The 144,179-nt window shown below is 37.2% G+C and overlaps 1 protein-coding gene and 1 pseudogene across 1 annotated transcript; one reads left to right on the forward strand and one right to left on the reverse strand.

The window, feature by feature from the left end:
• Nucleotides 1–9,893: 9,893 nt before the first annotated feature.
• Nucleotides 9,894–10,540, forward strand: LOC121441350 (annotated as a pseudogene).
• A 13,604-nt stretch (nucleotides 10,541–24,144) lies between these two features.
• Nucleotides 24,145–104,689, reverse strand: LOC121441305 (polycomb protein SCMH1-like). The gene is made up of 14 exons (XM_041642440.1): nucleotides 104,668–104,689; nucleotides 97,337–97,407; nucleotides 96,360–96,594; nucleotides 93,613–93,701; nucleotides 91,459–91,702; nucleotides 49,311–49,394; nucleotides 47,716–47,799; nucleotides 46,377–46,460; nucleotides 43,290–43,558; nucleotides 40,366–40,480; nucleotides 37,514–37,714; nucleotides 36,396–36,578; nucleotides 34,173–34,286; nucleotides 24,145–24,347 (listed from the first exon to the last, which is right to left on the reverse strand). Exons 1-14 carry the CDS (start codon nucleotides 104,687–104,689, stop codon nucleotides 24,145–24,147), a joined length of 1,998 nt encoding a protein of 665 aa, XP_041498374.1.
• Between the last annotated feature and the right edge of the window lie 39,490 nt (nucleotides 104,690–144,179).

The following is a 144,179-nucleotide window of genomic DNA, read 5'->3' on the forward strand; positions in this document are numbered from 1 at the left end:
GCACGAGACACAAACAAACCCACTTAGGAGTTTATTAGAGGGGGGTGCATATAGACCTGGGGACCAGTGTGCAGAGAGAAAGGGAGAAATGGCGCGTCCAGCTTTTAAAAGCTGCCTAGCACATGCGCACAGAGGGTTGGCGTGTCTATGTATACACTGATGATGCAGATGATGGGCGACTCACGCATGCGCACAAGGGTTTTAGTTGAGTCACACGTGGAGGTAACCACGCATGTGCGCCCATGGGCTATGTGGCAGGGGGCCTTTGTTCCCGAGGGTCCGTCAGCACATGCCTGCCTTTAGAACCTGGAAGTGCATCCTTATTGGCAGCTGAATAATAATAATGATAATAACAATAATAATAATAATAATACACCCTTCCCAGTCAAAGGCCTGCCATTCCCTCCCATCATGCTGAAATAAGGAAACCTTATGTGTTGAGAGTAGCTACCTTTAAAATGGAGCAGACTATTATCCTGGTATAAGCTTTGGACAGTATCCAAGTGATGTTGATGGGAAGTGTGGGTTGGCATTAGCTGGGGCTGTAAGTATGTAATAACATAGCATGAAGAGGGTTAGCAACATTTGAGCCTTAGCTTTAATGGGTCTCGGGGACTCACCTTAGATGCTGGACTCTCCACCTTGATGCCTCAGGCTGGCCTGACAATCTATAGCTCTTGTGGCTGTGGCTCAACTGTTTAGGTCATCTCTAGTCCCACAAACTTGATGTAGGAGTAGTGGATCCAAGTCCTAATCCTGCCAACTTTTACAGCTGTGGGTGTTGTCAGGATCAATGTTTAAGGGCCTTTCCAATGAGGCTCAAGTGTCTTGTGGTTATGTGTCTTAACCCAGATTTCATCATATAGTTCAAAGCAATGGGGGTTACAAGGGGGAGCTGATTAATAGGTCTGGCATATATCAGGCCAGAGCCATTTCTGGACTCTATGTAGAGCCCACAAGGATTTCAGGAACATTTGGTGGTCAAAATCTGCAAGAATCTCATATTGGAGGTTAGGCAGAAGGGTAAGGGGCCTCCCACAGATGATCTTGAATGGGGTCAGACCCTGGGTATAGAGGGTATTTCTTGTTTTATATAGGGCATGGGAAATGACTCAACCCAACCTGAAAATGTATCTATGATGTCTAGGAGGTAGTTATACCCATAGAAAACCAGTCTGATTTCCATATACTCTATCTCCCAGGTGGCATCTGGTCGCTGTCCACACGGCCTGACCGCCAAGCCTCCTTGTCCCATGGGGTTACTGCCTTACAAATAGGGCAGTGTGAAATCATATTGTCTACTGGGGACCCGAGATGAAAGATCTTGTAGTTGGCACTTCTCAACAGTTCTTTAAGCTTCCTGTGTCCTAAGTGGGTATTTAGGTGTATCTGATGAATAAGTTGTTTAGCAAAATCTGAGGGAAGAGCTATTCAACCATCTGCTATATGGAGCCATCTGTCCTTTTGATAAAGTCCTTGACATTTCTCATTGTCCTTCTTATCTTCTGTGCTATAGCAAGGAGCTGAGGAAAGGTCCGGGGAAAACCATGGTTATCAGGGCAGTCATGGCACTGCCCAGTGTAGCCTCTTAAGCAGCCTCATCTGCCAGTCTATTTCCCTTGGCCCTATCATTCAAACCCTTTTAGTGCCCTGGGCAGTGGATGATGGCTATCGTAAGAGGTAGCCAAATTGCCTCTAGTAAGGGCAGAATTTCATCCATGTTTTTAATGGTTTTTCCTTTTGCTCTAAACAATCCTCTCTCTTTATAAATGAGTCCGTGGGCATGAGTCATGGTGAAAACATACGGGCTGTACATGAAAATGTTAGCAATCATGCCTTGGGCCATCTTAAGGGCCTGGGTTAGGATAAACAGTTTGGCCCACTGAGTCAAGGTCTCTGGTGGTAGGGCAGAGGCTCATTTTAGGGAGTTAAAGGTTAGCACTGCAGCACTTGCATACCTGGTTCCATCCTGCGCGAAGCTGCCCCCATCTGTGAAGTAGACTGCCTCAGCATCTGGCCATGGAATGTCTGTCAGGTCTGACCTCAAGCTTTGGACTTGGCTAGGCATCACTGAGCAATCATGGTTTACAGCCAAGTCAGGGTCAGGTAGCAGGATGGCTGCATTAAGACCAAATCTGTCTCTGAGTTTTTGGGATCAGAATGTTAAGAATTGTTTCTTAAGCTAAGTAACAAGGTGAACCTTAAGAGGAACATATATAGATTCTCCTGGGAAGGGGAAATATAAAAGATCTCCTGACTAAATTGGGAGGGTGGGGAGACAAGGGAGGGCAGAAGGGGAGGAGGAGGGGAGAAGAGGAGGAGAAGGAAAACTTGAGGGAATGGGATAGTCAAGATGGGGGAAGGACAGAGACGGAGAGCAAGAAAAGAGATATTCCGATTGAGGGAACCACTATGGGGCTATTAAGAAACCTGGCACTAGAGAAATTCCCAGGAATCCACAAGGATGACTCCAGCTAAGACCCTAAGCAATAGTGGAGATGCCCAAACTGGCCTTGCCCTATAGTCAGATTGATGACTATCTTAAATGTCATTATAGAACCTATATCCAGCAACTGATGGAAACAGAGGCAGAGACCCACAGCAGAGCACTGGGCTGAGCTCCCAAAGTCAGTTGAAGAGTGAGAGGAGTGCTCTCTTCTGGCAGCTGGATTCCCCATTCGAGCAGAGGACTGTGATCTGTGAGTATACCCTTAAATAAATAGCCCTTTATTATACTAAAAAAAAAGAGTTGGAGGAGTGAGAATATAAGCAAAAATGTCAAGACCATGATGGGAATACCCACAGAAACATTTTACCTGAGCTAATGGGAGTTCACCAACTACAGCCGGACTGGGAAGGAACCAGCATAGGACCAAACTAGTCCCTCTGAATGTGGGTGACAGTTATATGGCTGGGGAAGACTGTGAGGCCACTGGCAATGGCACCAGGATTTGTCCCTGCTGCTTGTACTGGCTTTTTGGAACCCATTATCTTTGGTGGGATGCTTTATTCAGCCTGAATATAGTGGGGAGGGCCTTGGTCCTTCCTCAGAGCAATGTGCCTTGCCCTCTCTCATGTGTGGATAGGGGGTTTGTGGGAGGGAAAAGAGAGGGTTTGGGAGGAGGGGAGGGAGTGGGAACTGGGACTAGTATGTAAAACAAAAAAGGTAGCTTGTTTTCTTTTATAAAAAGAAAAATTTTAAAAAAGAATGGTCTCTTTCCAAGCCTGGTATAACATGCGTGCTCCCTCTTGAATATGTACCCAAGATATATTACCCCTCTCTTGCAAATCTGTGCTTTGGGTACCCCATCTGGTCCAGCTCCTTGAGCATGGTGGTGGTCTCCATGTAACAGATTTTCTCATCCACAGCAACTATAAGGAGGTCATATACAAATTGCAAGAGATTTATTTGGGGATGAGATCATCTGTACTCATCCAAATCCTTGTGGAGCACCTCATTGAAAATGGTAGCTGAGTTCTCATATCCTTGAGACACCCTGGTCCAGGTCAGTTGTCCATTAAAACCGTGGTCTGGGTAGTTCCATTCAAAGGAGAACAGAGGCTGGCTGCGTGGGACCAGTTGCAGACTGAAGAAGGCATCCTTGAGATCCAGCATAGTATAAACGATCCATTCAGGTAGCAGGCTACTTAATAAAGTTTATGGGTTGGACACTGTGGTGTATATTTCCTCGACACTTTTGTTAACTTCTTACACGTCTTGTAAAAGTGGGTAGTCACTGGAATGGGGCTTTCTACCTGGGAGGAGGGGAATGTTCCAAGCCAACTGGAACAGAGTCAATTTATGTGTGGTTTCCTTTCCATTTTGGCCTCTTGGGGTATGGGGTATTGGTGGACTCTGGCCAGACAGGTGTTTTCTTTTAGCTGGACCAGGATTTGGGTCTGGTGCTTAGCCAGTATCACCTGATTTCTCTCCACCCATATGTAACATGAAGGGCCAGGCCTGCTTGTTTGGGTTTCTGTCCCACCCCGTACCTGAGAACTGTTTAGCCCCAAAGAAAATCACACATAGGTCTCCATAAATTATAAAGCTGATTGGCCCATTAGCTCTAGCCTCTCACTTGCTAACTCTCACATCTTGATTAACCCATTTTTCTGATCTATGGTAGCCATGTGGCTCAGTACCTTTTTTAAGCAGGGCAGCTCACATCCTGCTCCTTTGGTGGTCTGGGCAGGAATGGGAGGAATCAACTTCCTCCTTCCCAGAATTCTCCTGTTCTCATTGTATCATTTCTATTTCCTGTCTGGTTTTCCCACCTATACTTCCTGCCTGGCCAATCAGCATTTATTTAAAACATGATTGACAGATTACAGACAATTCTCCATCACTTCCCCCTCTTTTTTTTTTTTGGTGGACTCTGGCCAGACAAATATTTTCTTTTAGCTGGACCAGGATTTGGGTCTGATGCTTAGCCAGTCCCACCTGATTTCTCTCCACCCATAACCCTGGAATCTCCTCCCACAGTCTCTCCAGGAATGGATTATTGTCAGTGTCTAGAAAGCATGTGGCCGAGAGCTTATATTCTTCCTCCAGTGCCATGGTTAACACATGGATGGGGCCATCTTCATTTAGGACCTGCAATTCCTGGGGCCCAAATTGGATCTCGGCTCCCATTTGTTTTCAGGAAGTCATGGTCCAAGAGTGGATACAGGTATCTTGGGATGGTCATAAATGAGGGGGTTACCTGTCCCACATCCAAGTTGACCTTTCTGTGGGTAGTCCATGAGCATCAGTCAGTTCCAGTGGCCTCTTATATCCAGGTATTTTTATCAGACAAGGGTCCCATGGACTGTTTTAGAATAGAGTCCTGTGTCCACTAGAAAGTCTACTGGCTTCCCCTCTACCTTTAAGGTTACCCAGGGCTCATGGAGGAGACATGAGAACCAGAATCCTCAGTCACTAAGTTCCTCTATCTCAAAGACCTATGTCCATTTCACTCCTTGTTTCTTTGGGTACTTGTTCTTCCAGTGTCCCATTTCCTTGCAATAGGCACATTGGTCTCTCTGGAGGCAGGGGTGTGCCCATGCCTCTTCTTGGGAAGGGGCCTGTCTCCTGTCCTTTTTCTCATTTTTTGAAACTTCCTTGTATTTGGCCTTTCTTTCCCTGTGGCTACCAGCAATATTCTGGCAAGACCCTTAGTCTATTTTTCTTCAGGAGTTTATCTATTGTTAGGAACTTTTTCTTCTATTGTTCCAAGCTCAGCCAATTGCTTCCCTGCAAATCCATCCAGTTGCTGTAATTTCCATTGGATATCCAGTACTGCCTGGGTCACAAAAGCCATATTGACAGCAGACTGATCTTCTCTTGCTTCTGGGTCAAAAGGAGTGAAGGTTCTGTAAGTCTCCATCAGCCACTCCAGGAAAGCTTCCAGAGTCTCATCCTACCTTGGATAAATTTGGGGATCTTCTTGCAGTCTCACAGAGATCCCCCCATTAGAATCTGCCAGTAGACTTTCAGCCTCTTCTTACCTGCATGATCACTGTGATCCCATTCAGGGCAGGTTAAGGGAAATACCTCATCGATATCGGACTGAATAGCCGTAGGCTGGCCAGTCTGTCCTGGAACAAACTTCTGGGCAGCAGCTAGAATCCATACACGCTTCTCAGTTGTGAACAGTGTAATACCCAACATCCATCTTTGGAAGCCCCCTCCTCCTGGGAGTTGCCTTGGTCCAGACTCCACCTCCAGGAAAGCCTGCCAAAGGCTGACTCCTTCCCAGGGAGGGTCAGGATCACTCCCACAGGCTATTTAGGCTGCTACCCAGAGAAGGAACATGTGGTTTTAGCTTTTGCATGTATCCCCATTCTGTCTCTTCCTTCTTCTAGCCACGCTCTCCTAGCCACCTGGGAGCACTGCATTTATTAAACGTGGGCATCTTTGATTTGGTCTAATCTGGTCTGATTGAAATTATGTTTATCGGTGTAGAGTCTCCTCTTGAGATTATTGTAACTAACAGTACCTGCAAGAGCTGCTGACCATCATCCTAAGTGGGCTCATGAGTGTTCATTACAGTATCTAATAAGTCTAGCAGGGCAGAGGGTTTCTCTGAAAACTTGTAGTTTTACATTTTCCAGTTATAAATGTCACTTGTGGCAAAAAGGATATGTGTCATATATTACCCGCCATCCAGTTTGGGGAGAGGTTGCCTTTAGGGGTAGGGCAACTATCGTGGAATCTGCCTGTGCTACCTGTGCTACATATGTTTTAGTCCAGGATCAGGTGTGAGGTGGACTTTCCATGCCTCCTTCCCCTTCTCCGGGGCTAGGTTTACCTGTAGCGATCTGGCAGCGGGGGGCTTGTGTGGAGACTGACGCAGGAACATTAAGGAGGTGGGTAAAGCTCCTCCTCTGGCACAGAATAGGGCTAGGACCTCTGGTTTACAATCCTTCTTCGACTCTGCTTCTTTCACCTGCAAGACTGTTGGGGCAGGTGGCAGGAAGTGTTTCAAGCAAGAAGGGGGGCTTTCCACCAAATGTTGCCAAGTGGTGATGTAGGAGACCTGGCTAGGGCATCCAGGGTTCTTCAATACACGATATCTTTAACCTGATATATGATGGGGCCATGGAAGGTGCCCACTTCTAGCCATTCAATGTTGAAGGATGGCCATTCAATGTTGCAAAAGTTTGTTAACTTCCCTGGCCATACAAATAACCCCAGAGGGGCTGGAGAGATGGCTCAGAGGTTAAGAGCATTGCCTGCTCTTCCAAAGGTCCTGAGTTCAATTCCCAGCAACCACATGGTCTGGTGCCCTCTTCTGGACTGCAGGCATACACACAGACAGAATGTTGTATACTAAATAAATAAATAAATAACAAATAACCCCAGAGTCTCAGCTTGGTGATTGAAGTCCTTGAAATGTGATCAGACTAGCTTCAGGAGGGTGGAGCTCGCTGCCTGTCCCATAATAGTATTTTTCAAGATTGCAAAACAAGACAAACAGAACACAAACACACACACACACACACACACACACACACACACACAAAGACAAACCCACTGGTGTTCAAAAAAGGAATTGGAAAGATGCAGATAGCAATCTGTCCCATTTTCCAGTGCTGCCAGGTGGGAGCCACTCATAGTAACTACAAGAACCAGATTAACGGTTTACCATTGGGCATTTAGAAATCCTTTACTGTTGGTAAGTCTTTGTGACAGCACAATAAGTTCTTCAGCTCCATTTTTAGTTGAAGAAACATGGACTTAGCTGGGCAGTGGTGGCATGTAGATGGAGACCACTTGTTCATTTCCCAGTCACCCAGACCCGAAATAATCACACAGAAACTATATTAATTGCAATACTGCTTGACCAATAGCTTAAGCATATTTTTCGCTAGCTCTTACATCTTAAATTAAAAAAATTCTATTATTTTATATTTTACCATGAGGCTTGTGGTTTACTGGCAAGATTCTGCCTGGCGGTTCACATCTTTGCATCTTTCTCTTCCAGCAGCTACATGGCGGCTTCCTGACTCCGCCTTCTTTCCTCCTTTATCTACTTGGAATTCCCACCTTGTTCTATTCTGCTAAGCCACTGGCCGAAACAACTTCTTTACCAACCAATGGCAATAAAACATATTCACAGCATACAGAGGGGAATCCCACATCGGTGGTGCACATCTTTAATCCTAGCATGTGGGAGGCAGAGGCAGATTAATCTCCGAGTTTGAGGCCAGTCTGGTCTACAGAGCAAGTTCCAGGACAACCAGGACTATAAAGAGAAACCAATCAACCAAAACAATCAGACGACCAAACAAAAAACAAACAACCAAAAATCAAAACATGGACTTGCTCTTTTTGCTTCATGTTTGTGGTTTAAGACATGAGCCTTCAGGTTCTTCTCTAGCTGACATGTCTGCTGATTGCTGCCTTGCTTCTCTGCCATGATGGACTCATATCCCTCTAGAACCATAAGCTGAATAAACCCTTTCTTCTGTAAAAATATAATTATGGACTTGATGGATATACTCAAACATACAGAAAGCACAGAAAAGGGGTGTCAGGAGCCATTTCATGCTTCTCCTTTCTCACATCTCACAGGGCCTTGAAGTAAATATCTTGAGACAGAAAACTTTAAGTTAGCCAAAACATTACGTGCTAACCATGGAGAGTCAAGCTTTGGAAAGCACCACAGAGTGTCTTCACTGCTTGCTGCTTATCACTAACAGCAGGTGTTCTAGCCACTGACCTTGCAACTGCCCTGCTTAGCTGCCAAACTGCCCTGCTTAGTTGCCTAGCTACCGAGCCCCTCCTTCCCTTCCCCCTTCCCCCTTCATCCTTCCCCCTTTCCTCAGTTCCCCCTGCCTGAGCTTCTCACTGAGGAGTATTTAAGACATGAAACTTGCTTCAATAAATGGATGCCTTGACAAAAAATACCGCTTGGCATCCGTTTCTCTTTCCCCTCATGTCTTTCAGATAGTGCATCTTCAAGACCCTGGAGTAACTTAGGACCTGCTGGGCGGGTCGAGAAGGGGGACATGGCTCCAAACCATTGTTATCCTGTTAACATACACACATCAGATGTGACATATTTAGCAAAGCTATAGAAGGACTATGATGTGGGAGTGTCATATATCAATCTGTTGATTTCATTGGTTAAGCAATAAAGAAACTGCTTGGCCCTGATAGGTTAAAACATAGGTGGGAGGAGTAAACAGAACAGAATGCTGGGAGGAAGAGGAAGTGAGCTCAGAGAGACGCCATTGTCCCCTCTCTCTGAGGCACATGCGATGAAGCTCCGACCCAGGATGGACGTAGGCTAGAATCTTCCCAGTAAGCGCACCTTGGTGCTGGTGCTACACATTATTAGAAATGGGCTAGTCCAGGTGCGAGAGTTAGCCGAGAAGAGGCTAGATATAATGGGCCAAGCAGTGTTTAAAAGAATACAGTGTCTGTGTAATTAGGGGCATAAGCTAGCAGGTGGCCGGGGTGCTGGGGACGCAGCCCCGCCGCTTCTATTACAACAGGCCTAATTACATATTGTCCAGTTATGTGATCTCCAAAGTGTGCATGTGGGGTGTGTGTGTGTGTGTGTGTGTGTGTGTGTGTGTGTATGTGTAGGCCAGAGATCCATGCTTGATATTTTCCTCTTTTACTCTCCACCTTATTTTTTGAGATAAGGTGTTTTACTGAACTTGGAGCTCACAAATTTGGCTAGACTGACTGGCCAGCAAGCCCCAGGGATCCTTCTGTCTCTGCCTCCCCTGTGTCTGCAGGGATTACAGGTAAATTTAGTCATTTCTGGTATGTTATGTGGATTCTGAACTCATGTTCTCATGCAGGCATAGCAAGCTCTTTACCTACTGAGATATCTTTCCAGCGACTCCAATTTAATTACTTTAAGAATAAGCCACTAGGTGGTCTTCTGTTTTTCTGTGGTCTTTCCATTCTCTGTTCATCTCTCCATGTTTTCGGGGCGGGAGGGCATCCGGGAGTGCTGGCACCCATTAAACCTGGGCATCTTCTAATTTGGTCTGACTGGGATTATTGCATTGGCAGAGAGGGTTGTCGGCCAAGGAAAAATACGTAACAAGCTCCACCTATCTCTGCTTTCTTCCCTCTTTTTCTGAAGAGGCAAGCAGGTCTCTGTCTCTCTCTTTTCTTCCCTTTACCCTTAACTCAATAAACTCCTCACTTAAGCTCTGTCTGTAGACCGTGAGGCCTCTGGTTTTCAACCTGCCAAGGTCTCTTGCTCGCAGAATCGACTGGGCTCTCAGTGGTCGTGGTTTGAACCCACCCGTGGCTTGGTCCATCTCGCGCAGGAATCATTACATGGCTTGCCTCTACCTCCTGAGTGCAGTGATTAAAGTTGTTGTCTGGAGACATGGTCCTTACTTAGCCCTACTCTTGCCGGTCTTCCAGAAGAAAGGTAGCAGTAATGCTAACGCTGGCAAGCAAGTTGAAGCGGGATGATGGTCTCAAAGGATCCCAGACATCTGCCTCCACATCTGACTCTACTCGACGGGTCTCTATGAGAGACAAGTTGCTTGTAAAAGAGGTTACAGAACTTGAAGCTAATTTACCCTGTACATGTAAAGTACACTTTCCTGATCCAAACAAGCTTCATTGCTTTCAGCTGACTGTAAGCCCAAATGAGAGTTACACTACCAGGGTGGAACATTTCAGTTTGAAACTGAAGTTCCTGAAGCCTACAGCATGGTGCCTCCCAGGGTGAAATGCTTGACTAAAATCTGGCATCCCAATATCACAGAAACAGGGGAAATATGTCTAAGTTTACTAAGAGAACACTCAATTGATGGCACTGGCTGGGCTCCCACTAGGACATTGAAGGATGTTGTTTGGGGATTAAACTCTTTATTTACTGATCTCTTGAATTTTGATGATCCACTGAATATTGAAGCAGCAGAACATCATTTACGAGACAAGGAAGATTTCCAAGACAAAATGGATGAATACATCAAGCGCTATGCCAGATGATAAGAGGGGAGATTGCAGTGCTGAGGACTTTGTCACAGTTGTCTCTGATGTGAAACAGCTAGAGGAAGCCCTCCTCCCCATCCTCATACTCCCTGTCAGCCCCTTGGGCTTGTCCCAGTCTTGCGACCTTGTCCTGAAGAAGACCATCCTCCTGGATACACAGCACAGCAAGAAAGTGTCTGGGCTTCGAGAGCGTTGTCCGCTTCCCTTAACATGTTTCCTGACACTCTGTCTAGGCTGTGGGATTCCTCCGAAGTTGTAATGAACTCACCATTGAGGATAGCACTTGCTTCCCTTAACCCCAACAAAGTCGGTGTCCTGCACCAGTGATGTAATGACATGTTTGGTGTGACTGGCAGATTGGCAATAAGAAACCCGCTATAAACTGTGATTGGATGCACTTTCTCTTAGCTTCTTCCACGAATGTTGGCCCTGCCTAGATGTGAAGCTTCCTGGAATGCATAGTCATTCACTGTAGATCTTACTGAAAAGCATATTTTATTTAATGTAAGTATATTTTGGAACAGATTTGTAATTTGTACAATTTGATGCTTTAATTATTTTTTTCTATTCTCAAAAAAATAAAAAGAATAAGCCACTAAAACAAATAAAAATCGAGGGCTTGTGGGGATTTTAAGTCCTGAGTGAATGTGTATTACCATGATCACAGCTATGGCAGGAACCCCAATGCCTCAAATCCAAGGGAATAGCAAAGCTTTTTGCAAATCAAGCTCAGAGAAATGGCATAGCCTTTGTCTGGGTCATGTACAGATGTTATAAATGATTGACCTTTAGGGGAAATCAATGCATATAGAAACTCTCAACCACAGCTTTTCCACACAGATGACTGCAACCTAAAACTATGCCCCTACAGAGATTAGCTAATTTGCTTTCTCCTTCTTTAGCTCTGTATAGCAAACTAACCCTCTTTCTCAATAGTATATATAATAAAAGTCCTGCGCTGAGCTCTGAAAGTCTTGCAGAAGAAAGGGAGGAGGGATTGTATGAGCCAAGGGGGTTATGATAGGGGAACCCACAAGTGCAGTGACCTGAGCTCACGAGAGCTCATGGACACTAGGCTAACAGTTAGGAAGCCTGCATGGCTGACCCAGTCCTGAAGTATGATTAATAAAAACTCAGAGATAGATATTGGGGGTCAACCTGAAGAACAGAAAAGCAAAGCAGCCAGCCACTGGCTCTTACCTCTACCGCATTCTAAAAATGGTGATCCTGCCTCCAAGAAACCTTAGAATGAGACTGAGAACAGTTTTATTTTTTATTTATTTATTTATTTATTTATTTTGTGGTTTTTCGAGACAGGGTTTCTCTGTGGTTTTGGAGCCTGTCCTGGAACTAGCTCTTGTAGACCAGGCTGGTCTCGAACTCACAGAGATCCGCCTGCCTCTGCCTCCCGAGTGCTGGGATTAAAGGCGTGCGCCACCACCGCCCGGCTCTGAGAACAGTTTTATAAACCTTTCTAGTTTGGGGATTAAAGGCGTGCATGACTACCAGCTGGGGTTTCTATGGCAACTAGTGTGGCTACTGGGATTAAAGGTGTGTGTCATTGCTGCCTGGTCTGTAAGGCTGGCCAGTGTGGCTGCTTTACTTTTCTGATCTGGTGTGGGAGATCCTTCTGTCTATGTGTTGATTTTACTGATTAATGAATAAGAAAGCTGGCTTGGCCTGTAGCACTGGAGGAAGAAGGCGGAGTTAGGAGAAGCCATGGATCCACCGCTTGACACAGATGCTGAGATCTTTAGCTGGTAAGGCACAGCCACGTGGTGATATACAAAATAATAGAAATGGGTTAGTTTAGGATATGAGTTTAGCCAGAAATACACTTAAGCTATTGGCTAAACAGTATTACAAATAATATGGTTTTCGAAATGGTTATTTCATGGCTGAGAGGCCAGGAATAACAAGCAATGCTTCACCCAACACTGATCTTCAGGCCTTATTCATTAAAATACCAATGAAATACCACTCTATAGGCCCTTTGCATATGTGTGACAACTGTGTAGCTTCATCTCTTAGTAGACTTAGAACAAGGAAAGCAGGACCTCTTTCTCCCTGGTGCTTAGATGGCTTTTGGTAACCTGTTGCCCATGCTGGACTACCTGGCTCTGTCTCAACCCGAGGAGCTCAGTACTTGATGTGCAAATCCATAGGAGGCCTGCCCCTTCCTGAATGGATATGGAGGAGGAGAGAATGGGGAGGGCTGGTAAATGAGCAAGGGGAGGGGATAGAAAGAGATAAGAGAAATTGGCTGGTATGTAAAATAAATGCAAAAAAAGTTAACCTTTTCTTTTAAAAAGTACTGAGCTTCCATGCTGCTGGTGCATCTCAATCAGAGTGCCCAACCCATCTAATGCCAGATTTTTGGTACATGTGTCTGTCCTTTCTTCAGATCTTAATTGCCACTGTGCAGGTTGCAGCAAGGGTTTGAGATTTTCTTCATTTATATTTTGGCCAAAGACATGTTTTACTCCTTTTAGGCTACATTTTTTTTCTTCTCTGGATACTGTAATTCTCAAATTACTATCACTCCATACTTCTAGTTTATTAGCTAGGCTTATACCCTATACTAAACTGGGGAGGCATTCATATAAACAATTCTAGAATCAACAATACTGGAAACAATCCCCAATATTCAATAGCCATTACACCTATCATGAACAGGGACTCAGACCACTAAACTCCTTTCCAATGGCCTTCTCCCAGCATTTCTTAGTCCCCCACATCTCCACATGGTTTCCCCTACTGTATCTCCACTAACAAGTCTGCCTCACTCTATATTTGACTTTTTAAAATTTTTTTATTTATTTTAAAAGAAAACTATATATTTTTTTATTACACATACCAATCCAAGTTCCCATTCCCTTCCCTCCTTCCATTCCCTATACCCCATAGAGAGGGTAAGGCATACTGCTTTTGGGAAGGTCCAAGGCCTTCCCTACTGCCTCAATCTTACTAAGTTTTATACGCTGTAGTTTTCAGCTCATCAGTTTTGCTTTAGCTGTCATTTGTAAACAGATGTTAAATATATGTATGAAATCATGAGCATAAATAAGCCCATTCCTTTTTTCATGTATTTGCTCACAGTCACGTCAGTAACTGAAACCAGTTAAGGTGTACCCCCTTAGCAAGTGTTTGACTGCACATCACAGTATTGTTTACTATGGTCACTGGGCTTTTCTGGAAAACTCTCCTACCTATCTTTCACAACCAAAACTTTATAGCCTTAGCATAACACATTCTATTTACTGTTCCTCTGGTCCTTGAAGATTGCTCTACTTTGTTTGTGAGTTTGATTACTTTATATTGCTCATGTTTGATGACAGATTTCTTCCCCTTAACATCACATCCTGCAAGTTCACTCAAATTCTCCCAACTAGGAGGATTTGGGTTTTGGCTGGTAAACACAAATCTTCTATGGCTCCCAAACCCCAGAAATGGTTCTCACAAATGATGGTGCATCAGTATTCCTGGAAGGTTTATCAAACAGATTCCTTGGCTCCACTACACTTCTTATTCAGCAAGCAGATGGGGTCTGAAAATGGGAGTCCCTAGCTGAGATATGTGCCTTTGTCAAGGGACCACATTGGGATGTTTTATCTCTCAGAGAAAAAAATTCAATCAACATCCTTAGCTATGAAGATTAAAACTTCGTTGAGAGTCCATCTCTTTCCAGTCAGAATGGCCATCATGAAGAAAACAGGCAAGGATGGAAGTAGAAGGAATCTTTATGCAATGCTGGTGGGAATGCAAATTAATGTAGTCACTATGAAGATTGGTATCTTGTTCCTGAAATATGTTAAAAAACAGTACTAGTATCTGCTCCAGCTATACCACTACTTGTTATACACCTCAAAAAAATCTAAGTCAGCATCCAGAGAAATAACTATATACCCATATTTTTGTGGCACTATTAACATTAAGATACAGAATCACCTTAGGCAGATAAGATCAATAGCCAAGAAAATGTATCTATGAACAATGCAACTTTATTCAGCAGCAAAGGAGAAGGAAATTGTGTCATTTGCAGGAAGATAGATCAAACTGGAGTGATATTAAGTGAAATAAGTCAGATTCAGAAAGACAAATATAACATTTTCTTTCATACAAATAGTCAAGATTCAAACAAATATATTAAAATAAAAGGAAGACTACTGATGAGGAGGAAGGAGCTCAGTGAGAGGAAAAAGTGAGAACAAGAGGGAGTAATAGGGGATGAATATGAGCAAAAAAACATAATATGAGACATAATGAACCCTTTATTTTGTATGTTATTTTAAAGAGAAAACATTGGAAATAAATACAAAGTAATAGTAAAAGCAAACCTTTTCCTTCTTATTCATAGAAGTCTTGTATATTTTTAGCATTATTTAACATTTGGCAAATTATTCATTCAGTGACATAGGAATACTTGGTTACTATAGGGAGAAAAATAGAAAATGTTTCCAAAATGATCATCAAATGTATTTATGACCCATTTAAAAGAAATCCACACACCTACCAGAGAAGCTAGAGGTATATATTAATAGAAATTCTCATGCTCATTAGCCATTGCCTTCAATACACATCTCCTTTGCACCTGCCTGTTGTCCCACAGTTTAGTGAAATCAATATTTATTCAGACTGTACTCTTCACCATGGAAAGGTTACTTTTACATGGCTACTTCAGTTTTTGCTGAACTTTTTACATTTGCAGATTACTTATGTAGTTTTATTTTTAGTGCTCTTTCTCAAGACCTGCTGCATGTCCCCTGAAGTCAAAGCTTATCTGGTTTACTTCTGCATGCTAAAATGACAGCCATTATTCAGTACTCTCACGGGATCAATTTCACCAACCTTACAATTGTCTGAATGTGAAATCTCCCTTACGGGCTTACATGTGTGAAAACTGTTTGGGAGGTGGGTCTTAGCTGGAGAAATAGATCTTTTTTTTCCGAGATAGGTTTTTTTCTGTAGCTCTGGAGCCTGTCCTGGAACTAGCTCTTAAAGACCAGGCTGGCCTTGAACTCACTGAAATGAGCCTGCCTCTGCCTCCCAAGTGCTGGGATTAAAGGCATGCGCCACCACCGCGCGACTGTGGGGTAGATTTTGAAGTTGATAGACTGACCATGCTTCCTCCTATCTCTGCTTCCTGGTCTTCTCATACATGAGCAAGTTATGTCTCCACAGTTGTCCATGAACTATTATCATCACTTTTCCCACTATAATGGATTGTATCCTCTAATTCCTGACAAAAAAAACCATATCTTAAATATACTCCTTTCCCTCCTGTTGCTTCTTGTCGCTGCAACAAGTAACTAATCCATATTCTAGCTCCTTGCCACTGTGTACACACACACACACACAGAGAGAGAGACACACACACATACAGAGAGAATGTAGTCACTGATCCTGTTTGTTGTTTTTTGCTTCAGTACCTTCCGTTAGTGTACTGTCTAGTTACGAAGGCTAGATGTACAAGTCTCATGGTGCAAGAACTACACCAGTTTTCTCTGATTCCTTGGCTAGGGTCTGAAGGGTGTTTTGAATTGTAGAAAAATCAAAAGGTGAAGTATAGCCAAGCCACGAATCATACTTCATGGAATCTAAAGATGTGATGCTAAAGTGTATCCAGAAATCAGACATATCTCTGAGTTAGTGATATGTAGTGACATTTCATTTGCATTTTAATCAAAAAAGCTTGCCTGAAAATCAGAGAGTAAAAAAAGTCCCAGTGGTCAGCCTTACAGACCAGGCAATGGTAACTCACTCCTTTAATCTCAGTAGCCACATTAGTTGCCATAGAAACCGGGCGGTGCACAGCTTTAATGCCAGAACTAGAGGATTATAAAACGGGAGGACAGCTCTCAACACAGTCTCATTCTGAGATTCCTGGAGCAAGATCGCCATTTCAGACTGAGGTAGAGGTAAGAGCCAGTGGCTGGTTACTTTGCTTTCCTGATCTCCATACTGAATCCCAATTTTAGTCTCTCAATTTTTATTTAATCATGCATCAGTGGTGTACCCATCTTCTCAGTCTGGTATCACTGACCTTTGAGCTAGTAGGAATATTTGAAAGATTAGCAGAATCTTGCCTTCCCACCCTGGTTTTCATTTTCATTCAAATATTTAGTGAGAAAGCAAGAGTACTCCAGTGACTGCCAGCAAAACATCCTGTTAAAGTCAGATGACTGACTGGGACTTTTACTCACTCCTTCCCATTGCTTCAGTGCCTTATAGTATGTATTTAAAACAGAAAGCAAAACCATTCAAACATAATCTAAAGGCTAAAGAGCAATTTATGGCATTACTTATATGTGGAGAGATATATATTTAGTACTAAAATACCAACTTTATATTTGGGTCCTAAGATTACTCATTCAATGTGTGACTGGGTTACCTATGTGCTAGGTACCAATAATCAAACTAATGAAACTCACTGACTGCCCTTAAGAATTCACTTTATCTAAAATGAGGTGTTCATAGGTTTGTGGGATAAAATCCGGGTCTTCTATACGATTCCATTGGTCGACTTCTCTGTTTTACCCACACATGAGCACTGGACTGAACTCCCAAGGTCCCAATGAGGAGCAGAAGGAGGGAGAACATGAGCAAAGAAGTCGGGACCACGAGGCGTGCACCCACACACTGAGACAGTGGAGCTGATCTACTGGGAGCTCACCAAGGCCAGCTGGACTGTGACCGAAAAAGCATGGGATAAAACCGGACTCTCTGAACATGGCGAACAATGAGGGCTGATGAGACGCCAAGGACAATGGCACGGGGTTTTGATCCTACTTAATGTGCTGGCTTTGTGGAAGCCTAGCCAGTTTGGATGTTCACCTTCCTAGATATGGACGGAGGGGGGAGGACCTTGGACTTACCACAGGGCAGGGAACCCGGACTGCTCTGTGGACTGGAGAGGGAGGGGGAGAGGAGTGGGGGGAGAGGGAGAAGGGTGGGAGGAGGGGGAGAAGGGTGGGAGGAGGGGGAGGGAAATGGGAGGCTGGGAGGAGGTGGAAACTTGTTTTTGTTTATGTTTTTTTTCTTCTTTTCTTAATAAAAAAATTATAAAAAAAAAAGAATTCACTTTAGTGGGAAAAGACAGTCAATGTACAACTACTCTTATGATGTAAGGAAGGAGGTGTATCAGTTATATATCACCACATATTTGAGCTACAGAAGTACCCATATCCCAGTGACACATAATTGACATCAATAATTATGAAGATAACAGAATGCCTTTAGCTCAGTGTCATTTCTGTCAACAGCACAACCCAGTCTTAAGGTAGCAGCTTAACCACTCTCATGGCAGAATCAAATACACCTGAGATTTATTTATTGCCAGTGTTTAAAGATTCTAGTTGGATTGCTGTTCTTAAGGTCCTTGTGCCCATTAGATAAACAAGGGTTCATGATGGGATGCAATATCAATTGTGGACAATATAAAAATACACAAGGTTGCCGGGCGGTGGTGGCGCACACCTTTAATCCCAGCACTTGGGAGGTAGAGGCAGGGGGATCTTTGTGAGTTTGAGACCAGCCTGGTCTACAGAGCTAGTTCCAGGACAGGCTCCAAAACCACAGAGAAACCCTGTCTCGAAAACCAAAAAAAAAAAAAAAACCAAAAAAAAAAAATACACAAGGTTAAAGAAAATAAAGCAGAGGCTGGAAGGAGGCAGGTATACTGGTACACTGGAAGTGGAATAGGGAGATTTGACAGGTTTAAAGGAGGCATGTGTTGTGTTATTTGGATCAATAGCAGGTGAGACTATTTACAAAAGATCCATTTCCTCATTTTCTTGGTCAGACACTGTGACAGTGAGGAGTGGCCCCCTGACCAAATTCCACAGCAATAGAAACAAAGGTGACAAAGGAGCCCAGGGCCCACGAAAATTATGGATCACAATGTGGAACCTGAGATTCCAAATCACTATAAAGGATGAGCTACTTTAAAAGTAAGAAAAGCTACAGAGGTGCAGGGATATAGCACTGTTGTGGAATATTAGTTGATGATGTGTTGTTACATTTGTTTATGCTGTGGAGCATTTGTTTAATGATGTAAAGATGTCAGACACAGAATAAGAAGGAAAGAAAAGAGATTTAGAAATAGAGAAAGTTGTAAAAGTCCAGAGGCAAAAGATAGATGGGATAATTTAAGAAAAGGAGGCTATAAATAAGCCAAGCAAAGGCTGGACATGCAAAAGAAAAGGTTAAGTCTCCATGTGATTATTTGGGAACTTGGTGGCAGTCAAAGAGTAAAAACAAAACAAACAAACAAAAAACCCAAAAACCAACAACATTTTGGTATTCCACCGTGGGCCCCATGTTTCCACCTAGGGACTGAGAAAGCTTTAAAAAAAAAACACCAAACAGCAAAAAACAGATACAGCTTCTTTAAGAGGAAGCCCTTGAGCAGCAAGTACATTAAATAAAAGCAAAGCAAAGCAAAACAAAACAAAAAAAAGCTAAATTTACAAAAATGCCTGCCACAGTGCAAGCATCAGCATTTCGGATATGGGGGGTTAAATGCAGTTCCTGGTCAAAGGAACCTCCAACTAGGCTTTAGGCTTGGCTTTCGTGACCAGAGAAGCAGGCACAGCCAGCCACCAAAGCCACACAGAGGTCCTAGACACACCACTTAGCAGTTTAAAGGTTTATTCCGTCAAAAAAGTCTAAAAGATATGCAGTAGAAGAGGTTCAGATGGAAAATCTTCTTTAAAAGGTGTTTAATAATATGCATAGGCTTAAAAAAATGAGAAAGGGTATAGACAGTTAGAAAACATTGTTTAAAAGATGGCTCAGAGGTTAAGAGCACTGGCTGCTTTCAGAGGTCTGGAGTTCAATTCCCAGCAACCACATAGAGGCTCACAACCATCTGTAATGAGATCTGGTGCCCTCTTCTGGGGTGTGGGAATACATGTAGGCAGAACACTGTATGCATAATAAATAAATAAATAAATAAAATCTTAAAATGTAAAACAATTGTTTAAAATAATAAAGTCTTTAAAGAGAATAAAAGCAATATAAAAAAAGCCACTTGAGATGGGAAATACACAGGGAATCGGTTTTAACTTTTCTGGTTGCTGATAAGCAAGACAGCTGCTAAGAGACATGGGATTGAAAGAGGGACTGATGAAATAAATCAGCCTAGATATTTTTTTTTTGTGGTTTTTCGAGACAGGGTTTCTCTGTGGTTTTGGAGCCTGTCCTGGAACTAGCTCTTGTAGACCAGGCTGGTCTCGAACTCACAGAGATCCGCCTGGCTCTGCCTCCCGAGTGCTGGGATTTAAGGCGTGCGCCACCACCGCCCAGCCAGCCTAGATATTTTAAGAATGCTTTATCTTGGGGTTGGAGAGATGGCTCAGAGGTTAAGAGCATTGCCTGCTATTCCAAAAGTTCTGAGTTCAATTCCCAGCAACCACATGGTGGCTCACAACCATCTGTAATGGGGTCTGGTGCCCTCTTCTGGCCATCAGGCACACACACAGACAGAATATTGTATACATAATAGATAAATATTAAAAAAAAGAATGCTTTATCTTTAAAATGGAACTCTTCTACATGACTCCTGAGTATTTGTAGAGAAAAATGCTTTTTTATCTTTTTACATCTATTACTTCAACCGTTTTCTTTTATTCTAATTTACCTTGATAAATATACACAAATTTACTACTTTACTACTGTAAATATACAATGAATATTACATGTATCTACAATGTTGTACAACCATTAGTACTATCTAAATCCACAACTTTTCTTTCATTCCATACTGAAATTCTGGGGCAATGAAACAGTAACTTCCCATTCCCTTTTTAACGACCACCTGGTTACTTCTATTTCTGAATTTCATGTAAGTGGATTCATACAGTATTTGTCCTTGTGCCTGGCTTAATGTAATTCACCTGGCAGTATGTGTCAGAATTTCATTCATTTTAAAGAATAAATCACACACACACTACACATACACACGCATACACAGTGTGTTTCATACTTCATTCATCTAATGATAAAGATTCATTTTTACCTTTAGACTGTTTGGAATACTGATATCCTAAGCATCGGATGCTGCTTTTTAAAAATTTTGCGATTTGATATATAACATAGTAACTGTTTTACACAGTAACTCTATTTTAAATTTCACTAGCATACAAGGGTTCTAATGTCTCCAAATCCTCACTTTACCTTTTTATTTAAAAACAATATTAATACCAACTATTAAATATCTAAGCAGAAATTAATATAAGCACACTCATACAATTCTAGCACCACAGAGGTTGAAGCATTGTGAGTTCAAGGTCAGTTTAAGTTATATAGGTGAGACTGAAAACACTAAATGACTGGAGATATGGCTTAGTGATAGATCACTTTGGGTTTGATTCTTAGCACTCTCGAGAAAGATATCTTAAATATTTACTGTTCATGTGAAATTCTAAAATACAAAGGAAGTAGAGGAAAGAAAGACTATCTGATGGTGTATTCTGATGGCGAGCATTTGTGTATGTATATATTCTATCCCAACATAGTTTCACATTGGGCCAGTTTCAGGGAACTTCATAAGATGTGACAGCTTCAGCCTTTAGAATGAGCCCCAGAGATTTCAAGCTACTTCACTTACACAGAAAACTGCAAGTAGCATCTTTCCTGAGGTATGGAAAACCAGGGTTTACTGTTAAGTACAGAACTAAGTAGTTTCAAAGTCCTGTTTTACAAGACCAACAAGCCCACATATTAATACACTGTGGAGAAGGTAAGTAAAAGAAAATCTCAGACTCAGGTATTAATTGCTGTGTTTATTTAAATTTATTATATTCTCCAAATTTGAAGATAACAAAACATAGTATTATAAACACCTGAGGACCACTCAACTGGACATAGCATCTTCATACAAACAATTTGCAAGAAGATCAATTTTAAGAATCTAGTTTTTCCAGAAATGACATAGGTGAAGTAATCTTTTATACATTTCTGCTGTTATATAAAACACATTTGGTATTCTTAAAGAGAAAATGGACATTCTTTTCCTGGTGAACATTTTGTTGACATTTAGAACAAATGGCTAATACATGTATAACTGATTCTGACAGCTTATATGTATTACACCACTATATAAAGTAATGGCACGCAGTATCATTTTCCTTTGAAAGCTCTCATTTATAAAAATAGAGCCCCAGTGTAAGAATTAATGTATTTTTTAAAATGTAGTAGAATTGATGGCTCAATAAGTAAATTAATTAGAAATATTGCATAGAATAAAGAGCTTCCCTATGTGGGAGCCAATCTAAGTAGAGTTTAACACCTGAATAATAAGCTGAGAGCTACTGGGATTAGTAAAATGATGTACATATTTTTGATGGAATAAACATCTATATATAGTTCTTTATTACCTTTGTGGCAGTGTAAAGTGCCATAATAAATCAAAAAATCACTTGTGTATTCTCACAAATATAGAATAGTATATAAATATGCTAAAGTATCCATATGAAAAATAAACACAAAATAAAATAATTTTTTAAAAATTGGACACAAATATCTTGGAAATAGACATGTCAGGATTGAATGTCTAATGTTTGAGCTTAGCAAAAATTCAGAAAATTATTAAATAGGTATAAAGTTTATCCAATTCCATCCAATCCACTCTTGTAGAATAAACATCTCCTCCACAAAAATTATTCACTTTAATCTATCCTAAAAATATCAAAGACTAGTAAGAACACTTTATGCAAGCTTATAAACTTGCTTTTTTCCCCTTTGTATGAACAAATACACCACCAGGGCATGAAAAGAAAGGAAAATAATTTATATGGCTCTTTCCTTTCTAGTAGTAGTGTACCATGAACAGAAGAATGGGGAAGGAGATGAGAACTTAAGTGCACCATTAAACTCTTTTGAGAGAAAATTGCCATGGTTTTGTAATAGAGATTACGTTGCTGGTATTTTCCCCTTTGAGGTTTAGCTATTTGGTTCTAGATATAAAAATTAATCCTAATAAATGGTTTTCCTCTGTTTGCTACATGAAGTATACTTGTAAACACAATAAAAATAATTAAAGACATAAATAATAAATTTTCAGTTATAAGTATGCTAATAAAACATATTCAATGTTGTTTAAAGAGTAAGAACATACTATCAATGTAATTGTACTACAATTTTGATAAAATATTTTTATAAAAACCTTTTATAAAATACAAACTGATGAGAAGGAAATTACTTTTAAAGTAAAACATTTTAAGTATACCTGAGAATTGTCTCTAATCTAAATTTGCATATTTTCAATTATATTTTATTTCTTTAAGTTTTTCAATGTAGTAACATAGTTTTAATGCTGGTCCTAGTTTCAGCCCCATATACTTCATCATCAGTTCACTCTTCAGTAGTAGTAGAGCTTTTCCATCAATTTCCTATAGAGAGAAGAAAATTATAGTTAGTTTATACAGTATTGTACTATATATACATACATATAAATACACATATATATGTATATATATTCATTCTCTGGATATATGTCTATGAAAACTAATAAAATTTGATTTGTACAATGGAACATCATTTGACAATTTACAAATTTAATCTAATTTTTAAGAAAAAGGTTTAACCCTGTACTTTCAATATATGTTCTAAGTACCAAAGTATCTGACTTTACTGTGTACTGAACAAAATACTAGCACATATTTATGACAAATAGTTAAAGACTAAGAATAGTAGAAATGAATTTCATGTTATTAACTTTCTGAGAAGGGAAAGAGTATGCCATTACCAATGAAAACTGTAAACATGCTTTACAGTTTCATCTTCATGTTGGAAGGTAATCAGCTGTCTGAAGCTAGTTAGGTGTTGAAACAGATACTGATTTACTTAAAATATTGAAGAGGGGCTCAGAAGGATTGCTCAGTCAGTAAAGCACTTGTGTTGAAAACATGAAGACTGGAGTTGGATGCCCAGAATCCATGTAAAAATGCCAGACATGGTGGCATGTACTTAAATTCCAGCAATGAAGAGGTAAAGACATAATAATCCCTGGGGGACACTGGCCCCCAGATGGCAATGAGAGACCTGTGTCAATGGAAGCTCGACAGCCTTCCTGAAGATGATACCTGAGATTGTCCTCTGGCTCCCATAAGACATAGACACATGTGCATTTGCACCTGCACACATGTGTACACACACACACACGCATAAAATAGTGTACACCAGACATTAAACCAATGATTTTATATTAGAAAATGTTGTGAACACATTGCTTAACATCACAAGGAATCCTTTTAAAACTTTATTATTGTAAGTATACAATTTATGTCATAAAAGCCTATTATTTATTATTCAAATTATAATGAAGTTGCTGTTTTCACAGGGTATCACAAGAAGGCCACCCTGGTATATGCTGTGAGTCAACCCCTCCTACTCATGGTCCTAGAATAGAACAGGGAGCAGGTTGGGGGGAGGGTTCTTGTATTTGTCATTACAAGAAGGGGTAGTCTACACGAGAGTGGCAATCCTATAATACCACCTCTTGAAAACCTGAGGTTGTTTAGTGTACGAGATTCTTAGATACCCATTTAAAGAACAGTCAGTTAACCTACCATTTAAGGCCTGAATGTTGGGCAAAGCAATCCTTCTCACAAATGAAAAAGATCAGTTGATATGGTTCCCCCACCATCCATACAACTCAGTAGCAAACTGAAAGGCCTGCACAGAGGTCATTCAAAGGCATAAGGGCAGCAGGAAAACCGGATCAAAAGATACGTTACATGTTGCCTGAAGAGCTCGGCGAGGGAGCCTGCTATGTGAGGATCTGTATGTTTCATAAACTGTATCACTTCATCCACAGACCAGGTTGAAGGGTCCTTACAGAAGCCTTGTTTCAGGACACTGGGGTCACGTACAGCTATATAACTTGAAGCTTCAATGGGAGGGGAAAAAAAACAAATCATACTTGACCTGATCATAATCCTGAAAGAAGAGACGTTAGGTTGAAAGTAATAGTCTCACTCCTGGAACCTTCTCTTCAGTACCTAAAGTAAGGACTTAAGATTCCAACTGTAAAATCTGAGAGCCTTAACGAAGATGATCTGCGGAGTGCTGCACAGAGTATGTCACTGGACCTCCCCAAAGAGCAGAACAGCTTTACACTAGAAAGTACAAAGCTTCCATGGTCATGAAACACGTGTAGCAATCCAAGGCCTCTTAGGTCACAAGCAAGTACAGGAAAAGGTGTTACTCGAATTGGGATAAACTGAGCTAACTCAGTACTGTCTTCTTTGAACAGATCCAACAAACTTCGCACAAGCTGCTCTTTTAATGTCTTTTTCTTCTAAATTGACTTTATTTTGTTAAATATGATAGGGCCTTTCAAGTTTACAGGTTTATAATCCCTTATATATTTTTCAATTTTAATTAATATATTTCAGCAATGTTTGAGAAAGAGATTAGTTATTGGAACCATTCTCCTCAATTCAGTATGGTCATTTTTAGCATCACTTTTACACTTTATAGATTCTCATCTCTGGCTTAAATGTTAATCTCAATTTTAAAGAACACAAAATTATTTCCTGCTCAGCTCTGTCACAAAGTAGCTTTAGTAGTATTTTTATTTGATCCCTCTTTCATGATTCACTGTCTAGCAATAGATATTTTGATTAGACATTTACTAAAAAGGCAACAAGACAAAACACAAGTAAGGTATTCATCTTATGAGGTTCAGGTTTTAGAGGTGTTGTTCACTAAGTTGTGTAGAAATTTGTGTTCCAATACTCATTAACTTTAGGAGAATGCTCAACTTCCTACTGAGTGTGTGATGATAAAGAAGGTTTTGAACTTTTCTAGGAAAAATCTGTTTATATTTCTAGGTATGAATTAGTCAAATGTATATAATTTGTTTCCTATCATCCAGGTCATGGCAAATATATGGATGCTTTGAGTATTTACCCCAAGAAGTATAAACAATAAAGAAAATGTGTTCAAAATTATAATGATTTTCTGTGAGTAGTTCTACTTTTTCTTTTCTTTACAAAACCACAACTGTAAAGTAAAATAAATATCTACTAAAATATATCCTAGCCTTAAAATTTCAGAAAACATAAATAAAAATTTGCTGGACTTCATTAATCCAGGTAAAACTGGTGATAATGTAGCTGGGAGTTTCCAACATTTGATACTGCAAGATGATGTCGTCTACAAATCTGTTGGGCTATATTCTCAACTATCCTGGCACGCTTGTGACCCATGAGCCCCAGGCTCGACAAGTCTACAGACAATGCTGTACCATTTGGGAATCCGGGCAATTAGAAGTTATCTTTTACTCAACAATGCCATAAATATTAAAAATATTTACAAGGTTAATTATATTTCTAAATCTAGGTTTTAAAAAGGTTTCTGTCATCAGAATCTGGAATAGTTATGCCTTGCATAACATGTAACTATTTTACAGCTAGACTGTATGAAAAGGTATGATTTCCGGCATAAAATTAATTTCAAATTAAGAGAAGACTATAAGATCTTCTGTTTTCACTCTATTACTGAAACAAAATTGAGGATGCATCTTAAAATGATCAGAGGTGGTTCGAACCTCTGATCATTACATGACTACTACTCAAATATGAAACAAACTAATAATGAGAAAACAAAGTTCAGGTATATTTTTTCCTGCCTTTATTAATTGGGATATCAATAAATATACCTGAAATAAAGTGATTTAATTTCTCTTGGTTATCATGGAATTTCTTCATAATGTAAAGGTGAACAATTTTCTTTTATTCAAATAATGAGAGAGTAATACAATAAGAGTTATGTCAGCAACAGTGATAAATGAAGCTTAAACTAATAGACCTGAAAGAAAATATTGACACATCTAGATAGCTTTGAAATGAAATGGTTATCTTTTCTCTAGAGGTGCAGGCAATCAGTGTCTGGATTCAAGAATTGGCCTAGCCACGTTTTTGCCAAGTGACTTCTGAGATTGTTTTTCACTGAAAGTGTTTACTAGTAGCTATTCTTCAAGGAATTTTAAAAATTAAAAATCATGTCTATGAAGCCATATAAAATACATGCCTGGCACATAATGTCACATGATGATGATGACTTATTTCTAGCATCACAAAGTATTAATAACCAATATCATTACTATTTATCTCTCCATTCCTAGGATTGTCAGTAGCATTACTCAAACATCTGGAAGTCAGATAACTAGCATTAGAAATTTTAAAATCAGAACATTTTACAACCTTTTACTAAGAAAGCCTTTTTCACAAGTTGATATTTAGTGAACTTAGGATTAACATTTCATATAAGTTCTTATGGACTAAATATCCATTTTTAGACCTTTGGAAAACAATATCACTTTAAAAACAAACAATCACTACAGGAGGTGGGGTAGGATAGAAGGGACAACATTAAATGTGTCATAGATGTGTATAGTGAGGTTGCTCATATATAACATCCTTGTCAAAAAAAAACAAAACAATGAGGTCACTTGCTTTCTATGTTCTTTACTCTTCAACACAGCCTAAAGAAAATGGACAGAACACTTATTATCTCCTTCACTCTTAACCCTTAAAAGGTTAAGTAGTAGCAGCAGGAAATGCTGTGTGATATTTTTCTTTTTAAAGAAGATGCCAGCTTTTCTTGGCAGATCTAAGAGAATGACAGCGGATTTGGTGATTAGGGAAATGATGTAGTTACAGAAACAGGATGCCAGAGACCTGATCCAAGAGCCACACACAGGCTGGTACCAGGGAAAGGTCTCAACAGATATGACATCACATCAGAAACAAGGAGAAGGAATGTGTCCTTCTTGGCTGAAAGAGCCATGAGAGGTTTAAGAGTTCTCATAGCACTTCAGGAATTGTTTACACCTGCTTGAGAACTACTAATCAGAAGTCTCTATCTAATAGGGCTGGTGATCCAAAGTCCCAGAGACAGTTCTGTGATGCTATGAGGACAGGAATAGCCATAACAGCATTGCCCCTGGCAATGTGGAAGAGAGAACATGACCTCTCTAATTTTGGCATTTCAAGAGGTGATCAGGTGGTATGGTCAGGTACGGAATCCTCAACGAAAAAGATAAACACACTGACTGGCAAACATTATTCTTGAATATACCTTCATTTTTCTTTTTCCATTAGTATTTAATGTGCTTATAAGGTAGATGACTTTTTCATAACTATAGATGTACTTGATGTATTTGACACAATCTCAGAAACTCTCTTGGAGACTGAAGTATATGCAGGATGCAAGGAATCACCTATTGATGAATTCTCAAAAGTTTCAAGAAAACTTTTCATTTTAGACATGTCATGTCCCTCAGAAGATATTACTATAGGGGGAAAAGAGATTATCTTCAACAGCTCAAATTCTATTAGAAGGATGTCTTACTTTTCCATTGCCATGACAAGACACCATGACAAAGGCAAAAAAAAAAAAAACATTTAATCTGGGAGCTCATGGTTCAAGAGAGAGTTGGTGACCATCAAGGTGGGGGACATGGGAATATGCAGGCAGGCATGGTGCTGTAGCAGTATTTAGGGCTGAGAGCTTACATCTGATATGTTAGCGAGAGGCAGAGAGAGAGAGAGGGAGAGAGATAGAGATAGATAGATAGATAGATAGATAGATAGATAGATAGATAGAGAATGCCAACCAACTGGGACTGGTGTAGGCTTTTATAACCTCAACTCCCTCCTTCAGCAACCTATCTTCTCTAAAAAGGTCACACCTCCTAATCTTTCTCAAAGAGCTCCAGCAACTGGGGACAAAATATTCAACTCTATGAGCCTTTGGGTTCCATTCTCATTCTGCCACATTCCATTCCATGGTCCCCATAGGCTTGCAGCAATATCATAAGGCAGAATATTTTTGATTCAACTTCAAAAGTCTCAACAGTCTTTCAACAATGAACCAATGTAAAAGTCCAAAGTCTCTTTTGAGGTTTGAGGCAGTTTCTTAACTGTAAGCCCCTGTAAAAATAAAAGTAAATTACATATACCTAACATGCAATGGCACAGAATACACATTACAATTCCAAAAGGGAGGAATAGGGGCATAGTGATGAAATACTAGACCAAAGCAAGACCTAGCAGGGCATCCTCCAAATCCTGTAGATCTATGTCGGATTGTCAAAAGGCTTAGATGGCTCTGCCCTTCCAGCTTTGCTGACTGCAACACATTTCTGTCTCTTGAACGGGTTCCACTCACTGTATGCAGCTTTCCTTGGCAGGTATCCTACAGCTCTGTCATCTCCAACATCCTGGGGTCTCCAAAACAAATCCAGCCTTCACTTTCACAGCTTCATGCAATGGCCTCTCTGGGCCTGCATGCAGAGACTTCCCTGCAACACTCCTTTCTTTAATTGTGTAGGAAGACTCCACAACCCCTTTATTTTTGTATCCTTCTTGATTCTAAAGCCAGATCATGGCTGCCAAGTTCTGTTGCAGGATCAGGATGAAACCTAGCCCCTTCCTTGAAATATTTACATAAGCTTTGATGTGTTGTTGCTCTTTAGGAACAGATAATACCTTAGGCCTTTTCACAAGTTATAGAATTAGTTGGGTGGGAGGTCACCATTCCATTTATTCCATTTCTCCTTATCTCTTTCAGCACAAACGAAGGCTCTAACATAAAATTTCCTGTTGGTCTTTTTCTCCTCAAACTGTGTATTTTGTATTTCTTGTAGCCCTGCTTGTTCTTTGTTATTGCAGATCAGCATAAGAGTGATCACTAGTAACCACATGACAGAGTCAATACTTGGCAGTCTTGAAATCTCTTCCGCAAATGAAACTAATCCAAAACTCTTCAATCATGAAGACATGACAAGGACAAAAGGCAGCCACATTCTTATCCAAAATATCACCAAACAGCTAGCCAAGTTGCTAATATTGTTCTCATCTGAAATCTCTTAAGCTTATCCAAAATATCACCAGAACAGCCTCTAGCCAAGTTGCTAATATTGTTCCCATCTGAAATCTCTTGGGCTGGTTCACATAACTCTCAGCATTAATATCTTCTAAGCTCCTACTATGATGGCCCATTAAATTCCACTTATAGCATTCAAGCATGCTCTTAGTTCAAAATCCCAAAGTCTTTTGCATCCCTCTGAAAAACGGCATGACCAGGCCTGTTACAGCATTAGCCCACTCTGTGGCACCACATTCTATCTTAGTTAGTTTTCTATTGCCCTGAAAAAACACCATGACCAAAGACACTTACAAAAGAGAGGATTTAATTTGGGGGATCACAGTTATAGAGTTAAGAGTTCATAATCATTACGATGGGGAGCATGGCAACAAGCAAGCAGGCATGGAACTTGAGCAATAGATGAGAGCATACATATTGAAACACAACAAGGCAGAGACAGTCACACTGTATGAATCTCTCTTTTGAAATCTTAAAGCCTACCCTGGTAACAGATCTCTTTCAACAATGCTGTAACTCCTAATCCCCCCCCCTCCCAAATTGTTCCACCAACTGGTGATGAAACATCCAAATATCTGAGCCTATGGAGGTCATTCTCATTCAAATGACCACAAAGATAAAAAAGTATCTTATTTTCCTACTGTGCCTTTTATCCTACCACTGAAGAGACAGGGAAGGGGATAGCTTTCTGAGTTTGAGACCAGAATGGTTTATATAGTGAGTTCCAAGCCAGCCAGAGTTAAACAATAAGACTTTATCTTAAAAAAATTAAAGTATCTGCCAATAAATCTATCAAAGGAAGTGAAAGATTTGTCTAATGAAAACTATAAGACACTGAAGAAAGAAATCAAAGAAGATAATAGAAGATGGAAAACCATTCTACAGATTCAATGCAATCGGCAATCCTCATCAAAATACCAATGCAATTTCTTCACAGAAACTGAATAAAGATCTTAAAGTTTACAAGGAAACACAGAAGGACCCAGGATATTCAAAAAATCCTGAATAATAAACAGACTTGCTGGAGGTACCAGCATTCCTGATTTCAAGAAACATTATAGAAGTATAGCAATAAAAACAACATGGTACTGTCATCAAAACACATCAATTAGTAATATAGAACTGAGGACCCAGATACAATTTGACCCTCTTACAGCCACCTGGCTATTAACAAAGAGGCCAAAAATATATATTGGAGAAAAGACATCTTCAATTTATAGTGTATGTTGAGCTGAATAGATATATGTAGAAAAAAAACCCAAAACTCTATTCTAAATGAATAAAAGATCTCAACTTAAGACCTAATACACTAAATCTGTTAGAGGGAATAGTAGGGATATGTAGGAGGAGGGCCTGCTTGTTTGTCCCAGCTGTCTGGCTAGCTTAGCCCCAAAGTAACCACACAGAAACTGTATTCATTAAATCACTGCTTGGCCCATTAGCTCTAGCTTCTTATTGGCTAACTCTTATATTAATTTAACCTGTTACTATTAAGCTGTGTATTGCCATGTGGCAGTGGCTTACTGGGTAAAATTCCCAGCATCTCTTTCTGGCGGATCCATGGCATCTCTCAGACTCTGCCTCCTTTCTTCCAGCATGCCATTTAGTTTTCCCTGCCTACCTAAGTTCTGTCCTATCAACAGGCCAAGGCAGTTTCTTTATTAATTAACCAATGAAAGCAACACACAGACAGAAGGACCTCCCACGTCAGGGATAAACTTCAACTTTTAGGTACAGGCAAGGACTTTCTTAACAGAATGCCAGTAGTGCAGGCATTAAGATCTGTGATTGACAAATGGGATCTGCTTAAATTAAAAGCTTCTGTACAGCAAAGGATACTATCATTAGAGTGAAGAGCCAGTCTATAGAATGAGAAGAAAATTCTTTACAAGCTCTACATCTCATAGAGGGCTAGTGTCTAGACTATAAAAAGAACTAAAAAAAAACACTAAGCACCAACAAAACAAACTCAATTTAAAATTTTGGCATGTAACCAAGTAAAGATCTCAAGTGACAAAATACAAATGGATTGGAAACATTCAAAAATTGTTCCATATCTTTAGTAATAGGGAAATGCAAACTAATACATTACTTTAAGGTTTTATTGTACCCCAGTTTGAATGACTAAGAGTTAAAAATAAGTTGGACAAAAAATTCTGGTGTGGATGTGGGGAAAGGAGAATAATTATACACTATTGATGGGAGTTTAAACTGGTACAACCAGTACGGAAATCAGTGTGGAGGTTCCTTAAAAATAAATTTATCATATAATCCAGCTATAAATCTCCTGAGCATATACTCAAAGGACTCTATATCCTATTACAGAGATACTAGTTCATCCATGTTCATTGCTGCTGTATTCACAAGAGTAAGGAAATGGAAATGGCCTAGGTGCATATCAACTGATGAATGGCTAATGATAATGTGATACACTTACATAATGGAATATTATTAAGATGCTATGAAAAACGAACAAGAAATTCACAAGTAAAGGATGGAACTAGAAATAACCATTAGTGAGGTAACCTAGACTTGGAGAGACAAATATTTCACATTTTTGCTTGTACGTGAACTCTAGCTTTGAATCTCCAGATATGTGTATTTAACTTGGAGTACACATAGAAGTCAGGAAAACAGTAAGAGAACAGGGGATAATGGAGCAAGAAGGGTTAAGTGGGTTACAGGTTAGAGGGCAGAGTAGAGGAGGGAGTTTTCAGAGAGATAACTAACACAAAACACTTTTGAAAAAGCCAAATGAAAACCTACTTGTACAAGCTTCCTAACACACACACACACACACACACACACACACACACACACACAAAACGTGTTATATATATATATGTATATATATATGCACACACACACACATATATATTTTTATATATATATGCAAAAAATTCAAATGGGGCCTCTCACAGACATGATAATCTATTAAAAACTCAGTGCCAGGAACATGTTACTTCTTTTGAAATTGATGGTCAGTGGGGCTTCATAGACCAGTAAATATAAACAGGGTTATTACCATTGTTCTTGGTTACCCGCTCAGAACCTAAGGTCAGGTTATGAGGTCACATAAGACCCTATTTGCTAAAGATACCACATAGAACATAGAGAAATCAAGCTGTTCTGAGCTGTAAGCTACTGGCTAGCTTTCATTGTGCTGGGTGGTGCTGGACACTCTATTAAGGGAGAAAAGTAATCAACAGTCCTACCAAGGTATGAACCCTACAAACTATTATAATTATGGTCTGTCAAGACATATTTACTGTTACTATAGTGGTATGAATGCTATGGAAGTAACCAATCACTTAATGATCGTATTGTATTATTGTATTTAAGGCCTTCTTCAGAAGATTGAACTCATGCTTGGCATGTTAATGAGGCCAAGGACCTGAGTATAGGTTACAAGTTCTAGAGAACTTTTTCTGCTAAAAGTACACAGTACTAAACTAACTCCTAGAGATTTATACACAAATAAGTGTATCTCTCAACTCTCCTCAGAGAAGATCCTTTTTGCAGTAGATGGAGATTAGCAGAGAGCTATATCATACTGTGACTGCAAGGCTAGTAATCATCTCAGAAGAGGGGGCAGAAAGATTATGAGAGCCAGAGGCAGTGAATAACTACAACAAAAGTATTTTCTAGATACAATTTGGCAACTGCATATATAAACTAACATCTGTGACTTCATGCACGAGATCAAATCAGACAAAAATTTCAGCATGGATATGAAAGGGGCTTAGGACATCTCACCCCTAGCCAAGGAACTACTAACAACTGATTGCTACCAAAAGAGGGAGAGTCAGTTTTCTTCAGGGATGCAGCCCCTGAGAATCTCTGCTCCAGTAGATAGTCCTGTATGTATGCACATAATAGCAGAACTATGTGGACTCTGTGGGTTGAAATAACAACAACAGCAGAGGGAGTGAATCCATGAAATTGGGAGGAAATTGTGGTGTAGGTGTAGAGGAGTAGTTGGAGGGGAGAGAATGAGGTGCGGCTTGATTAAAATACATTCCATACATGTATGTAATTCTTAATCAAGAAAAATAGCTTATTTCCAATAATAGATCACTTAGTGTTCTATTGAATGGCAAGCTTCTAACACAAAATACATGGACTACTCTTTTTCATCATACAAATTAATGGACACTCCTAAAATCCACATTGATTCTAGGCCATCATCTATGTTTTATATGATAATTTAGTAGATCTTTCCATTCTTGCAACCAAAGCTGTACACTTCTAAAAAACATTTATTCTTAGGAGCACAATTCTTCAGAAATATTCCTTATGACCATACTGTTATTTTCTCATATTTGCTTTCACTGGAGAAAGCATATTAGCTTTTCTCTCACTGATTTTCCTGGTTATAAGGAATGCAACGCAGAATGGATAGTGCTATTCTAAGTCTTTTTTTTTTTCTAATTTATTATTTTTTTTTTATTTTTAAATATTTTTTTTTATTAAGAAAAGAAGAAAAAAAAACATAAACAAAAAACAAGTTTCCACCTCCTCCCAGCCTCCCATTTCCCTCCCCCTCCTCCCACCCTTCTCCCCCTCCTCCCACCCTTCTACCCCTCCCCCCACTCCTCTCCCCCTCCCTCTCGTCTAAGTCTTTTTTAACCCAGGGAAAAATGACAGAAGTATTATTTCTGAAAGGAATACAGTGCTCAGTGACCAAAGTAATAATGTAATTGTCAAGCATGGGTGAATTTAACTTCCTACCCTCAAAACCATCACACCAAGAGCATACATAGGTGGTGACTGAGGGACTGACTTTCTCAATTCTGGTGTGTGTGTGAATGCCATTTACCTTTAGAGGCTCGCCCACTCTTTCTGGGAACCTTTGATGAGACTGGAGCAAAAGTTAGAGGTCGCTGAGAACATCGTTTGAGTCTTCTACTTTCCTTTAGTTCCTCATTTAATGCTTTAAAAAAAGGTACATGTTATAATTACTATAGTCAGGTATTTTTGTATTATCTGTATGAAGTACTTCTGCATCAAAGTAATTTGCAGACTATGACTTCAACAACAGTGTCAATTATTTGACTATAATAACAGGTTCACTGTATCCTATATGTATTTCTACTGAAATAATATATTAAAGAGTTGGATTGGGGAGATGGCTCAGAAGTTAAGAGCCTATCAAAGCACTGGAGACCAGATCCCAGCACCCACATCAGGCAGCTTATAAAGCCTGTAAACTCCGAGAGATCTGATTCACCCTTCTGCATTTTGTGAGCACTTTAATGCACACACATACATAAATAAATTCTTGTGTTCAGCAGGACGGTGGGGGGTGCATGCTTTAAATTCCAGAACTCGGGAGGCAGAGGCAGGTGAATCTCTGTGTGTATTTTGAACAATTCAGAAGCATTTAGAGAAAGATATGTCTAAATTTTATTTATACTGTGGTCACATACCAGGCAAACACTCTACCACTGAGCTATGTCCCCTACTTACTTTCTATTGTGATACAGGGTCTTACTAAACTGTCTAAGATAGGCTTGAAATTTATCTCACATAGGCCTTACACTGCTTCAAAATCTCCAGTAGTTGAGATTACAGGTCTATGTCAACAGACATGGCTGTACATATTTCCTCATAATTCAGAAAGTAACCACTTTGTAGAAAGGCAAACTGAGAATCAGGGAGGTTCAGTACTTTGTCCATAAAGTGTAAATCTAATTAACAGCAAACCTTGGATTAAAATTTAGATCTGCCAAACTTCATGTCCTTATAGTGTACAGGTTACACAGTCAGCACTGGAACCCAGATTTGATAAATTCCAACACCTTATGACAATGACTATTGTACTTTCATGTAAGGACTTTCTGTATCCTAACTTTTTTCAAGGGATTCACTAGGCAGTTATACCAGCATGGAGAAACCATAAAGGGGACTCCAATTAGGAGATCACTTTACTAAGCCAGAAAAGGGGTGGGGCAATAGGGTTCTAAATGGGATGAGGGTTGTGGCAAGAAAATGGGAGAGAAAGGAATAGAGAGGAGACACTTCACTGAAACAGAGGCAATAAAGTTTATGAGGAAAAATTGAGAATAATCAGAAAGAACTGAAAATGAGTAACTGGAGATGATACCCCGGTTTTCTACCTGATTGGAATACACCAGACTTAAACACATTAAGACTATCATGGTATTCTAGTTCCAGAATTGACAGCATTTGACAAGAAGACAATGCAGCTTTAATACTGGGACTTACAGCTACTCCTGTGACATACATAAACTTCTACTATAACCAGAATATGGTTACTTGTCAATAGTTATATGAAAGAGCAACAAACATCCAAAAAATGGAAAGCTCAAACAATCTTTTCACTGTAGAGATTAGAAACAAGAATATCACCTGTGGTTCTATAGAACAACACTGCACTCATCTTTTTATTCAGTCATCAGTTTGGAAGACAGGTAACTGTAGCTAATTTTGAGAAAATCATTCTTTATTATCTATGGACTCAATAGTCTTTGCTACTTTCTTTAGATTAAGGTCAACAATGTTAAAGCCATACCTCAACCTAAAAGGATATGTCAAATATCAACTATTCATAAAAAAGCAAAAAATAGCACACTGGCTTTGATTCTCAAGTTTACTAGGAATTTAGTGCTGAGCACTAAATTCAAGGCCTTGTGCCTGGAAGGCAAGCATACTATCCCTGAGCTATAATCCTTAGTTAAGAAATGAGTTTCTCACTTTAAGTGAAGAAAGTATAATTATATACTACACATTTTTCATTAGTTCAATGTGGCAAAATGTTTGATGATGACAGAAAGGAAACTCTGAAATACTCAGATTCTCAAGTATAAAATGCAAAATAAGAGCATAGTAGGGGTCAGCAGATAAAGACACTTTCTACGCAATCCTGGTGATCTGAGTTCAATTCCTGGAATCCATGCAAAGATGGAAGGAGAGAACTGACTCTAAAAACTTATTCTCAGGCCTCCATATGTGCACTGCTCCCAACATCCCCTCCCCACTTTCTTAGATATATAGTATACAAAACTTTTATTTTTCTTACCTGGTTTGTTTTGATCAAGGTCTGTAGTAGAGGTAGGAATATGAGCCTTAGGTTTCAAAGGCTGGCTACTCAAAAACTTATCGCACTGCATGCTGCGGCAGAAATTTTCAAGAAAGCGAAGCGCAAATGATGCACTATTCACTGGAGGGAGCTGAACACTATGAACTTTCTCATCAAAGAAGGCTATGGGGCGGGGAGGTAAGGTCAGTCATCAGTCATCTCATAGCAGATGAGAAATAAAATAACAAAAGAAATCAATTCAGGAAATGTACTTTAAAGCTGACTTTCTGGGTTTTAAAATTTAAAAAGGAATTGATAAAAATCCTATTAAGTATATATAAATAGTGCAACTGAATTGGCTTGGTTTATAGTAACCCTTCTACATCCTATGAGTACAAATGTTATAATATCTGTTTATAGAATCATGATAGACAATAACTACAAATTACTTCTCTCCTATTTTTTCTTTAAATTTTTTTTTTATGGTGCTGAGCACTAAATTCAAGGCCTTGTGCCTGGAAGGCAAGCATACTATCCCTGAGCTATAATCCTTAGCCTTTTCATTTTATCTTAAGAAGATTTTCTTTTGAGTCACATTATTCTTTAAAGTTTATTAGAAATTTTTCAAAACATAAAACATTTTAATAGCCAAAGTACTATGCTTAAACATTTAGCTTAGCAAAGCATGTACAAGAAAAAAAAATCAGTATCTTTTACTTAAACTTATAGTACTACGCTGACTACTACCTATTTTGTTTTCTGTTTGTTTGTGTGAAACAGGGTATCAATATATAGCATTGGCTGACCTGGTACTTCACTTATAGCCCAGAGTGCCCTTGAAGTCACAGTAGTCCTCTGTTTCAGACTTCTGAGTACAAGGAGAATAAGTATGTGCCACAATACCTGGCGCTTACATGTCTGCTTTGATAAAAGTAAACTTTCCAAATGAGATTTAAAATTTTATAAGTATATAACCACCATACTTATTCTATTACATCAGTATAATAAAGTGCTATAGTAGAATATAAATATTATAAATAATCGCTATGCAATTATAGTCTGCTTCTCTAAACCTCAAATCAAATTTAGAACACATATAAAGAATTAGATTAATATACCAGTTATTACTTCTCCTCGATTATCTGGCTTAATAAATAAAAACACAGTCTTGGAATCAATGGCACAATCCACACAGGCCTGCACAATCCGCCGGAGAATCACATTCACAGGACCTGGACCAAAATGGTCAGGCAGCTGCTGAACTTTCTGTGGATTCAGGTAGGGGCCACAATCTCCATGTTTATTTATATAGACACAGACTTGAGGAGAAAAAATGTATATAAAAATGAGATGAATTAAAACAAATTTTCTGAAAATATTACATAATTGTCATATCCTACTAGTGATTTCACTTAATGGAAACATAATAGCTCATATCATTGGCCATTTCTGAAAACATGCAGGTAGATATATTTTCATAATTACATAAAGATATTGAACATGCAAATAGTCCAAAAATAGCTTATATAGCATTTATGACTTTACTCAAAACTGATTATATAAAATATATGTTTGAGAAGACTTAAGGGCACCATATAATCATTCTTAATTTAGCATTGCAAGAAATGATACAAAATTAAAGAGTAGTTTCATGTTATTAAATTTTGATCTTTCCCCCTCCAACTCCTCCTAGAGCTTTCCCGCTTCTCTACCTACCCAAATTCATTATACATACAATATATAAATTTCCTTTGAAAATTGCTCATCCTTACTCATTGTAAATCACTGATAGTGTACTTCAACTGCATTTTCTAAAGCAATAAAATGACTTCATAGTATATATAATAGTAAGTTGTAATGACAAAGTTTGAATATGAAAATAAAAATTTCCTTCTATATATGACTAGGCTCACTGAGGGAAATTTTTTTTTGAATTTTTGAGACAGGGTTTCTCCGTAGCTTTTGGTTCCTGTCCTGGAACTAGCTCTTGTAGACCAGGTTGGCCTCGAACTCACAGAGATCCGCCTGCCTCTGCTTCCCGAGTGCTGGGATTACAGGCGTGCGCCACTACCGCCTGGCTACTGAGGGAAATTTTAAACCATTTTCTTTGTACTATAAAATCATATAGTGCAGAAGTTTCTCATCTATAATCATGGTGTCAAGTGTAGATAATTTAAATTGACAAATGCAAATCAATGTATACTAGAAAATCATACAGGTTTATCAGTACTCAAACCATTTAAAACTTATTTTGTACTAAAAAATTACATACACACTTATTTAGTATACTAAAAACCATACATGTCAATTTTACTGGGTTGAAATATGATAATTTGACTTGTCCCAACTGTTAGAGGAAGGATAGCCTCTCTCACAAAAATGAAACAGTGATTCAAACCTAACCCAAGGTGATAATAGCACAGATACATTCATAAAGTAAAGCAAAAGAAGGATTTCAATGTTTTATCATATTTCTGCTATACATGTTGAGATCCCTTATAAGAAATCATTGGTACCAGAATATTTCAAACATAATGAGATAACTTGGGGGATGGAACATATGTCTGAGCATAAACTTCACGTATACTTCATAAAAACTTCATACACAAAGCCTGAGGTAGTTTGATATCATACTTTTGTGGCACTTGTGTTTTGATTGCAATGTATCATATGAAATCAGGTGATTTTTACTTGTGGTGTCATGTCAGTACTCAATAGGTTCATTCTTGGATTAGATATTATCAACTTGTATTCATTTAGCTAGTGTATTAAATGTAATACACTATTTCTTATAAGAAATAAGAAATTAAGTGTGTTAAATGAACCTTTAAAAAACAAGTGGTATTTAAAAAATAATTCCCTTTAAGTGAGAAAAATGATAAGGAAGAGTTCAAGGAAAATAAGAGCATAAAGGTGGTAATTCAGGATATAAAAGAATAGGACATACTTTTAAAACACTAAAGGGATGCCAGAGAGATAGCTCAAGAGCACTGGCTGTTGTTTCCAGAGGGCCTGGGTTTGCTTGCCAGCACACACATGACAGTTACAAAATATTGCCACAACAGACAGTTGTAACTGGCAAGCCACTAGTTAGCCATAGAGGCAGGGTGGTGGCACACACCTTTAATTCCAGCAGTTGGGATACAGAGGCAGATGGATCTCTGTGAGTTCAAGACTATCCTCGGTTACACAAGATTGAATCAGTCTAAAAGAAAAATAGAGCAATCAGGGAGGGGGAGGGAAATGGGAGGCGGTAGCGGGGAGGCAAAAATCCTTAATAATTAAATAAATTTAAAAAAAAAGGAACATCAAACATCAAAAAAAAATAATAAAAAAATAAAAAATAAAAATAAAAAAATAAAAAAAAAAGAAAAATAGAGCCAAGCAGTGGTGTCTCACTCTGACTCTGGGTTTATATTATTAAGACCAACTAGAAATGATATTACATCCTGTATCTCTCTAGTCCCAGTGGATCTGACATTCTCTTCTGGGCGAGAGGCAGATACATGGTTGCACAAATACAAATGTAGGCAAGACACTCATACATACAAAATAAAATGAAAGGAAAATTAAAATACAAAAAGATTAAGAAAATGTATATGGGATGATAAAAAAGGATTTGCTTTGTTTTGTGCTCTTTTCAACATACCAGAGAAGAATTTAATATCACCATGTCCTTTGACAGAAAAATTATTTTCAAAAGGTATGAGTTATTTTGGAAAACACATATAATATGAAATGACAAATACTTTGAAATAATAAGGATTTGCTAATGACACAAATTCAAAAGGTTGGATATTTACTTTCAGGTGACAGATTTACACAGGCTGTTTTTGCTTAACATCAAGCTGAACTATTAGTTTAACAAAATACATTAATATCTTACTCATTTCTAGTACTTTAACAACAGTCAAATCAATGCTGAATAAAATATGTAATGTTTATTACTGTTTTGAAAATACTAACTTACCTGTAGACATCACTATTTTAAATGGCCCCACAGGAGACTTATTAGATGAAGATCTTCTTATTAGTGAACTGAGAGATGCTGTAGATGTAGAAGAAATAACTGGAATACATTTTTCCTGTTTAAAAAAAAAGAAACAAAGTATGCAGGTAATGTTCTCTTTTAAAAGCTTCCAGATTAGAAAACAAAAATGGGAGACATCACTGGATCACAAAAGCATCAGTTAAAAAAATGGTTGAAAACTTTCTGGGTACTAAGAACTGCAGTGATTTGCAAACTTAACTCAGGCCCACAAGCTATTCAGGTGCCAGAGAAAGAGACCAAATTCTAGGTAGGATTCTGTATCCTATCTTCTGATGATACCTTAGTCAAATTAGTTGTGCAAAACCTGTTAACCTCAAAAAATTTCTGAGGTTCCTTGCAAGACATGATTTTTTTGGTTTTTCTGTTTTTCAAGAAAGGGTTCTCTGTAGCTTTGGAGCCTGTCCTGGAACTAGCTCTTGTAGCCCAGGCTGGCCTCAAACTCACAGAGATCTGCCTGCCTCTGTCTTCTGAGGGCTGGGATTAAAGGCGTGCGGCATCACCATCAGGCAAGACATGCTTTTTAAATCACTGTTAATTCTATAAATCTCTTTTTCCATAAGCAAAAATAACCACAGAAAGGTAGAGGACCTTAGAAAGCAGCTGTTCATTCCTATTGGCTCTGGCCAGCAATAAACTTCATAAAATTGTAAATAATTTGGTGAAGACTGCTTGTTGCATGTAAGAGACAAATATCTCTTAAACACAGGTGAATATTACTAGTATTCTAATGATGTGAAATATTGGGATTTTTCTAGGAGCTACTTTCAAACTGCTCTGTAGTGTCACAAAAGGTACTCCTGTGCCTAGAACAATTATGACAAAAGACAAAAGAGTAAAACAAAAATATCATTTAAGGTTTCTGCAATATGCTTTAAATTAATGACTGTTATCTGGATTCATAGCAATCTAGTAAATCATGTCAAGTAGTGAATTACAAATTTCATTTTTCAAAATTCTGAACCCTTTGATGCAAGATAGTATGTTTAATAGCAACCTGAATAAATTCATTTATTTAGAAAATGTACTAACATATGTTTTTAAAAGTTTCTAAAATTAAATTTAATTAAATTTTATGTGCATGAATGTTCTGCCTGCATATATGTCTGTGGACCATTTGCATGCCTGGTGCCCACAGAAGACAGAAGAGGGTGTTTGATATTTGGAACTGGTGCTACCAAGGGATGTGAGCTGTCATGTGAATGTTGGGAATCAAAACCAGGTCCTGTAGAAGAGTAGCCAAGTGCTCTTAACCACTAAGCACTATCTTTAGCCCCTGTGTTAAAATATTAAATGAAGGAAGAAAATGACAATTCATAAAGGAATCTTTTAAGAATATTTTATGTAGCTCAGAAACTTCATCAGCTATTAAAACTGTGAACATCTTTATTTTTATTATGAAATAATGAAGTTAGATGATAGTGAACTGAAATGACAATTTTGAAAAAATATAAACTATGAATTATACTAGTGTTCTTTATCTCTATCATTAAATGTTTACCAAAATACCTTTTCAAAATTATATTAGTGTTGATACTAGAAAATATAAGAATCAAAAGATATTATCACTAATATATATAACTTTCTGAGCAGCTGAAAATGTGTTTTCAGATGTATTTTAACTTTAAATTTCAAGATTGACTTTTCTTAATTTTATTTCCCATTTTAAGAACATATTGTTTTAGGAAAATCAATATTTTTACAAATATTTCATACTGATTTTTATAAATATTAGATGTTTTAAAAAGAAATAATTGTGTAAATATTTTTAGAAAACAAGATGACATTATTTTGTTCCATAGACACAAATGTTCTGCTGGTATCATATGGAAATACTAGATGTATAAGATAATACTGCTGAGATATTTTTACCTCTATATTTAGAGTGCATGTCTTATGGATACTTATTTGAATCTTTTTTAAAATTCCAGAATTAAATCTCTGTCATTTAACCAAGAATTTAATTCACTAATATTTAATGTAGTTATTATTATATTTGGGTCTGAGTACACCATTTTATTATGAATTATCTGTTTGTTTCCTTTATTCTTGTTTTGTTGAGGTGGTTCCACTTATATTTTGAGGGGTTACTTGAATGCTTAAAATTCCATCATAATTTCTTCCTTGGATTTTTAGGTACACATAATTTTTTACATTTTCTTATATTGTAACTAGAGGTTCATCATAACTTTGCATAATTTTCAAACAAAAATTCATAATGTATCATTTTGCACAAAATGTTGAAACTAAAATTATATTCAGGCTTTCATAATGTAAATTGTTTATGTAGTTATATGTATCTGTTATATAAACTGTACAGGACTAGAAATGATTATAAGAAAAACTTCTTCAGTATTTTCCTGCCCACATCTATCCCTCCCTCTCTTCCTCCTGACTAATTACACATTAAGGAAATCTCAACTTGCTGTCTTTCTCAGTTTTTTTAAATTCTGTATCAGTTTTTCACATTGGATAGTTTCTATTCTATTCTCCAATTCATTTACTCTTTGTTCTTTCATCACCAGTAATTACCAGTCAATTATGTTCAATGACCACTTTACTTTAGATAGTACTTTTGCTCCACCCCCTACTCCAGCTCCACTCCCTGCCCTATTTGAGTTCCTGCCTTGACTGCCTTTGATAATGAACTGTGATATAGAAGTGTAAGTTCCTCATAAATTGTTTTCATTTAATCACAATAGAAAACCTAACTAAGACAAAAAGAGCTTTATACATTTAAAATAGTCCTAGAAAATTCAGCATAGTCTTAGCAAATTGCTAAACTGAGTGTTAAAAATAATACTCCAACACAGAGACAATAAAAATTAGCAAGAGACATGACTAACCTTTACCCATGACTTTCTACCTTTTTCCTTTGGTAAGACAGTTTTACAAGTACCCTTCGTTGTTGCTGAAGTATCTCCAGTTGGTTTAGTTTTTCCTGATTTCTTGCTGGTCTTTGGTACTGGTAGTACAAGAGTTGTTTTCTGTGGAGACTTCATTTTTGGAGATTGAGCCCCTTTGGAGGTGGAAGACTTTTTTTTCTCAGAGGTAGGGGTTTTTGTTTGTTCATAGGAGGAAGGTGGTGTGTTCTCTGCACTCTTCACTGAAAGAGCTGAGAAGAGAGCTTAGCAACAAAAATTAAAGAAAATGTAAAAACACTATCATATGACTGAAAAAAGTTTAAGCTTATCTTTAAAACTTTCCAAAGGGTACTCATTGAAATTATTTTAAACAAGATCCAAATTAGCAAAACTAGAGATGAAAATGATGACATTACAATAGACACTAAGAAAATCAAGATAACCATAAAAGAATACTTTTTTAAAAATTTGTATTCCACTAAACAGGAAAACCTAAAGGAAATATATTTCTTAAAATATATAATCTATCAAAGTTAAATCAAGATAAAGTAAATGTAATTTAAATAGATTCATAACCCCTAGTAAGATAGAAGCAGTAACTAAAAATCTCCCACCTAGAAAAAGTTCATGGACAGATGGTTCAGCCTATAATTCTACCAGGTATTAAAAAAAGAATTAATGACATTAGTTTTCAATTATTCTCAAAAAAACCCTAAAGAAACATTCCTAAATGCTTCATATAAGGCCATCATTACCCTGATACCAAAATCACACAATGACTCAACAAAAATAAAAAAGATGGATATCCATTACAAATATAAATAAAAATTCAATAAAATATTACAAACCAAATTCAAGAATACATCAAAATATTATCCACCATTAAGTCAGTTTCATATCAGTGACACAGGAATGATTAAACATATATAAATCAATAAACAAAAGTCATCACATAAATAGAACAAAGGACAGAAACCATATGATCATCTCAAAAAGATACAGAAAACGCCTTTGATAAAATTCAACATTGCTGATAAAAGTCCCAAAGAGATCAAGAATATGTGGGACATATCTCAACATAATAAAGGCAATTTATAACAAGCTGACGCATCATCGTTCCTTCTAAATGGGGAAAATTAAAAACAAAATCAACAAAAAAAAACATTTCCACAAAACACAAGTCAAAATGGATCGAAGACCTCAACATAAAGCCAGACACACTGAACCTTATAGAAGAGAAAGTGGGAAGTACACTTGAATGCATGGGCACAAGAGACCACTTCCTGAATATAACCTCAGCAGTACAGACGCTGAGAGAAACAATTAATAAATGCGACCTCCTGAAATTGAAAAGTTTCTGTAAAGCAAAGGACCCGGTCAACAGACAAAACGACAGCCTACAGAATGGGAAAGGATCTTCACTAACCCCACTTCACACTAACCCCACTTCAGACAGAGGTCTGATCTCCAAAATATATGAAGAACTCAAGAAATTGGTCGTCAAAAGAACAAATAATCCAATATAAAAATGGAGTACAGACCTAAACAGAAAACTCTCAACAGAGGAATCTAAAATGGCTGAAAGACACATAAGGAAATGTTCAACATCCTTAGTCATCAGAGAGATGCAAATGAAAACAACTCTGAGATTTCATCTTACACCTGTAAGAATGGCCAAGATCAAAAACACTGATGACAACTTATGCTGGAGAGGTTGTGGGGAAAAGGGAACACTTCTGCATTGCTAATGGGAATGCAAGCTGGTACAGCCACTTTGGATGTCAGTGTGGCAATTTCTCAGAAAATTAGGATACAACTTACCTCAAGACCCAGCAATCCCACTGTTGGGTATATACCCAATGAATGCTTAATCGTGCCACAAGGACATGTGCTCAACTATGTTCATAGCAGCATTGTTTGTCATAGTTAGAACCTGGAAACATCCTAAATGCTTCTCAACTGAAGAATGGATGAGGAAAATGTGGTACATTTATACAATGGAGTACCACACAGCAGAGAAAAATATCATCTTAAATTTTGCAGGCAAATGGATGGAGCTAGAAAACATCATTTTGAGTGAGGTAACCCAGACACAGAAAGATAATTATCATATGTATAAAGCAAAGAAAACCAGCCCACAAACATCAATTCCAGAGAACTTAAACAACAATGAGGACCCTAAGAGAGACTTACTAGATCTAATCTACATGGGAAGTAGAAAAAGACAAGATCGCCTGAGTAAATTGGGAGCATGGGGACCTTGGGGAGAAGGTTGATGGGGGGAGGGTAGAGGCAGGGAGGGGAGCAGAGGAAAATGTAGAGCTCAATAAAAAACAATAAAAAATACATTCAAAATTTGTAAGCAGCAGGAAAACACTTAAAATCTCATCTTATTCAAGTCAGAAGGTACACAATAAGATCAAAATATAAGGCATAAAATTTTTAACAATGAATGTCAGTCAAATGAAATTTTAGGTACATTAGATTATTATAATCAGGAAACAATTATCTAAAGAAGATAAATTTATTAGACTAACCAACAAAAATTCAATTTAGCACATTGAAAATGATACAAATTTATTATTGTGTTATTTCTTGTACTAGATTTCTTTAAAAAAACTGTATTTCCTTCTGGAAAGAATATGCTATTATTTAATATTGAGGAAGCATCTTGTAAATAAATATAGAAAAAAATAAGGCAAATCAGTCACCTGGAATTGCTTCTTCATCTTCCAAAAGTTTGGCTTGGTCTTCCCAAAATTTACTGACTTTTTTGTCTTTGCGTTTTTTCTTACCTTCATTGAGATATGAAATAAAAAAAATTATGTACATTTAAAGCTGGAACACATTATGTTCCAGTCTGCATGTTAAATAATAAAGCATCTAATGCACCATAGTCACAAATCTTATCACAGTGAAAATTTCTATGAATTTATCTTTGTGGGACTTTTACTTGTTTCCTTAAAAGTGAAAAACAGTTTTGTCTTTTAAAAACATTGTATCATTATTCAATACATGGCAAACATCTTGTGACTCAATATGGATTAAAAAAAAAAACAAAGCAATCACCTCGGGCTGCTTCTTCATTTTCAAAATGACTTGCTTCATCTTTCCGAGGTTTGGTGACTGGCCTGCCCTTGCGTTTTTTCTCAGCTTTGTTGAGTTATGAAATGAAAAGCAACTATTATGTATACTTAAATCTGGGACACATTACATTCTAGTGTGCATGCTAAACAATAAAAGATTCTAATGCAGAATAGTCATGAAATGCTACCATCATACTCACATGAAATTTAACAATGCACAACATGGCACAGTTGTACAGGAGTGGCATGCATACCTTGGCAGTAACCAAATATTCTTTACTTGGACTTAAGATCCACTCAACATGAGGGAAACCATGACTGGTACTGGAAACCCAGCTAAAAATTCTGTGCTAGAGAACTGATGGTTATTGGAGGATAATATGCACCCACTAATTTAACCGAACAGCATAGTCCCCAACAACTATCTATAAACATTTGTCTTCATACCCACAGTAGTCTTCATTCTTCATCAAGAAATCTTGTTTGCCACAGATAGAGACCATTACAATAAACCAAAACTAATTAAAACAAAGAGTGGTGGAGTCCAATCAGAATGGATACATTTACAGAATATTTCTGCACATTGCCAAAAAGGAGGTAGAAAGACTGTAAAGAGCCAGAGGGTGAGGAGTTCTCTCTAAAGCTGTATCTCCTAGTAATATCAGGAGAAATACACAGAAAATCATGAACATTACTGCTCATACATGAGATGAATAAGAATGACATTAATACACAGAAATAGCTCATGAAGCCTCAACCACATAGAAAAGAACTATAGAAAACTGAAGAAAATGGGGAACAGGAGAAATGGGAAACACCAGAAAGAAGCACACAATCTGGTGTGAAAAAGTCAGCCATAAAAACAGAATACAGTTACTATTATACAGACAGAACAAGTTATATTCAGGACAATATGTATACATAGATATTTTTGAATGCAAGCATTAACAATTATTAAAAGAGGAGGCCACACATTTGTCAGAGAGATGAAGGCATATATGGAAGGTTTGGGGAAAAGGGGGGAAAGGAGAAAGGTCAGAGTTTAATTATTGACTCAAAAAAGAAAATGTTCTCTCTTAAAACATAAAAAAACTATAATCAGGAAAAAACTAATCTTTCAAAGTGATGAACTTACTATAATAGAAGACAAATTTGACTTATCATACTCAAAATTTCTATGAATTTTTTATCATGCTACTTCTTATACTTGTTTTCCTAAAAGTAAAAAGCAGTTTTTCCTTCTAAAAACATTACACCATCATTCAATATATTGCAGACATGATAATATAGATTAAAAATCATCAGAAAAACAAAGCAATCACCTGGAATAGCTTCTTCATATTCAAAAATTCCAGTTTGGTCTTTCTGAGGTTTGATGACTGTTTTGCCCTTGCGTTTTTTCTCACCTTTATTGAAATATGAAAATAAAAACAAAAATTATGCACATTTAAAGGTACAACACATTATGTTCAATCCACTATGTTTTCCAAATAGCAAAGCTTCTAATACTAAAGCATATGTTCTAATATCGCTTTGTCATTAAAGAAGCCTACCATCAGGCTCACGTCATGTGTAACAATGCACATCATAGCATGATAACTCTAAGTATGCAGCTGCGGAACACATATTTTCTCTATAACCAACAGCACTTTACTTGGAAATAAGACTCGTTAAACAAGAGAGAGTACATGTCTGGTAATAGAAACCCAGCTAAAAACTCTGGGCTTGTCAAATAATGGTTATCAGAGAAGAATCTACAATAACTCAATTACTAAAACAGCATAATCCCTAACAGTAATCTATAAACAGTTTTATTATGCCTTAAGATAACTGTATTCTTTACTCTTTATTAAGGGAACTTTTGTTTGCAACAGACAGAGACCATCATAGAAAACCACAACCAATAAAAGCAAACAGTGGAAGAGATCAATCAGAATGGATATCTACAGAACAATCCTGCACATAAGGTACTGCTCAGGGAATGCTGCTCAAGAGAGTGTAGAAAGATCTTAAGAGCCACAGGGTGAGGGAGTTTAAGACTGCATCTTCTAGCAAGAACAGGAGAAATTACTATCAAACATGAGTTGAACAAGAATGACAACAATACATATAAAAACTGAACAGAGAAAAAGCCCATGAGGCCTAAATCCTAAACAAAAGAACTACAGAAAATGGAAGAGGTGGGAGAGGTGGGAATCCCCAGGGAAGAACATACTAATTCACTCTCAGATAGAAAAAGATAGCCACGAAAACAAAAATACAGGTATTATTAAATAGACTAAACAAGTTATATTCAGGGCTATACATGTATGTAGATATTCTTGAATGCAAGCACTAAACCGTAAGTGAGGGAAAAGGTCATATATTTGGCAGAGAGAACGGAGGGTATACAGGAAATTTGGGAGGAGGATCAGGTAGGGAGAAAGGTTGAAATGAAACTATAATTTCAAAATAAAAGAGAATTTTCTCTTTGAAAACATGAAGAAAATTATAATCAGGATACAATCTAATTCTCAAAAAGGATGAACTTATAACCAATCTGATGATTCACAGTAAAAATTTCTATGAATTTATTATTGTGATAATTTTATTTTTTTACAAAAAGTAAAAAAAATCCTTTTAAAAACATTACTCCATGCAATATATGGCAAACACCTTCTGAATACATATAGTAATTATATGTAAATATAGGTTTGTGTTTATGTATATACATTATATAACGACTATGTTTATGTGTATAGGTGTATGGTCATGATATAAAATGACATATTTATGTTCACAATGTGGTTAAATATATTTAAATATTTATATTTATTCATATATATTATAATTACTTTGTGTATGATTTATATTTATAAAATATACATATACAAATGTATATACAAAATGTGTATGTATATATATTAAAAACAATCACCTGGGGCAGGTTCGTCGTATTCAAAACGTCCAGCTTGGTCTTTCGATGTTTTGGTGACTGTCTTGCCCTTGCGTTTTTTCTTAGCTTTATTGAGATACAAAATGAAACACAATGATTAAGTATATTTAAAGCTAGAACATGTTATGTTTAATCCACTATGTTTTCCAAATAGTAAAGCTTCCAATACTAATACATATGCTCTAATATAACTCTGTCATGAAGAAGTCTACCAACATGCTCATGCTACATGTAACAATGTCCATCATGGCATGATAACAAGTATGCAGCTGTGGAACATGTACTTTCTTTGTGATCAAGAGCTCTTGTACAAGAGAGAGAGAGCATGCCTGGTAATGAAAACCCAGCTAAAAAGACTGTGCTAATCAAATGATTAAGAAGAAATCTACAACTACTAACTTACTAAAACAGCATATTCCCTAACAACAACCTAAAACCTTGTTCTTATACTTGAAGATAACTGTAGTCTTTAGTCTTCATCAAGGAAACCTTGGTTTGCAATAGCTAGAGACCATAAAGTCAATATAGATTTAAAGCAAAACAAAGCAAAGCAATCACCTGGACCTGCTTCTTCATCTTCAAAAAGTCCAGTTTGGTCTTTCCATGGTTTGGTGACTTTTTTGCCCTTGCGTTTTTTCTCAGCTTTATTGAGGTATGAAACAAAAACAAAGATTATATATAATGAATCTAAAACACATTATGTTTAATACATGATTTATAAATAATAAAGCTTCCAATACTAATACATATGCTGTAATACAGCCTTGTATTGGGCTACCATCATGATCCTGTGATATGTAACAGTGCCCATTATAGCATGATAACTCTTAAATATGCAGCATTGGAACACAGACTTCTTTGTAACCAGAAGATCTTAATTGGACTTAAGATTCCTCGACAAGAGGGAGAGATTGCCTGTAAAGGAAATCCAACTAAAACTTTGGTGCTGGTGAAATTATGTTTATTGGAGAAGAATCTACAACCACTAATATACTAAAACAGCATAATCTCTAACAACAATCTATATTGTTCTTATACCTGAAGATAACTGTAGTTTTTATTCTTCATCAAGAAAACTTTGGTTTCAAAAGGCAAGGGGCTATTACACAAATCCACAAGCAATCAAATCAGAGAGTGGTGAAGCACAATCAGAGTGGACCCATCTACAGAACACACCTGTACATAAATAAGATAAGGCCCGGAGAACACAACCCAAGAGGGGGGACTGAAAGATCATCAGAGTCAGAGAGTGAGGGAATATGCTCTATGGCTGTGTCTCCTAGTAATATCAGGAGAAACACACATAAAACCTGACAAACATCACTGCTCAAACGTAAGTTCAACAAGAATGGCACCAATACCTATACAATCTAGACATATGGCTTCAACCCTATTCAAAACACAATAGAAAACTGAAGGAAATGGACAAAAGAAGATGTGGGAATTCCTAGGATAGAATATACTAAATTACTATATGGTTTCAAAAACCCAGCCATAAAACATATATTATTATACAGACTGCACAAGTTATATTTAGGAGAGAGAGAGAGAGAGAGAGAGAGAGAGAGAGAGAGAGTGTGTGTGTGTGTGTGCATTTATATAAACATTCCTGTTTTTGTTTTTTGTTTCGTTGTTGTTTGGTTGGTTGGTTTTTCGAGACAGGGTTTCTCTGTAGCTTTGGAGCCTGTCCTGGAACTAGCTCTTATAAACAAGGCTGGCTTTGAACTCACAGAGATCTGCCTACCTCTGCCTCCTCCCAAGTGCTGAGATTAAAGGCATGCACCACTACTGCCCAGATTTATATAGACATTCTTTTTTTATATAGACATTCTTAAATACAATTATTAACAATTAGTATGAAAAGAGGCCATGATTTTGGCATAGAGAGAGGGTTGAAATACGAGGTTATGCATGAAGGAAAGGGTATGGAGAAATGTTGAAATTAAATGATAATTTCATAAAAAATGAGATCAATCTCATTGAAAACATGAAATGAATCTGTAATCAAGGAGTCTAATTCTCTGAAAAGATGAATTTATTATACTAAGAGAAAGATTTGGTATATCACAGTGAAAATTTTTATGAATTCATCACTGTGGTACTTATTATCTCTAAAATGAAAAACAGTCTTGTCTTCTAAAAACATTACACAATTATTCAATATCTGGCAAACATGATATGAATCAATGTAGATCAAAACAAAGCAAACATCTGGGGCTGCTCCTTCATATTCAAGAAGTCCGGTTTGGTCTTTCCATGGTTTGGTGATGCTTTGCCCTTGATTTTTTTCTCAGCTTTATTTAGATATGAAATGAAAAATGATGATTATGTACATTGAAAGCTATGATACATTATGTTTAATCTACTATGTTTTCTAAAACAATAAAGTTTCCAATATTAAAGCATATGCTCTGACATATCCTTTTCCTAAAGAAGGCAGCCATCATGCTTACGTAATTTGTAACAATGCTCATCAGGGCATGATAACTCAAAGTATGCAGCATTAGAGCACATTATCTTCTTTGTAACCAGAAACCCTTAATTGGACTTAAGACTCCCTCAACAAGAGGAAGAGCATGATTGGTAACGGAAACTTAGCTAAAAATCCTGTGCTGATCAAATGATGATTATTGGTGAGGAAATCTACAACTACTAATTTACTAATACAGCATAATCCTTAACAATAATCTATAAACATTGTTCTTATACCTGAAGATAATTGTCGTATTTACTATTCATCAAGAAAACTTTGGTTTGGAACAGCCAGAGACTATTACAGAATTCTACAGCCAATCAAACCAGAGAGTGGCAGAGCCCAGTCAGAATGAATATATCTACAGAACTGTGCTGCACATAACATAAGGCTCAAAGAACACTCCCTAACTTAGGGGCTGAAAGATCATCAGAGTCAGAAGGTGAGGGAATTTGCCCTAGAGTAAATTTCCTACAAATATGAGGAGAAGAACACATAGAACCTCACAAACATCCCTGTCCACACATCAGCTGAACAAGAATGACACCAATACATACACAAACTGGACAGAGAATAGTCCATGAGGCTTCAAGCCTACTCAAAGTGAAGGAAAACTGAGAATAGGAGAGGTGGCAATACCCAGGGAAGAATATACTAATTCAGAGTCTGGTACCAGAACGCCAGTCATGAAAACATATATACAGGTATTAGTATTAGTATATAGACTGAGCAGACTATTTTTTTAATCTCTCTCTCTCTCTCTTTCTCTCTCTCTCTCTCTCTCTCTCTCTCTCTCTCTGTGTGTGTGTGTGTGTGTGTGTGTGTGCGTATACAGAGATTTTTATCAATGCAAGCACTAACAGTGTGAAAAGAGACCATGAATTTTGGCATAGAGTTGGTGGTTGAAACAGAAGATTTTGGAGGGAAGAAAGGGTAAGGCAATAGGATGAAAATTAGTGATAATTTCACAAACAATGAGAACAGTCTCCTTGAAAACATGAAAAGAATCTGTAATCAGAAGCAATCTAATTCTTCAAAATGATGAACTTATTATAACAAGAGAAAATTTGACTTATCAAAGTGAAAATTCCTATGAATTTATCATCATGGTACTTACACTTGTTTATTTAAAAGTTAAGAAGTCTTGCCTTCTAAAACATCACACCATTATTCAATATACAGAAAATATCATGTGAATAAATATAGATAAAAACAAAACAAAACAAAGCAATCACCTGGACCTGCTTCTTCATATTCAAAAAGTCCAGCTTGGTCTGTCCATGTTTTGGTGACTTTTTTGCCCTTGCGTTTTTTCGTAGCTTTATTGAGGTATGAAACAAAAACAAAGATTATATACACTGAAAGCTAGAATACATTATGTTTAATGCACTACTTTTCCAATTAATAAAGCTTCTAATACTACTGTATATGATCTACTATTGCCTTGTTATAGAGAAGGCTACCATTATGCTCATGTGATGTATATCAATGTCCATCATGGCATCAGTGCCACACATACTTTCTAATTTAGAACTCTTAACTGGACTTAACTTGCTCAACAAGAGGGTTAGCCTGGTAATGGAAACCCAGCCAAAAACTGTGTGCTTTTCAAATGATGATTATTGGAGAATTTACAACCATTAACTTGGTAAAAGCATAATCCGTAACAAAAATCTATAAACATTATTCTTATACCTGAAGATAACTGTTGCCTTACACTTTATCAGGAAAACTTAAATCAAACAGCAAGAGGCTATTACAGAAATTCACAAGCAATCAAAGCAGAAAGTGGTGGAAACCAATCAGAATGGCTACATCTACGGAACACTCCTGCACATAAGATAAAGCTCAGGGAACACTATGCAAGAGAGGGTTGAAAGATCATCAGAGCCAGAGCATGAAGGAATTTGCTCTAACACTGTATCTCCTAGCAATATCAGGAAAACACACATAAGACCTCACAAACATCCCTGTCCATACATCAGTTGATCAAGAATGGCACCAATACATACACAAACTGGACAGTGAATAGTTCATAAGGATTAAACCCTACACAAAAGACAATAGAAAACTGAAGGAATCTCATAAAAGGAAAGTTGGAACTACCCAATGAAGAAAATACTGAATCACTGCCTGGTGTCAACAAGCCAGTCATGGAAAAAAAAATATATATATAGGTATTATTATGCAGATTTGAAGAGGTTACATTTATGAACATGTGTGTGTGTGTGTGTACACATAGACGTTTTTAAATACAATCACTAAGAATTATTGTGAAAAGAGGCCAAAAATTATGGCACAGAGAAGGTGGTTGAAATTAGAAGTTTTGAATGGAAGAAAGCATGTGGAAAAAGGTTGTAATTAAATGATAATCTCATAAAAATGATACTTCTTCATGAAAACATGAAAAGATTCTGTAATCAAGAAGCAATCTAATTCTCCAAAAGGATGAACTTATTATACTGAGACAAATTTAAATTATCACAGTGAAAATTTCTATGAATTTATCACTGTTACTTATATTTGATTACTTAAAAGTGAAAAACACTCTTGCCTTCTAAAAACATTACACCATTATTCAATATTTGGCAAATATCACGTGAATCAATATAGATAAGAACAAAACAAAAAGCAATCACCTGGGGCTGCTGGTTCTTCATACTCAAAATGTCCAGCTTGGTCTTTCCATGGTTTGGTTACTGTCTTGGCTTTGGGTTTTTTCTTGGCTTATTGAGGTATGAAATGAAAAACAAAGATTATGTACATTTAAAACTAGAACATCTAGTAACTGATGAAAAAAATTCTTACCAGTTGGGCCTGCCAGAGACTTAGAAAGTATTTAACATTTATGCTAGTCTAGTGAATTTTTGAGTTTGTTATAATGCTTACATCTCTTCCAGATGTGTAGTAGGTCATGTAACTTTTTGTTAAAGTCCAGACATGATATACTGGTTGAAAGGAACTCTGATAAAAAAGCATTCAGTGACGTGATGCATGAAGAGAGGGAAAATGCTACATTCTTCCACAATAAAAAAAATAAAGCTAGAACATGTTATGTTTAATCCACTATGGTTTCTAAATAATAATCTTCCAATCCTAAAGCATATGCTCAAATATAGCTTTACAGTAAAAAAGGCTACTACCACAATGCCTATCATGGCATGATAAATCAAATAATGTAGAAGCAGAACACATACCTTCTTTGTAATCAATAGTACTTTAACTTGCAACAAGAGGGAGAGCATGCCTGGTAATAAAAACCCGGCTAAAAACTCTATACTGGTAAAATGATGATTAAGAAGAAATCTACAACCACTAACTTACTAATACAGCATAATTCCTAACAACAATCTCTAAACGTTGTTCTTATACCCAAAGATAAGAATGGCCTTACTCCTCCTCATCAAGAAAACTCTGGTTTGGAAAAATCTGAGACCCTTACAGAAATCCACAATCAATCAAAGCAGAGAGTGAGTAGTGGAGCACAATCAGAGTGGATACATCTACAGAACACGCCTGCACCTAAGATAAGGCTCAGGGAACACTATCCAAGAAGGGCCTAAAAGTTCATCAGAGCAGAGGGTGAGTTAATTTGCTCTATGACTGTGTCTCTTAGTAATATCAGGAGAAACAAATATAAAACCTGACAAACATCACTGTCCAAATATGAGATGAAAAGAGTAGCACCAATACAAATATAAACTAGACAGATAAAAGTCCATGAGGCTTCAACCCTACTCAAAGGATGATAGAAAACTGAAGGAAACAATCAACAGGAGGTGTGGGAATACCCAGAAAGAATACATTAAATCACTGGGACCAAAAAGCCAGCCAAGAAACCATATATACAGGTATTATTATACAGAATGAGCAGGTTATATTTATGAATATGTGTGTTTGTTTGTGTACACATAGACGCTCTAAAATACAATCACTAAGAATTACTGTAAAAAAGAGGTCATGAATTATGGCACAGAGAAGGTGGTTAAAATGGGAGGTTTTCAAGGGAGGAATGGGTATGGAGAAAGGTTGCAATTAAATTATAATCTCAATAAATATGAGATACTTCTTGAAAATATTAAAAGAATCTGTATTCAAGAAACAATATAATTCTCCAAAAGAATGAATTTCTTATACTAAGAAACAATTTTGACTTATCACATTGAAAATTCCTATAAATTTATCATTTGGTACTTATATTTGTTTATTTAAAGGTAAAAACAGTCTTGCCTCCTAAAATCATTATATCATTATTAAATATATGGCAAACATTATATGAATCAATATAGTAAAAACAGAACAATCACCTGGGGCTGCTTCTTCATACTCAAAAAGTTCGGTTTGGTCTTTCCGTGGTTTGGTGACTGTCTTGCCCCTGGGCTTTTTCTTAGCTTTATTGAAGTATAAAATGAAACATAAATATCATGTACATTGAGAGCTAGAACGAACACATTTTGTTTAATCCACTATGTTTGCCAAATAATAAAACTTCTAATGGTAATGCATAAATTCTAAAGAAGGCTACCATTAAGCTCACTTGAAATGTAACAATGCCCTTCATGGTATGACAACTCTAGGTATAGAGCAGTGGCATGCATACCTTCTTTGTAATCAACAGCTCTTTAGTTGAACTTAAGACTCGTTAAACAAGAAGGCGAGAATGCCTGGCACCAGAAAACCAGTAAAAACTCTGTGCTTGGTGAAATGATTATTAGAAAAGAATCTACAAGCACTGATTTACTAAACAAGGTAATCCCTAGCAATAATTCATAAAAATTTGTCCTCATATCCTAAGACAATAGTAGTCTGTACTCTTCATCAGGGCAATGTCTCTTTGCAAATCACAAACATCACTACAAATATCTACAACCTTTCAAAATCCAGAGACATGGAGCTCAATTACAATGAATCCATCTACAAAATACTCCTGCACCTTAGGAAAGGCTCAGGGAACACTGTCCAAGAGGCAGTAGAAAGATTTGATAGGTCAGAATATAGGGGAGCTTGCTGTAAGACTGTGTCATTCAGTAATATAAAAAACAGTACCCATAAAGTTTCATCAACATGATTGCCCAAACAAGAGCTTAACAAAAGTGATATGTATGCAAACTGGACAGAGAAAAGTCCACCAGACTGCAACTCTATACTGAAAACATTATACCATTATTGAATATGCAGGAGTCAGGTTGTAAATCAATACACATAATTTTTCTCAGTGTTATTGAGGTATAAAATAAAAATAAAAAATATGTCCACTTAAAGCAAGAAGGTATTATGTTCCATTTAGTATGTATGCCAAAAAAATTTCTACTACAGCATAGTCATGAAAAGGCTATCCTACTGATCATTTGATGTCATAATGCCCATCATGACATGATAACCTAAGGATGTATTAGTGGCACATATACCTTGGCAGTAACCAATAGCACTTTACTTGGACGTAAAATCTACAACTCAACAAGAGGAAGACTATGCCTGCTATTTGAAACCCACCTAAAACCTCTGTGCTAGTGAAGTGATGGTTATTGGAGGAGAATCTACAACCACTAATTTGCTAAACCAGCATAATTTCTAACAAAAATCTATAAATATTTGCCTTTACACCTACAGATCATTTTTGTGTTCACTATTCATATGCCAAACTGGAAAGAGAAAAGTCCACAATGTGCCAACCCTATACAGTGAACTATGAGCAACCAAGGAAAGCTGGAAACTGGAGAAGTGGCCTTCCTCAAGGAAAAGCACAACAATTATTTGTCTGGTGCCAAAAAGCCAGCCCTGGAAACATACATACAAGTAGCATTATACAGACTGGACAGGTTATATTTAGAAATACATTTTATATATTTATATACACACGCACATATGCATGCAGTAGATTACATGCATTAGTATGTGAGAATTAGTGAGAAAAGAGGTCATGAATTTGGAGAGCAGGAAAGGTATATGGTAGAGTTTGGAGAGACGTTAAAGGAAGGGAGAAAGGTTAGACTTAAATTATAATTGCAACAAAGAGTTTTCTGTTTTAAAAACCAAAATAGTTTATAATCAGAAAACCATTTAATTCTCAAAAGGATGAATTTCTTAGAATAATTATCTAATTTGAATTATCTCAGTGATAATTCTATAAAATTATCATTTTTACCTTTAAAATTTGTTTTCTTTTAAACCCTGTCTCGAAAAACCAAAAAAAAAAAATTTGTTTTCTTTTAAAAATTTTTTTTGAGACAGGGTTTCTCTGTTTAATAGTCCTAGCAGTCCTGGAATTCACTTTGTAGGCCGGGCTGGCCTTGAACTCACAGAGATCCACCTGCCCCTACCTCCTGAATACAGGGATTAAAGGTGTACACCACCAATGCCCAGCTAAAATTTTTTTTCTTAAAATGAAAAGGTCTTTCCTTCTGAAAACACTACATCATTATTCACTCAATACACAAGAATCACCTTGTAAGTCAATACAGACAGATAAAGCAACACAATCACCTGGGGCTTCTGCTTCATCTTCAAAAGGAGTGGCCTGTTCTTTCCAAGGTTTGGTGACTCTCTTGCTCTTTGGTTTACTCTCAACTTTGTTATGTTATAAAATGAAAGACAAATTTATGTACATTTAAAGCTAAAACACATTATATTGAATAGGTATGGCAAATTATAAAGGTTCTACTCATAATGTATACTCTCTAAGACAGTGTTGTCTTGAAAAGACTCAGATGCTATACAGCTTCAGAAAATGCTCATGTCATATGCAGCTTCCAGCTACCTGGCACCCCAATTTAGGCCATTTTAATACTTTAGATGAAGACTGATTGCCAGGCTAATTTTGATTATGTTACCAGCAATAAATAAATAAATAAATAAATAAATAAATAAGATAGATAAATAAATAAATACCAAATAAACAAATGAGATAGTTCAGTATCAACATCTTAACAACTTAATAATGTTTATATACTAAAATCCACTATTTCTAAATAAACAAGCTTTTGAGGGAGAGAGATGAAATTATAAACATATTCAAAGCTCAACTACATTTACTTGGAGTGTTTTACTTTACAAAGTTAAAGAGTAATCAGACTGACTACTACTGCATTACTTTTTCCATACTTAAAGATGATATAATATGCATACAATAAACTTGTGATAACAAGTATCAAATTTTTCTGCAGCTTTGGCATCCTACTTTTACTTTTCACCAAAAAGGGAGCAGCCGAGTCCTTTACCCAGCTGTAGAGGAAGCAAGAAGTGACTGCCTCACTGAAAAAGCCATGTGGCTAACATATACTAGAATAATGGGCTAATATAAGAGTTAATAAGAAGCCTGAGCTAATGGGCCAATCGGTTTATAACTAATGTAGACCTCTGTGTGATTTCTTTAGGACTTAATGACTGTGGGAACTGGGCAGGACAGAAATCCTGACATCAGAATGGTGCCCAACGTGTGAACAACTGTATCCACATAAAGCCTGAGGGAGCTTAAAAAGTAATACTAGACAAAAAATAAGAGTAACGCATGGCTTATTAATAGCAACATTTTCTCTAGTGGGCTCTGCTTGTTAGAGGCAAGCGCTCCCATTTAAGAAAGGCTTCCTGACTCAGTATTAGCTGCAAAACCTTGCAGTTCTTTTAAGAGGTCCTGCCATGAAACACTTTAATGGTGTTGATGAAAAGCTGACCAAATGCTTTTTAGGTTTTCATCCATAGCAGGAATAAAGCCACTCTATTTTAAAATGCCGGCTTTCTGGGCCATCCTGCTAGTGCCAAAATCTGACTCTTTCAGACAAGAGGTCTAGCTACAGAGCATTTGAGTGTGGTTTGTGAACAGACTGCTGGAGCTTGCTTGGTCGCAGGGACCTTGAAATGCCATAGAGTTGTGACAATAAACATGGCTGCCGCAGTACCTCTACCATGAGGCACGAATCTCAGAAAGCTAAGGAATGGGCTGGATCCAGCCATCAAAGTCACGGCTTTAATCCTTTCCATATTGCTTTGCATATTAAAGACTCATGTGGTCAGAAAGAGAGAGAGAGATACAGTAAAGATAGATTCAAAGAAAACCTGTAAATGGTTTACAGTGTGTTTAAAAATTATATACAGGCTTGGGAGAGAAAAGAAAAAGGTTAAAGTCCTTAAAATAAAAAAAGAGAGTAGTTGGGAGTGGTGGCACACACCTTTAATCCCAATGCTTGGGAGGCAGAGGCAGGCAGATCTTTGTGAGTTCAAAAACAGCCTAGTCTACAGAGGGAGTTCCAGGACAGCCAAAGATACACAGAGAACCTGTCTCAAAAAGCCAAAAATTAAAAGTAAAAATAAAAGAAATAGAGGTTAAAATAAAGCCATGTAAAGATGAAAAAGACACAGAGAATCTGGATACTTTATATTATTATCCTGTCTTTGAATTGCTAAAAGACATTTAAATATAAATGCTGCTGGATTAATAAAACATAAATATTTAGAAAAAAACTTGACTTCAAAATTGAAGTCAAAAGGTATGTTACTTTGGAGAAGAGGTTTTGCTTTTGTTTCTGCAGGAAATGAGAAGCTGTGGATTCATTCTGAGTTAAGAAAAATCAAGTTTGATCAAGGAAGACCACCTGAGAAATCTTCAGAAGGAACAGATCGCCCAGATGTCTGAGTTCTACATCTAGAACACAGTCAAGACTGCTGCCAGAGATGATGAAGCTTCACAGGATACTCCAGTCATTACTTGATCATAATTTTAAATTTTCATTAGGTCCCCATAAGATTATCAGCACCCCCAACAAGCAGGAAGTAGCCTGGAAAACTACACCCTCATTCCCAAAAATGGACTATGAATATTTTCCTTTGTTTAGAATGTTGGTTATAAGTTGTTATGGATAATGGTCAGGAGAAAAGCTAATCAAAGAATATTAGATTCAGAGTTCTTATTTTTTATTTTTTAAAAAAGAGGGAGAAGTGGTGTGGGAAAATCATCTATATTCTATCAATTATATTTTAAATAAACACTGACTGGCCAGTAGCCAGGCAGGAAGTATAGGCAGGACAACCAGACAGGAAGTTGAGGTGGGTCAATGAGAACAGGGGAATTATGGGAAGAGGATACAGTCCTTTACCCAGCCACAGAGGAAGCAAGATGTGACTGCCTCGCTGAAAAAGGAACCAAGCCATGTGGCTAACATATACTAGAATAATGGGCTAATATAAGTTGTAAGAGTTAATAAGAAGCCTGAGCTAATGGGCCAATCAGTTTATCACTAAAATAAGGGGGAGCAGTCTATACATGGCAAATGTAACATCCTTTTACTGACACTATAACTCCCTCTCATTTATAACTAGTTCACCTATTTACAACCAGCTTCATCTTATTTCATTTTAAACAACTACTGTCCACTTCAGGCTTAAGACTTCTTGGTTAAATTCTATAACATAACACCAAAAATCTTAAGTTAGTTTTAATCTGTTGAACATACCATAGATGTATGTCATGCCCCAATGAAAAATGTAGCTGATGCTTAACAGGAAGCCTTAGTCCTATTCCCTATGGTTCATATTCCTAAGCAGTGCTATAAACATTACCACAGAAGAAAAGTAATCAAAAGACAGGTCTATTATCTCTGTGAGCTACAAAAACCAGCTTTCTCTAAGACATGCCTACTGGTGCAATAATAGCACAAATATTATAGGGCTAACAAAGTACCTTTTGATTGAATTTAATGTCCACTCCATGAGATGTAACTTATACCTGATACTGTTAATGAGTCCAAGAACCTGTGACAAGAGGTCACATTTCAAAGGAGAAATCCTATTACCAAGGTTCTTCTAAATGGGCACAGCAATAAAACAACTCCTAATGACATATTGCTATACTCATTAATTAATTTATCACTCAAACATCATCAGAGAAGCTTTTTAAAGTGGATTGTAATTAGCAAAGAGACCTACAACTTAACAACAATCAGAGAATGAGAGATTTTGGAGAACCCAACCTTAAAGAGGATGTCTTTATCACATCCTTCCCCTCAATGCTCAGAAAACTATGTAAAAAAGCAGGCAGAAAGATTCTAGGCATGGGTAGAAAAGCACTTCTCCCAGATAACATTTTTCAGAAACAACATATGAACACAAGGACTCAGAAAGACTAACAGAATGCACATGTCTTGTATAAGCTCAAGCCTCACGTATCAGCAACATGGAGGAGAGGAAATGATCATAATTCCCAGCCCTAGCCAAGAACTCATAACTGCTAGAAAAGGGAAAATCAGTTTTCTTCAATGGAGTAATATTGAGTATATCAACCACATAACAAGGCAGGCCACATGTTCAGTAGTCAGTTAACACAAAGCAGACTCCTATTGTGTGTGTGTTGGGAGAGCTTCATTTCTTTTCAAGAGAGAAAAAAAATGAAGTGGGCAAATAAGGATGTGGAGCATAATTTGAAAATTGGGGAGGGAAAAGAATATGATCAAAGTAAATTTCATGAAATTTTCAAAAATGGAATACAAGCATTAAACAAAGGAAAATACTTTTAAGCAAAGATGCACCATAAGCAAAGTTTAACATACATTAAAATTTCATATAATTAAGGACTAGTCTAATCTTCACCACCACCACAAAAAAGAAAAAAAAAGCTTCCATGAAAACAACCAGCAAATTTGAACTAGCACAGTGAAAATTTCTAACAGTTTATCATTTGGCTACTTTCTGCTTTTCTTTCTTTCTTTCTTTTTCTTTTTTTCTTTTCTTCTCTTCTTCTCCTTCTTTTTTTTTTTTTTGATTTTTTCAAGACAGGGTTTCTCTGTGTAAAAGTCCTGGCTGTACTGGAACTTGCCTTATAGACCAGGCTGGCCTTAAACTCACTGAGATCTGCCTGTTTCTTCCTCCCAATTGCTGGGATTAAAGGCACGTGCCACCACAGCCTGGGTTACATTTTTTTCTTAAAACAGAAAGGAGTCTTTCCTTCTGAAATACTACAACGTTCTTAAATATGGAGGAATAATCTTGCAAATCTTTATACAAAACCAAAGCAATCACCTGGGGCTGCTTGGACATCTTTCCCTGGTCTGGCTTTCCCTGGTCTGGCTTCTTCTTCCCAAGGTTTGGTGAATCCTCTGCCCTTGGGCTTTTTCCCGGCTTTGTTGAGGTATGAAATAAAAAATAAAAATGATTTATATTTACAGCTAGAATTCATTATGTTCCTGTATGTATGCCAAACAATAAAGCTTCTTATCATAAAATATAGATTCTCTTCCTACAATGTTGTCATGAAAAGGATATCATGATCATATAATACACAGCATCTAATTTTCTGGTAGCTCAGTTTAGATTATTTTATATTTTCTGTAAAGATAACTACCTGGTTATTTTTGTAAGTGTTTTATAGTTAAAAAAATAAATATCAGTATCAATGCCTACAAATTTAGGTTATTAATAAAAATTAATTTTACATAGCAAATATTACTAAGTATAATTTAAAATGCTTTGTAGGTAGATATGAGACACACATGCATGAACATGCACACACATGCACAAATACTAACATTTTGAGGGCTTTATTTTTTTAAGTTGAAACAGTCTACTGCTTTGTTTTTTTCATTGCCCAAATACCACAAGAGTATGCATAAACAAGACATGGGATAACAAATATCTCATCTTTCTCCAGCCTTTTTCTTCCACTTCTACTACTCACCAAAAAAGGACAGAGTCTATCCTCTGTTGCGAGGTAAATTAAGATCATTTAAGTGGCATTATAAATGTATCCATTATTTACAAACCAATACACCTATATGCACCAGACCCATTTTATTCTTAGCAACTAGCTTACACTCTAGGTTTAAAACTTCCAGTTTAACAAAACAAAACAAAAAACATCTAGTAATATTACTTAATTATTCTTTTTTACATTGTCTTCCTGCCGTCAGTTTCAGGATGTTGACCTGGACCAGACCACCTACACCTCATCACATTGACATCATCATTAAAAGTTCCAGCTAAGGCCCTGAACTGGTTATTCTAGACAATTTTCTGGATCTATCTCCAAGACTACAGTGTTTTTTTGTCTACCTTCGACTCCTTTACTCAGTACCTTTAGTTTTCAAATGATCGTGTTTTACACACTCATTGCAAAGTTTATCCATAGTTCTCTTAGATTTCTTCTGGTTTTCTCTAATCCTGATACAACTTGTCCTCAACTGTCCACCTCCACCAATACTTCTAAATGAAGTACCCATTTGTCACCCCTAAGCAGTAAGTCAGCTCCTGACTAAGTCACACACTCATTTACTTCCTTCAATAAGAAGCAACAGTATACAGATTAGCAATCTAGTTCTGTAAAGGGCTAAACAGTACACATTCTGATGATCACATATGGTATCTTTCACATATTCTTTGACTGCTAAAAACTATTCAAAGAACATAAAAATCAATTTCATCACATATACTACATAGGCTGTATATGATTCTATGTAAAGTCCAACCTAATTTCTATGGAGAAGTCATTGTTTTACTTGACTTTTAAGTATATATCGAGGCTACAATGTTTCCTTTTGCTTAAGTTCCTACTTCTAGCTCTCTCTGCTCCATTCAGCAAAGCATTCAACCTTCTACTTTACATGAAGACTAAAATTTGTCTTTGTGAATGACCTTAACTATACTGCTACACCATCTTCAAACATTCCTTAGGGCTGCAGAGGTGGACAGTTATTAAGAGTGCTTGTGGTTACCCTTTCAGAGGACCACAGTTCATTTCCAATATCCACATCAAGTGGCTCAAAACTGCCTGTAGTGCTACTTCCAGAGAAACAATACTCTCCTATCCTCTTATGACAATGAAATGTATATATAAAAATAAATACAGCTCAATTAAAAATAAATCTTCCATGTCTAAATATGATGCTAAAATAGTAAAAATTGTGGACAATGAATTCAAAAGTCTAGCTTTAAAAATGATTAATTGTTGGGAGCAGTGAGACCACAGATCCTGAATTTCTTGTAAACAACTTGTTTTCCCCTGATCTGAGTGCCTACAGCTGCTCTAAGCACGAGACCTTCAGGAGTTCCTGATGGCAGGAGAGTGGTTTCTGGTGGGTTTGGCTGGGGCGTGGCTATCTCTATATAATCTGCCCCTGAACACAATAAAGGGGGCATTGTAGCTGTCTGTCTGTCTGTGTGTGTCTGTGTATTTTAACCTCCAACCCCCTTGCCCAAAGCTTGCGAACTGGGTGCCAGCGCACAGAGCGCAGACACAGGGGCGTGGTGCATGGCAATTAATGACTTCAAATTGTTCTCAACTGAACAAACAAATACAGGGAGTTCAGGGCTAAGATGAGAAATTCAGCAACTTGCATACAAAATTCAATAGACAGAAATTATGAAAAAAGATCTAAGCAAGGAAAATTTTAATAAATCAAAATTTAAAATTCTGTGAAGCACAGGCCCTAGGAAAGGAAATATGGGTTTGAAGGTCCTGAGTATGGAAGGCCTGGCAGGGATTTGAGTATCACACCTCATCTCCTTCAATAGGAATCCCCAGTTGTACATCACATGAATAATGAATAGTCTATGAATAATGAAGAAAACCAACTACAAATCAAATGGTCATAAGCAGACCCTTAATGATTTATTCTATAGACCAAAGAAACAAACAAACAAAATATATGGATTGAAGGGAACTGGGGATAGGAGCAAAGAATAGAGGAAGGAATTTGGGGAGGGACATATAAAGTGAAAAGCATTTAAAAAAAAAGCCTTAAGGAACCCTTCTAGGTCCTGAATATTAAACATATCCTCATATAAAAACATTTTACATGAAGTGTCTGTGTACTGGAAGGAAGCCATCACAAACAGACAAGACATGTTATAAAATTAAAAAAAAAAACCCTGTGTCAGCAATGAGTTGTAAATGTTGGCCAAACTGCTTTACCCCTAACACTATAGGTCAGTGGTTCTCAATCTGTGTCATGACCCACAAAGGAGTTGCATATCAGATATCTTGCACATCAGATACTTACATTACAATTCATAACAGTAGCAAAATAACAGTTATGAAGTAGCAATGCGATAATTTTATGGTTGGGGTCACTACAACATGAGAAACTGTATTAAAGAATCACAGCAGTATAAAGGTTGAGAACCACTGCTACAGGACATTGCCAATGCTACTGATTACATTCTAAAACTTGATGGCAAGAATCTCAAGTATTTTTAGTTTCTGAGCATACCACAAATTTTTGTCAAGTTTGTGAGCTATAATAACCACATGACCAGAAGACATGCTGAATAGCATAACGCTAACACAATGTTATGAGAGTTTCCAACCATGTTTTAAATGGATTTAAGGACTATTCCATAAGATAGAGCCAATATCAGACACTGTTAATGATATCAAGAACCTGAGACTAGACAGGTTCTGTGATAAAGGGATAATGTAATAAGATAACTCCTAATGACTTACTGTTATACTCACTGATTACTACAACACCCAATTTTTTTCAGAAAAGCTTCTTGCAGTGGATGTTAATTAAGAAACAGACCTACAACCCAACAATCCACAGAGAATGAGATACTTTGGAGCGCTCAACTCTAAATGGGATTTCTATAACACAGCCCTCTCCACTCAAGGCTCAGCTACTGATGTGGAATAGTAGGCAGATATATTTTAGGCAGAGGTGGAAAAGAACTTAGATGATACAGTGCTTTCCAAACACAAAATAGCAGGTGCACAAAGGAACTCAAAAAGAAAAACAAACTGAATGTCCATGTCTTTACAAGTTCAAGCCAAACAAAATTCCAGCATGGAGGAGGGGAGTGGATATAAAATGCAGAACTATTCAATAATTGATAGTTTCTGAAAAAGGAAAAATCATTTCTTTTCAATGGAGTAACATTGGTTATGTCAACCACATTCCACAGCAGGCCACATATTCAGAAGTAGCTAGGTAACACAAATCACTCTCCCATTTGTATGTGTTTTTCATTTTTTTTTAAGAAATAGAAAGACCATGAAATTGGAGGACAGGGACATGAAGAACAATTTTGGAGGAGGTGGGACAGGGAAAAGAATATGATCAGCATGAAACATATGAAAAAATATAAACAGCATGAAAATCTTCAACAATTAATAAAAGAATTAAATGAAGAAAAATAAAATATTTTCAAACAAAAGTACAAAATTGAAGTTTCTCATACAGTAGATTTTCATATAATCAAGAAACTGTCTAATTCTCCAAAAGGAAGCTTCTCTTAGAACAACCATATACATTAGACTAGCATGATGAAAATTACTAGCAGTTAATTATTGAGCTACTTTCTGCATTTGTTTTCTTAAAACAGAATATTAAATATAGAGGCATTATTTTGCAAATCTTTATAAAAAACCAAAGCAATCACCTGGGGCTGCTTGGACATCTTTCCCTGGTCTGACTTCTTCCCAAGTTTTGGTGATTCCTCTGCCCTTGGGTTTTTTCCCAGCTTTGTTGAGGTATGAAATAAAAAATAAAAAGATGTATATTTACAAATAGAACTCATTATGTTCCTGTAGGATTGCCAAATAATAAAGCTTCATATAACATGAAAAGGCTACAACCATGCTCTTGTGACATTCAGCCTGGTAATCTAATTAAAAAAACTTTAGTATTTTATGTAAAGATTACTTGCCAGGTTATATGTGTCTATGTTCACAGGACACACACACACACACACACACACACACACACACACACACACACAGAGAGAATATCAATGACTTTGAAATTTAGTTATAAGATAAATGAATTTTACATAGCAAAAAAATACTGACTTCAACTAACAATTATTTACAAGTAGAGATATGAAAGACACACACATATCTGTCTTCAGCTACCAGGAAAAATATGACCATTTAACTGTGGTCATAACTTTACCTCCCCATTTACAACTAATTCACTTAAATAAACTTGACTATACTCATTTATTTTTACAAACTACCTTATATTTCATGTTGAAAACTCCTATTTTAAAAGAATTCTAGTAATATTACTCACACTCCCTGTCATCAATATCAGGATTTTTCAACAGGATCAGACCACTGATACTTCATCACACTGACATTATCACTAAAGATTCCAGTGGCCCTTTTGTTATTCTTGGCAATTTCTGAATCTTCTATTCCCAAGACAACCATGTCACTTTGTCCACCTTCAACTCCTTTACTTGCTATCTTTAGTTTCAGACTAATGAGAGTGTTTTACTTGCACTGCCAAGTTTAGCCACAGTTCCCTCTATTTTTATTCAAGTCATTAGGGGCAGGAAGAAAAGGCCTACAAGGCTGAGAGATGAGTCAACCTGGAGTCGGCCTGAGGGGCTAGCAACAGTTGCTGTCAGAAGTCCTGATTGTGCTTAGCCAAGGAGGGGTGACCAGACAATGCTTCCTGATGGCATAGCAACAGGTGCTTCCAGAGGTCCTGTTCATGCCTAGCCAATAAGGGGCAACCACACAATAACAGATCAGAATGCCTGGGTGCTGGGAGGGTATATAAAGTTTTCCACATTGCTAAATAAATGAGTCTGCTATATGCCTTCTACCTGATTCCCAGTGTCTGAGTCATTAATGTAGTGCCTTCTCACTCCCTCCCCTGAGGAAGATGTTAGGGCCCAGCTATATTCTGGTCCATTCAGCAAATGACTCAACCTTCCACTTTATATAAAGATTAACATCTGTTTCTGTGATTGACCTTAACTATTCTATCACACTATCTTAAAACATTCCTGGGGACTAAAGAGATGGTTTAGCAGTTAAGAGCACAAGATGCTGCCTTTACAAGGACCAGAATTTATTTCCAACACTTGTATCAAATGGTTCACAACTGCCTGTAACTACAGCTCAAAGGTTCCAATATCCTGTTTTGTCCTCTGAAGATACCTGCATGTAAGTGTAAAAACAAACATGCAGACAGATGATTAAAAGAAACATGTCATTTTATTAAGTTCCTAACTCCTCCACAATGAAATTCAAAGACACAGAAATGGTACAAATTTGGGATAAAGAATTCAAAAGTCCAGTTTTAAGGATGACTAATGACCCCAAATTCAAGCAGTCAGTTAAGTAATCAGATAAGAAACTTAGCACCTTGCATAGAAAAGTGAAAATAGTGATTCCAAATAAATTATTTAGGCAAAGAAAACAAATTAAATCAAAATTTAAAACTCAATAGGTCACTGGTCCCAGGCAGGGAAAAGAATATATGGTCCTGAAGATGGTGAGTGTAGAAGGCTAGACATGGACTGAGTGCCACATCTCATCTCCTTCAGGAGGAATCACCAGTTGCATAGCACATCTATAAGTAATGAAAATAATCTGCAACAAACTGAGTGGACATAGGCACATTTGTAAGATTAATCAAGTAGGCTAAATTTCAAAACTATATAGATTAAAGGTTGTAGGAGTAAATATCAGAGTTAGGAAGGTGGGGAGGAATATATAACAGTAAAGCCTCTCAAAAAATCCATAAGGAAACTACTATATTAGAAGCTTCCTGAAACATATACACATTCATACATGCATATAGAAAAGTTTAAGTGAAATCTGCATGTAATAGAGGGAAACTAACTAGAAAACACATACTACCAAAAATCCCCGCTAAAGCAAGAAATGGGTCACCACTTTTTTTAAAATTATTTATTTATTTATTATATATACAATATTCTTCCTGCGTGTATGCCTGCAGGCCAGAAGAGGGCACCAGACCCCATTACAGATGGTTGTGAGCCACCATGTGATTGCTGGGAATTGAACTCAGGACCTTTGGAAGAGCAGGCAATGCTCTTAACCGCTGAGCCATCTCTCACTTTTTGAGGTGTTAGACAAAGATGTTCCAGAGAACCCACTCCTAATATTATAGGCCACAGACAAAGCTATTAATTACCCTCATCAACTTGATGGCAAAAATCTCAAGATAGTTTTAATTTACTGAACAAACCAAATACTTCTGTTATAGAGCATGGAGAAACCTAGCTGCTATTCAAATGGAAGCTTCAGCACTAATGGCTATGACTTATAGTGGTAAACATTGCTATACACACTCTCAGAGAAGAAAAGTAATCATCAGCCTGATTCATCTACTAATCCTGTGACCTATTATAACAACCTCCTGGCACCATACACTGGTGCAATAGTGATGCAACTTTTATAGAAAAAACCAACCCTTTTTTAAAGAAATTAGGGCCCATTTCATGAGATGGAATCTATAGTTGACACTGTTAATGTAGATAAGATCATAAGACTTAGTGAAAATCCCACTCCTATGACTCTGCTAAATGGACACAGTAATAAAGCGACCACTAAAACATATTATGAACATTGATCACGATAATTCTTAATCCTCTTCAGAGAAGTTTCTTGCAGTATATGGTAATCAATACAGGAACCAACAGCTGAACAACCTGCAGAGAGTAAGAGACTTTGAAGTGCTGTACCTCAAATGGGATATTTGTATCACACTGTTCCCCTCAATGCTCAGGGTTCTATGTGGAATGGGAGGCAAAAAGATTCCAGCCAGAAGTGGAAAAGGACTTCCACCAGGTAATATTTTTTTTTCAGAAACAACTGAGTAGACAACCACATGAAACCAGAAGACTGTAACAGAATGTACAAGATGAGTATAAGCTCAAACCTGACAAATTCTTAGCATGGATGAGGGGAAGTGGGCACAAAGTCCCAGTCCTAGCAAACTGATTCACAGTTTACAGCTGTTGGGAAAGAGAAAATCAGTTTTCTCCAATGTAATAACACTAGGTAGGTATATCAACCATACTCTAAGGCAGGCCACATGTTCAGGAATAGTTGGCTAACACAAGTGAGACGCCCAATTTTTTTTATGTGATTTTCATTATTTTTAAGAGAGAGAAAGAACATGAAGTTTAAAGGACAGGGTGGTAGAAGATAGTTTGAGATGAGTTAGGGGATGGAAAAGAATAAGATCAAATTGAATTGTATAAGATTTTCAAAGAATAAATAAAAGCATTAAATACAGAAAAACAGTTTTAACCCAAAATGCCACAAAAATGAAAGTTTTATATACAATACAATTTGATATCATCAAGAACTAGTTTCATTATCTAAAATGAAGGCCCTTCATTTTATTTTAGTCTAATTCTTCAAAGAGAAGGTGTTTATTAGAATGAACAGTGAAAATTTCTAATCATTGAGTTATTTTCTGTATTTGTTTCTTTAAGACAGAAAAGTCTTTCCTTCTGAAATACTGCACCACTATTCAACATAGAGGAATTAACTTTCAAATCAAAATAGAAAAATAATCACCTGGAGTTGCTTGGTTATCTTTTCCAGGTCTGGCTTCATCTTTTCCGGGTTTGGTGAATCCTCTGCCCTTGGGTTTTTTCCCAGCTTTGTTGAGATATAAAATTAAAAAAAAGGGTGTAAATTTAAAGTTAAAACATATTATTCTCAGATATGGATGTCAAATAAAACTTTCTATAATAAAATACAGTCTCTCTTATAATGTTGTCGTGGAAAGGCTACTATCATGCTTACATGATACACAGCTTTTAGTTATCTGGTAATCTAATTTAGACAATTTCAATGCTTTGTATTAAGAGCATCTGTCATGTTCTTTGTGTCAATGTTCACACTTATAAAAGAAGAGATATTTCAGCATCAACACTTTACAATTTGGTTATCAGATAAAAAGAATCTTATATAGCAAAATGTACTAATTATAAATAAGTAGAGCTATGAAACACACACGCACACACACAAATACATACACACACCCTAATACAACTGTGTTCAAAGATTAACTATTCTCATTTTATGGGATTTATAACTTAAAACAATCTACAGTTTTACTACTTCTGTGTTCAAAAGTATTCATAAATTCATAAAGCTCTCCCATCTTTTTGTAGCATTTTTATTCTACTTCTACTCATCAAAAGGGATATCCTCAGTTACTAGGGCAATTATAAGAACAGATAACTGCCACCAAAACTCTATACTTCATCTACAACTAATTTGAACTCTATACACTAGATTCTTCTTATTTCATTCTTAACAACTACCTTACTTACACCCCAGGTTCAAATTTAAGTAATTCTAGTAATGTTACATTACTTTTTCTTGTTAACCAGGACCATACCAGTGATGCCTCAACCCATTGACATCATCAAAAAAGATTCCAGCTTATACCCTGAAATGATTATTCTTGGCAATTTCTTGATCTCTTATATCGTCAAGACAACAGTGTCTCTGTGTCCACCCTAATATTCTACAAGCCACTGGTAATGCTATTGGTTATTCTCTAAAATTTGACAGTAAGATTTCAAGGTAGTTTTAATTTGCAGAATGCATAATAAATTTAAGTCTTGGAACATGGAAACAACTAGCTGGTACTGAAATGGAAGCTTTGCTCTAACTGGCTATGTTTCATAGCGCCAAAAGGGGCTACACACACTACCCAAAGGGGCAAAGAAATCATCAATCTGACCCATATACTAACCTAGTGATATACGAAATCAACCTTCCTATAAAATATACTGGTGCAAAGATAGACCAAATATTATGGAAGTAACAAAGCACTTTTGAAAGGATTCAAAACCCACAGCATTAAATGGCCCCCATACTTGACACTATTAATTAGCCTAAGAACCCGAGATTAGGCAAGTAAAAAGCTTTAGGGAAAATCCTACTAGTATGATTTTGCTGACTGGACATAGAAATAAAATAACTCCTATGACAGATTGCTTTACTAATTGATCAGTGCATCCCTTCAGCATCACCAGAGAAGCTCCTTAAAGCGGTGGTAAGACAGTGACTTACAAGTGGACCACATGCACAGAGCAAGAGACTGCAGTGCTCAACCATGAATTGAATGTCTGTATCACATCCCTCCCCTCAAGGCTCAGGGATCTATATAGAGGAATGGGCAGAAAGAGTTGACCTAGAGCTGGAAAATGATGTCCCCAGACAGCATTTAAAAACACAACAGAGAAGAATCAAATCAAGGAGGAGTTGAGGTAGGGGAAAGAATATGATCAAAATATACTATGTGAATTTTTTAAAAAATAAAAAAGATTTTTAAATAAAAAATAATAAAAAATAAAAACACAACAGAATAGGTATACAAAGGAATTCACAAAGACCACAACTGAATGCACGTCTTATACTTTCTCAAGCCTACCAAAATCTCAGCATGGAGAAGGGGAAGTGGGCATACAAATTCTAGTCCTATTCAAGAATTGATAGCTGTGAGAAAGGGAAAACCCATTTTCTTTAATGGAATAATGCTAATTATATCAACCACACACAAAGGCAGGCTACATGTTCTTACACAAATCAGATTCCCATTTTTTGTATGTTTTTCATGTTTGTTTAAGAGAAAGTAAGAATATGAAGTCCAGAGGTTGCAGGCATAGAGAACAATTTGGGAAGCTTTGCGGGAGAGCAAAGAATAGGAGCACAATAAAAATGTAGAAAAATTATTATATAATAAATAAAAGCACAAAACAAAAATTATTTAAATCAAAGTTGCTGTATATAAATGAATATTTACATCTAATTAGATATAATATGAAGAATTTCATATAATTAGGTAGTATAAAAGGAAGCATTGATTTAAAACAACAAAAACTTTGAACTAGAACACTAAAAATTCTAACAATTTACCTTTAGGCTACTTTCTAAAAGTTTTCTTAAAAGAGAAAACAAGTCTTTCCTTCTGAAACATTACACCATTACTCACTGTGCAAGAATTACCTTGCAAATCAATATGGAAAATTAAAGCAATCACCTGTGGCTGCTTGATCATCTTTTACAGGTCTGTCTTCATCCTCAAAAGGGTTGGTGAATACATTGTCCTTAGGGTTTTCTGCAGCTTCTTAGAGATATGAAATAAAAATAAAAATAATTTACATTAAAAGCAAGTACACATTATGGTGCTTTATGTATCCCAAATAATAAACTCTCCTACAATAAAGCATAGAATCTCCTATAGCGTTGTCAATAAAAGGCTACAATCTTGCTCATGTGATACGTGGCTTCCAGTTTTCTGATAGACCAATTCAGATAAAACTTTAATAGTATCTGTGAGGAATACCTGCCAGGACATTTGTGTCTCTGTTACTAGTTTAGCAAGAGAAAAAAATTCATAACTAATTCCTTCACCATGTGGTTATTAGAAAAATGAATTTTACTTAGTTATAAAGTAGTATTTCTAAATAAAACTCTTTGTAGGAAGAGAGTTAAAACATATGCACACATTGGGGGGGGGGTTGGTTATTTGATAATGTGAAACAGTTTACAGAATTGCTTCTTCTGGGTCAAAGACCATACATAAAATATGAATAAACCTGACATATGAAAACAAATGTCCCATCTTTCTAGAACCTTTTTATGCCACTTCTTCTGTTCACAGTAAAGGATGAAGTCGATTTTAAAGTACCAGGGCAAATATCAGACTTATAAAGATTATTTAATTAAATTGCTGCGATAACTTTACTCTTTATTCACATCTCAACTTTATTCACTAAACTCTTATTTGCTTTTAACAACTGCCTTACATTCCAAGTTTAAAAAGAAAATTCTTTCAAAAAAGTCAGATGAAAACCCTTGGCAGTATGATTTTATCAACACACACCAAGGCAGGTCATATGTTCAAATGTAGTTAGTTAACAGAAATCAGACTCCAATTTTTTATGTTTTTTTCCCACATTTGTTTAAGAGAATAAAAACATGAATTCCACAGAATGGAGAGGTGGTAGTCAATTTGGGAGGAGTTAGGGGAGGGCAAGAAATGTGATAAAAATAAATTATATGAAATTCTCAAAGGAAAAATAAAAGCATTGACATAAAAAGAAAATAATTTTAAGCAAATATGCCATATAAATGAAGATTTATATACCCTAAATTTTCATATAATCAGGAAATAGTCTAATTCTCCAAAAAGGAGGCAATAGTCTATTTCTATAAAAAGGAATCTTTCACTAAAAGAAAAATGTTGGACTAGCAAATACTTTCTGTATTTGTTTTCCTAAAACAGAAAAGATTCTTTCCTTCCAAAAGCACTATTCAGTGTACAGGAATTATCTTGCAAATCAATATAAAAACCGAAGCAATAGCCTGGGGCTGCTTGATAATCTTTCACAGGTCTGTCTTCAACCTCCAAAGGGTTGGTTGCCCTTGGGAGTTTTTGTTTGCAGTTTTGGGGGGTTATTTAATGAAAAATAAAAAATAATATATGACTAGAGTTGCTATAATCAGTGTACTTCATTGTGTTCTTTATGCCAAATAATAAAGCTTCCTATTATAAAATATAGATGATTCTGTAGTGTTATTTTGAAAAAGCTACCATCATGCATGCTCATGTGATAGGTAGCTTCCAGTTGCCTGGTAGCCAAATTCAGGTAATTTTTATTATTTTGTGAAAATTACTTCCCAGGTTACTTGTGTCTATGTTTACAATTTAAAAACGAGAGCTATTTCAATATTAATACCTTCACAATTTGGTTATTTTGGAGAGATTATTTTACATAGTTAAAAACTAGTAATTTTAAATAAAAATTCTTTCCTAAGGAGATATATGAAACACATACAACCACACATAAATGCCCTTGTATTTAAAGCTCAACTGCTCTCATTCTCAGAACTTTGTAAGTTAAAACAGTCTACTACTTGTTTCTTCCTTACCCAAAGACCACACGGTTTGCATAACAAGAGCTGTGATAGCAAACATCCCCTCTCTCTGTAGTCCTGCTTATTTTAGTTCTATGAACCACTAAATAGAAGTAGTCTATCCTCAGTTACCAAGGCAAATACAAGATCATTTAACTATCGGCATAACTTCACCCTCTATTTACAACTAATTCACTCATATAACCAACAGCTACTTTAAACTCTTGGTTCAATGTGTCCACTATTTTTTACATATTATTCACATTACATTTTTTTTACACTGTCTCCCTGTCATGATTTTCAGGATTAGACCAGCATAGAGCTTCACATTGACATTTTCAATAAAGAGTCCAGCTAAGGTCCTGGGAATGGTTATTCCTGTCAATTTCTGGAACTCTTTTATCTCCAGGACAACAGTGTCCCCTTGCCCACCCTTCAACTCCCTTATTTGCTATCTGTTGTTTCACATGAACTCATCAAGTTTTACACTCTTGTTACAAAGTTTACCCATAGTTCTTTGTATTGTCATTCAATCCATTATGTTTCTTCTGGCTCTACACCTTACACAAATGTCCATCTCCACCAATACTTCAAAATTAAGTGTCCCTTCCTATATCATTCCTGAGCAATGAGTCAGCTCCTGCCTCTGAGTCACAAGAGGTTGGCAATTTTGTTTTGTAAGGAGCTACACAGTAAACATTCCGAAAGATACATATGGTCTCTGTGTCTGTCACATTATTTGTATACTTCAAAGACAAAAAATAACAAACCAAATAACATTAAAAAACAATCTCATCACACAGCTACATGAGCTGGATATGGTGTGAAGGAATGGCTGTTGCAGACGATTTCTAAGTATAGTCACCTGTTACATCACTATGTAAAATGTTTTTTTTATTTAAGTTTCCACCTCCATCTCATTGTTCCATTCAACGAATGTTCCAACCCTCCACTTTATATGAAGCTTAAAGGCCATCTCTGTATGAGCTTACATATTCCATTATACTATCTTAAAACTATAAAGATATCTTGAATTATGCAGGAAAATGGATGGAGCTAGAAAACATTATTTTGAGTGAGGTAACCCAGACACAGAAAAACAATTATCATATGTACTCACTCATAGGTGGTTTTTAAACATAAAGCAAAGAAAACCAGCCCACAAACATCAATTCCAGAGAACTTAGATAACAATGAGGACACTAAGAGAGACTTACATAGATCTAACCTACATGGGAAGTAGAAGAAGACAAGATCTCCTGAGTAAATTGGGAGCATGGGGACCTTGGGGTAGGATTGAAGTGGGGAGGGGAGCAGAGAAAAATGTAGAGCTCAATAAAAATCAGTAAAAAAGAATATAAATAAATAAATAAATAATAAACTCTCATTGGGCCGAAAAAAATGGGTCAGCAATTCAAAGTATTTTCTGCTTCCCTTCCATAGAACCTGAGTTAAGTTTCCAAGAGTCGCATCAAGAGGCTCACAACTATCTGTAACTGTAGCTGCTGAGTATCCAATGCCCATTTCTGTCTCTGTACCTACATGCTTTTGTGAAACACATTCACACACACACACACACACACACACACACACACACACACACACAGATATGAATGTGTATGTGTGTAAAATTTCCAACTACCATATAACCTAATCCAAGATGTTGAAATGGTAAAACTACAGGACAAAGGATTCAAAACTCTACTTTTACAGATGATTAATGACCTCAAAATGGATTTAAATGAATATGTAAATAAATTCAGCCAGGCAGTTCAGGGATAGGATGAGATACTCAACAACTATAATACAAAATCTAGCAAACAGATAGAAGTTCTGCAAAAAAAAGAGATACAGGCAAAGAAAATCTTAATAAATAAAAATTTGAAATCAATGGAGTTTAAGTGAAATGATAATATTTAATGGAGGGACAAGAAGCCAACTTGACAACATATGCTACCAATAAAAACCCTAGTACATGGAACTTCTTTTTGAGGTAGTGGCCAAAGGTTTCTCATAGACTAAATCCCTAACATGAGAGGCCATTGCCTATGCTATTAATAACCTTCTACAACTTGACAAGAATTTCAAGGTAGTTTTAAATTGCTGAACACACTACATATTGATGTCAAGGTACATAGAGAAACCAGCCGGTACTCAACTGAAAGCGTCACCCTTACTATCTAGGGTTCATATCTATAGACACTGCCAGCAGAAAAAAGAAACCATCAACCTCATAGAGCTATGAACCCTCTGAGCTCTGATAACCATCTGCCCTCAAGGTATGCTTACTGGTACAATAGTAGCAAGAATGTTATGGAATGGACCAGTTTTTCATTGGACTGAAGGATCATCTCATGCCAATGAGACCAATAACCTGTGACTAGATATGTCTTGGGTCCTAAGGGGAAAATCTACCATTATTATTCTGCTAAATATAATAAAATGATTTCTAATGACATATTCATCTGATCTGTGCATCCCTCAAACGTTGTCAGAAAAGCTTTATGTAATGTATGGTAATTAACATAGAAACCTACAAGTGGACCATCTTAAGAAAGTGAGAGTTTGAAATACTCAACCTTACATGGGATGTCTATATCAAACCCCTACTGTCAAGGCTCAAGGATCTATGTAGAAGTGAGGACAAAAAAGATTGTAAGAACCAGAGATGGTAGATGGTATGGGAGAATTGTCTGTATTTTGTCAATTATGTTTTAAATAAATGCTGATAGGCCAGGTAGAAAGTATAGGTGGGTCAACCAGACAGAAAGTAGAGGTGGGGCAATGAGAACAGGAGAATTCTGGGAAGGAGGAAGCCCATTCCTCCCAGTCCTGCCCAGACCACGGAAAAAGGACAATGTAATCTGCCTGGGTGAAAAAGGTACTGAGCCACATGGCTAACGTAAATAAGAATAATGGGCTAATATAAGCTACAAGAGTTAAAAAAACTGAGCTAATAAGCCAATCAGTTTTATAACATAGAGATCTCTGTATGATTTTTCTCTGGGACTAAATGGCTGGGAGACCAGGTGGGACAAAAATCCCAACAAACAGGCCCTCATGTTAAAGGTAGAAGTATTCAAGGAGACAGGGTTTTCAAGACCTAACAGGGCAGAAGCAGAAAGGAACAGAGAAATACTGCAACAGAATGTATAATACTTACTTACACAAGTTCAAACCTGATCAAATCCGAGAGTGGCACAGGTGAAGTGGGAACAAAGTCCCGGCCCTAGCCAAGAAGCAATTTATAATTGAGAACTGCTAGAAAAGAGATCAGATTTGTTCACTGGAATGGTACTAGGTATCATTCCAAGGCAGGCCCCATGTTCAAGAATAGTCTGAAAACACATATCAGATTCCCATTTCTATATGCTTCACGCTCTCTTTTTTTATTCTATATTTATTTTGATAAAAAATTTTAACTTCTTAATTCTAACTTCTTTTTCCTCCTCCCAGCCTCCCATTTCCCTCCCCCTCCTCCCACTCCTCTCCCCCTCCCTCTCCAATCCGAAGACCTGACTGCTCACTCTTTTTTAATAGTGTAAAAAACAGGAATTTAGGTGGATAGGGAGGTAAGGGAAGCTCCTGGGAGGAATAGGGGGCAGGGAAAGTATATGATTAAAATAAATTATATGAAATTTTCAAAGAAAAGCATTAAAAAAAACTAAAAATATTTTAACCTTAAATGGAATTTTAGGTACATTTGAATTTCAGATAGTCAGGAAATAGTCTAATTTTTTTCAAAAGTAGGCTTTCATTAAATACCAAGCACCACCGACTTATCACAGCGAAAATTCCTAGCAATTTTACATTGGTCTACTTTTCTTAAAACAGAAAAGAGCCTTTCCTTCCGAAAACACTACACTATTATTCAATGTAGAGGAATCATTTTGCAGATTGGTGTAGAAAAAAAAGTCAATCACCTGGAGCTGCTTCTTCACTTTCCAAAGCTGTGGCTCCATCTTTCCAAGGTTTAGTCACTGCTTTGCTCCTTGGTTTCCTTTCAGCTTTTTTGAGAAATAAAGTGAAGAAAATTATGTTCACTTAAAAGCTAGAACACATTAGGTTCCTGTATGCATACCAAATATTAAAGCTTCTAATAATAATTTATACATTCTAATACAGTGTCATCATAAAAAGAAATTCATTCTCATATGATATACAGCTTCTAGTTACCTGGTGGCATAATTCATACAATTTTAATATTGTGTGTAAAGATAATCTGCCAGGTAAATTGAGTCTATGTCCAGTTTAAAAACTGATATTTCACTAATTATGCCATGACAATTTCCTTTGTAGAAAATCTATAATTTACATAGTAAACGTTATTAATTCTAAAATTGTTTGGCTAATAGAGATGACACACATACACTTACAAATACACACAGCTAAGAGTGCCTACAATAAAATCAGATATCAAATTAAATAACCTAATGATGTATCTAAAGATCTTAGGAAAGTAAAAACAGTCAAACTAAAAATTCCTAGAAGGGAAAATGACTAGCCCTAAAGTTAATGAAATGGAAACCCCAAAACAATAAATATTTGCTTTTTTGAAAAACAAATAAAACTGATAAACCTTTAAGCTAACCAAAACAAAGAAGCTACAAAGTAGTAAAATCTGAGATAAAAATGATATTATAATATAAAACACTAAAAATCCAAAGGATTTAAAAAAGTACAGAATTCAAATTTGAGGAAGCTTACATGCAAACATCAAAGGAATACAATTTAAAGTAGTGTTGGAAATAAGCACCAATGTGCTCTCAGTAAGACAATGTTTAGGTTTTCTTCATATTGATATAAAGGTTTATTTTGTTTGACATCAAAGTAATTACTTTGAGTAAAAACAAATGTGTTTTCAATTTTATATTTTGACTATACATTAAAGTTAAAAACCTGCACCAAATATTTGGATAGTACTTGATGACAAATTTCTTCCTTCTTTAATATTTCTTAGAGAAAGTTTATCTACTAATGATAATAATAACAGATTATCTAAGCAAATAGAATCAAGTTACTATAACTCTATACACATGACAACAATACAATACATGCTCTGTAAGATGTCTCCAACTGGTCATGAGTACTGGCAATTAATATTCCAAGTATAATTAAAATATTCTAAAGCTTATATACTAAAATATTAGCAATCATTACTTCTAAAAGGAAAGAATATATACAATTTTAGATTATCCTCTGACCACTGTTATCTTATTTTCTGAATGTTCTGTGATAAATACCAATTTGTAATTTAGAGTGCAAAATGTATCAAAAAGATAAACAATCCAGCCACTTCTATAAATAACAGAATTAGCTATTCTAAAGAAAAATTATTTGATAAAGCATAACATTGCATTTAAGTAGTCATATAGCTGGCCCTATAGTAAATCTGTAGATCTGATCACCAATGGACAGATAACACTGAGAAAAAAAAATTTGTACCACTACTTAATATATACAAACTTTTGTCATTATTTCTTAAATGATAACTATTTATGAAGCACTTATTTTGGACCAGGTTTGTATTCTATTGATGATTTAAAATATAAAGGATGGTATAAATAGGTTATATACAAACATTCCACCATTTTATATAGGATTTGGGCATACTCGTATTTTGCTATGTCTAGAGGCCATGGAACCAATTCCCTCAGTATACTGAGGGATGACTATCTATAGTTTCAGTGCATGTCAGCAGTGATCTTTAGAGTCTTCAAAACTGATACACAGTAATCTACTGCTCAGTCTTGAGCAATTTCAGAATTCAATTGTAGACTGATTGTGTTAGGTAGAAGTCATTCAAACAGTCTGACTTGGCATTCTATAAAGGAAAAGACCTCTTTGTTGTCCAGGTAGTTGAATTCTACAAACACAATGTTATCTCTATTTACAAGAGTCGGTATTCTCTATTATATTTCAGCCATCTATCAAATATTTATTAATATTTACAAACTACTACAAGAAAAAAAGAAATAGCTACAAAGGAAAATAATGTTTTTAAAATTTAGTAGTAACTGTTCCAGGTTTTTATTTTAAAACTTGGTGGGTCTTGCATCAATTTCTCAATTCTGATCTGAAGATTTACACTAACTGCCCATTTATTTATCACCCACATTCTAAGACCCTAATAATATCAACAAGTCTAGACCTTACCTCCTCCATCATCCTTCCTGAGTCTCTTTGAGAACTCAAATAGATTTCTCTCTAGGAATCAACAATACATTTTCCAGTATCAAAACTACCTAGACACACAATAAAAAGTGACGCTTATATAAAAGGAAATGACACATTCAGAAAACTAAGGATTCATCTAAATGACTTTACTTTGGAAAGTGTCAAATATAGATAGCATTGTCATTTGTGAAGCAATAACATGCCATTTTTAAGAGCTTTTAAACATTATGCCTAGCTAACTAAGCCAAAATTCAACAATATTTAAAGGCTCTATCTACAGCTTTGATTTAATCCTATTTCAAAACTGGGCTTATGGATTTAAGTTATTTTTAAAGGTTATAGAAGGGAAAAACTAGAATGGTTATTGAGGCCTGTAATCCCAACACTTGGGAGAGGGAGGCAGAAAAGCTGCTGTGAGCTCAGACCCAGCCTATATTACAGATCTTGTCTTTGAAAAACAAAAACAAAAGCTTCTTTTCCCCTTGGCATAATTCTATACTGAAATAAAACTAAATCTAACAACATTTACATGATTTTTCAATCCTGTTATATAGTTGTGTCTCATAAATATTCAGCCTAGTAAAGAAGCAAAAAAAAATCAATAAGCAAGAAATCACAACCAGAATTTAGAAGGGCTTTAGAGACATATTTTAAAGGTGTATGTGCTTTCTGCTTGTGAACCATAGAAACATTGTAACTTATTCCCTTCAGTTCTCTGGGGGAATACTTTCCATGGTGACTATTTTATTTCACAACTGCTACTAATATATACCTGACAGTATTAAAAAAAGCACAATATCTATAATCTTTAATATTTTCAGAAGAAATTGCACATACACAAAAGAAGCGGTTTTAGGTCAATTTGAAATTCACCTAGCAATATAACCTTTTAAAAATCACTTGAATTTTAAAACATAGTATCTTTTTTCCTCCTGAACAATTTCTAACATTGACTTCCACTGTACTGTTCAAAATAATCACAGCAGGCATTGGAATAATTTTCATAAAAAATTTAAATGTTTTAAAATAATCAGCAGAATGTTATTTATATTACCATAGCATATTTTTTAGTATATCTCATTCAACATCAGTGGAAAATTATTTATGGTTATATTCCTAAAACTTAAGAAAAAATTAGAATACTTTTATTATAAACTAGTATTCTAAATAACTAAATATTACTTATAATCAGATTGTTCCTTGCTTTTAAAAAATACAAGCATTTTTATGGTAGAAATAAGCAAAGACTGAATTTTTCCGAAAGCCTTTTAAAAACAGCTTTTGTAAGTGACTATTCAAATAATAGTGCTAAAAGTTTCAATAAATAATATTTAAAACAGGACCGTCTAACTAAAGTCTTTAATAAAAACTAACAAAGCAGACAATAGATTTCTTTACCCAGATTTTAGTTACAATATAAAAACAATTCCTACCTTTATAAAGACCCCAGAATGACAAGCTGCGGCTGGATTTACCATTAAAGTGACTTAGGTTCCACTTCATAGTCTTACTCTTCCTAACCAGGATTATAATTGAATTTCTAGAGAAAAGGACTCAACAACAAAGCCCATGTTGCCTGAGCAAGCCTGAATTTCTAGCAAATGGGGATGGAGCTATTTGCATTGTTGATTTAAGGAGGGAGGAGTGAAGGGAGTAGATAAAGGGGGCTGGTAATGTAATTTGTATATTGTCTGTGAGCTGTTGAGACAGGGATCATCAGTCACCTGCTCAAACTCCCTTCATTTTCGCCTTCCAAGAAGGACCAAAGGTTACCCTGGGTCAGAGAATTTGGAAAGAAATGAAAAGACACACAAAATCTAACTATCAATCCATTGTGTCTGTCGAGAAAGTTATCCCTGCTGAACTGCATGTTCCTTTAACCAAGGCATTTTTAATAGCCTTAAGAGAACCCTCCTAAAATATATCATAGCACAGAACCAAGGAAGATTTAAAAGTGTAGCCATTGCTTGTAATTAGCATAATACTTAGCAAGAAATATTTACATCAGAAAAAAAGCCTTTTTATTCACCACAAGCTACTTCTTTGCACTCTAACAGCTTCCTCTTTCACACAAGTCAAACACTTGATCCAAGCTGTTCATATAAGACAGAAAATATCATGTTTTAGATTTCAAGCCTTTTTGGGTTGACAGCACCTCTAGCAATTTAATTCATACCTAACGAAAAGAATGTTCAATGTACTAATTATATTAGCTTATACTGTATTATAAAGCATATTAAGAGCAAAAATCTAAATGAGTATTTGAATGTCAGCCAATATGATCAAATCTATCTTGAACGCTTTATAGCCTTCATTATATGTACACTACCATTGTCTGATCACCTGACAGAAAGCTACTTTATGTAGTTTTGAACTAAACACACACAGTTCTACAATAATAAAGTTGATAAAGAAATGTTTTAAAATGTACAAAATCTTAAGTTTGAAATTTAGAGAGGTAAAGTGTAAGTTGTAGAAAATATATAATCCTTTGAACAAAGAAATCGGCAGCCATGATTTATATGGTTTTGGTGTGTAGGGAGTAGTAAAGAAGGAGAAAATAAAGCTTGTTTCTTATTTGCAAATTAAAGATATAAAATACTTCCCAAGACACAAACTTTGAAACAGTTGAGAAAATGCTAAATGCTACTGTTCCAAAATAAGAAAAGACTACATAAAGAATCAGTTAGACATTTTAGAGGATCAAATTTAGATACCAAAATCTACTACATTATATTTTTAGTTAAAAAAACTAAGTTATTTATGCACTCCTGCTTGAAAGCATAGAATAAACATTCAAAGAAATAGTAAATAATACAAAGATAATTATGGTTAATATCTACTTCATTTTTCTTTTACTTTAACCTTAGGGATGATACAAATGAAAAAGCAAGGCATAGCTACACTATGCTGAATTTAGGTTTGCCCTTCCTCTACAATTCCTCTTGGACAGAAGGAATTCTTCCATACCTTAGAGATACTGTAACTTTGGACCCAAATGTTGTGAAAGTTTGCTTTTTGCTCTTCTTGCTAGTCTCTAATGTTACAACTCATCACTCAGGCCAGACGACCGGAGAGGAAACAGAAAGCAAGTGGGAAAAATATCCAAAAAGCACCCATCCAACAAAGGATAAACTCAAAAATCAGCACCCAAACCCAGTAGGGCCACCATAAGAACACAATCAACAACCCAGGACAATATGGCATCACCAGAGCCCGGCTATCCTACTACAGCAAGTCCTAGATATTCCAAAACAGTGGACATACAAGAAGATGACCTTAAATTCACTCTTATGAACATGATGGAAGCACTTAAATAGAAAATGAACAAATCCCTTAAATAAATCAAGGAAAACACAAACAGTTGAAGGAAATGAATATATTATAATTGATTAAAGAATCATTGGGAAAGACAACTTCATACAACTGAAGATCATTATTACAATCAATAGTATATAAATACATAGATAAATTTTAAAAATTCAATGTCTTGGAAATTAGGTTCAAATTTAATTTACATAGCTTATGTTTAAAGTACTTAAGAATTGTTAAAGCAAAGTAAAACATATACAATAAAACTATTTCTTAAAGACTGAATAATTTCATAATCTTAGGAAAATTACTGTGGCAAAAATTTTTAATGTTTGTGTATATTGTGTCTACATGTATGTCTCTGCATAATGTGTATGCCATGCATAGTGTTCTCAGCAGACCTGAGGATGTCAGGTACACTGGGACTGGAGTTTCAGAAGGTGGTGAGCTGATATAAAGGTGCTGGGAATAAAACCCAAGTCCTCTAGAAGAGCAATCAGTGCTCTTAACCACTGAGCCATTTTTCTAGCCCCTGGTGCACTTTTTAAAGCAGTATCTTATTCTTCTGAATGTCTCAAATGACAAATGTATATCCTCATCCAAAAACAGAAAGGAATACTAAAATATCTTGTTTGTTCCTTCCTGTATTAATGGCTGGTGATAAACTCCTACAACATGCTGGAAACATGGAAAGGGCAATATGAGAAAAATAAATAGTTTATAAGGAATCATTAAATTTCTATCAGTATATAAATAATCTAAAGGAAACTGAGATTTACAAAGAAGATGAAAGAGAAAATGAAAAAAGAAAACAGCAAGATAAAATTGTTGAAAGAAAACCTGCAATAAGCCTTGTTTTTACTTATGTGATAGTCTCCTCCAAGTTGCTACGAACATAGCAATACATATGCAACTCTGCTTTTTCTTTTTTTTCACTAGATACCCTGTATTGACAGTCTTAGAAAGAAATTTAATCAGCTGTGACATTGCAAAGAACTTTAAATGAGCACAGGGTCATAACAAGAGCCTGGAAAAGAAAATGTGGATAAATAAGAAAAAAATACAGACTTATGTACCCCTGCGAAGACCAATTGAAAACTCCACTATTTTCTGATCCTAGAAGAGTTTGGAGTTTAAAAAAAAATGGAATAAGCTGTAAAGAAAATTAAACTTTATTACTATTCTCCAAATTAAATAGCATTCATGTTTCACTGTACTTTTCTAAAACACTGCAACTATATTGCGTTTAGTGGTTATTTTTCAAAAGTTTTCAGTGCTATAAAAAGAAATGGTTTATAAGTTGAAAGACACTTCTAGTATATTTAAGAAACACTGAGAATATAAATTTTTAATTTATGAAATATGATTAACTTAATATCATTTATGCCTTTTGAAAATAGTAAGACCTTAAAAATTTTTAGTTGAAAAAAAGTAATTTTTAGTTGAAAAATAGTAAGATCAGTAAAAATTTTTAGTTGAAAAAAAGACTATCATATTAAAAATCAAATGACTGAGGAAAATATTTTTATTTGGGGGACATGGATTTGAATGAAGAAATGAATGAATGAATGAAATTTATGCCCTGGCAATGCTGAAGCATGCATGAGCTGCCTGTATATGGCCATTCTGTTGAACTTGTGCATATTAGGTTTCATGGTCTAAATTGATGGGGATGACTGACCAGGTCTCTTCCTCAAGAGGGCACCAGATCTCATTACAGATGGCTGTGAGCCATCATGTGGCTTCTGGGAATTGAACTCAGGACCTTTGGAAGAGCAGCAGTGCTCTTAACCACTGAGCCATCTCTCTAAGTTATGCAATAAATGAAACAAACTAGTAAAAAAAATAGTATTCTAAGATGAAAAATGAGAAAAGGCAATTAGTAGACAAATTATAAAGGAGTATTAATAAACAAAACATATAGAAAGAAAAGCTTTAAACTCCCTAGCAAATTATGGAATGAAAAATGCAAAAATACTGATGACAACTTATGCTGGAAAGGATATAAGGGGAACACTCCTCCACTACTGGTGGAACTGCAAACTTGTACAGCCACTTTGGAAATCAGTATGGGGGTTTCTTAGGAAACTGGGAATCAATATACCTCATGACCCAGTTATACCAATTTTGGCCACATACCCAAAGGATACATGCTTGACTATGTTCATAGCAGCATTATTCGTAATAGCCTGAACCTGGAAACAAACTAGATGCCCCTCAACCAAAGAATGGATAAGGAAAATGTTGTACATTTATACAATGGTAATATTACTCAGCTGTAAAAAAAAATGACCTCATGAAATTTGCAGGCAGATGGATGTAACTAGAAAAAAATAATTCTGAGTGAGGGAGGTAACCCAGATCCAGAACAATAAACATGGTATGTACTCAATCACAGATGTTATTAGGAGTAAAGCATAGGATAACCAACCTATAATCCACAGCCCCAGAGAGGCTAGGTAACAAGGAGGGCCCAAAGAGAGGCACATGGATTTCCCTGGGAAGGGGAAGTAGAAAAGATCTCCTGGGTACTGGAGGTAGAGGTTAGGGGAAGGAGGGAATGGGAAAGAGAGGAAGAGGCTTGGGTGGGCTGGATGCTGGAGTCAGGTTGGAAGCAGGATGGAGGGGGAGAATAACAAAAGAGAGGTCTTGATGGGCGGGCCATATTGGGGTTAGGGAGAAACCTGGTGCCAGGAAAACCTCCAGAAACCCACAAGGATGACTCCTAGCAATGGTGGAGAGGGCACCTGAACTGGCCATCTACTGTAAGCAGACTGGTGATTTCCTTTATTGCTATCAGAGACACTTTATCCAGTAACTTACAGAAGCAGAGGCAGAGATTAACAAACAAGCACTGTCCTGAGCTCCTATTCTTGTGGAAGAAAGGGAGGAGGGATTGTACCAGCCAGAGGGGTCATGATTGGGGATCATATAGAGACAGCTGACCTGAGATTGCAGGAGCACATGGAAGTTGGATCAACAGTCAGGGAGCCTGAATGGGACTGACCTAGGCCCTCTGCATGTGTGTGATAATCCTGTAGCTTGGTCTCTTTGTAAGACTTCTAACAGTGGAAGCAGAACTTTCTGGCATTTAGCTGCCTTTTGGTAACATGTTCCCCATGCCAGATTACCAGGCACTGCCTCGATGTAAGGTGAAAAGCTCAGTCCTGCCTCAATTTAATGTGCCATACTTTTGTTGAAGCCCATGGGAGACCTGCCCCTTTCTGAATAGAAACTGAGGAGTGTATGAGGAGGGTGGAAAATGGGAGTGTGTATGGGGGGGGGGAGGGGGGACAGAAAGAGAGAAGGAAGAGGAAACTGGTTGGTCTGTAAAATAAGTTAAAGAAGAAAAATGTGAAAATAATGAATTTAGAAACATCTTTCCCCCAAGGTTGGACAGGATGGAGAAAAATATTTGTTGGGAGCAGTGAGACCCCAGATCCTGAATTTCTTGTAATCCCCTGATCTGAGTGCCTACAGCTCCTCTGAGCACGAGACCTTCAGGAGTTCCTGATGGCAAGAGAGTGGTTTCTGGTGGGTTTGGCTGGGGTGTGGCTATCTCTATATAATCTGCCCCTGAACCCAATAAAGGGGGCATTCTTGGGAAATTCAAGGATGACCCGTGTCGCTGTCTTTCTGTCTGTGTTTGTGTATTTTATCCTTCTGCCCCTTGCCCGAAGCTCGGTAACTGGGTGCCAGTGCACAGAGCACAGACACAGGGGTGAGGTGCGTGGCAATATTTTACCTAATTATTAGGATAATAAATACAAGTATGAGTTGTCTTTCAGGAGAAAGACAATTTACTAGCTTAAAAACATATTCTCAAAAAAAAACATATTCTCTATGTCAGCAAATTATTGTATGAAATATGGAAAAATGCAAGTATGTTGCGGGAGGTCCTCCCACTCCTCCAGCCTATAGCTGCTGAGATACCAGCCCATGGGGGCGTGGTCTCTCTCCCTTTACAAAAGAGGCCACTTCCCTCTCCTCTTCTCTCTTCACTTCCTGCTCCGCTGGCGAATAGACTCCCTTCCTGGTTGCGTAGAGGGCTGTTGCATGGGACAGTGATCTGTAAGTTTTTTTCCCCTTTAAATAAATACCACCCTATTAATCATAATTCCAAACTGGTGTGGCATTGTTTGTGACTTACGCCTTCACAAGTATATGTATATAAAAGTACTTATAGCATCTAGTCTAATAATATACATACAAGTTAAAGGATTTCAATATCTAACAAACTGAAAATTTAATTAATTACATATAGTCATATGATAGAATGCATGTAGAATGAAATTGCAATTTGTAGGGACATATTTTATAAAGGAATATATGTGTTATTCAAGATATGATGGGATTGCATTTTGATAGTTGAAATGCATTTGATACACTTTGCCTGCTGAACATCATAGCTTAAACTTAAATTTAATTTATCTTAAAACATGCTCAGAAGATTTATGCTGGCTTATAGTTGGGTAAAATCATGTAACTTTAACAAAAAAATCCTATTTTAAAATAAAATACTGGATATCTTATTAATTTATTGAAAACCGTACTCAAAGTAAAAAGCAGAAAGTATATATGGATATAAGAGACACATATGGGCATTTTTCAAATATCATCAGCTGTGAAAACATGAACAGTCTCCAACAGAATCATATATCCACTACCAACACCAGAAGAACATTTTCCCCCTTTTTGTCTACTGCCAATGCCTAGCACGATAAAATATTTTATCACATATTACTAGACTAGAAAATTATTAAATTTTACTATTCCAAGTATGGTTTCTCCTGAATGTTTATTGCTTTCACTAAATTGTACTGACAAAACTTGTAAATGTAGTCATCCTAAATTAGAGATCATCTACACAGTGATAATAGTATGAGAAATAAGCAAGGAAATAGAATATTCAGTATAATCTCTTTCAACCTGAAAGTTTAAAGCACAAAGTGATGTACAAATATCTTCTTGTTATTACATAAAGAAAGAAGCCAAAAGGGACTTCGGGCATGATTCATATAAGGAGGTCCTGGGTATGATTTCTATCACCACAAAATCATAACCAGAACCACCACATGGTTGGGGATGCAGCTAAATGGAGAAGAAAAAATGGTACTCGAGGAAAAAGCATTCTTATTCACACATTCCAAACTCAACCATGTTTTAAGCAAAATTCATCCATTTTCAATGTAAACTCAAAGTTTATACCTGTGATACCTACCTACAGTTCTATTCTGCATAGCAAATTTCTTCTCCTTTCTCAACAGTCACATATTTCTCTGAAGATTTTCTTTACTCAATCATCATTCTCTCCAGAGTTTGAGCTATTTCCATATTTACCATACTTTTCTATTTTTGTAATTTTTAACAGATATACCCTTCAGTCCATTTCTCTTCACTTGCAGATAAATTTTGTAAGAGCAGATACCATGTATTAACCGCTTTAGTATCATAAATAGATCTGTGTAATAGAAACACTTACCAAAATTGACCACTAACATTTACTTGCTAGATACAGCAGCAATAAACTGGTAAGTATTCCTATACTATAATGGGATGTATTAAATCACAGAAGACTTCGAGGGCAGTCAGTTACAATAAAAACATAACTATAAGCCTTTTTCTAGTCCCTAACTTCCACTATATTCCTTACCTACTTATTTTATATTTCTTTTTCATGATGCAGATAACATTTAGTGAGGTAAACTTTAATCATCTTTACATTTGATTCCAGCAGTAAATTTATATTAAACTCAAGGCCAGTATATCTCAGCAGTGTTACTTCAAAGACCACATCAGGCTTGCTTAAGCCCTTGGATGAGTTGCAAAGAGCTTTGATATTTTGTCGACATTTCATTTCTCTGAAAGAAGGCATCTACATGATCACAGTATTCAATCTAGAAATACCATTACAAATGACAAAAACTTCAATTACTGAAAAGAAATCTACAACAGCTACCACAGATTCAGAAAGTTTACTCGCATATAGATTTTACTTGAGAATATCAGAGTACCAGTTTATCTTTAAAATATAAACAGAACCATGTAAAATATATTCCAATACTTATGTCCAATTTATAAAATTATGGTTGAGATGTACCTAATGAAATATCATGTGCAAATGTTTTTTAAAAAGGCCTTGGTGTTGAGAATAGACATTCACTCTATACTGAGCCATGTATATCCCCAGAACTCAAGTATACATTTTAATTGAATAATAATTACAGAAGCAATTTTAAATATAACCATCTCCTATACATAGCCAAGGTTTATAACAACACAGTTCCAATATTCTTAATGTGACTTTTGGCTTTGCTGATATTCTTACTTGGCATGAACTGCAAAATAAGATGTGTAGGGAGTTCTCAAGAATTCTAATTATCCTAATTTGAAACTTCCATCATCTCTAGTACCTAGACTATAGAATGTTATTAATGGTCTACCTACCATTCTAATTTGTCACCAAGTCCTAAAATCACCACTACTAAACACACTGCCATCAAAATAAGATGTAAAAAAAGAATATATAATTAGCTTACCAATGTTTCCTGGTGGCTGCAATACATCTCCTGTGAGGCAGCACCATCCAACTGGGAAGATGTCCCGAGAGTCATATTTGCACCAATAATCAAATGTCCCACTCCATCCATCAAAAGTAATATGAATTTGATCTCCTCTGACAGCTCCAATTGTGGCAGGACAGATCAAAAATGGATTTTTTCTATCGACGGCTTCAATCTTCATCCCAACTTTAAAATTATTTAGGGGTGGTGGTGGTGGTTCCTACAAAAACATTTTTAAATTTTTCACAGATAAGGTATATTAAGATCCATCTTTTCAGAGTGTTCTTTTATAATCCTTAGCAACCAAACATAGACTTCATATTCATTAGGAAGAAAGGTATTCTTAAAGATAATAAACTATTCCTTTAACTTTTTATTTTTTTCCCTGCAAAGCAAAGAATCTAGAAGGAAACAAAACTAGCCTGATCCATCCACTCACACAAGAAATATATTCTATCACATGGCAGAAATTTAAGATTCACTGACAAAAAATATTAAATATTGCTTCTAGAGAAGTATCACTTTAAAAAGTTTCCTCTCTGTTTTCAGGAAGAAGTGTCAGAATATCAAAGATATATTTTATTCTGAAGAGATAAAAATAGAAATTGCTCTGGAAGTCAGTCACAAAACAGTAAGTCTGTGTAAAAGCATGATGACACAGAAAGATCATGCATGGAAATTCAGAAAGCTTCAGAAGTGCTGTCCACACCTTCAAGTAAGACTTGAATCTCTAGAACTAATGTTTAAATAATCTAGCCATATACAGTGAAAACATTTTGAAAACACTGGAGAAAAAATTGAAGATGGCACAAGAAAGGGAGACTTCCTATACATATGAAATGGCAGTATTAATATTATAAAAATGGTTATCCTAGCAAAAAAAATCTACAGATTCAGTGCAAACTCTACCAATAGTCTAAAAAAATATTTTTTACATAAACTGAAATAAAATCTTAAAATTATATGAAAGCCCAAAATAATACCCTAGATAATCAAAACAGCCTTGAATAATAAAATCAACACTGGTGAGGGTGTCAGTATTCCTGATTTCAAGTTACACTATAGAGTCATAGTAGTAAAACCAGCATGGTACCAGGACAAGAAGACACGGTGAGCAATGGAAGAGCACTGAGGACCCAAGTATAATTACACGTACCTACAACTACCTGTTTCCTGACAAAGAAACCAAAAACATACACTAGGGAAAAGGTAGCTATTTAAACAAATTGTATTGCGAAATCTAGCTATATACATGTGGAAAATGAAATTTGATCATTTTCTCTCAATCTTCACACAAATCAAGCCAAATGAATAAAAAAATCTCAATGATAGATCTGAAACTGCAAAACTTCTAGAAGAAAGGGCAGGGAATACACTTGAGTATATTGACTGAGGTAAGAACTTGCTGAATAGGGCTCTAGTCACCCAGGATAAATACAACAATCAACAATTTTGACTTTATGAAATTAAAAAGCTTCTATACTATAAAGGAAACTGTTAATCAACTGGTCATTGTGCAGAGAATAAATGTTCTCAACTATTAACGGGATAACCACATCCCACCATCCCACCACCACAAGCCTCAGGAACCATTGCAGAAAAGAAAGGCAGGAAGATTCTAAGAGTCAGAGGTCAGAAAGAACCAGAGCAAAACAGAATCTTTCTGGGTGTGATGGGTCTATCAGATTCATGAACTCATAAGAACTTCAGTTACTATTACGAAATGAATGGTGTCTGTTCATACCAAACTTCTGTTGAAGTATTACCAATATGAACACATTTGAAAATGAAGCCTTAATCCAGTTTGACTGGTGAGACCTAATAATAATAAGAGACCCACTAGGTGTGCACACACAGAGTTCATAAAAGGACAATAGAAGATGGTCAACTATAAACCAGTCTTCAAGGCACCTTAATTCTTATTCTAGCCTCCAAACTGTGGGTAAATATATTTAACTGTATAAATTACTCCACTTTGTTACAGTTGCCATAACAAAGTATTTGCTAACCTGCAATTTAAAAAAAAAAACAACTTTTTTCTATGTCAGAAAAGACAAAGTATTAAGCATTCCCATTAGAAAATAAAATCATGTGAGAGAGGACAGAGATTTCTTGTAATGCTTTTCTTACTTTCTTAAAGAACCCTGCAGGTGCCAGTTCAGATCCAGTTAGTGTTCGTAGTAAGAACATGGGCCATGATGAAACATTCATTCTGTACCCTGTTTTATAAATTAGATACGAAAAAAAACCTGTGAAACTATGATAATAGAGAAAAATGGGTTACATTCACATATCATCTTCTGAGAATGACTTTCTAAGGACTTGAGTAAAAGGAGATGAATCTTCTTGTAGCTACAACCATCGCTTTGACATCTGGCAACAAAGTCAAAGTAGAACCAGAAACTTTCATTTTAGAGCAGCCATTGGATAAGGCTTGCCAACAAACACACTTATGTTGAGGACAGGCCATAATAATACAGTTGATACAAACTGCAGTTCAGTAACCCTTTAATTCTACAACCAAAAACCACACAAGAATAGGAAAAGGTGGCAAACGGCTTCTAGCCCTTCTTCTTGGAGCCCCTGACTTTCAAAAAGATCATGTCTGTTGAACTTCACAAATATACATATACAAAATGCCATCTTATTTTAAATTTTTAAAGGTAAAAAATTATGACTATATTCTAGTTAACAATATGCATGCTTAAGTATTTAAGGGAAGGATATTTAATATCAACTATTCTGGGATACATAAAAATATGACAGATGAACACATAAATAATAAATCAATATAGTAAAATAATGAGATAGTGAGTCTATGGATACTCATTGTAAAATTATTTTACATTTTGCGTATGTCTGAAACTTTTATAAAATATTAGGAAAAAGACTTCTCTTCCTTTAGCAGTTCTTACACATACTAGACATGATCTTAAATTTAAAAGAGAAGTTACCAAAATAAGCTTGTTAAGAAATTTCACCAACTTATATCAACATTTTGCATATACAGCAGGGACTAGTTTGCTAAGTCTGTTTTCTGGAGCAACCATTTTCACTGAAAACCTGCCTCCTAAAAATGCTAGAATTGGAAAAAAGTTTCTATGACCCCCTGATGAATTCATTCACTAAGATAGAGGTGCAGGTGAATCACCGACAACAGAGCTATCAACAGGCAACATATGCTAAAATGTTAAGATAGACCAAGTCATTATCAAATAAACTTTTACTGAAATCCCCAAAATATAACTAGGAAAAAAATGGTGATAGTGGAAACATGGAATGGTTGTTACTCAATTCCTACTGTCAGGCCTGACCACCTGAGTTTGATACCCAGAAAGCACATGGTACAAGGAAGAAAACTGATTTCCCCAAGTTGTACTCTGACCTTCACTTGTGTTCTGTATCACGTGTGTATACAGCCACACCACAGCCACCCACCCACACACACACTAAATAAGTGTAAAAGAAATAAAAACAAGGCAAAATTTAAAAAAAAAACTTTTTTGTAGTGGCACATACCTATAATCTCAGCATTTGGGAAACTGAAACAGGAGGATCAATATAGTTCAAGGGCAACATGAGCTACTTTACTGAGATACAGTCCCAAAAACATTGAAACAAACCTATCTTGGACAGGTAAAAAAACCAATGAAGGGGGACTGCTAAACAAGCACCTTGTCACTAAGTTTCACTGAATCTCCTTTAAAATTACTTTAAAACAATGTTTGGTAATAAGAATCGATAATAAGCTCTTTGTGAATGTTAAGTGTGTGCTCGTCTGACTGGGCTACATTCCAGTTCTTAAACTAAATCAATTTTAATTAACAAAAATTTAAAAGATAATACTAAAGTAATTATTCTCAATATTATGTATTATTGGTTCTTGGGAAATACTTTACTAATAGGGAAAAATTCATTGTGAGTTTTACATTAATTTTTATTTTAAACATTGTAAATATGAATACTAACATCTGAAATTCACTTAGAATGAAGAATGATCACCAAATCAACTAAACACTTATTTTCTTGATGTGGGAGTGTCATATATACAGATCATATGCATATTCTTCAATTCTTTAAGGTTTTTTCTAAAATATGTCATAATCATTTTGTATTTTAAAAACATAGTCCAACCAAACACTACGTGCGCTTAAACTTAAGCCCTTTGCTAAAATTTCCATTCTCTCATCTTTTTCTATGCCTAACAGTAACTAGGTTCTTTGGTGTCTAATGGTTAGGACTGAAAGAACTCTCTCGATGTCTAAGAGGTACTGATTCTTGTACTCCTCTCAGAATGTAAAATCTCACATTCTTCCTATCCTCATCTTCATACCCAAAGTGTTGAATGGCTCAATAGACATTATCAAGAGGTGTGTCACTCACATGATGTATAATGGCTTCTTTTCTAAAGGAGTTTCTAAATTTACATGCATGGTATATGAAAATTTCTTTTGCTGCTTTAAATCTGAAGATTACTATAGCATTTGCTCAAAAAATGAGGCCTTTTAGCACACTTGTGCAGTATGTATGAAAGTGTCTTAGTGCATCATATATCCTCTACTGTGACTCCCTGGCCATGAACATGTAAGAAGGCCAAAGTGGCTTTTTTTTTTGAGGGGGGTGGGTGCTGAGTTTGAGACAGGGCTTCTCTACAGACAACTTTGGAACCTGTCCTGGAACTAGCTCGTGTAGACCAGCCTGGCCTCAAAGTCACAGAGATCCGCTTGTCTCTGCCTCCCAAGTGCTAGGATTAAAGGTGTGCCCCACCACTGCCCGGCTGGCCTAAGTGATTTTTAAAAGGATACTTCAAATCACCTCTAGTAAATAGCTTAGCTTACTAGTAAGACTATATTCAAGAACTGTTTCTTTCTCCTTACCCAGTGGGGGTTGAAGTAAATCTCCTTCCTGTTCACAGGTCCCAACAGGCTGTATGTCTGATGAATCAACAAGTCTCCAAAAATCATTCTTATTGTCAGTACCATCCAGTCGTAAACGCAATCTGGCACCAGTAGTTGCAATAACAGAAGCAACGCACACTGAAGCAATATTGCGAGGGTCACGGGCTTCCAATTTCATACCAACTTGGAATTCATTAGTTGGTGGAATCTTAGACTAAATATATAAACAACATTGTGTTAAAATGCATGAACTGTAAGAAAAACAGATGGTAAATTAAGTTACCAGAATACTTAGGAGACATTATTTAAAGTCACAGCAGGTGAATGAGGTCAGTGTTACAAGGCTCAAGGAAAAGTCTCCCTTTTGACTGACATGCAGAAAAAAATTTGCTGGTTATCACTATCCTCACACACCTGTATATCGAGAAAATACAAATATAGTCTATAAAATACATCCTGAAAGACATTAAAAAATAAGAATCCTATTAAGCTATTCCCCTTGAAATGAACAAACTAGAAGTCCTATCAAAGTCTATGATAAAGTTAAACTTTCCAACACACTTCAAACACCTTACACACCTTTAGCCTTGATCCTACAGTGCTCTATCTACCTTGCATTCCAGCTACTCTGTGCCATCTCTTAATACTTAAATTGTTTTGCATGTTTTCTTTCTTCTCATTCTAACAATCTTAAATAGCATCTGTTCCATGGAGCTCTTTCAGTACGAGTTATTATGTTTGTTATATTTGCTATTTTTGTCTTTCCCTCTAAATGGCAATTTTAAGGGCTTACTATAGCTAGCAAAATAACTGCAAATAGATCACTTGGTTTTGGGTGGCACAAACATAATCCTACTTTCTCCTCATACTACCAGAAACCTGAAACCACATAGTTACTCTTCCACATGCTAAGGTTGTACATTAATGTATAAAGTCTCAACAGAATTTTGGCATACCTGTCTGAAGTACTCTGAAGGAGCACTTATAGAACCAGTTTCTTTCAAATACTTGTCCCAGTCAAAATAATCTGGAAAAAAAACATAAAATAGGTTAGGTTCGGAGTATATAGTTATGATTTTTTCTCTGAATAGCGTAAGAATTAATATGTACATAGAACAAGGAGGGATATAGGAGGGTTCTGATGGGTGCAAATGGAAGGGGAAAGTGTTATACTTGCATTATAATCTCAAAAATTAAAAAAGGGAAACAATACTTTCTACAAACCAAGTTCAAACTTCTTAATTTATATTCAGTTATGCAAGAAATAAAATCAACTTCCTAATAATAATGGTCCTAATGGAAATGATAACCCATATCCTCTCAATGAATTGTGGACTAAAGCAGAGTGATTTTGAAGGAATGGGTTGGGGGTGTGAAGTAGAAGTAGAGGTTCAAGACTTTACACTGCAAGAAAGGTGTGGATACCATAAACAACTAGAAAAATTTATAGATTAGAAAATTTGTATATGTGTCAAATATACATTTGATCATCAATATTGTTGACATTATACCATTCCATTAATATGAAGGCACTTTGGTTTTTTTTTGGGGGGGGGTGTTGCAGGAGGTCCTTCCGCTCCTCCAGCCAATAGCCGCTGAGATACCAGCCCATTGGGGCGTGGTCTCTCTCCCTTTAAAAAAGCAGCCACTTCCCTTCTCGCTCTCTCTTACTTCCTGCTCTGCTTCTGGCGACTAGACTCCCTTCCTGATTGCACAGAGGGCTGTTGTCTGGGACGGTGATCTGTAAGTTTTTTCCCCTTTAAATAAATAACCATTCTATTAATCATAATTCTAAACTGGTGTGGGATTGTTTTTGACTTACGCCTTCGCCTTCGGGGTGGGGGTGGGGGGCTAAAAGTGATTAGTATGTGTTCTAACAGAATTTTAACAAAAAGAAAATTCTGGAGAACCAAGTATTAAATTTCCATCCACAGTGTAAAAAAACATGGTGTTAAAATAGAGCAGTAAACACTGATCAGTGTGGTCACTGAAATGGATGATTTTAGTGCTATACATGTTCTATAGATTCTTGCTGTGCTCTTTCAAGAGTCTTTATAACATGCCACAGTGCTATCAGAAAGAAGTCTCTCTTCCTAGATTGAACACTTTCATTAAGCTAGCCAGACCGTCAGAACACTTGAAAAACTGACTAGAAATACTACAAAATACATATTCATATACAGAGTCTAATTTTCAAGCAAACAGAAAGTTTTTATGTTCTTGTTAAACACTATAAATTTTTGACTTCTCTTCCCTAGGTGAATCTCTGTTACCAGTTTCTGATACACAGTGCTACTTTTTTATCCTCAGCCTCCCTTATGTATGATTTCAACTATTTTTATTCAGTTGCAATACAAAATGTTAAAGAGAGAATTCCAGAGATAATTCATAAGTTTTAAATTGTACAGTTGCTGTAAGCAGTGTGATAAAATCTCACATAGTCACACTCTATCCCACTCAAGAGATTTATGCCACAAATGCAACCAGCCTGCTAATCACTTAGCAACAACTTGTCATCAAGCTGCCTGCTAAAGTAACAAATAGACAGTATCCAAATATCTTACCTTACTTTCAACTTAACAATAGCCACAAAGTGCAAGAATATTGATACTCGGTAATTCAGATATGGCAGAGTGAAACCATAAAAGGCTATTCTTTCATTAAATGAAAAGGTAAAAGCTCCTAACAATGAAAGAAAAGTAGTATGCTGAGGGTCCTGATATTTATGCTAATAGCTAAGAATCTCTTATTGTGTCTTTGTCTTATTTATAAATCAAACAATTATCACATATTTATATGTAAAGCATCCATTACTATCCAGTTTCAAGCATCTACCAGAGTAGGATCTTGGAATACACCTCCCCCAAGGGAAGGACTATTACATCCTTCAAAGGATAACACAGATATCTAACATAGAGATTATTTACCAATCAATTTTCTAGAAAATACAAATAATAAAACCTGCTTTAAGTATCTGTAGATTTCTATAATATAAATATTGACACCATGGCTGACTACAGTATGCCAAACAAAACTTATTAACCACTAAGTTGGAGGAAAATGTGTACAACTAGCTCCTTCAAGTCAGTATGAGCCATCCCCTGTATACCATAAAATACTATAAGTATTCACATATCTATGCATATGTAATACACATGTTATATGTAAGATTACAGAAGTTTTCATTAAACTCAGCCAATGATCTAAAATCACAGTTTGATCCTGCTTCTAGATGGCGTAAAGTGAGTACTCCCACAGTATTGAAAATCATGAAGCAAAGTGTCAAGAACATGTACTTCAGAGTCAGATCTCCCTGTTTTCAGTATGGGTCTACGACTTATTATATAACCCTGAGCATATCATTTCACTTTCTCTGCCTCAGTTACCTTATGTAAAATATGTGAAAATGAGTATATATGGTACCATGTGTGTTTAGAATTAAATGAAATAAAGCCTATGAGTACTAAATAGTGTACAGTAAAAGATTAATGTTAAAATTGTCCCTAAAGTTGTAAATACTTAGCTTTGTCCAAAGTAAAAACTGAGATCCAAGTCCACAACTAAATTGTCAAAATATTTCCATGGTCTCCTAACATAAAAATCAGAAGTGCTACAATTCTAACTGAAGTTCTAACACCACATGATCCAACAGAGCAATAGAAGAACAAGAACAAAATAAAACATAAATTACAAACAACAAAAGACTAAGATTTAGTTGAGATTATAACACCTCAAAAAGGAAAACAATGACTAAAGACTGTGGTCATATACTTCTCAGAGAGCTAATCTTTTTCTTTGAAGAAGTATCTATGAAGATTTTAGTGAAATGAGAAAATATTTTGAATTCTGCATGCAAATGGATAGAAATAGAGAACATTATCCTGAGTGAGGTAACCCAGACCCAAAAAGATGAATATGGTATGTACTCACTCATTAGTGGATTATAGCCATAAATAAAGGACATTGAGCCTATAATTAATGATCCTAGATAAGCTAAATAGGAAGGTATATCCTCCAAAAAAACCATATAGTTATCCTCCTGGATATTGGAAGTATACAAGATTTCCAGGCCAAAATTGAGAGCTTGGGGGTCTGGGTGGGGTGGGGGTAAGAGGAGATGGGGAGAGAGAAGTGAGAAGGGGAGGATGGAGAGAGCTTGAGGGAATGGGACACTTGGGATGGAGGAGGAGTGGATATGGGAGAAGGGAAGTATATATCTTAATTAAGGGAGTCATTTGAGGGTTGGCAAGAGACTGGACTTTAGAGGGGTTCCCAGGTGTCCTAGGAGATGTCCCCAGCTTGTTCCTTGAACAGCTGAGGAGAGGGCGCCTGAACTGGCCCTATACTATAGCCACTCTGATGCCTATCTTGCATATCACCATAGAACATTCATCTGGCAATGGATGGAGATAGAGACAGAGACCCACATTGGAGCACTGGACTGAGCTCCTAAGGTCCAAATGAGGAGCAGAAGGAGAGAGAACATGAGCAAGGAAGTCGGGGCCGTGAGGGGTGCACCCACCCACTGAGACGGTGGGGCTGATCTAATGGGAGGTCACCAAGGCCAGCTGGACTGGGACTGATGGAGCATGTGATCAAACCAGACTCTCTGAATGTGGCTGACATGGAGGGCTAACTGAGAAGCCAAGGACAAAGGCACTGGTTTTTGATTCTACTCCATGTACTGGCTTTGTGGGAACCTAGTCTGTTTGGATGCTCACCTTCCTAGACCTGGATGGAGGGGGGAGGACCTTGGACTTCCCACAGGGCAGGGAACCCTGACTGCTCTTTTGACTGGAGAGGGAGGGGGAGGGAAATGGAAGGAGGGGGGGGAAGAGGTGAAAATTTGTAATAATAATAAAAAGAAAAAAGAAAATATTTAATGAATCTGATCAAAACTTTTCTTTGAGATGAAGTCTTGCTACATAGTCTGGGCTGACCTCAAACTCAATCTTCCTACACAATTTGTAAATATTCTATCGTCATTTCTATCTGACTTGGCTATAATCTGAGTTACCAATTTCTATCCAGTAGTGTTCTATTAGCATAAACATTTTCTATCATATTGTTAGCCAATGTCAATCTGTAGTGTATACCAGAGACTTACTTTGCTTTACCAAAATTGTTCTTGGCTTCCCATGTGATAATCACTACCATTAACACAATGGAAACACACATGGATCCAATATTTATTAATTTAGATTTAACACACCTAACACCTACATCAACACCACAGTTGGTATTCCTAACCAGCAACCAAAAGTCAGCCTGAAGTTTTTTCTGCCTTTGTGTAATGTTCTCAGTAGAATAGGAGAACCTGAGGTCATTTTCTCTTGGGGAAGATATCTAGAAACTGATGTAACTTTTCAAAAGACAGGTGCATGCACATACATAACTGTGTGATCTGACTAGTGTGCACACACATCCACAGAGTTCTTCTTCATATTAGCCTATACTCCATTCTAATTTATACATTAGGTCTAACACATTGTGGAACATGGAATATAATAATCTCTATCAACCCCCTTGATTTTCTCTGGAGTTAATCAGAATTATAATGTATTTTTATCAGGGCCAAGCTTGGGTTCATATGCTATGTGAAGATGATAAGCAGGAAATATCTTAGATGAAATCTCTCAGTTTAATGAACAACATACATAGCATTCATTACAACTATAGTTAGGTATTTACTATCTACCAACCTACTGAAGATCAGAGAAAGCAGAAATCATACCTGTTCTGTTTGGCACTAGATAATTGCATGTGTCAAGCATTATCCAAAAAAAAAAAGAATTTACCTCTAACAGTAACTCACTGATTACTAAAATGAAATGCCATGGTCTAGATCCTTGAAAATATATTCATATAATTGCCTAGTTGATTAGGTAATCTCATTTATATATAAAAAGTCTGATAATTTTAATTGACAAATTTCTACCATTAAAAATTGGACAAATTTGCACTTAAATATACAATTGTAATTTCATGCAATCTTTATCAATTCATCTTTAAATAAATTAAAAGTTAAAATATCACAGTACATTTTTAATCCTTTCTATGACTAAGATTCCTAAGGTATTGGAAGTTAGTATATACATACTATACCAGAAGCAACATGAGTTCATTATAACACTGAAAGAGGAAGAAAAATTATGTATTAAATAAATTACTTAAAAACCTACTTCTTTGCACAGAAGATGTACTTGAATGAGTTGTTTTCTCTTGATTGTCCTTCTTGACATCCATTGATTCTAACCAAAGGGAAAGAAAATAAAATTGGAATAGTCTGAAAGAACACTTCAAAGATTATATAATTAGTTTAATATTTAAATGAGAACATATTTAAATTTTATGATTATCTTCATTTGCTATGTGTCCTAATACTTTCTAGTGCATTCTACACTTTATAATTTACTTTTCCATTTTCTTTACTGTATTTTTCACTACTAAAATGTTTTATAAAATTAAGTATTTAATTCTGCCCGTGTTGCTCAGTAATACATGTTTGCAACATAGACCAGGATCTGGGATATATAATGCCCTAAAACATGTTAAGTGAATGTGTCAATAATCTAAATCAACTGTTGGTGGATCCTTACACTGCTTAAAATAATTTCCTAGAAATAAGTGATGCTTTCAAGTGTTTAAAAAAACATCACATGCAAGCTAGAATAAAACACAATGTACTACTCAGGTTTTTTTGTATGCTAAACTACATATTTCAATGAGGGCTCAAAATTCTTGAGATGTCACCAAATATAAAATATATCACTTCACTCAGACAAATTAGAGTATATATGAAAGAAATAATTATAAAATATAATGCTAAAATATCCTAAGTTCTTAATATCATCAAATAATCAACAGTATCATTGTTTTTCAAATGTCTTTCATTATCTTAAGTGTGACTGCTTGAATCTCAGGACTCAGAGTTTCCATATAGCAATGGTTGATATGTATTTCAGGTTTTGATTAAGAAATCCTTATAGGTCTATGAATATTTTAGGGAGACAATTCTCATTAAATTGTCTGAAGAAATCACACACTTAAAAAATTTACCAAATAGTTCTATAGTAAGAATTTCTATGACAAAAATGTTAACAGCATGGGTCTTTTTCTAAGGAAACCAACAATCTATTTATAAATACTATACCAAGGTGAGCAAACAAATAAACTAAACAAAATTAAAGGACAGCATCCAGCACTCAACATGTGATCAGAAGAAAGCAGTAAGATAGACAAGATAGGATAAAGAGGCAAATGTGTGAAGAATGTATTATGGCAAATAAAGCGCAACAAAGTGCAAAGAGGTGTGGCATATGAATGAGTCAATAAGCAGACTTCTACAGAGAAATACAGGATGAAATAATTAGTCATTCATATTACAGTTAAAAGAATTGAATTCTATTTATTCTTTTTTTAGTTCCTACTTTCTACTATTTTTAATTTTATTGTTTGGTAGGGTGAACTGAAAAAAAAAGTGCTTTTTACATGCTAGGCAAGTCCTCCTAATGCCGAAATTACACCCCCAGACCAGGATATTTCTATTCTTACTTTGGCTTTGTAAAACCCTATTATAAGATCTATTCAGTTACCTCCAAGACTTTTAGTTTTCTTATTTGGAGGCTATAGAGAAAGTTGAGTTGGTAAGAGCACTTACTATTCTTGCAGATGACTACCACAGTACCCTATTTAGGTGGCTCACAGCTGCCTGAAACTACAACTCTAGGGCATCTGATGTCCTCTCTGTCTTCCATAGGCAACTTCACTCAAATGCACATATCCACAAAGACATAACATATACATGTAATTAAAAGTAAAAACCATTTTTAAAAGAAGACTTTACCTGAATCCCTTAAGGGACAACAGAATAAATAAGGGCAATAAAACCGACTTTAAGAAATGAATATAAGAATTCCAAGTATGTAGCAAAGAATTTATTGAGATTAGGAGCAATTTAGTTCCTCAATTACTTGATGACTATCTTCTAAATAAAGGTGCTTCTAAGAATGCTGTACCCTAATCAATTGTCAATAAAATATGTCTACAGAGAAATCTAAGAAAGCATTTCTTTTTTCAAATATGAAAAAGAAAATAATTCTGGAAGGAAAATACTAGAAACAGAGTATGACAGTATTCAATAGGGAAAAGGGTATAATCAGCAGGTAATTGTTTAATACTATGTTATTTGTTAAAACATTTTAAAGGCTTTATTTCAGAAGTTCAGTATATGCGAAGATACTTGTTAGAAACAGCTAAAAACAGTCTTTAGATAAGCAAATCTTACCTTCATTCACTGTTTGTCCCATGGTATTCCCTTCTCCTCTATTTTCCTAAAAAGCAAAACAATTAATGCCATAAGTACCATATATTTCTGACATGTAATAGTAGCAAAATATGAATTTCAGAGTTGGATACTTAAATAAAACGAAAAGCTGCTAATGGAACACGGGTAAGTACAGGGCTTTGTTTTAGGGTCTCAAAAATGAAAGGGTAAATCAGAGATGATGGTAGATTGGCAGTCACTGAATTTTGATTTAAGGCCTTTAACAGAGCCCTCATAACATTGGTAGTAGAAAAATCATAAATGCAATGAAAAGTTCCACAAATCAAATCTTCTAACAATAATTACCTGTTAAGAGCCAAGTAAGTACTGTGGAATAGGCCTATAATCTCAGCACTCAGAAAGCTGAGGCAAGAGGATCTTAAATTTAAAGTAATCCTGGATTACACATTGAGATTCTGTCTCAAAATAGTAAATTCATTTTTAGTGGCAAACTGCTTGTTAGGAGACCTGATAGATTTAAACTACTATTAATTAGTTTTTTTCCCTGCATGTCCTCAACATGCCCCATATTCTAAAACAAATATGAAAAAGAAAATATTAGACCATCCTTCTATGAGAAGAGTCCAATCCAAGAAATATTAATAAAACACAGAATAAGCATTAGGAAAAAGATCAGGTGCATATATTTGCCTGTTGTTAAGATGGGATGGTGTACAGACTAAATGTAACTTGGTAATTAAGGGAATGTATTTATGAAGTTATGCAGAAAGATTTCTATATCTCTAGCCCAAAAGATTTATTTGCATTTAAAGCCTCAACTCCCCAAACTTTGCTGCTTCTGATAGTTTTCTCTCACCAATACCAATACTTTTCTCAAGACTTAGCTATACATCTGTTCTTTCACTCAGTGGCCAAAAATAGACTACGCACCTAATTTACCCTTCCCCTTGACACTCACAGGTCTATACTTTCATTCAGTTCTACCTGGAGTAGTAACACAACTGTTCAACTTGTTTTGCCAGAGGTGTACTTTTCTACCATAATAATGCATAATGTCAGATACAGTCTGGGCTGTTTTCCTCCCAATTCACCCTCAGGCTTCAACTGGCTATGCAATTAAGAAAAAAATTCCAGAGCTTTCTATGGGTTAATACTAAGATCCTCCTCAATTTCAAAATCACCAGACATGTATCAATCAAACACACCATATACACTAACTGAAAAAGATTTTTGTTTCAGTGACTCATCTTGTTTTGATTACATCTAATTTGCTCCTTTTCTGCTTCTTTAAATACTACCAGTTCTTAGAGACCATCAATAAGCCCAATCTATTTCCTGAAAGCTTTCCCGTTTCTTTAGTCAATACAAGTATCTGACTCTAGATTTAGTTTATTCATTTACTTAATAAATAATGATATAATTCCCATGATGTGCTTGGTACTATGTGGATAGAAGATACACACTCTAAGAGTTAGTAGTGGAGAATCTACCTATAATCCTGGCACTTAAGAGGCTCAAATAGGAGATTCGTGAATTTGAAACCAGCTTTGGTACCCAGCAAGGACGGTGAGTGAAGGAAAGAAAGAATCGGGGGGGGGGGGTGCTACGATACACAGTTTACCACATAAAATCTGGGATTTGGGGGCTAGAGAGATGGCTCAATGGTTAAGAACTCTTACAATATACTACAATATACTGAAGTTCCCAGAAAACATGTTCAGGAGCACAGATGGTGTTAACTACAGCTCCAGGTGATCTGAAACCATCTTCTGAACTCCAACAACATAAGACAGACAAGAGCACAAACACAAAACATGGTAACAGGCAGGCAGGCAGGCAGGTGAGTGGGTGTGCATGCGTACTATATTTTTAAAAGCTGAGTGTTGTGGAATATTACTTTAAACAAAAACGTGTTACGTTTGTTTATACTACAGAATATTTAACTATGTAAAGGTGTGTTGCTTTTGTTTATACAGTATTTAATGACGTAAGGATGTGTGTTTAATTATATAAGGATATGTTACATTTGTTTCACCTTGCATGCCTAAGGCACCTGATTGTTTTAATAAAGAGCTGAATTACCAATAGCTGGGCAGAGAGAGGGATAGGTGGAGCTGGCAGGCAGAAATAAGAAATAGGAAGAAAAATCTAGGCTCAAGAGAGAGGAAGAATAAGAGAAGAGGAAGAGGAAAGAACAAGGGACACATCCAGGGCAAGAAGCCAGGCAGATGCCAGCCACCCAGACATAGAGAAGCAGTGAAAATAAGATATACAAAAGTAATAAAGATATTAAGCCCTGGGGCAAAATGTAGATAAATAGAAACAGGTTAATAAAATTAAAAGAGCTAGGCAGAACGCCCAGGTTCACAGCTGGGCCTAGCATCTCCCCCATCTAGGACTTGCTGGAGTTTGTGAAAGGGCTGGTCCTGTGGAACTATACCAGCAAGATCTCCAAGACACAAGGTACCCCAGAAGAGCTCTGGTGAGGATCCAGTGAGGATAGTGTACCAAAGACCAGAGGCCTTGAACCAGACCAAAGACTCACTGCAATGGACATTTGCCAGTCAAGCTGATGGGACAAAGGAGTATACTAAATGACACACTGAAGCCTCCAATACCATCAGGATGAACGAAGAGGTGATGAAGAGTCAGGAGAGAAGGCTAAACAGAGAGTTTTCGGTTTTAGGTGCGGTTTTTATTCTGTTTTGATTTATTGTTTTGTTGTTGTTCTTGGTTTTGTTTGCTTGCTTGCTTACTTTGTTTTGTTTTGTGGGAGAATGCAACAGGGATGGGGAGGAATACTGGGAGACCAGAAGGTGAACAGAATTGGGGTGCAAGATGTGAAACCCCAAAAATTCAATAAAGAAGTTTTTTTTAAAAAAACGAAAACAAATAAAAACATAAATATGAGCTAGCCAGAAACATACCTAAGCTAGGCCAATCTTATTCACAACTAATAATAAGTCTCTGTGTCATGGTTTGGGAGCTGGTAGATGGCCTAAAAGAAAAAGCCTGGCACAGCTAAGAATTCCACAGAAGAAAAGAACATTATTAAAGAAAACAAAAGTATAAGCATTAAGAGGATTTAAAATGATATTCTAGTATCAGAAAGTATAATGAACTTGGAATAAAAAAGGTTCTTGAATTTATCATATAAAAAGATAATTTCATTTTTTTTGTGCTTAGAACACTCATACAAACATGATAAATGTTCCTGAAACCCACCAGGCTTTGTATAAGAAATGAAGCAAGCTCCAACCCCAGAGTAACAGTACAGGCAGAAAAGGGATTTCTAATAAGCCCAGGGGAAAAGGTGTTGTGATAGGATGCAAAGCTGCTTTATGAACAACCTTGCATAATTTTTTTCTGAGAGGAAAGAGGAAAAAAACTACACACACAAAACAGTATAATGAGGCTTTAATGTGTGGAACCCAACTGCAAATCTAAGAGAATGCTGGTAATAAAGAGGATACTAAGAGGAGAAAGGGTCAAGTAATCCACTTCTAAGCTTCATCTTTTGCTACACTGACAGTAAAATCATGAGGTTATATTTGCCTGTGCATGCATACAGTGTGTGTGTGGCGGGGGGGGGGTGTGTGAGTCATTCACAGGGCTAACAGTTTCAATGAACAGAGAAAGAACAAAGTGGGATTTCAGACTGAAGACACAAAATAAGATCCTGTTTCTGCCACTAGCTTGATGAAATCCACTGTTGATCATGTTTCTTCTAGGTCCTCAATTCCCTCTATATTCTCTCAGAGCTCAAGGCTTCATGGGGTATCCATACACACACAAATCATAAAACATCACTCATCTTTCTTTGACCTTACCTTTAAAAGTCGGACTAGAATAATCATTTGGGAGGACTAATTGATAACAACTAGAGCTGCAAGATATATAAGCCCAGAAGACAATAAAGAAGGATAAGGCCGTAGAGATGGCTCAGAGATTTTCCAATGCTAAATTATAGCTAACATGGCTACATAGCTATCTAGCCATGAAAGTGAGATATCGCCACACAGGCATATAGCACCCAATCTAGAGTCTTGAACAAGTGAGAACCCAAAGGCATAAACAAAGTAAGTGAGGTAGGTTAAATATATAGGTTTTAAATGGTCAGATATTTTCATTGTCAAAAGAGAAGCTATTCTCTAATAGTTATCAGAGAAGGGGTCTAGCAAAACCCAAACCAATGTCACATTGTGCTGAATAACTCTGGGATAAATAACCACAAGTATTTTTTTCTTTAAGATAACACTGGAAAAACTTTTGGACCCACACTGAGCCAGCCTTGTGCATTCCTAGAAACTGTTTTTTTTTTCTTTAAAAAAAATCATCATTGGACATATTCTCAAAATTCTAGAGACAAGTAATTGTAAGGATGAAAAACCACCTTTAACCCAACTATCAAGTAATATATGCTGCTATCCACCTCTTGTTTATCCTTCCAATTAACAAACACACACACAAGCCCACAAAAAATACAAATTTGAAAGTATGTATTTTATATGCACTTTCAAAGTTCCACATACCAATAATCTTCCAATGAAACTCTATCCATGTATATTATAAATTTATAAAGCCAACATTTTCAAGTTAAAATCCTTTGTCAACACAGTATACAAGAGTGAAAAATACGAGTTACAGGTACAAAACACACACTTAAAAAGAGTTTTTCATTTGACTTGAAGTAAATGTTCATTTAATTCAAATATATTGTGGTAACATGTTTCTCTGACAAAAGCACTCTCATAACTAAGATTTTTGCAGTGCTGATGGCTATCTTAAAAAAAGACAGAAAAAAAGGTGTATATATCTATATGTTACTTGTTGACTCGGTCATGATTTATTATGCTAAGACTTTATGATTATGGATTTAATCCACCCAGGTTATTAAAATAATCAAAAGTCCCTCTTTTACACATAAATGAAAGTAATTAGAAGAAAACCTAAATTGCACAAATACATTTAAAAATATCCAGGAATGGTGACACACTTCTGTAAACCCCAGCACACAAGAAGCTAAGTCAAGAAGATAAGATGACAAATAGGGAAACTAACTATGTCTCAAAAGTAAAATATTACTAAGGATAAAATGGAATAAAAAGTCCATTGGTGACTCACCAATTCTTAGAATATTATGGTAGTAAAGATTTGCATCAAATTGAATCTTCCAAAGGAAATAAAATTTTCTATAGGAAATATTTTAGCAATCTTTTAGCAAGATCTACCCCCAAGAAATTAGAAATTCGTCTTTTTGTGTGTCAAAATAAATCCAACATCACTTGGAAGGTGGAGACTGGAGGATGAGTCCAAGGTCAGTGGAAGCTACTGAGATCCTGGCAGAGAGGGGGGAAGGAGGAGGGAGGGAGAAGGGGGAGAAAGAGAGCGTGCACACAAAAGCATTCATTACTCGTATTTTTAAGTTATTTAAAAATTATACCTTACGACCCAGTGAAACATCATTGTGGTGAGTGAGTGCTGCGGCAGCTGGGAACATACCTCAGCCCGCCCACACTTCCAGGCCATCCCACAGGGGCTATACTGCCCAAACCGCCTCTCTATTTCTATCCCATTCAGCTTACATCCAGATCCCCACACCCCCTGTCTCCCTCCCTCTCTCCCTCCTTTGGGGCATAGCGCCTCCCTGCCCAGCCTGCTAGGACGCTGGGAGCGAACCGGGAGGACAAAGGGGTGGCCGGTAGCTCCTTTGTTCCCATAGCCTGCCCACAGCCAGCGGGGTGGGCCCTTTGTTCGCGAGCTAACCAGGCAGTTCGGAGTTTCGATCTGGGCACCAAGTGAAACATCATTGTGGTGAGTGAGTGCTGCGGCAGCTGGGAACATACCTCAGCCCGCCCACACTTCAAGGCCATCCTACAGGGGCTATACTGCCCAAACCGCCTCTCTATTTCTATCCCATTCAGCTTACATCCAGATCCCCACACCCCCTGTCTCCCTCCCTCTCTCCCTCCTTTGGGGCATAGCGCCTCCCTGCCCAGCCTGCTAGGACGCTGGGACCGAACCGGGAGGACAAAGGGGTGGCCTGTAGCTCCTTTGTTCCCATAGCCTGCCCGCAGCAAGCAGGGTGGGCCCTTTGTTCGCGAGCTAACCAGGCAGTGCGGAGTTTCGATCTGGGCACCAAGTGAAACATCATTGTGGAGAAACATCTCTGGGGAGTGACATCACTGGGAAGGTACATCAGTGGGCAAGAAGACCTGATCCTGTAAAAGAAGATCCAAAGGGGAGTATTGGGAGGAAGAGATGGGCAGACGCCAATGCAGGAATTCTCCCAACAATCTGAAAAACAACACGAAACCACCAGAAGCCAGTGACACCACAACAGGAGGACATGAACACATTAATCAAGAAGAAGTAGAAAAAACTGACTTCATGAAAGTGATTGACACCCTTAAACAGCATATAAAAAACGCCCTTATGGAAATGGATGAGAAGTATAATAGAAAGTTCGAGGAATTGAGTAAATCAGTGAATGATACCCTAGGAAACCAAGGAAAAACAATCAAGCAGATAAAGGAAACAGTTCATGACTTGAAAACTGAAATGGAGGCAAAGAAGAAAACACAAACAGAGGGCCGGCTGGACATGGAAAATCTAGGTAAACGAATAGAGACTACAGAATCAAGTATAACCAGCAGAATACAAGAGATAGAAGAAAGAATCTCAGATTCTGAGGATAACATAGAGAAAAGAAACACTCTGATCAAAGAAAACAGCAAGTCCAACAAACTCTCATCACAAAACATTCAGGAAATATGGGACACAATAAAAAGACCAAACCTAAGAATAAATGGAGTAGAAGAAGGAGAAGAAGTGCAGCTCAACGGTACAGAAAATATACTTAATAAAATTATAGAAGAAAACTTTCCCAAACTGAAGACAGATGTACCTAGGAAGGTTCAAGAAGCATACAGAACACCAAATAGGCTGGATCAAAAGAAAACATCCCCTCGCCATATAATAATCAAAACACAAAATATACAGAATAAAGAAAGAATATTAAGAGCCGCAAAGGAAAAAGGCCAAGTTACTTATAAAGGTAAACCTATCAGACTTACACCTGACTTCTCTATGGAAACCATGAAAGCCAGAAGGTCCTGGATAGATGTTCTCCAAAAACTAAGAGACCACGGATGCAAGCCCAGACTACTATATCCAGCCAAACTTTCATTCACTATAAATGGAGAAAACAGAATTTTCCAGGATAAAAACAAATTTAAACAATACATAGCCACAAATCCGGCCTTACAGAAAATAATAGAAGGAAAATCACTAACCAAGGAGTCCAACAATGACCACAATAACTCAGACATCTAGAGACTCTTCACCAGCGCAAATCAAAGAAGGAAAACACACAAACCCTACTACTAAAAAAGTGACCGGAGTTAACAACCACTGGTCATTAATATCACTTAATATCAATGGGCTCAACTCACCTATAAAAAGGCACAGGCTAAGAGATTGGATAAGAAAACAGGATCCAACATTCTGCTGTCTACAAGAAACACACCTCAACCACAAAGACAGGCACCTACTCAGAGTAAAGGGCTGGGAAAAGGCTTATCAAGCAAATGGACCTAAGAAACAAGCAGGTGTGGCCATACTAATTTCTAACAAAGTTGACTTCAAACTTAAATCAATCAGAAGAGATGGAGAGGGACATTTTATACTCATAACAGGAACAATTCATCAGGAAGAAGTCTCAATCCTGAATATCTATGCCCCTAATATAAAAGCACCCACGTACGTAAAAGAAACATTACTAAATCTCAAGGTAGACAGCAACCCGCACACACTAATAGTGGGAGACTTCAACACTCCTCTCTCACCAATGGACAGGTCAATCAGACAGAAACCTAACAGAGAAATTAGAGAATTAATGGAGGTAATGAAGCAAATGGACTTAACAGACATCTATAGATTATTCCACCCAAAGAGGAAAGAATATACCTTCTTCTCTGCAGCTCATGGAACCTTCTCGAAAATTGACCATATACTTGGTAACAAAGCTAACTTACACAGTTACAAAAAAATATTAGTAACCACCTGTGTCTTATCAGATCACCATGGATTAAAGTTAGAATTCAACAGCAATGCTACCCCCAGAATGCCTACAAACTCATGGAAACTGAACAGTCAACTACTGAACCATACCTGGATTAAGGAAGAAATAAAGAAAGAAATTAAAGTCTTCCTTGAATTCAATGAAAATAAAGAAACAACATACTCGAACTTATGGGACACTATGAAAGCAGTCCTGAGAGGAAAGTTCATAGCACTAAGTGCCCACCTAAAGAAAAGAGAGAAAGCACATACTGGAGACTTAACAGCCCACTTGAAAGCTCTAGAAAAAAAAAGAAGCAGACTCACCTAGGAGGAGTAGAAGACTGGAAATAATCAAATTGAGGGCTGAAATCAACAAAATAGAAACACAGAAAAAAATCCAAAGAATCAATGAAACAAAAAGCTGGTTCCTGGAGAAAATCAACAAGATTGATAAACCCCTATCCAAACTAATCAAACGACAGAGAGAGAATTTGCAAATTAATAAGATCAGAAATGAAAAGGGGGACATAACCACAGACACAGAGGAAATTCAGAGAGTCATTAGATCTTACTACAAAAGCCTGTATGCCACAAAACTGGAAAATGTAAAAGAAATGGACGCTTTTTTAGATAAATACCATCTACCAAAACTAAACCAGGACCAGGTGAACAATCTAAACAGACCTGTAAGTCGCAAAGAATAAGAAGCTGTTATCAAAAACCTCCCAACCAAAAAAAGCCCAGGACCAGATGGTTTCAATGCAGAATTCTACCAGAACTTCCAAGAAGACCTAATACCTATACTCCTTAATGTATTCCACAATATAGAAACAGAAGGGTCATTACCAAATTCCTTTTATGAAGCCACAATTACTCTGATACCAAAACCACTCAAAGACTCAACCACGAATGAGAACTACAGGCCAATCTCACTCTTGAATATCGACGCAAAAATCCTCAACAAAATACTGGCAAATCGAATCCAAGAACACATCGGAAAAATTATCCATTATGATCAAGTAGGCTTCATTCCTCAAATGCAGGGCTGGTTCAACATACGAAAATCTATCAATGTAATCCAGCATATAAATAAACTGAAAGAAAAAAACCATATGATCATTTCATTAGATGCTGAAAAAGCATTTGACAAAATTCAACATCCATTTATGTTAAAAGTCTTGGAGAGATTAGGGATACAAGGGTCATACCTAAATATAATAAAAGCTATATACAGCAAGCCGACAGCTAACATCAAATTAAACGGAGAGAAACTCAAAGCCATCCCACTTAACTCAGGAACACGGCAAGGCTGTCCACTCTCGCCATACCTCTTCAATATAGTGCTTGAAGTTCTAGCAATAGCAATAAGACAACATAATGGGATCAAGGGGATTCGAATTGGAAAGGAAGAAGTTAAACTTTCGTTATTTGCAGATGATATGATAGTGTACATAACCGACCCCCAAAACTCCACCAAAGAACTTATACAGCTGATAAACAGCTTTAGTAATGTGGCAGGATACAAGATCAACTCCAAAAAATCAGTCGCCCTCTTATACACAAAGGATATGGAAGCAGAGAGGGAAATCAGAGAAGCTTCACCATTCACGATAGCCACAAACAGCATAAAATATCTGGGGGTAAATCTAACCAAGGAAGTGAAAGATTTATTTGACAAGAACTTTAAGGCATTGAAGAAAGAAATTGAAGAGGATACCAAAAAATGGATGGACCTCCCTTGCTCTTGGATTGGGAGGATCAACATAGTAAAAATGGCAATTCTACCTAAGGCAATTTATAGATTCAATGCAATCCCCATCAAGATCCCATCAAAATTCTTCACTGATCTGGAGAAGACAATAATCAACTTTATATGGAAAAACAAAAAACCCAGGATAGCCAAAACAATCCTATACAATAAAGGATCTTCTGGAGGCATTACCATCCCTGACTTCAAACTCTATTACAGAGCTACAGTAATGAAAACAGTGTGGTACTGGCATAAAAACAGAGAAGTCGACCAATGGAATCGTACAGAAGACCCAGATTTTATCCCACAAACCTATGAACACCTCATTTTCGATAAAGGAGCTAAAAGTATGCAATGGAAGAAAGAAAGCATCTTCAACAAATGGTGCTGGCACAACTGGATGTCAACCTGTAGAAGAATGAAAATAGACCCATATCTCTCACCGTGCACAAAACTCAAGTCCAAATGGATTAAAGACCTCAATATCAGTCCGAACACACTGAACCTGATAGAAGAGAAAGTGGGAAATACCCTACAACAGATGGGCACAGGAGATCGCTTCCTATGTATAACCCCAGAAGCACAGACATTAAGGGCAACATTGAATAAATGGGACCTACTTAAACTGAGAAGCTTCTGTAAAGCAAAGGACATGGTCACTAAGACACAAAGGCAACCTACTGACTGGGAGAAGATCTTCACCAACCCCACAACAGACAAAGGTCTGATCTCCAAAATATATAGAGAACTCAAGAAACTAGACTTTAAAATGCTAATTAACCCAATTAAAAAATGGGGCACTGAACTGAACAGAGAATTCTCAACAGAAGAAGTTCAAATGGCCAAAAAGACACTTAAGGTCGTGTTCAACTTCCTTAGCAATCAGGGAAATGCAAATCAAAACAACTTTGAGATATCATCTTACACCTGTCAGAATGGCTAAAGTCAAAAACACCAAGGATAACCTTTGCTGGAGAGGCTGTGGAGGAACGGGTACCCTCATCCATTGCTGGTGGGAATGCATTCTTGTGCAACCACTGTGGAAGTCAGTGTTTCGGTTTCTCAGGAAATTCGGGATCAACTTACCCCTGGACCCAGCAATACCACTCTTGGGAATATACCCAAGAGATGCTCTATCAAATGACAAAAGCATTTGTTCAACTATGTTCATAGCAGTATTATTTGTAATAGCCAGAACCTGGAAACAACCTAGATGCCCTTCAATGGAAGAATGGATGAAGAAAGTATGGAATATATACACGCTAGAGTACTATGCTGTGGTAAAAAACAATGACTTCTCGAATTTTGCATGCAAATGGATGGAAATAGAAAACACTATCCTGAGTGAGGTGTCCCAGACCCAAAAAGATGAATATGGGATGTACTCACTCATAATTGGTTTCTAGCCATAAATAAGGACCACGGAGTCTACAAGAGGTGAACCTAAAGAAGCTAAGTAAGAAGGTGAACCCAAGGAAAACATATAGTTGTCCTCTTGGCTAAGGGAAGTAGACCAAATTTCCGGGGAGAAAATGGGATCTTGGGGATGGGGTGGGATGGGGGTAAAGGGAGATGGGGAGAGAAAAGGTAGAAGGGAAGGAGGGGGGATCTGGGAAACAGGAGAATTGGGATAAAGGAAAGGTGGATAGGGGAGCACGGAACCACAATTCTTAGTTAAGGGAGCCACTTTAGGGTGGGCAAGCGACTTGACCCTAGAGGGGCTCCCTAGTGCCCAAGATGAGGTTCCCAGTTAGTTCCTTGGGCAGCTGAGGATTGGAACCTGAAATGACCCTATCCTAGAGCAATACTGACGAATATCTTGCATATCATCATAGAATCTTCATCTGGTGATGGATAGAGATAGAGACAGAGACCCACACAGGAGCACTGGACTGAGCTCCCAAGGTCCCAAGGAGGAGCAGAAGGAGGGAGAACATGAGCAAAGAATTCGGGACCACGAGGCGTGCATCCACCCACTGAGACAGTGGAGCTGATCTACGGGGAGCTCACCAAGGCCAGCTGGACTGTGACCGAAAAAGCATGGGATAAAACCGGACTCTCTGAACATGGCGAACAATGAGGGCTGATGAGACACCAAGGACAATGGCAGGGGGTTTTGATCCTACTTAATGTGCTGGCTTTGTGGGAGCCTAGCCAGTTTGGATGTTCACCTTCCTAGATATGGACGGTGGGGGGAGGACCTAGGACTTACCACAGGGCAGGGAACCCGGACTGCTCTGTGGACTGGAGAGGGAGGGGGGGGAGAGGAGTGGGGGGAGGGGGGAGAAGGGTGGGAGGAGGGGAAGGGAAATGGGAGGCTGGGAGGAGGTGGAAACTTGTTTTTTTGTTTATGTTTTTTTTTCTTCTTTTCGCAATAAAAAAATTAAAAAAAATTATAACTTACAAATTAAAGAATCACTTGTCATTTTAAAATTATTCATGTGGAAGTTCTGTACACAGTCAGGCAGCATTTTATATAAGAGAATAGATAAATGAAATACAAGTCAAGGGTTACCAAAATTCCAGTTTATAGTTGTAAATTCCTACGGTTTTAAAGCACAGCCGCAAGCTAATTACCCGAAGACCTGCTGCCCACTGACATTTATGAAGGGCTAGAGTTAATGGCATGGCATGTCAATTTACTACAGGCAGCTCATGGGTTATACTTTGACAAAAGACATAGATCAAGTTACAGCTTGCTTCTATTATCAGTGCAACCTAGATTTATGGTTTCTAACAGCAGTCCAACAAGAAATAATGGAAATGATGACAACCGTGCCTACTAAACATCAGTGGAGAAAAGCATGCAGTAAACTAAAATCTAAAGTGACTAGAAAACGAAACATCCCTGACACTATATCAAACATGTAGCAGGTATCTTCAAACTACTCATTTAAATAGCTCTATAACTTCTGAAATCTAAAATGAAAAAAATAAGTTATAAAGTAATATAAAGTTAAGGAATACACATATGTATTTGTCACTATGTCTATTTTATCTCAACAATGATTACAAAGATTGGTTTATATGAGCATATTTATGAAACTCTATCAAGTCAGTAAAAATTGAATATGGACATTACTTCAAAATAACTTTAAAGTGTAATCCAAATAATACTCTTTAAATTATTTTCAAAGGAAAAAAACCCAGTTTCACAGCAACAAGGATATTTCTGTGTTCAAAAGAAAACTTAAGTACATTTGAATTAGTGTTTGAATTTAAGTATATATAAATAAAAATAAAAGCTAGCCAAAACTGATAAAAGGTAGGAAAAGTGACCAAATATTAAAACCAAGGACTTTGACAACATTCATTCTTAAATAACTAATAAAGGCTACAAGGTACATATCAAATAGAGTTATTTATGTCTGGAATTCTGAACTAGCTAATCCTTTTGAGAAACAAATGCTGTGAAAACTGTGATGTGTATTCCGAAGACAAAAAGCAAGACATACAAATTGTTCCCCAAGAAATGAAAAGTATCCTCAAGTATATCATAGAACTGCAGTGTCTGTCCCTTTGGAAATTTACAATGGTAAGTTACTATAAAAGGTGAGCACTCTTTTTCCGCTCTTAGAACAATTTGGTCCATAAACTTAGGAAGGGGCAGACCCACAGCCATAAACACAAGTTACAAGTAGAGGAGTTAAGTGTTCTCTATCTTCAAATATTTCCCAGCTCTTTACTCACACAAAAATTCAACAAGTTTACTCCACTTTTTAACATTTTAAAGAGTCTATATAGTCTCTAAAACACCAGCATATGCAGCTGTGTGAACTCAAAATCACTCAATTTTTCGCATAATAAGTTATCCTCATTTCATGTTAAAAAAAAATCCCACCAGATGCCCAAAACAAAAGCAGGAGAAAGATTTAGGGACATTATGTTTAATAGAAATCACAATATAAACACCATCACTATTATTTCTATGGCTACCACAGTATACTTATACCAGGTAACAAAGGCAAAATAACCAAAAATGCCTTACTCATGAAAACCCAACAACATATGCCCATTTCAAATCTTTTTTTTTTTTTTTGGTTTTTTGAGACAGGGTTTCTCTGTGGTTTTGGCCATTTCAAATCTTAGATTGTTTCTCAATTTACTATCATTTCTGTTAGACTTTACACAAATAAGACATTAGAGGTAAAGGTATTTCTATGCCTCAAGTAACCAAAGCCCAAGCTACTAAGTGTGAAAAACATACTTAACACTATTTTATTCCTATATTTATAAAATTAAATAAGTAAATTATACAACACTGGAGTTAGTAAGTTTAACTGGCATTCTTCTGTATCCCTCAGGAAAAAGGAGTATCAAGACTTTCAAATAAAGGTGAACTTTTAAAATCACCAACATTGACTATTGTCAAGTTTCCAGGTTTTCAAATTCTACAATCACTTCTAATCTGAAGATCCCATGGACTAACTCTCTGATATTAATGGCTTTGTTTCTAAAAGGTGACTAGTAGCTCAAAGAACAGAGGATCCTCTTGCATTTACCCCAGTATTCCACTTAACCCAAAGAGAGTGGCAATAAAAATCTCAAGTAAAATACCCCCCATAAGAATTCAAACTAAAACTTTGTATTTGGAACTAACTTATAATGGAACAAGGGGATAAGTCATTTTCATACAAAAGACCTAGTATTTACTCAGTCTTTTAAGGCACTTTACCATCATCAATTATTTCTTCTTGAGACAGCCCAGGATTACCCAGACCATTTCACTAATGCAAAAACAGACACTAACAGAAGAGAAGAGGGGCAGGAAAAGAGATGATAGGAAGCATCTGGGAGGAACAGGCAGGCAGCTAAAAAGGAACACACTCAAAAAAATGAGCGTCACATCTAGTCTGTAACTGACTATCATAAGCCTTATTATTTTGGCTTTAGGGAGATTTAAGATATATTTCGAAATAATAAAAGTACTTTTTAAATCTAGTTATAACGTAAGCTACTTGGTCATAAATGTGCAATTGATTATCATTTTAAAATACCCAATTTCTAATATGCATACTGATTTCAACTAATATTAGCAAAAATACACGACTCCCACAGGCCTAATCAAAAATAATTCTTGGTTACAACCAAAATGTAAAGAACAGTGGCAAAAATACTCAAATTTAACCATTTGGCAAAGAAATACATGTTCTATATCAATTATGATTTCCTTAGCAACCTTGAAATATACAGGAATAAGGTACTACTGGTGGAACTGGTTACCTTAAACACCCAGAAACTGAAACACAAAATGGGCTTTGAATAAATATACCTTAAACTGAGTGAATTCCATAAAATAAAAAGCACAGGTGCTTAATGAAGACCTGTTAACTGAGCCATAAATCAAAAAGGCTGATCAAATGCCTCGTGACAAATAAGAATCGATGTTTAAGAGCAACTATGTACATTCATGACATCATCAATTTTAAAACAGCCTCATACAGATAGTGCAAAACCAGTCACGGTAATCTTTTCTTCCCCTAACTACAAATCTAAAGCAAAGGAGTTCTCTGGGGTAAACACGCGCATAAGGAACTTACATAGTTTGTGGACAGACATCTTATTCAAAATTTTCAAAGCTATTTATAATGATTTGACTAAGTCCTTTTATAAATTCCGATTACTTTTAAAATGATAAAGCTATAGATCTATGTAAGGTAACAAACTCACTGCCGTCTCAAAATCCTAACTAGACTCACTTTCAAAAGCTTATTTTCGCATTCTTCCCATTAAATACAGAAAACCACAAACAGCTTAAAAGAACACCCATCATTACAAAAAGGTTACTCAATGAAGAAAAACAGAATGGCAAAACAAAGGTAAAACTGACATTAGTGAAAACATTTCAAAGCAATCATTAGACAAAATTAAGTATGTGCCAATAACTACTATTAAAAAAACCTCCTTGTACTCAAGTACATCTTCCAATATTCTTCCTCAAACTGAAAATAATAATAATGTCCCTGGAAACACTGAGACTGCAACAGCTGAAGTTCTCTGAGAAAAAAGCATCTCCAATATTTTTGAAAATCATACACCAAAAGATATTTTTCCTGCCTCAGTTTACCCTTGGCAACCAATCCATTTACTTTCAAAAGACATTCTAAAGTCACCCTAAAGGTAAATACTAAAGGTTAATGTTCTCATTTTTCAAACATAGACATTTCTAATTGTAATCATACTTTGTGATGAATGACAAATGTTTAACAACCTTCTTTAAAACATCAATATTCTCAGATGGGAACCTATAAGTAAGTATGTGAGCTGCCCACATACAACACAGGACTGGAGGGGAGGGGAGAGGGGCAATTACTCTTCGTCTTTGTAGCTACATATGTGGCTCAAGACACCAATAAATAAATAAATAAATAAATGAGTTGGATTAGATCCCAAATTCTCCTAATATCTAGTATCTTTTTTTCCAGACTCTTGGAATTCTAGTCAGGATTAAAAAAAAAAATCAATAAAGGCGGGGAACCTTTACAGGGCTGTTTTCAAATGGAAGGAACAGTGGTCACTATTCTCAAACCTTGACTGAGTACATCCCCTCGCCTAAACCCTTTCAGGAGGAGTCTGTCCATGCCTTCCCATTCGACTTCATCCAGGAGGTATCCACTCTAAAGAGCCAACACCCCCCACCCCCACCTCACCCCACCCCCGCGAGGAGCCCCAAGGCACACACCTGGCACCAGACCCGCGCGGGCTCCAGGCCACTGGCGCATCTTTCTAGGTTGACATCCCCTCCGCAAATCCAAGTTACCTCCCAAATCCTGATCTGAACCCAAACCTTGCAAAGAAGTCATCCTCTGCCCCACTCAACCCTACCAACCACCCTCAAAGCCCCCAGGTTTCAGCCTGGTCCCACCTACCCTGGGGAGAATTGCAGAGGGCGCTGTCGGCACTGCAGGAGAGGGGCCCTCCGAGGGAGCTGGGCCAGGGGCCAGAATGCCTGCAGCAAGACGGGCTGGTGGAGGGGCTCCGAGCAAGTGTGAAGGGCAGCACTGAGCACTAGCAGCCAAAGTGGCCTACAGCGAACACTAAGTGAGACCCTGCAGCCTTGGCATCTGGGGTAAAGAGTCCAGGGGTGTGAGACGGGTGTTGGGACAAACTGAGGCGGGACGCTGGCGCGGCAATAAGGGGGCGTTCCCAGCGCAGGACGTGCCCCTAAGGCTCCCCACCGCCCGCCCTGCAGACAGCCCTCAGGACTGCAACGCCAGAACTTAGTAGCCACTCCCCATGGGGGGCCAGGGGCACCACGCACCTCGGGTCTCCTCCGCCCTAGCAAAAAAACTTCTGTCATGCTAGTTCCCGGAGCAGACACCAGAGTTCACACTGCCGCCGCCATTTTTGAGAAGCGGCGCTCAGAGCCGCGCATGCCCCACAACCGATATAGCCACCTCGCCCTCCCACAGCAGGCTAAGTGCCCTGTGTTGGCTGCAAACACACCCTCAGCGGACTGCCTTGATGGAGCTTGAGTACTGGACCCAGCAACCTGCTTGTGCTTATCCAAGCAGTGGCCACCATAGAGACATGGCGACCCTGAAAAGTCCTTTTGACAGTTTTTCCTTATCAGCCATAACCAAAAAAAAAAAAGAGAGAAAAAAACTACCTAGCAGCAGCCCTTGCACACAAGAGCCCTGGAGTCTAGCATCAAGTTCCATCCTGGAAACTCACTCCCATCAGCCTGTCAGACTCTTGCTTTGGCCACTGACCCCAAAATGTAAATGCCTCCCCAGGAAAGTAAGTCCAAGGAGCAAGAAAAATTGAGCTTAGTTCCTATACAGGAATTTGAGCAAAGGCACTCACTCCATCCTTTTGTGGCTCCAACGTTTTCACCTTTATCCCTCTTAACCATGGTTTTTTTTTTTTTTACACCAATGCCCTCCTAGTCCCACTTTCTGGATTTTGTTGTTCTTCTTAATTTATGCTTAAACTAAAAGACACTACACCAGCCCAGTGACAGAAATCATTTGTTCACATTTGAGAGGGCCCAGAAGGGTAATAAATAGTGCAATTTGGAATTGCCACTCCACATGCTTTCTAACCTGGGAGGAACCTGTAGTATAAGTGAAGATCACTCTGAAGAGAGGAAGGAAAAAATGACCTAAAACACCCTATCAATCTGCACAACATATATCAAATAGAAATTCAGAGAAAATATGCACCTCTAGTTCTGAGTTTATTATAAGCCAATTTCAAAGTTTTGTTAGGAAAATACACAATTGCCATGTTAACAAAAGTAAACTATTGATAGCTCTTCTCCTCTCTCTACAACTTTTTCCAAAACTGAATGTAGATATTGTATCTGTTATTACCTTAATGTATAATGGACTTTCAAAATTATAATTCTTAAGTTAGAGCCTAAAACAAAAAGCATATATCCACAACAAAGAATATATCCATTTACTAAGTATAAAATAAAATTATTTTCATATGCAGCTTTTGCAGTACCAAACAAATGCAAGCTCCTCAAAGATGTTAGCACATTATGTACAGGCATTGCTAGTTCTAAGGACAACAGGGAAATAATTTTGGTCTCCCTAAGAAGAAGCCAGCAGTTCCTAAGACAGTAAAATAGAATGTACTCCCTGGTGTACCTACTCTTGAAACAGAAGAGGCCTGCCACCTGAAGATTTTCAAAATAGTGTGGTATTAAATTTTTTATTTCTTCCTAGTAACTGGCAACCTCTCTTCCTGAAGATGATCATATTTACAGAAACTTTATTAAACATAAAATCAAATCTTTAATAGTATGGAAATTTTCTCCTTCAGAGGACATTTATTTATTGGATTTCAGACAGGAGACCATTTCAAGTTCAAATGTGTTTTCCCTTCATAGTATAATAAAGTAGTTATGTGAAAGTATTCAAGTATTAAGACACTTAAATCTAAGAATTACTATACATAGTATATATACAAAAAGGAAATTGAGATATTTAAACAAAACATAAAAGTCCACGTTGTACGCTACAGAAAATTCTTTTTTCACTGTTTTCATTACTGAATTAGAAGAAACTGTGTGTGTATGTGTGTGTGTAGTTTTGAGTTGTTTTGAAATTACAGTAATTTTATAGTTTTTCTTCTATTCAAAGTCAACTTGGGCTACATAGTAAGACCACTATTTCAAAAACAAATATAAACAAAAGTCATGTAAAAGTACTGTTTTCAAATCCTTTTAAACTGAATGAAGTCAATGTTAATATAAAATATTAAATTAAAAAATGAAGTTAAACCTAAAATATTTTAAATGTTATGAGGTTAGATATTCTTATACTCACATTATAGATGAGGAAAATGAATTTCACATAGCAAGTTAAGTGTCAGAGTTAGTTTCTGAACATCTTTTAGAACATTTTCTAACAAACCTTCCAATTTTGTCATCAGTCATATGGTTTCATCATATCCTATACATATAAACTTTCAATAATAATTATTTGGGGGTACTTATACCCTATTTTCCCTCCTTTGCTAAAATAGAGACTGCTTTTATAAATAATGTTAGCAAAGATCAGAACATCACTCTTTTACGCTATATGGTAGTATTTTATATGTAGTAAGAATCTGATAATTCATAAACTGGAAGAATAAATACTTTCATTATGGTGTTGAATAAATATTACCTAGAAAATTAGAAATAAGACTCTTGAGTCACAACTTCTACTAGCCTCATGAACAGTGAGTATAAGTCATAGCGGAAGGCTCAACCCTAAAACAAGACATTTATACGACCCCCATCGAAGGCTTGGGGAACAATACAGAAGACGGGACAGAAAATATGTAAAAGCCAGGAAATAGGGTAAAGTATTGAAAATGTCATCTTCTAGCTATGATACAACCATTGAAATCAAACGCATAGCAACTGCAGTTACCTAAACTGGATCCCACACAAAAAGACTGGACCTGTCAACAACCAGTCATGGAAGGGGCTCTTAGGCCTCTAGCCTTCACGGCTAAACTAGTAACTACTGATGCATTATAAAAAAAAAGTGGGGGGGGGGAGTCATTGTCTTAAATTATGTACCTACAGCTTGACCCACCCACCAGCCAGCAGGATTTAGTCCTAAACCTATGGTTACATTGACATTTCTGGTTAAACTTAGTGGGTCACTAAACAAAATGAACAGGCATGAAAATGATAAAAAAGATTTGTAAAGAAGGAGGATAGCCAGAGGTACTGAGGAGAGCCTGGGGTGAGAGAGGTCAGTATGTGTTACACACGTGTGTAACAAATTTCATTAATTTACAGAGAAGACTCTTTGGACTGAAAGAGTAAGAACTATGGCTGAAATAATCCACATTTTCATAATTTATCAAGTAAGCAACAGATTTACTCCTATTAATTTTCTCTGATAGTTCTCTTGACTCAGACCAAAACCTATTATGACTTTATTGACACACTGCTCTACCACACTCTTGTCTTAATCAAAATCCATTGCCAAATCCTGTATTTCAAGTGCGTCTGGTTAGTTCCTTTTGAAATTTTCTTTAGTGTTTAATATTAATCAAGCAGAATAAAAAGATAGTTTTTTTCTAGGTAAGTTTATCCCATAATTTTATCAATACACATGCTATAGCTTATACTGAGTACTATTTGCAAACAAAAAGTTAAAAATCTAGGATGAATTAATAAAAAATGTTTTTCCTACATCATGTATTTCTTATTACAACACAAAAGGCAGAAATTAGAGATTCAAGCTGTAATTAGTAAACAGCACTTGTCTATTTCCACTTTGATGATAAAAGCCACATGGTAGGCAATAAATAACTAATAAAGTACTTAAGAGTTAACTAAGTTTACAAATACCTTTAGATTATTGAAAAACTTTTAATATCATTATTAAACTGAAAGCACATATCAAAAAGCTATGAGTTGACTTTAGCATTACTATTGGTTTTGACAATTTTTTTATAGCTTCAAAATAGTAATTTCTCTGGAAAAGTAACACAAAATGAATTCAGCTAGGAAGCCATAGAGCTAGCCTAACAGGTGAAAGGAAGACATGACTGTACTCGGAGCTCTTAGTTATTGTCTAAAATCCAAGTTCCAAGCTCCATCAATTAGTTATTTATTTACAACCAATCCTATGCCTCTACTTAAAAAATTATAAACAGTGGCAAAGAAATAAATGGCATTTAAGTCACAGATGAGAAAACACTGGTCAAACTGATCAGAAAACCACATGGATTTTGTTTAACCAATCCTCACATTATAAAAGTATATTAGTCTGTAATAACAAAATACCTGACATAAGAGCTAAGTAGTCAAGCCAAGTGTTTTACAGGCTGTGAAAACTGGCATGGATTCCATAAATACTACATTATACTACATTTAGCCTTCAATATGATCACTCAGTCCTTTATTCAAACAGGTTATTTACTGAATTCTCACTGTATGCTGTATGCAGCTTTGTTATAAATAGAGACAGCAAGATGAGTGAGAAAATTTGAGAAAGAGAAAAGAGAAAGATGTTATAAGATCTGTTAAAAGGAAGTAGGACCAAATATCGCATCCTTCATGTATCAGTTTGAGATGAACCTATATCATGGAATATTGGATGAAATGGAAAAGCACTTTGTCAGCTGAAAAGTGGTCCTTTGAACATAAAAACACAAAACACACTAATTTTGATTTTACTCTTTTCATAATGTTTATTCTCCATTTGAGCCATCATCCCCCACCTTTCTTCTAGAACCCAGAAAATCTCTTCAGGATTCTTCCCAATGATGAACATCCTTCCAACTCAAATGATATTACTCTCATTCCTATTACTATGAATTAGTTATGCTTTTTCTTGATATCTTATTAATGAGCATAAATATACATATATAGTCTTTTGTTTCTTTTTAAAAATGGTGGGTGTATGTGTGTGTTACTCGGCTTGTCTCTATGTATACCAGGAGTTTGTTGTACCCAAAGAGGCCAGAAGAAGGCATCAAATCTAAGGAATTGGAGTTAATGCTGTGAGCTACCTGATATGGGTTCTGGGAACCAAATCCACATCTTTTGCAAAAATAGCAGAGCTGTGGTGGGATCTAGTATGGGAGGAGACTGGGGAGGATTTTGGAGTGGCTAGCCCAGGGTGCAGAGGAGGGGGTACAAGGGTAGGGAGATAAGGTAGGAGGGGGAGGGGGAAGGTGGAAGTTGACCTTGAACTTCTGGATTGGGAAGGGAGGGGGTTGACCGAAAAGAGAAATGAGGAGAATGTTGCTCTACAACAGGGGGAGTTGGGTATGTGGGCTTGAGGGAGTCGGGGAGGGGCCAGTGCCTCTGGCTGCATAGTCCAGCTGGAATTGTCTGGGTCCCAATTCCCAGATGACTGGGAATTTGGAGGCGTTGCAGCCTTAGCAACCAAGACTGGTGCTGCGAGACACTGGCTACTAATGGAAGGGCAAGAGCGCAGAGCCCAAACACCATGGGCATATGTAAGCACCCATTCGTCTTTACGGAATGTTATTTTTATTCTATAAAATTGGACCTGTCCGATACAATCTGTCCCAAATGGCTAATTTCCCTATGTAATACTATCCTCCAGGACCTAAAAAAATTTGCCACCGTAAAGACGAATGGGTGCTTACATATGCCACTCCAAATCCTCCCCAGTCTCCTCCCATACTAGATCCCACCACAGCTCTGCCCTTCTCTGTCCTCTCTGGGAGGAGGCGGGAGTCAATGACATTATGAAAGTTCATATTCCCCTTTCTCTTCCAGATCTCTCTCAGACAGTAAAGTGGCTAGGTTCCTTTTCTACTAAACCTTCTGCTTAAAGTTAAAAACGTTGAGAAGTATCCCCAAAACCCTATACGAGAATTGGTGAAAATGGCCTTTAAAGTTTTTAATGCCTGAGAAGAAACAGCTGAGTCTTCCCAACAAACAAGGCTACAACAGGCAGCTAACATACAGGCCCAGGCTTTAGCAGCTGCCCTAAGGTTACAGGAAGGGGGACAAGGGAAGCCAACCACAGGGCTCTACCTTGATAGAGCCCAGCCTAAATCAACCTCACAGGCAAGCTGTTTCAAGTGTGGCCTAAATGGTCATGGACACAATATTGCACTACACCTCCTCTGACATTATGCCCTATCTGCCAGCAACCTGAACACTGGAAATCACAATGCCCCCATGCAGGCTTGTCCTCTATGACACGCAACAAGGGTCTGGCCTCACCAACATGGGCAAGTGAAACTGTGCCAGCCTTTGAACTTCTCAGCCCTGCAGAGGATTGGCACTGCCCAGACTTGGTATATCCCATAACCCTATCCAAGCCTAGGGTAAAGCTGCAGGTAGCAAGTAAGTCCATTACTTTTACTTTGGACACAGGAGCTACCTATTCTCTTCTAACATCTCACTCGGGCCTTACGTTCCCCTCACCAATTTTAGTTATGGGGGTGGATGGGACCCGTTCCTCTTAAAACTTAAAACTCCCCAATTAAAACTTTGCCACTGCCCTGCATTCTTGCAGGACAATTTTTCTCTCATTCTTTCTTAGTGATACCTGCTTTCCCAGCACCTTTACCGGGTCGAGATATCCTTAGCCACTTCCCCAAAGCTTTGTTCTTCTTGGAGTCCCATTTTGACCCCACCCATCTCTGAGATTCTATTTTACAGGTTCACTACTCTTGCCATACGTGTGCCCAGGCCAACCCACAAGGGGCTCTCCACATACCAGCTTCGTGGACACCAACCGGGTGAAGATTGGCAGGTTGATTTCACTCATATGGCTACTCATAAAAAAAACTCTGTGATCGCTTAACACTTGTGGATACATTTACTGGAAGGATAGAAGCGTTTCTGGCCTCCAGGGAAACAGCAGATGTAGTGGCTCAGGTACTCCTGGACCATATCATTCCTTGGTTTGGTGTCCCACGAACACATCCAGATAGACAATGGGCCAGTCTTCACCTCCAGGGTCATGGAGCTCATATCAGAAGCTCTCAAAACATCTCCTGAAAATTCCACACCCCCTACCATCCACAATCCTCGGGAGAGGTGGAGAGGGACAATGAACTCATCAAACAACAGCTAACCAAGCTCTCCATTGAACTCAGGTTATTTTGGCCCTCCCTTCTTCCCATTGCCCTTACTCGCCTCAGGACCACCCCCATGTTCCCCTATGGGCCTGAGCCCTTTTGAGCTGCTTTATGGCAGGCCCTTTCTCCTTAACTATCACCTCCCAGTCCAAACTCCTCCACTGGCAGGGTACCTTACCCTACCTCTCCCTTTTAAGGTCCCTTCTCCATTCTCATACTAACAGTTGTCTCCCTGCCCCAGACCAGTGGTCTCTAATGCCCCTAAACCTGCCCCGCTCTCCCCAGGGGACAGAGTACTCCTCAAACAGTTAACCCCTAGGTCTCTCGAACCTCGATGGAGATGGACAGGACCTCACATGGTATTCCTCACCATCACCCCGGCTACCAAGCTCCAGGAACACCCATGTTGTACCATCTCTCCAGGCTCAAGCAGGCACCTACTCAGGACACTTGACACCTGCCTTCACACCTCTCCCAAGGAACAGATGCCTGACGTCTCCTGAATGATAGTACACAGGATGCCTTTCCAGCAACACCTCTTGCTGAGCATGGAAACACCAACACCTAGCTCTCCCCCTTCCCATGTTGCCCTATGCCTGCAGGAGTAGCCAGACTTGAGTTAATGCCACTTTTTCCTAAGAGAGCCTAAATGTTAGTCACAATATCCCCTAAGCTTCCTGTTACCCCTTATACAGTCTAGAATGTAAACCCCAGTCTCTGGCCTCCATCTTCGGAGGCCCTGTCCCTGTGCCCACCAAGTCTTGACCCCTCCCTGGAGGAGGGTCAAGATGAGCCCGTCAAAATCTTGACCATGCCCTCAGTCTATCTAAACTGCTTCGTTGGAAAGTTTCCTCGTGGTCGCTTTTTTCCCTCCCCCTGGTAGTTGCATGGGTGTCCTCCCGGTTCCTCCTCAGGATTACCCGAGAGCAGAGGAATCCCATTAAACTTGGATATTTTTTTTAAAATTTGGCTTGTTGTGATTTGGCTTGATTGGGATTTTTGCTTCGGCAGAAAGCTCGCATTAGGAAAAATTCCTAAGATCTACCCTGGTGAGTAGGATTTTAGTCGAGCCTGGTCCCTGACAACGTCAAAGAAACAAACAAGAGAAATAACCTTTAAACATCCTATGGTAAGCTATAAAGGGTTCTCAGAAATGTGGCGGGAAAGCTCCTGATACCTTATTTCATAAGCCAATGTATTAACCTAGTTTTTACTGAACATTTTATAAGATTTTGAGTGGCATACCACATATTATTCTAAATGATTTCATCTATATTTTGACTCTTGGTCTTCAGAGGAAAATCATTAGTCATTTCATAATGAAAATGAGGTTTCATATTTTTTAGATCCCCACATTTCTTTCTCAAATTATATTATTTGTTAACAAACCTAATCAATTGTGAAATCACAAGAAAACACACAATTTTAACAGCTATATAAAAGAACTTCCATGACATAAGACTACTTATTTATGAAGAAATCACAATCCTATAAATGAGATGCAAAGAATGAATAAAAATGAAAGTAGTAAAATTAATAGCAAATAATAAAAATTTACATGCATGTATTCAGATCCAGAAAATAAAATAGGTGCTGTAGTCCCAGCTATTTAAGACTTTGATTAAAAAGTATTTCAACTTCAAGATCTACCTTGGCTTCAAATCAACTAGAAATAGATTAGGTTAAAAAATTTACACTTTTGCAAATGTTATGTGTGTGTTTTGTTTGTATGGGTATCTGTGCATCACTTATTAGCTATGCCCAAGGAGGCTAGAAGTGAGTGTCAGATCCCCAGGGATTAGAGTTACAATTGTAACTAGAAATGCAACTGTCATATGGGTAGTGGGAATTGAACCTGGGTACCTTACAAGAGTAAGATGCACTCTTTTAACAGTACAGTGTAACAAAATGTCATAGCATATTGAAACTCAGAATTTTTTTTGAAACAGGATTTTACTGTGTAGCCCTTGCTAGCTGTGAACTCAATATGGAGACCACACTGACCCTGAACTCATAGAAATCAGCCTGCCTGTACTTTTTGAGTACTAGGATTAAAGGAATGTGCAATGAATCCAGGCTAAAAACTCATAATAAAAACAAAACACACACATGAGGAAAATTTGGCATACAATTGAAGAGATTCATAAAACGTATGTATAGAGAAAGGAACAATTAATTGCTCAAGTCAGGAGTTGAAGCAATGCATGCTCAGGAGAAGGAGGCAGAAAGACTGAAAGTTTGAGATAAGACTGACCTGTGTGGCAATACCTAAAGAACAACAAAACATAACTAAAGCAAACAAGCACAAAACAAAATAAACAAAAATAAAAAACTTAACTAACATATCATTCAGTCTTCAGATATAAATAACAGATATACCTAGTTTGGTCTTTTAAAGGAGATACTTGGCTATAGATCTATGCTTTAACAAACATGTTAACTGGATGTCATATTGCTATAATAAGAATTGTTTTTTTGTTTTCGTAATTTCCAGGATCCTTAGGGACAGGCATAGAAAAACTGCTACAAAAGATAACAATCAGAAAAATGGGTTCTGGATTTTTAACTTTTACTCAGAAGGGACCTAAGCAAGGAAAATTTTTACCTACCTAAAAACCAGAGTTTGATTCCCAGAACCCATAAAAAGCTAGATTCTGGGGCTCATGCCTGTAATCTCAGTAATCCTGTGGGGGATATGGGAGGTGAAGATAGTAGAAGTGCCTAGAAAGTCCCCAGACAGCTAGCATGGACTATGCGGTGCAGCTACAAACACAAGGGAGATGCTGCTTCAAGGTAAAAACTGACTCTGTTTTTACAGAGTCAAAAATTTGTGCTCTGACTTCAACATGTGTTCTCTGACACACAAAAGCACAGACACACAATGTGATAAAAAATAAAAGACTTTCAGAATGAGGTTAAACAAAATGGAGCCAAACAAAATAGCAGAGCCTATGAGATTTAAAAATAAATGAATATAAATATATGTAAAAATAAATACTGGCTTTGTGGGAGCCTAGGCTGTTTGGATGTTCACCTTACTAGACCTGGAAGGAAGTGGGAGGTCCTTGTACTTCCCACAGGGCAGGGAACCTGGTCTGCTCTTCAGGCTGATGAGAGAGGGGGAGTTGATTGGGGGAGGGGGAGGGATATGGGAGGTGGTGGCGGGAAAGAGACAGAAATCCTAAATAAATAAAACCATCAAAAAAAATAATTAATGAAAATGAGGTCCTGACTTGGAAAGACAGCATGGAGAAATATATTGTAAGGTCTGGAAGGAAGAAAGAAAGGAGGGAAATCATGTAATTATATTGACTACAAGAATAAAAAACCCAGAAAAATAAATTGAAGATCTTAACCTTTTTCCATGATAACAGAAAACAAAAACTGAGAGTGGGCCTCACTGACCCTGACATACACTTCCAGATCCTTAGAAAGCCAATAAGAAAGGATTCCTTAAGCACAGAGTCAGCCAGAACTGGCTATCAAAGCAAGTGCCTCCTTCACCATTCCTTTTCTATTGAATTTTCTAATGAAGCTTTTTTTTCCTAAGTAAAAGAGTGAGCGCCAATCCCCCCAAATAGGAGAATCATCCTTGTCAAGGGTATTTAAGTCAAGCTGTATGCAGAGAAATTAAAGTTCAACATTACAGCTGTTAGATGGGAATTCAAAGAACCACCATATGTTTAACAGCCTGCTAAATACCCAGAATTATGCCCACAGATTGGTGATTTGCAAACCTTTCCCAGGTAAGATTCTTTTTACAGTGGGAAATCCACATACAAAAGAGAAACGTGTAGAGGTAGAAAAGGTATTTTGGGGGAAGAAAGGGTTCAGCAGGAAGAAGAGAGTGAGAAAGGGTGTAGGTGGGCTAAAAATGATAAAACTTCTTGGACTATATGTACGCAATTATAAAATACAGATGATACCATAAACAACTCATTATAAACACCAAACAACTTGGCACAACATAAAAGCTTGACAATATTAAGTGATGATAAGAATACAGAATAACAGAAATCCTTACATATTTTTCTTAAGAAAAATGCCTAGGCTCACTTTAGAAAATATTGTAAGCCTTCGCTATGGAGTACAAGAGTCAACTTAAGTCTCTCTCATACATACTACTCATAAACACACCTCTAAAACCATTCCCGGTGGCTCCTATGGTCAGGCCCAAATACTGAAAACAGCAGAGAATATACAAAAGACATACACACAGAGAGAAAGAGAGAGATAGAGACAGACAGAGAATGACACACAGAGAGAAAACCAGGGGGAGGAAAAGAGGGAGGGAAGAAGGCAGGGCACTAGGGAAGGATGGAGAGAATGATTCAATCCAAAACTGACACAAAGATTCATCCTAAATGAGGACCTGCTCATAAAATAACATCACAGTCAAAGGCTATGTGACATCTGTACAAAGAAACAAACACATTAATACTGGCACAATCCAGTGCTGGACATAAGAACAGAGATTAAAATAATACTTTACATATTGTTAAAAGTGAAAACACACAATTAACACCTGATTCTCCAAGGATCATCCATTGCAACAGGTATATTCTTTCTGCTACACTACTTTTACCCCAAAAGTACCCTGAAATACAGAGCCCAAAGGATGGGGAAATGTGGAGAAAAGCAGAGATGAGAAAACAAAAGGAAAGAGGAAAAGGAGCTACAAAGGGACTGGAAGGGGAGAAGGGAGTTGGAAAGGAGACATGAAACAGAAGAAGGAAAACTGTAGGATCGGGGAAGAGGTTTGAGAAAGCAGAAAACTCAGACATTGGAAGAGGAACCTAGAGAACAGGGGTTGGGGAGAGAGACAGCAATGGGAACAGGGAAAAAGGTACTCAACAGAATATAGGGTAAAGGATTAGAAAAGACAATGTGCTGGGAAAAGACACATTAACACAAAATATATTAGGAAAGATAGAAAGGGCTGGGGAGAAAAAGAAAGCTTAAAGCATTGGAAAGGAGAAAGAGTTCAGAAGAGGGAATGGTATACAAAAGGAATGGAGAACTGGTGCCAAGAATAAGAAAGGGAAAAGAGAAGAGGTGGGACATGAATAGGAAGAAGAAAGGTAATGGGAACAGGGAAAGAAACCGGGAAAGGGAAAACAGGTGATGGTTTTGGAAAGGAAGGCAGAGATGGGGACTTTGGAAGGTGGTGAGGGAATTATAAAGGAGGTTAAGGTGGGAAAGAAAAAGGAAAGAACAGAAGGAACAAGAAAGAAGGGTTCTAAAAACTAGTGGGATGAAAAACTTAGCAGGGGTGGTGAGGGAAAAGCAGGGGAGGAGGACACATAGGAGAGGGGACAGTAAGAGAGAGGTGGTTGGGCAGGGAGAAATCAATTTAGAGACAGAAAAACTGAGAGGGGGAAGGCAATAATGACAGATGAGGAGAGGAGGAGGCCTGGAAAGGAGGAACAGAGACTGGAATTAGGTATAGTAGAGGGGAGGGGTGAAAGGCCTGATAAAGTTGTTGGGAAGTAAGAAAGAGGGAAAGGAGTTTGGATAGGGGAAACAAAAAACAAAACAAAACAAAAAACACTCCCGAGACACCCAACAATCAGCTATAGCATTTAAACACTACTAAGAATGGAAACAATGGTTATAAACAACTCAAACATGTACTAAAAATGGACTTGGGAAAGCACACCACCGAGTCCGACCCCTGGGGTTAACGGGAAGGTTCCAGAAAGCCCTCAACAGGAAACGCTAAAGTGAGACTCCTTAGGAGAAAGGGAGTTGTTGGGATGGACGAATCTCAATAAACACTCTACTCACTGCCATGGTGAGCAGAGAGCTCCACTAGGCCAAAATCAGCACTCGGCATCCATACAGAGGGCCCACAACTGTGAGAGAGTCCACGAGCTGGCCAAGAAACCCCAAAGGACATGAGCAAGTCAGGGCAATAGCCTTCACAAAGGCCCAAACTGTCAGTCAAACATAGCAGGGCCTTCTGGAAACCATAAGTGAGCAACGTTCTACATCGCCCCCTACTGGCAGGGCCGGAACACAGCGCCTGTTGGCCAAGCCCTCAGCCTGTGCTGCAGAAGCTGGTCCCATCCTGTTTTTTTTTTAATTTATTTATTTATTAAGGATTTCTGCCTCCTCCCCGCCACCGCCTCCCATTTCCCTCCCCCTCCCCCGATCAAGTCCCCCTCCCTCATCAGCTCGAAGAGCAATCAGGGTTCCCTGACCTGTGGGAAGTCCAAGGACCGCCCACCTCCATCCAGGTCTAGTAAGGTGAGCATCCAAACTGCCTAGGCTCCCCCAAAGCCAGTATGTGCAGTAGGATCAAAAACCCATTGCCATTGTTCTTGAGTTCTCAGTAGTCCTCATTGTCCGCTATGTTCAGCGAGTCCGGTTTTATCCCATGCTTTTTCAGACCCAGGCCAGCTGGCCTTGGTGAGTTCCCGATGTTTACTAAGTAGTGCGAAATGGAGAAATTGGAACTCAGCCTCAATACCGACCTGACTGTGGGGTAGCAGGGTCACTATGAGAACTTACATAGTATTTATAATGACAGGTTAGGTGAAAAGCACATGAGGATCTTTTAACAGAGACTGAAGCTGAAGGAATTTCCATATCCCTTCCATGGTTTTTCTTCTTTTAGAAAGTATGCCCAGCCTACTTACAAAGGTCACAGGGAACAAAACTAACATGGGAAAAGGACTGGGAAGGGCAGCAGGAAGGGGAAAAATGAAGTATTTGCAAAGAGTCAGGAAATATAGAACTAGGTACATTGCAAATGGGGTGCAGAGAGGAAATGGGTGAGAAAGCAAATAAAAGTAATAAAATGATGATGATGATGATGATGGTATTAATAGTAAACACCAAAACAAATTATAAAGGAAATTTGATGGTGGCTGGAAAGGCAAGAAAGAAAGAAAGAAAGAAAGAGAAAGAAAGAAAAGAGAAAAGTTTAGAAGGGGGAAAATTTGAGGAAGGTTCTCCTGCCTTGAAATGGGAATTTTTAAAATGGGAGGAGAAAAATACAGTAGAAAATGGGAAAAGAGGAAAACGGGGAAGTCACCAATGAAATGGTGCTCAAAATAGAGAAATGCAGTAGGAAATAGAAAAGGGCATGTAATGATTAAAGGGTAAAGGAAAAACGGGCAGATGATATAGGGAAAGAATGAGGGAACAGGAAAGACTTAGAAGAAAAGGCAGAAGGGGGTATACACAGGTCAAAAGACAGGTGCAGGACAGGAAATAGGCAACAAGAAAGGATGGGAAGGGGTGTGGAAGAAGAAAGGAAGAGAAGAAAACGTGGATGAGCAAAGGAAGAAAAGGGACAAGCTCATGGGATGCAGGCATCAGTAGAAAAAAGGGAAATTCCTGAGTTCTGGACCAATGAACAAATGAACCACTGAATGAAGAAATGAGTGAAGGCCATACAAGGGTGTCACTGGGACAAGGGGATCAGAAAACTTATAAAGCAGTGATAATGACTTAAACTGATGATATACACATTAGGACAAGAATCAGATATACAAAAAGCACTGACAAAAAGCTCTCCTAAAAGGCAAATCTTAATATCCTGACAGCATTAAGAGTTGATGATTTTGTCTTTTTCTATTTCTCATGTAAATTAGATCTATGTATGTCTCTCTTAGTGTCCTCATTTTTGTCTAATTTCTCTGGGATTGTGAATTATGGGCTGATTTTCTTTGCTACAGAATGGGAAAAATCTTCACCAATCCCACATTAGATAGAGGTCTGATCTCCGAAATATACAAAGAACTCAAGGAATTGATCATCAAAATAACATATAATCCAACAAAAATGGGGCACAGACTTAAACATAGAACTCTTAACAGAGGAATCTAAAATGGCTAAAAGACACTTAAGGAAATATTGAAAATCCTTAGCCATCAGAGAAATGCAAACCAAAACAACTCTGAGATTCCATCTTACACCTGTAAGAATGGCCAAGATGAAAAATACTGAGGACAACTTATGCTGGAGAGGTTGTGGGGTAAAAGGAACACTCCTGCATTGCTGTTGGGAGTGCAAACTGGTTACAGCCCCTTTGGATATTAGTATGGCGATTTCTCAGAAAATCTGGAAACAACCTTCCTCAAGACCTAGCAATACTATGTTTAGGTATATACCTACAGGAAGCTCAATGGTACCACAAGGACATGTGCTCAACTACGTTTATAGCAGCATTGTTTGTCATACCCAGAACCTGGAAACAATCTAAATGCTCCTCAGCTGAAGAATGAATAAGGAAAATGTGGTATATATACACAATGAAGTAGTACACAGCAAAAAAATGTCATCTTCAAATTTGCAGAGCCGGAAAACATCATATTGAATGAGGTAACCCTGATCCAGATAGACAAATATCATATTATTCACTCATAAATGACTTTTAGACATAAAGCAAAGAAAACCAGTCTACAATTCACAACCCCAGAGAACCTAGACAACACTGAGGATCCTAAGAAAGACATACATGTATCTAATCTAGATGAGAAGTAGAAAAAGACAAGCTCTCCTTAGTACTCTGGGAGCATGGGGACCATGGGAGATGGTGGAAGGGGAGGGGAGAAGAAGGAAGGGGAGCAGAAAAAAATGTATAGATCAATAAAATCAATTAAAAACAGAACTTTAAGTCTTTGAATAAAGAATTTGAAGAAGATACCAGAAAATTGGAATGATGTCCCATGCTCTTGGATGGGTAGCATCAACATAATAAAAATGGCAGGGCTACTGGAAGAAATCTAGATTCAATGCAATCCTCATGGAAATCCCAACAGAATTCTTCAGAGACCTTGAAAGAACAATACTCGCATTCATATGAAAAAAACAAATACCAAGGATAGACAAAATACCAAATCAGGAGATAAATTCCACCACTGTTGGCCAGTGCATCCAGCTCATGGGAAGCAGACATCAGTAGGGAAAAAGGAAATTTGTGAGTTCTGGACAGAGAGGACCAATGAACAAATGAACCACTGAATGAAGAAATGAAGGACATACAAGGGGTGTCACTGGGACAAGGGGGATCAGAAAGTGTATAAAGCCGTGATAATGACTGAAACTGATGATATACACATTAAAACACTGTCCAAGAAACAAATATGCATTAACATCACTGACAAAAAACTCTCCTAATGGCAAACCTTAATATCCTGACAGCATTAAGAGTTGACAAGAATCTTTTAAATTTTCTATCTTCGGAGAAATTGAACCTCATTTTTGAATAAGTTTTAACCCTATGCTATACAAGGATAGTCATTCATAAACACAGCTCTCAGAAACTATAACATATGATTTCTATAGTCAGGTGACTATTTCCAAAGCAGCAGCAGACAAAATGACAAAACTCTACAAGTTATCACAAATATTCACAAAAGGGTTTTCATAATCTAAGTAGACATGCATTCTAGGGATGGTATCTTTATAAGCCTATTTTTCAATATGAATAAATTACAGACAGGAGACCAAATAAGGATAAATCTGTACAGACAGGTTAACATCTTCTAAACATGTAAGAATGCAAATATCTAAAACTGCATTCTTTCATTTCTTCAAAGACGCCATTACTTTTTTTATTACTTTAAAAAAAATCAATCCAAATTTCCACTTCCTCCCCTCCTTCCACTTTCCTCCCACTCCCTCCACGCACGTTCCCCCACGCCCCCCCAATCCTAAAAGAGGGCAAGGCACCCTGCCCTGTGGAAAGTCCAATGCCCTCCCCACTACATCCAGGTTTAGCAAGGTATACATCCAAAGAGAACAGGATCCCAAAAACTCAGTACACGCAATAGAGACAAATTCTAGCGCCATTGTCATTAGCCCCTCAGTCTGACCCAATTGTAAAACACATTTGGAGGGACTAGTTTGATTCCATGCTCATTCATTCCCAGTCCAGTTGGAGTGGGTGAGCTCCCATTAGCTCAGGCACATTGGCTCAGTGGGTGAACGCCATGACTGAAAGGAGGAATCAATATGACCTGGTGCAGGTGATTCAGGCCTGTGCTCCAGCCAGCTGTCTGAGAGTCTGAGGAGAGCACATGACAACTGACTACTTCCAAACCAACACAGTGACAGAACAGTCAGAGAGCTGACCTAGGCCGCTGATGATGACATATTTCAAACTTAAAAGTCAAAAGATGGATAAAAATTGGGATTTTGCTCATGGAAATGTCTTGAATAATGGACTAGGTTGGAGGTTGTTAAGAGCTAGGCCTGTCTGAGACTTTCCCTGAGGTCACAAGGTATGGATAAATAATTTAGTTTCTATCCAAATTGGGGTACATACTATACAGGTAAGAGTTATTTTTGTTGATTTCATAATGGTAATATATATATATATATATATATATATATATATACACACACACACACAAATAAAGGTATATATGTTTCTAAGTATAAATACACATATTTTTTTAAATTTTAATGATTCAATGTCCTTGTCCTCTGAGGCATCCCAAAGATAAACTAATTTGAGATGTAAAGCAGCTTGCATTCCTTCAGCCTCTTCTCTCCCTGTTGTTTAGAATTTTTATGTTTCTCCTTTGAATTCCTGTTTGTTTCAGATTAGACTGACAACATTTATAAGGGTTTCAGATTACAGTCAAATCATATGCATATTACAGGTCTAAGCAATCTTGTGTCTACACAGATAGCTCAAACCTATCGATATGAAACACATTTGACTTTGTTAGGAAATATTTTGCCTTGAAACTCTCAATTATATGTTCTCGTATTTTTAAAATTTATTGGAATATTTTCAGGTAACCAAAGGCAGACTTCTTGACTGAAAGTAAAGACTTTCTAAGTGCTTTAGCAATACACCCCAAGAACTAGAATAGAAAAGCAACAGACGCACCTGAGGGAAGAGACAGAGTTCTTTAGAATCCTGCTGTCCTATGTAATTGTACTCCCAACCCTTCTGCCTCTCCCTTCAAGCAGTCCCTCAGCCTGGCCTCTCTTAGTTTTCTCTATGTTATGACCATACTTACTCCTCCTCCACGGGCATCTTCTCCTCCTCCACGGGCATCTTCTCCTCCTACTCCTGTAGTCTGGGGTCCATATTGAAGAATCGGTTGTCCTGCACTGACAGGTTGTTTCCTACTGACTGGTTCCTGAGAGAGAGAGAGAGAGAGAGAGAGAGAGAGAGAGAGAGAACACCAGGGGATGAAAAGTTAGAGAAGATAGTAAAGTTTGGGATCAGGCATGCTTATACAATTTGACTGCTGGTACAAGCAGATATATTAGGACATTCTAAATCCTATATACAGTTTTTCTAAAAGGAAAAATGGGATAGTGTCAGCAAAAATTCTCCTACAAGGGGACAAAGTCAGTAGAAAGTTGATCAAGTAATGATGCACAAGGTAACACAGAGTATTGCAAGTGAAGCCCAAGCTGAGTGCACAGAGGCCATAGGAATGATAAGCATGGTCTCTCACGATGGGAAGACCTGGGTTCTAGGACCCAAAGATATCACCCATGTTAGGGCCTAACTCTAGGCCTCTATTGGACTTGTCAAGCCTGTGCCTGGGTTTAGCCCAGGAATTAAGTTCCTTCTCCACACATCTGTGTCTCAGAGAAAGATGCAGACAACTCAACTGCAACAACAGGGTCTGAAGAATGATAGAAGAAAGAAATACAATAGAAATATTTATAAAGAAGTATTGGGCCTGAAATCCTGGAGTTCAGAGGACAAAGGAAAAAGAAACCAGGGTCAGAAGAACAACTTTGGATATTTTGTAAGCACTGAGAAATCAATGCATGGGTGTGTGTGTATGTGTACATAAATGCATACCTACATACACACACACCCATACATAAAAATGTGCCTACATACATGTCTACTTGCATCCATATATAGATTTAAAGTACCCAGAAAGGCATAAAATAGCAGCTACAAATGACCACACTCTCAACAACCTCTTTGGAGTAGAATTTGACATGGGTCTAAAACAAAATGGCACTGAAAATATAACCTGAGACTTTGAAACACAACTGCAGCTCTCTTTACTCCATTCCATATAAATTGAAAAAAAACCCTGATATATGGGAATGTCAAAAGACCCCGTATCCCAGAAATATGGAATGCTGGAGGAGGAAGATGACTTTAATCCAGCAGTGTAGGCCTGACCTGGCAAAACTAAAGAGATCTGCTCTCTAGGACAAATGAGGGACATAGGTTTCAAGTCACACAGGTAGCTAGGAAGGGACCCACACTCTAGAGGCACTCCTTATCCAACGTTTGTTCACTCAGCTGAACTATTTATTCCCCTGATCTCCTGACCATTTTCACAGAGTTCTGCAAAATCCTCCATGTTTGCATGGTCTCCTCTAATCCTTAAGCTCTGGTTTTCTTGGAAATATGAGTTTTTTCACTATAATAACAAGGATACGGGCCTATATTTTCAAGAGGGAAACTCCTGATTCCATGGTGTGTTCATTTACAAACCTAGCCAATCATAAGACATGGGGAACAGTGACAAGTTTCAAGAAAAAAAGCATACAAAAATGTTATGGAAGGTCCTTCTGTATGTGTGTTGCTTTTATTGATTAATGAATAAAGAAGATTTTTTGGCCAGTGGCTTAGCAGACTAGAGCTAGGTGAAGAAAACAGAACTGAATACTAGGAAAAAGAAGGCAGAGTCAGAGAAAAGCCAGAAACAGATGTTGAACATTACCCAGTAAGCCACAGCCACATGGAAATAAACAGATCAACAGAAATGGTTTAAATTAACATGTAAGATCCAGGTAATAAGAGGCTAGAGTTAATAGACCAAGCACTGAGTTAATTAATACAGTTTCTGTGTGGTTACTTTGAGGCTGAGCAGCCAGGAACAAACATGTGACCTCCTACAACAAACTGGTGCTCCAATGTGGTCAACTATATCCACATAAAACCAGAGAAAGCTTAAAAAGGAATTCTAGACCAAAAAAATCCACAAAGTTTAGCCACATTTTTTTCAGTTCGTGGCGTGCCACAGCTCCCTCAAGAGAGTCTTCCTTACTCAGTGTTAACAGGAAAAAAAAACATGCAGTTTCAAAATGGCAGCTTCCTGGGTCATGCTGCCAGCACTAACTCTGCCTCACTCAGGAGGCTGAGCACCTAAATGGGGTTTGTAAGCAGTGGGTTATAATCTGCTTAATCGCATACCTAGAACTAAAGCAATGTGCATGGCGCTCAGAAATAGCAAATATGTCTCTGCCATGTTGGACTGGTCAGAGCCAAAAGGCAAAGCAGCCTTAGAACTAGCCAAGATGTTTAACATTTTAAAAAGTGGTTCTGGTCAGAAAGGGACAACAGATATACAATAAAGACAAATCCAGATAGAAAAGGCCTCTAAATGGGTCACAGTCATGGATAAATGTATGTAGGCTTGGGAGAGAGAAGAAAAAGAGTATAGAGAGTTACAAAATGAACTAAATGATTTAAAAAAAATAAAACAAAGTCTTTAAAGAGACATATTACACAGTCATAAGTTAAAAAAGTAAAGATAATAAAATAAACATGAAACTTGTAGAAAAAGTAATAGAGTAAGGAAAATAAGCCACGTAAAGATGGAATATATACAGAGATTCTGGAGTATATATATTATTGTGTTTTGTAAATTTTTTGACTGCAGAGAGACATTTGATTCTGGGGAATGCTGAGCAAAAACAACACATCTATTTTAAAGGTTTCTTGACTTCAAAATTTGAGTCTAAGAATATGTGGCTTTGGAAAAGAGGATCTTCTTTTGTTTCCACAGAAGATGAGAACCTGTGGAATTCTTCCAGGCTAATGTAGTTTGAAGTACCAATACCCTTGAAAGGTCACCATAAATACCCCCCAAAATTACTTCCCCCAATAAAAAGCAGAATACAGTTTGGAGAGAAATGCGCCCATATTCCCAAATATTGTCTATAAATGTTTGTTTACATTTAAAGGTGGATATGTTGTAGATATTTGCATTTGTATGGAACTTGTTTATTGATACACATTTAAGGTCAATTTTGTTATACTCTGTATACGTGTTTCTGTTCTTGATTAAGGTATTGTGTTTGTCCAGCTCAATTAAAAATGTAATGTATAATTAAAATATAGATTACTAGATTATCATCTGTAATAGTCAAGCTTGTAGTCATGTTAGTTAGGTTTTCTAGATATACAGATATATTTCAGTTAGATAAGTATCCTTCAGATCTTTCAAAGACTACAGTATGGCATTTAAAATGCTTTAAGAATGTAAGACTTTTCATCATGACAGTGAGATACATCTGCTCCTGGCAGCACCAATCTACTTCAAAAGGATGATGGGCATCGAAGAGGCTCTTCATGGAGTTTGTTAGCCATTTGGGCAAGAAATTGCTCTTGTGTGGACTGCTTGATGATATGCTATGTGAACTGGACATGCAGGGCCCACAAAGAAATGAACTTTACTAAAGGTGAGACCATTCTTCGGGGTTCCTGCTTCATAAAATACACTGCTAGACATTCTGCAGGACACAGAAGAAAGTTATTGACAAACTGTCAATATAGGTAGAACTGTCTTTGAAATTTCCTTCTTTGTAGAAAAGTCTACCAGATACAATGGGCCTATGGGCTGAAGATGTATGTGCCTAACATTACAGAAGAACCTTGGGTGATGGTCTAGGCAGCATGATGTCTCTGCCAATTCTAGAGGTTTGGAAGTTGCTTAAAATGTACTTCCTGTTTCTATCCTTATGGAGTATTTAATGGAGTTGAAGAATAGATAGTTATAGTGTTCCTTAGTGATGATAAAAGATAACGTAGACTTGATACCTGTTTTTTTATATGTAATTTTATTGTTAGCCTTTCTTTTTATTTAAACAGAAAAGAGGAAATGGTGTGGTAGGTCTTTCTGTATTTTTGTTGCTTTTATTAGTTAATGAATAAAGAAGCTGTTTCAGCCAGTGGTTTAGCAGAATATGGCTAGGTAGGGAAAATAAAACTAAATGCTGGGAGAAAGAAGGCAGAGTCAGAGAGAAGTCATGTAGCCCTGCCGGAGAGTGATGGAGGAAGGTCATTGGTTAAATAAAAAGAAACTGCTTGGCCCTCATTGGTTAGAAGATAGGTGGGAGGAGTAAACAGAATAGAACGCTGGGAGGAAGAGGAAGTGAGCTCAGACTCCACAGCTCTCCTCTCGGGAGCAGACGCCTCAGAGAGATGCCATGCTCCCAGCTCCCAGGCAGACGCACGCGATGAAGCTCCGACCCAGGATGGACATAGGCTAGAATCTTCCCGGTAAGCACACCTAGGAGCGCTACACAGATGATTAGAAATGGGCTAAATTAATATGTGAGAATTAGCCTTGAAGAGGCTAGACAGAAATGGGCCAAGCAGTGATTAAATGAATACAGTTTGTGTGTTGTTATTTCGGGCATAAGCTAGCCAGGCAGCCAGGGTACTGGGGACGCAGCCCTGCCGCCCTTATTACTACAAATGGTGCCCAACGTGGGGCCCGAACCCACGACCCTGAGATTAAGAGTCTCATGCCCTATCGACTGAGCTAGCCGGGCAGCCGGGGTGCTGGGGACGCAGCCCCGCTGCCCTCATTACTACAGGAGAGAAAAGTTGGAACTTTACCCAGGAAGCCAAAGCCACGTGGCAATATACAGATTGATAGAAATGGGTTAAATTAACATGCAAGAGCTAGCCGATAAGAAGCTAGAGTTAATAGAC

Source organism: Microtus oregoni, unplaced genomic scaffold (genome assembly GCF_018167655.1).
Source record: "Microtus oregoni isolate MIOR12 unplaced genomic scaffold, Mior012 000074F_ref0000038, whole genome shotgun sequence".
Lineage (NCBI taxonomy): Eukaryota > Metazoa > Chordata > Mammalia > Rodentia > Cricetidae > Microtus > Microtus oregoni.

What these genes read in the sequence shown, in the direction of transcription:
- LOC121441305 (XM_041642440.1), bottom strand. Translation starts at nt 104,689, where the DNA reads ATGGGACAAACAGTGAATGAAG. An exon ending in GGGACAAACAGTGAATGAAG is followed by an intron (nt 97,408 to 104,667) that starts GTAAGATTTGCT and finishes TTTTTTTTCCAG; the next exon opens with ATTATTTTGACTGGGACAAG. An exon ending in ATATGAAGAAGCTATTCCAG is followed by an intron (nt 46,461 to 47,715) that starts GTGATTGCTTTG and finishes AACTCAACAAAG; the next exon opens with CTGAGAAAAAACGCAAGGGC.